Source organism: Leiobunum rupestre, chromosome 9, assembly GCF_980474605.1.
Source record: "Leiobunum rupestre chromosome 9, qqLeiRupe1.1.hap1, whole genome shotgun sequence".
NCBI lineage: Eukaryota > Metazoa > Arthropoda > Arachnida > Opiliones > Sclerosomatidae > Leiobunum > Leiobunum rupestre.
In genome coordinates this window covers 38,950,180-39,092,823 of record NC_143392.1, presented here as the reverse complement: position 1 = coordinate 39,092,823, position 142,644 = coordinate 38,950,180, and the positions used below count along the sequence as shown (strand labels likewise).

Below are 142,644 nucleotides of genomic sequence, written 5' to 3'. Positions count from 1 at the left end.
ACATGTAGCCACGTAGTGGCCAACAGGAGAAGATTATAAACATAAAGCAGGTGCTTTCTAATTTATCGTCGGTTACTCGGTTTAGCGTTGCTCTATGTAAACTGAAAAGTCTTTTGTTAGAGTTTTTTCCATAATATTATTACTATTTTTTGGTAGTATTCAGTATTTACTATTATTTCTTGTACATACTAATATTTTGATATAAAGTCTGGCACTGTTTGTTTACTATTAAATTTTATAAACCGCGTGTCTGTCATTTTGCGTCTCTTTCTTCCCGCTTTTTCCTTGCCCGATCGTTTTTGGATTCCTTCCTACTCATGAATCGCTACCGCCATCTATCTAGTCACTTTTTGTGACGTCAAACGATTTTATGCCTTTTCCACCAATGAACAAAGCGCGTCGTTTTCTCTAAAACTCGTTTCGTTACGTTGTCAAAATTAGTATTCTTTGTTATTGCCGAGATCTTCTGTGAGTTTTTATCGAAAACTTAAGAATATTTTAGCAATTTACTTTGTAAAATTATTTCATTGATATGTTTATAAGCGCTGTTTATGTTAAAACGACATAGCATTGGGGAAAATACCCTATTTTGACCCTAAAAGTGAGTGCTTTTAACCCTTGGTTACGATTGTGTCTTTAAAATGACATGCATTGATGGTAAGCCCATCACGGTCGAGGTTGACAGTCAACGACTTAGGATTATTGGCCTCGCTTAGTGGCACAAACTAGATTTGGGAATGAGGACGTTTTTTACAAAAAAAATCGATTGAACCTTAATCGCTTTATGTTCTATTTTCAGATTGCCTGGTGTACGAATTTTGGGTTTTGAGTGTAGCATGTTTGGCAGTCAGAGTTGTTAAAATAATAGGAAATATAAATAATATAATGCATTCAGTATATTACCCATTATAATAAACAATATGGTGAGCTGAAGGAATTTTAGTAAAGAGGATATGATGGCAACAGAAGTTAGTGATATAGCCAAACAAGGATATATAAGAATAAGAAGCAAAACACTAGGTGTAAGTTTTTTAATTACAAGTTTCATTTAAGTCTGTGATGTACAAATATTTTGAAATATTTTTTAGCTCTGGCAAAGGAGATGGATAATATTTAGAAGAGCCTCTAGCAAAGGACCTTGTTGTTTAGAGAAATATATTGACGAAAAAAGTGCCCGTGCCGGAGTTGGTCATAAAATAGCTTTACTCACAACATTATCTAGCGTAACTAGGCTAACTACGAGTGTTAGAAAACACGCATTTTCCGTTTATTTCCAAGATGGAAGCTCAAAGCTAATGGCTTGTGATTCTGGTAAGTGGAATGTCAAGTTGTATCAGACAATTGAAATTTTTCTAAATTAAACTTCTAAATTACGTTTCAGATATGGAAGCTGATACTTGGGTTAAAGTTTTGATTCAAGAATGTCTCGTACCTCAACCGGGCTTAGCTACGGGGGAACCTGATGTGCTCAGTCCTGGTATTCAGAAAGAACTTCAAGGTAATACGTTGTTGAGTTTAAAACTATAGTTCTTAATTTTAATGGCAAAATTACTTTCAGAGCAATTTCACGTGTACTTAATGCCAACACCCAAACTGGATTTATTTGGTGAATGCCTTCTTCAAGTTACCCATGAAAATATATATCTATGGGACGTGACAAATCCAAGGTTGAAGCTAGTTGCTTGGCCCTTGACAGCTTTACGGAGATACGGAAGTGATCCGACTAAGTTCACTTTTGAAGCTGGGAGGTACGTGAAACATTTACATAATATCATCAATGGTTCCAACAACTTACCCCTATTTTTCTTCCCATAGACATTGCGCAACTGGAGAAGGAATGTTCGTATTTCACACATTAGAAGGCGAGAAAATATATCGCAAAGTTCATCAGGCCACTTTAACAATAGCAGAGGCTCATCATCGTATGAGGAAATTACCAGAGAAACAAAATCAACCAAACACTTCTGTAATTATTTTATGTTATGTCTAGATTTCAAATTTTGATGGGTTTTATCGTACATTGTAGTTTTAATTTTAAACCTTGCTTTAATAAGAGCTCTTGCCTTAGTTTCGGAAACTAAGCTAGGTTTCTAAACACTTGAAAACTCAAAAAAGTGGTGCTTGGGTTGTTCGCTGGCATTTTTGATATTTCAAGCTTCTTTGGGAACCAAGCTTAAGGTTTGAAATTTGATGGGATCCAATTTTATTAAAATCAAATTTTTAGCAATATAAAAAATGGGCCTCAAAATTCTCAGGAAATTTTAAAATGGGCCTCAAAATTCTCAGGAAATTTAAAAATGGGCCTTAAAAGTCAGGAATTTAAAAATGGGCCTAAAAAGTCTGGGAATTTGTGCAGTCAGGGAATTCAGTTAAATCTTGAGACTTTTTTAAGGTTATTTTATCTATGGTAAATGAAAGGTTTTTATTGTTGAAATAACTTTCATACTGAAATATTAGTTGATTAAATTTATTACCTTCTGATAAATGTACAAGTTAAAAACTGTCTAATTTTGGCCCTAAAAAGTCAGGGAAAATAACTTAAAATGGTCAACCCTGCCCTAAATTCCTTGAAGTGAAACAAATTCTGATATTAAATTAGGGGAAAAAGGGACTATTCGCGATAAAAATAAGGACTAAATTACTCAAAATAGGGATCAATGTAAACCAAAAAGTTCTTTATTTGAACTAAGTTCCAAAACTTCGCCGTATGAATCAAAATTTGTGGCACCACCTTGAGTACTATGTTCGAATTATTTAATTAATTACTTGGAAAGCCTCAGGGGCTTATGCCCAAGCATCGGAATACAGGGAGTAGAAACAAAACCAACAATAATATAATTACACTACAAAAGAGAGATACCAAAATTACTAGAATACAAAGAAAAAATAAAAATACTACGAAATACACTAATACAGATAGGGAGACACTAGGTTTTCTCAGCTAGGTAGGTCCTTAACAAATTTTTAAAAACGGATAGATTTTTGCGTGACCATAGCATCCGGCAGGCTATTCCAGTCATTAATGACGCTGTGGGATAAATGGTTTTGCCGGGTTGCTACACTGGCCCTAGGTTTGGACAGCTTTAGGGTATGACCCCGAGTAGTGTATTTAGAATTGAGGGTGAAAAAGTCAGAGAAATGTAGATCGAGACCGTTATAGAAAAACTTATGGAGTAGGCACAACTGTCCTTTAGCAGATTAGGTACCGAATCTCAATTTTAGGGTAGATTAGGGACTTAGAAGAAAATTAGGTACTTAGTTGTTTAGGGACCTGGTGAGAGTCCCGCTATAGGTATAAACCCACGTTTTAGAAGATTTGTAGTCATATAATTTCCTTAGCATAAATTTGTAAGAAATCTAAATGTATTTTTCTAATACTTTCAGCAAGAGCTACCAGAACTAAACTGGCCAGCCAATAAAGGTGTTAACTTATCCAGAGGTCTTCATTGTTCATCGTCCCTGAGCATGCAAGAACTTCAAATCCAAGATGACTTAACGCAGTCAACAGCCAATGAAGAAAACGTTCAGCATTTAGCTTTAGATGTGACGCCGCGGCGCAACAACAGTGTAGAACTTAGCAGGAGGGGGGTGCCGAGTGCTACGCCAAAGTGCAGCTTAAGATCACATTTGTTACAATGCAGTGTCAACCAATAATAACTCTCCGTAACTATTTAAAGAGTATAATTGGACGTTTTGAGTTTTGTCATTGGCTTTTCCATAGATTATCTTCCCAAAGATAATTTTAGCCTTTTTTGTTGGTCCTCCCCGTTTTATTGGGGAAACGAAAATATTTTCCAAGAAAACAAAACATTCCCTTTTTACTAACGTACGAAGGAGTTATTTAGAAGAATATCAAATTTTGCGTGTGCTTACAACCTTTGTAAAACTTCAAAAATATGATCAAATGATCTCTAGATCCGTCCAGGAATTTCAATTTGCAGCTAAAACAGTAAACTTTTGAGTTACGGTGTTATCAGTGACCAGTTGTTTAGTTTTATGAAGGAATTTTAGAGTTACTCGTACTAAAATGTTAATTTTATAGAAAAATAGGTAAAGATCTCGCGCTTAAGTTTCCTTAACTGAATCATTAAATTTTGACTCGGTGCGTGGAACAAATCTTTCATTGGCTCTTGAAATGTTTAATGTTTAAAAAAAATATCGAGGAAATATTTTAATTAGTATTTACAATATAAGGTGAATGTTTATAAAATGTAGGATGAAATATGAAGTTATTTGAGTTTATAGTTAAGCCCAGAAATTAAATATTTGATTTTAAAATTTTATAAGTTGTGAAATTTAAGACTCAGTTACTGGTTATTCTCATATCAAAAAAAAATAGTTTTGGGAACAAATGTTAATAAGCCCAATAATAGACCTACATGCCAACATCAATTCTCCAAAATATAAATGACAATATTTTGGTTTCAGCCAAGGGTTGTTAAGAAAGAACCGTTTCATCAAATACAGCCTTAAACATACATACATTGGAACCTATTGAAAAGTTCCAAGTTATTAATTTAAGCCTTATTTATGTAATACAAAACAAAGGATAATCAATCTCAATGGCAGCTTTTCGAAGGCTTTAGTTAATTCCCCCCCCCCCCCTAAATCGGTGTATGTATGAAGAGTGGCTCACACCTCTGAAGGTTTTCTTAAGGTCCTGCAGTCTGTAAAACTGACTTTTATTCATTTCTACGATCTCTTTTATTTGAACTTCTTAAAAGTAAAGCATACTGCGAGAGTGTGCGCGAATGTAAATATTTTGTATATCTTTTATATTAGTTTCTTCCTTTCTGAAATATAGTAGGAGGATTCCCCAAAAAACTGAAATCTTTCATTCTCCGAGAGTATTTGACATATAGTAGAAGTTCTCCCAAAATTTTATATCTTTTGTGTATTATTCAGATAATGTAAATAGTTTTAACCCATTTATAGATCCTTGGAAATGAGTCTCGTTTATATAAGATTTGTCTCTTTATGGACATGATAATGGTTCTTTAATATTTATAAAATATAAAATTTAAGTTTTGTTTCATATCAAATATAAACAAAATCCCAGAATTTCTGGAATTTTTTTAAAGCCTGAGTAATTTTTTTACTTTATATATTTCAATTACACACTAGTTAGAGTTTTGATTTAAAGTATATTTTGAGGAAATTTTCTAAATAAAAAAACGTTTTCCAGAAAATTGTTTAAATCGTGCCAATATCTGCAAGCTACAATTTGTGAAATTTGTTTTTAGAAAAACTTTTGCTGTTATATTTTCTTCTAAATTCATTAGTTCTCTTAACATTTTCCCATCCCTTGTAAAAGATAAGACTATTGTTACGTCCCCAAGTAGGAAAAATTAAAATCAATGTTTTAGATATTAAAGGATTTCTTATAAAAACTGGCATCTTTCATTTGAGAATCACAATTTTTTTTTTAAGATAAACAATTAAAACCACTAAAAAAATGTAAGAATTTTATGAATAGATAGTAAGGCCATACAAAAACAAGTAGGGAGAACTTGTATTAGATATAGACAGTACCTAATTTCTCATTGCATGATGCAAATTTCAACGTTCTCTCTATTATTTTTGTATATTAATTAAATCTATAATGATTAAACAGTCTAGTAATATTCTACATATTTATTCACATTAATGGACAACAGTAATTTGCACACGGGACAGTTTACGCTGTCTTTGTTTTCTCAGTGCAAACAAAATTATAATTTATTTCATTATTAAACTAAACCCGGAGTAATGGTAGCGTTTCCTTATGCCAAAGCAACAAAAATATTTCTTTTTGCCATACATAAAATGTTTTTTTATCAACTGGCCAGAACACATTGTTGATCATAAACATCCGAGGGAGATATCACTCTTAAATGTCTCTTTCAACTTTATAAAATTTTTAATACGGGACTCTTTTTAACTCATGCAGGTAGCTTTAATATAAATCCTTGGCACCTAAAAACGACCTACACTATAAATCTCAATAAAAAAATCAAATCACAATCAACAATGGCGAGGGTAAGTAAAATTTTACCACTCGCTATAAGCACCTCATGTTGCTAAAAAAAAATAATAATTGAATAAAGGAGAGGGAAAAATTAAGTTAAAACTGAGCAAAATGAAGGAAAAATTATTTTTTATAAATTTGTTACAGTTGTTATTATTATTAAAGATTTAATTGTATGACTAACAATTATATAAATGCCATTTGTAACCTAAATTTTAAATAATAGTTTGTAGAAATGCGAAGTTGACTGTAGAGTAACTGGATAAATTTGGCTTTTCAAAATTTTAAACAATATTACGGTTCAATCAAACTAAATTTTTAACAATGTACTTTAAACGTATCTTAAACGTCATTGTTTTATAGAATTCTTAGGCAGGTATATATACACCCATATATTTTATTTTCTTTACATATACTCATCCTAGGTTTATTATTTCAATACAAATTATGGCGTATTCTTTGTAAGTCAAAATCGATTTAATCTTCGCTATTTTTTATTTCTTTTTAATATATTTGATTTAATATATTTGGAAGGTGAGGAATCGTTATCAAAAAATGGGTGTACAAAAAGCGACTTTTTTATTTTCTCAGCACAATGGTGCATAAAAAACTAGAGTGATAATATCATTCTTTGTTTTTAAATCCTCTTTTTATTTGTCAAGGGTTTTCAGGTATCACAAGGTGCTTTCATATTTGAAGCAAAGTCAGCTGGTCTTCTGATGACTGCATAAAGGCACGACTGAAAAACGGTCAAGAGAGCCTCGTAGTTTCTCGTATCAAATTTTGTTTTGTAATTTATTATTTTCCTCGTAGTTGGTTATGTAGTTAATGTCTGAATAGATAGAGCCGCGACTGCGGTGAAATGGCGGCGGAAGTTAATTTAAATTGTGATGTACGAAAAAAATACAGGTACACAAAAGCGTTCTGATCACATTGTCGTTTAAAATTTTGCACTTTAGATTTTAAAAATCACCTTGCTATAAAACTACCAAGAGCACTGAGTTTCAATTTTTCATAAGAGGGTAATAAATTTTCAATATTTTAATTTTTTAACTGACTAACGGGTTAATTTCTCATGAAAGAGTGTTTTAAACGCAAGGTTTTAACCATCAAAATTAGAATCCGCACAAATATATCACAAACCGAAAACAAATGGCAAAAAAATGAAGGCTTCTTATTTCGGGGGTAATGGGAGTTTAGTGGCGGGCATGCGTTGATCAGCGAATAAAATAGATTTTCCCCTTCAGTTTATAAAACAAAGATGGCGAAAGCTCTCTATTGGTCAGTCCAACGGATGCTCTGGACAGGAACGGTTCACTTCAAACCAAGCGTCAATGCAACTTTTTAGGGAGAAATTCATAGGAATTTATTAATTTATGTACATGAAATACTATGCAAATGTAAAAGAGGGTTACTTTACACATCTAAACTTTCTAAAGGAAGCTCCCGTACAACATATCTAAAGGGGAAACGGGTTACCTTATGATGTATCTAAAAGGGAAATGGGTCCCATTACAAGGAAAAAAAATTTCAAAATGGTTAAATCCAGCTTGAGTGATTAGACTTAAGAAAAAAAAGCTTAAGGTGTTTTTCTTAAAAAGTAACCTGACCATGAACTTGACGTAATCATATTTATATATAAAACGCCACTATCATTTTTTAGTATACCCACATTAAAATATAGTACAGGAATAGGAAAGAAGCAGATTTGCCCACTCAAGGTCAATAAAAATAAGTATGCAGGAATAAGTTATAGATAATAATTTAAGGAAATTTTAAGAGGAAATCAATTTAACATTTCAAGACACGTACCAGACTGGTGTCTTAATTTGCGCCTCATCAAGGCATTTTTCTAAGAAACCATATTTATAACTTTTAAATTTTGGAAAGTTTCAATTTAAAAAAAAATTGTTCTTTCAGTATAAAGTGCTAGACCAAAATTGACAAAATTAAATTTAGAGTTTTGTCAACAAAAACTATTTGGTCAATTGAAAAACACCTATTTTTCTCCTTTTATGTGACTTAGAAATCGCTTTTTACAAGTGTCTTTAACATTTGGACAATTTTCTGAATTTTAAGAACTAATATAATAAAATAATTAACACTCGGGAAAATTTTTTGGAGTATTTTAGTGAAAAATAGAGTTGACCATTCACTTCAGTTTTTGGCCATACAAATTTTTATTTGACATTTAACGTTTTAAAAATAAAATTTCTCCAAAACATTTGCAAAAAAAATTTATATTTTATGGTTTCCATTTTACCTTGTATATTATTAATTCTACAGAATTTTCAATTGGTAAATGGGTAAGCAAATATTTTAAAAATTCAACAATTTAATATTCCTAAAGGAACCCCACCCTTATATTATTTCATTGTCTTTTTTAAACGGCTATTTTTGGAAAGTGAACCCAGCAATATGTGAATCAATTAGGGAGGAACAAAATGGTAGATACTTACGTCTTGTGATATATACATAAACATGGTAATCGAGCTATGGTATTTCCCTGCATTAATTCTTCTAAACAAATGACACATTCTCCTTTTTCCTCTGTTAAAATATCCTCTGCAGAAACAAATCAAAAAATACTTTTGTAAATACAGGGATGGAATGAAAAACTACACATCACAGCAGACAAAAAAAATAGATATAAATATAAAACAAAAATAAGCTTTAAATTATTTTGTTACATTACAATATCACAAAAAATCCTTTCCAGCTGCACTAGTTAGTACAGGATGATATTTGAAAAATTTTAATTAGTAGGACAATTATATTAATGTAGGAAGACTGATGCCAATTAAATGGACAATGCTTAACACACGGTTAAACAAAAGATTAATATTAAAATATTGTACCATTATAACTGATCCTGGGCTTTGTTAAACACATAACCAGATGGCACTCGACGTCGTCTGATACGACAAATTTTGAACAAACAGGGCATTTTATTCCTGAAAATGAAATAAAAAATAAATAAAAGACAGACAACGTAACAAGACCCATCAACCGTCAAATCAAAAAGTCCGATGCGAGCGACCGAAGCCTACCAGCAGGGAGAGATTTAGGTGGGGGAACAGTTTATTTCGATTATTAAAACGTTTCGATTACGCAACCTAGTAATGATTCAGAACAATACTTAAGTCATTAATATTCTCAATATATGATATTTATTGATCGTTCTGAGAGACACACAGGCACCAAACAACCCCTTTCCACAAACATTAGATCATTTTATTTTTAAGTAAAATAAATACGGGAAAAGGGTTTGCGTTTAGAGTCCTAATTTTTAATGTTGCAATCTTTCAGTTGTTTTGCTTATTAAATAAATATTTACAATAAACTATTGTGATATTATATTTGAAATAAAGCAAGGATTTGTACAAGCTTAATAAATATTACAAGGGGCAGGGCCGCGGGGGTAGGGGTAGGTAAAATGTTACGTCATATTTCATATTTCTATCCGGGAACCTAAATGTTTAATTATTTTTAGGTACACTAGTAATAGGGTTGGCACTTTTTTTTGTTATTTTTAATAAAAATCAAATCAATATTTTTTTTTATTTTATTGAAATGATTTTTATACAATTAATGGATTTTTTTCCTGTATAATTAACGGTTATTTTACTTTTATCAATTAGCTTATCTTGAAGTAAATGAAATCTTAATTAAATTAAATTATGATTTAATATTTTAGTTTGCTCAGGTTTTCTATGTATTTTTATTTTTTCAAGAACCATTTTTTTGCCATTTTTATTCCTCCATTGCAAAAAATCACTTGATTTCTAATTTATACTATAAGAATATGATTAGATTTCTAGAGGTACAACAACAAATAAATTCGATTAATATTGAAAGAAATTAAATAATTATAAGGTTCATGTTATTATAATTCAGAGGGGTTGAGTGTTTGTTAAAGGGACTTGAAAGTTGTGGATATTTTTAAATTTGAAAACGGTATAGGGGGTGGTAGTCTTACCAAATGTTACTCTTCGATTTTTTTGCGTTAGGTAATTTGAGGAAACAAACATCGAAATTCCTAGAGGTTTAATAACTATAATCAGAAGTTAATAATATATATTTTACGAGAAAGTATCCGTCAAGGTAATTAATATTAAACTTTCGTGGGCCCGACTAAACCTTTCGTGGGACCTGGGCACAGTGCCCGTTGGATAAAACGGACCTGGTTTCAAGAGAATAACATTATAACAAAAGGGACATAATTACAAAAAGTGTGACAATCCCTGTACTTTCGTATGCTAAAGGTTTAATGAATGCTCGGCTCGAGATCGACCGCATAAAAGACTATTTATTGTCGCCTTTTTGGATCATTTTTTAGTCCATGGTATTATATCGTAGGTAGATGGCGATAGCATCTGCACAGAACGATGAAAAATAAAAAAATTCACTAGCTTTGACCAGCGCTACTTAGTTCCTCCGTTCCTCCCTACGAGGCGTTATTTGTTGGTTTTAACTTCCTTCCCTCCCCAAGGCATACTTTCCCTTCTCAACTTGTATTTCGCTCGTAACATTCATTACGAAATAGGTCCGATTGACACACTTTTGGTAATTATGTCACTTTTGATTATAACTATAAGGAATAGAACACTTCTCTCGTAAGAGATATCTTATACACTTCTGCTACAATGGATTACGTGAGGATTCCTGTACGAATATCCCCCCCCCCTCCAGTCATTAGATTTCTTCATTAGCAAAAATTCGGAAATTAGCGTATGACTAAATGAGATTATTTTTTTGAAGGGACGTGATAATGTAGGGGCAGTAGTGCAATAAATGAAGACAAATTTCCGAGTAGGGTATAATACCGTTTGCTCCTAAAATAGAAATAAGAAAAACTGCAGATGGACTCTTTTTTTTTTCTCTTTGCTAGATGGAAGATGAAGGAAGCCATAGGAAACGAAACCGAAAACAGGGCAGAGACGTCGGAGTTTGAAAAAAAGAGAAAAATTCCCTTAACATCAACAAATTAAACCTCTAAGAAATAACGCATCCCTAATCCCCTAAAAATAAAGTACTTTTTCTACCAAAACAAGTAACGGTGCGGAAAAAGCAACGTCCATAACGTTTCTGAAGAGAGAATTATACTATTAAACAAACAACTTTAATTTGATTGTTACATAGAGAAAAATAGTGTCACTATAATCTAGGCCGATCTGGGTGAAGAGTGGGGAATATTAAGGGATCTGAATCGAAAAATCTATACGACTTTGGGAAACCAGTTAAAAAGTACTGGTAGACGAGATTAAAAGTCTGGTTTTTTTCCACTAAAACATCACGAGGTTTTCAAACACTTTAGAATTCCTGTAAAGTTCTTTAAAAGGTCATCACATACCGAAATAATTTTCTTCGGAATGAGTTGGAAAAGATTGCGAAGAACAAAATAAGGCTATGCTTGACAGACAACAGTCATGTTATTATAAGTCAGAACTGTAGGGAGAGAGGGGGGCATTTAATAGGCCTTATAAAACCAGAGGTAGGCCAGAAAAATCTAATCGACGCGCTAAGTTCGATAGCGCTGGTAAACCACAGATTTTTAAAACGTCCTTCAATTTTCCTTCCTAACCTAATGATAAAAACAATTGTGGGATAGTTCATTTGGAATTCTCGTCAACCATGACAGAATGACACGAAAAATAAAAACGATTGCGCACTTTATTATAACTTTTCAGTGGACCGAATAACGAGAAATATTAGTGAAGATATCGTACATAAACAAAGATAATCTTTAAGAATAGTTTCCCGTCTTTCACAACAATTTCTAGCATCGTCATAAACCAAAATTAGGTATCCTTTCTAGGAATTTCAGTGCCTCCACCCTCGTCCGCACGGGGGGGGGGCACTCCGGAAAAGGGGAGCGTGAGCCGACACTCGGTTGGTACTCTGGTGTTGCCTAATATTTAACATTGAGGCCTATCTAGGAATCTAATTGAAATTTAAAAGTGCTGAAGTTAGCCTACTCATAGACCGAGTGTAAAATTTCGGTGATAAGCGATGACAAACCTCTCAAGGTTACAAATGTCAAATTCTACATATGCCTGTGATTTCAGTCTCACGTGACCTGACGTCATCCATGCTTTTTCGCATAGTGAAAAAAAAGAGGGGTCGGACATTTACCAAAATCCCGTACACTTTGTCCAAAATCGCAAATCTTTTAACTCTCTATATGGTAAATTCACATTGAAATCCCAAAAGTATTGATAAAATCGCCAAAATCTCTATGAAATCCCATACAAAATAATGGCAAGAGTCAGACCCCTCGGAAAAAAACCCTGCACCAAATGGCGGCCATAGCCAAAGCTACGAAGTGAAATTACTCTATTGTTTATGGGTTGCTTTATTGCCCTCTACAGTAGAATTTTAATTAGTAACTGTGGTAGTTATGTATAACAAGGTCCTCTCATATTGACTCGTTACTTCACAACCAATATTACTGTACGCAGGAATCCATAACGCTACTTATGGATTCCGGCTGTACGTTAATAAGCAAAACTTCAGGATGCTGTAAATAATTTGAGATTAAAAGTCACAGGCAAATATGTTGAAATTACCAATATTCAACAAGATTGATAAACGACTTTAAGGATAGAGATTTTCTCCTCGCTTTGGGAGTGTTTTCATAAGGGATTTATCCATATTTCCACATACCATAAAAATAAGGCTGCATATCCCTAAGGAATGACCTATGACATAAAATTCCATACATAACAGCCTAGTTCATATCACAACACATATCATTTGGAGTTAAATACACCTAAGAACTAATGACAAGAAGTTGTGTTTTTGTTTTCGCGGTTAGCGCACTTTCTGTATAATAATGCACGAGTCTTTTACTTATTTCAAAGCTTTAACATAAAATTATTGTTTCTAAATACCCGAAAGTGTCAAATACTGGCAATACAATAAAATACGCTTACCCATTAAAAGAAACATTCGCTCATATTCAAGATGCAAGGCATCAATGAAAAAGGGTAACGCAATAGACTTCTTAAGAGCAACAGAAAAGCTTACCATTAAAAGAAACTAGCTGTACAGGCAATGAATGAGCTGCAAATATTCTTCCAAGAGGCAGCTCATCCGGGGTGCTATCTTCGCTGTCAGGCGATCCTGAAACACCAAAGACACTATGACCCGGCGGTATTGAGATAGGTTGACCAGAATGTCCATTTAATACACTAGAAAGGCTGCGAGCCCGTTGTCGGGCATCATTTCCACTACTAGGACCAGTTCTTTGAAACACACCTAAACCACCAGAAGCGGAGGCGGTAGTTGTCCCTGCAGTCGTGCTGCCCGAGGTTTGAACTCGAGGACTATTAGCGTTAGTACTTTGCTTTCCACCCATTGTTTCAGAGTATGAATTTAATAGTTCCGATTGCGATTCGCGTATTCCAAGTATTTAACATGTTCAAAAGACTACTTTCGTCTTTTGACGAGGTTTCAGTCAAAGATCAAGAAATGTATATTAATTTGCGAAGAATTTCTTTCATACTTCTACGCTGAAACGCAATAACATTTGGCCTAGGCCTACGGCGACGCGTTATAAAACTGATAGTCCGTCCACTGCCTTCTAAATACTAGGCCTAGAGATACAAAAATAAAGGGGGTGGAAACATAGATTTACAAAAGACCCTAGATGTCGCTCCCTGCGGCAAACGAAATTTAACGAACGCGGGAAAATAGACAAATAACTCGATGGCTGGAATTTCGAATTTCTGTATAAAGTGGGTAGTGTACAGTAAAATAGAATTAGACATCTACACCATCTATTGCCATGGCTTAATTAAAAAAATTGTGTCTAGACTACAATTCTTAAGAAAACTTCAACTATTAAATTAAAACTTCAATAGATTGCTATTAATGAGTAATCCTGCTGATACAAGTATTTAACTTTTACATTATTCCCCAAATTTATACTACATTTTGGGAAATATAATTCCTAAATACCTGAGAATTTCTAAGGATAAATAACCTATTCCAGATCCACCATATTCGCGAATCGTGACCCATTGAAACCTAGATAAGTAGCGGCTAAAGCAGACGCTATTAGTTTTGTGTATAATATTGTAACATTTATATTATAGACTTTCCGCGTCGCTATTCGCAAATTGAACTTTAAATAATTGAAAATACTTATATTTTGCTAAGTTTATTTAAGAAAAAACGTTCTTATGACTTTTTAATTTGTCTGTAGCAGACACTAGATCAGCAGTTCCCGAAAGGTGTTCCGTGGAACCAAAGATAATTTAAACTCGTACGAGTTTAAATTATCTTTGGTGGAACCCTAGTGTTCTGTGGAAGGTTCACAGGGGTTCCGAGCATAGAGATAGAAAAGAAATAGGGGGAAGATTAACGCGTTAAGGCACCACTGTTTTTGACCGGGAAAATTCACCCCCCCCCTCCGCGCATGCATGAAAGCGGAGATGGGCAGAATTTGCAACGCCATCTATCCTTCTTTTGTTCACATCAAATGACAGTTGATTTTCAAAAAGACATAATGTATTTCATTTTACCGCGCGTCGATGGCGCCACGTTATCTGCTCATCTCATGGCTTCCTACATTGGCGAAAAGGGGGTCGGCACTCGCGGTCAACTTCGCCAGGTACAATAGTACCTCTATTTCTTTTCTTTCTCTATGGTTCCGAGAATTCGCAGAGCGGCCATCTTTGTTTGTGTCAAGAGACTTTTAAGTTAAAAAATTAGTTGGGGTTCGCCTGAACAAAGATAATATAACTACGTACCCTAGATTCGAAATCTCGGCGTTTCTCGATAGCCCGTTTTCTCGTGAGGCTTTTACTGAGTTCGCGCCCAAAGGGGGCGCATTCAGAACTTACGCTGGGGAAAATTCGCGTAAAGCTTTTCTCCCGCGCCAGTGACGTCATTGGGTTCCAGTAACACGAGCAGACGGGCAAGAAAGATGGCTTATATTTATTTTAGAGCTGTCTGTCTTTAGATAATTTATAGACCCATAATATAAATGGGTTATTTCAAGTTGACATATTTTTAAACTTTAATTAATAAAATATGATATATATTTTTTAAACAAAATAATATAGATAACTTTTATCTATTAATTAATTTTCTTAGGTGATGTAGTTTATGTAAAATATAAACATGAATCTTGGCACGATTTATGAACCTTGGTTCGCGCCGGAAGTCGGAAAAATCGGGCTCCATAGCAGGGTGAGAAATAAGGAATTTCAATAGATAACCCAAAATTATATTACTTACCTTTAGTTTTCTTTCGTTTAGAAGCATTTTTAGAGCTACAGGCATGATCCATTATTGTTTTAAAACCATATAACGCAAAAATATCTGATATCTTGAAAACCGCAAGTCAAAAACCACGGCGCAATTTCGTTTTAACTAGACTGATGTAGGTAGGCCTGCCAGCTCCATGGGGGCAGTTTTTTCCGACTTCCACCGGTTAACTCAGTAACAGCCTGCGTTACGTGCAAGGAGCTTGATTTCCAATCTAGGGTACGTAGTTTTATATTATCTTTGGCCACCTGAATTAATGGCTTCAAAAGTCGCATGATGACTTAGGCCTAAGGTGGTGCCTTGGGTATTAGCCTAGCGGATTATTATTATTATTATTTATTATTATTATTATAATTTAGGGTTTCATAGTAAAAAAAAATGGGAACCGCTGCACTAGAGCATAGGCGCTACCTCGGAGAAGCTAGCGCCGTTACGCCACCTAGACTCGTTTCGGTTGCGAATTGGTATACCATATCACGGCCAACTTTGATCACGCGCTGTTGGCGCTACAGATGCCAACACATTCGTCGAAATTCCGCGACCAAGGATTTTCCCCCTATAAACTGTACTATAACGTGTAGGAGTTCAGCGCCACGCTCGGGTTTTATATTGGCTTCAATGTAAAAACTATTCTAACAATAATAATCCGCTAGGGGCGCTCACGTCATACACATTCTTTTGCTCATAGGTTAACACAGAAACGTCAACGAAGGAGATGGCCGCTGTAGCGCGAGAGATAAAAGTTGGCCGTGACCATATATTTATTAAGTTCTTTGTTTTTACTTCTGGCAACGCTGTTTCCAAGCCTTGTCATGCGTGTTTTTTGGGCGCCAATTCTGAGGTATTATAATTGTAAGCCTATCGCGAATGTTAAACGGTTAATTTAGTTTAGTAGTCTAGCTATGTTGTACATGTAATTTAAACAAAAATCACCTAAAATGAGTCAGAAAAGGCATAGTGGAGGTGAAGCAAATCCAAGATAGAAACCATGGATACAATTTTGTTGCTTAGAAAAATTAGTTGCTTCTTGTTTTTGAACATTTTCCTAACTTGTCCTGGAAAAAGTAGCGTTTTCTTTTAGGTATACTTTTTTTAAGGAATTTGAAATTGTATCTGTTTTTCTTTATGTTGACCATTGTGCAACTTGTTTTCTTTGACATGACAAACAATATAACATAGTTGTAAGGGTCTGCAAAATATTTGGTTAGACCAAATAATTCGATCGAATACCAAACCGAATATTCGATTCGTCGAATCGAATAGCACTTGGGAAAGTTCGCGAATATTCGTTTTTCTTGATCAAATAGTCGAATATTCGAAAAGATAGGAAAAAAGTATTTGGTATTTTCAAATAGTTTGCAAACTGGTCGAATAACCGCGGGTCTTTTTCTAATTTGTTGAGTTTCAAGGCTATCAGGGAGAGCGCTATGAAATTTCCAAACTAGTGCTTATTTCTGGCACCTCTCTTTAGGCCACAGCGGCAAGGACAATATAAAGAGTAAATGGCACGTCCATTATTCATACCGTGTGTATTAAAACTTCTTAGCGAAAGGCAGAAGCTGTTTATTCTAGCAGGCTAGATTATTCGCGTGTTCTTTGTTATGGAATTTTCTAGAATAGCAAAGAAACTAAAACGTAAACCAAGTTCAAAACAAAACTAATAACTGGGAGAAAGGTTGAAGTAAGTAACTTTTGGGATTTTTCGGTTTTGAATTTTTGAGTTCACTAAATTATTGGTTTAAAATTATTATAAATTCAATTAAATATTATTTTTTATTTGTAATAAAAGATCTGCTCCTTCGTGTTTTACATATATTTAAAAACTCGAGATTTTAATGAAGTGTTTGCAAAGCATGAAAAATATAGCAGATCCTATGATTTTAATTGTAGTTAGTAGTTACTAAAAATAAAAGTCGCTAGCTGACTTGGACCTGGGGTAGTTAAACTTTAAAAATGTGTATTTTAAATTTTGTTTGTAAAAGTTTTCTTTGAAAAAGTTTAGTGGTATAGTTTAAATTTATGAAATAAAATATAAATTATACATTTGGTTTAGTATTTTACTATTGCAAGTAAAATGAACAGTGATTTCAATTACTTTTTTATTATTTTGACAAATATGCAAACTATTTGGTTATTTCAAAACCAAATTAGTCGAATTATTTGGTATTCGTAATACTATTTGGTATTTGATCAGTTGATTTTGGCTTAAAATTTTGCTCTAAAAAAATTCGACCAAATTATTTGACGTATTAAATATTCGATTTGGTATTTGACGTGCCTTGAAAAAAAATATTTTACTCGATTCGATCCCCAAAAAATGGTATTTACAATTTCCGAATTTTCCCCTTCCGACGGCAGCAGGCGCTAAAGCGTCTAGCCAATGAAAAATGTACCCAAGAAAATCCACGACTTTTGACGGGTTGCGTTCTCCTTGTGTGGGGTGTTGCGTTTGTAGCTCCTAGCTGGCAGCCGTCGGAAGGGGAAAATCCGAAAATTGTCTTCCCCCCCGTCCGTAAAACGTTCAGCGTAAGGGTTCGTCCAATGAAATTTGTACACAACACTGCTAGCTGCATTATCCTTGTGTTTGTTGCTCCTAGCTGGCAGGTCTTCGTGACAAAGAACTCCATCTGGTTGTTGGAAACTGGTTGATTTATTCCGATATCCATCAACTATGCAAACGAATAATCATTTAAAAGCCTGCAATGCAAAAGAATTTAACAATTTTTCATATTGAGCCGTTATCCTTATTATAATTAATTACATATTCATGATAGTCCATCCCTAGAGTTTATTTGCTGTAAGTATCCACACATTTTTTCATCGGATCCATTCTTTCAACTTTTTGGTCTCCTAAAATAATTTAAGTTGTTTTTAAGTGGTAGGAAAAATATACAGAATATTTAAATTCACCTAAAACTACTGCATTGCCTTCTACTGTTACTCCAATTAACATTTTCCCAAGCAGATGGTACGAGAAGAACAGTGGGAATTAAAGAAAATTAATACACATTAAAAAAGGTTACTGTCTGACCTCAATGCTGTGGTTGCATGGGCCACTTTAAAGGGACTCACTTTCAATGCTGATAAATGTTCGGTTTTACATTTAGGCAATAATAAACCAAACTTTGATTATACTCTATCTGGTTCTATTATCCGAACCACTCTCTCTGAGCAGTATTTGGGTGTCATGGTTGATACGGGGGTAAAAGTTTTCCTGTCATGCTCATAAAGTCAATAAGAAAATTTCCTCCACTACTGGTATTATCCGTCGTAAGATCGTCGATTGTTCTCCTAATTTAATTCAAACCCTCATCTTCAAACTGGCCCTTCAGAAGGCTCAGAATTATTTTCCCAAACTTCCATATAAACTATTAAACTCCCAGCCCCTACTCGTCTACAAAAGCTTCATATTGAACTAATTCTCATTCGTCATCGCCTTAATAACCTTTGTCCAGTTCATGACTTCTACAATAATTTACCTCTTAATTTGGCTGATTTTTATTCTGTTAACTCTTATCAAACCCTTGGCAATTACCTTAAATAAACAGCGGCCTCATTGAATTTTATATTCATTTCGCTTGCGCCTGATAGACCATGTCACGTAGATGCTGAGGGTATTTTTTATTTTGGCCGCAAATGATTATTTAATTTTTTAATTTAATTTAAAAAATTTAAAATTTTTGGGCATTTTCACGTGTTTCGTTGTACTTATTTCCGTCGTGTGTTCACTGACACCACAGTTTCGGTGTCCTAATAATTTCCACGTGATATTCCGGTAGTTTAGAAAATCAATTAAAGCTTAAAGTTTTTGTTCATTTTCGAGGTGTTTTGTATTCTTGGGCCACAAACGCTTATTTCAAGTTTTAATTTAATTTAAAAGCTACACTTGTTTCGGCCTTTTCACGTTGTTGGTTGTTGTTGATAATTTAAAATTATATACTTGCTTTGTAAAGTTTGGTACTGTCATCTAGGTCGCGTTATAGATGGCCCATCGCTTTTTTTAGTATGGGGTTGGGGAGGCGCCGCCAGCGCTTGAGCGAAGTGAGTGCGCGGCGCCGTCAGGCGCCAATACGGGGAATTTTAAAGTTTTGAAAATTCATCGAATTTAGTAACGTCTTTTACGTGTTTTGGATGTAATTATCTTCGTCGGGTTGTCGCCTACACCGCGGTTTGTTACTAAGCGTTTGTTTCGGTTTTCACTCTTTTGTTTCAGTTAATCGCACGTGTTAGTGTTACTCGACTTAGTTTTGAGGCCGTGTTACTTTCCTGTATATTAAATGCTTCAAACCTGTTCTAATTTTTGTTACTATTTAAGTTGATACGATTTCACTAATTACGATGCCACTAGGTACGATTACAGAAGGCCCACCGTCAATGCTCAGAATGGGGATGGTGCGCGCCTAAAAAGTGGTGTCGGCGTATACACGATGGAACTATTTTTTAAGAAAATCGTTACTTATCCCCTAAAATTACTACTTTTTTAAAACTAAGTTAATTAAAAAAATTATCATTTGCGGACCAAAAAACACTTAGTAATATACGCGTCAAGTGCTACATTATCCGCCAAAAAAAATACATGAGGCCGTGGTAGTTCAATTTTGCCAAACCGCGTATTCACACTTCCCACTGTCTTATCGAAATGCCTTTCAGGACAAAACTTCCAGTTATTTATATGGCAAACACTTCAGGTCGTTTATCTCTAATTTCTGTTCTGTACCTCATTTCAATTTAACATTTTTTCTCTTGGTTTTAAGTATTAAAATGTAATTACTCGACATTTTGTTCTCTCATTGCTTTGATTATATTTTGTACCAGTTCTGTTCATTTCATTCAAAATATGGCCTCTGGATCAAATTAACGTTTTGGAAGAACTATTCCTCCTTCAGACTTGTCTCATTAATAATTTTACAATCATATAACCATATGTAACATAACTACTCATAAGTATGCCACTGTACGCTGGACTACGTTAGATTTTAACCTTTTTATTCATCCTAGTAATTTTGGAAGTCACACTATTGGCTACTAACATATTTATTTCAGCCAATGGAAAACCTCTAAATTGAGAAGGAATTTTTTGCGTCGGAATTTTAGTCAGCCCAATGGAGCTTTACTGAAATTTATAAACTCGGTTTGTGCGGATGAAGTTAAATAATGAGTAGTTTAGAAAAATGAAAGATTGTGGAAAATGACCAATACGGTTCAGTGATCGCTTTCCAAAAATGGAACAAGTCGTCGAAGTGGGATATTCCACCAGCGTTTTTAAAACCCATACTAGGGCGGCGTTCAGTGAGAGTAATCGGACCTGCAGCGTTTCTGAACCGTTGCATATCGTTTGCAGCGTTACGTCAAGAGCTACTGAACGCTTTTCTGTACTCACGCAATCGGTTAAACGCCATTACTTTCCTTAACGTTGTGACGTCACGCTGCAACTGAACCGGCTCCCCCAGACGATTGAAATGGTTTCAATCGGTTGAGCAGCGTAACGTCATACTGGAAGTTTAAAAAATCGTACAGTAAAAAACCGGTTTCTAAATCTTGAACCGTTGAATTTGTTGCAAGTTACTGAACGTACCCCGAGCCTAGAAGAGTTAGGCCTATGCTCAAAAGAATCTGCAAAGACTCCAACCTTGTAGATGCGCCAAAAAAGCTCAACCTGAATTTCAACTATTTTTTCCAATAAACCTGCTTCTTAGCCTTCTTTTATCTGACAATGCAAATTTATTTTAGAACGTGAGTCTCCGAAAATTTCATTAATTTGCAAATTCATTGCATTAACAGCACTGGACACTATATTGTATCTCATTTTAACTACTAAGCCTTGGTTGTTCAAACAGGTTTGTTTACTAAAATAATGGCCGTCGATTTATCAGACGTAGAGCTAATAGGCGATATAATAAAGTAACGTGGCCTTCTTGTTTTGATGGGAAAGGCCACCTTCCACTATGCTTCCATTAGCTTTCCCACCAAAGAGCCTATGAATTCATCCGTAGGCTTTAACTGTACTATTTAGTTATCCCATTTTAACAAGTTGAGCAAGCATATCTGACTTTATAATATCGCCTATTGTGCGATGGTATAATCGGCATTTGAGATTCGATGACGTCAAATATTACATCAAATATGACGTCAAATATTACGTAGAGTACGGATGACGCAATATCAGTGAAACAAACCGTTAGTGAAGAAATAGAGCTAGTGGCATACTTATGAGTAATTATGTAACATATGATATAACCAAATAATAAAGCTTTATACTAAAATTTAAATCATACAAATTTTTTAATGCTCAAAAAGATTTTGGATTCCGTTTTAAGTTATTTGAAATTTGGCGCAATGGCTCATTGGTTTTTTTAATTACTAACCAAAGAAAGAGATGGCGCTTTTTAGCTCTATTTTTCCTGTCCTATTCATAGATATAATTATGTATTTTGTCTATGGGTTTTACAAAATGTACTTATGTACGGGACTAAATAAAACCTTGAACACCTTAAGTTGCCCAACTAGTTAAGAAATCCACAACGCGTATACTTCGTCCGTGGTACTATGGTATTCTGAGCCATCTCCGACGTCGTCCGCGCTGACTCGGCGGGCGTTCGAAGAACATTTTAACGTAAACAACTAATTTTAATTAGTAAAGTCTTATTTTTTGTATTTACTTTAAAATAGTGTCGGATTATAGTAAGTCTGAATAAATTTTAGTATCATATCGGTTGATATTTAACGTTACTTCTTCTGTTCATTGTATTCAAGAAAGGTAACCGAGGCTTAAAATTGCTACTTGCTAAAACAGTATAAGTTTCTTAGAAACTTATACTGTTTAGTAAAATACTAAATATTGCCACATACTAGTGATAAACGTTAAATATTTTATTTCAGAAAGTGATAAAATAGCCCAAATATAATGTCAGGATTCACAAATGCAGCATTGGAAAAAAAATTAGCAGAACTCAATAGCTCACAACAAAGTATTCAAACTTTGAGTCTATGGTTGATTCATCATCGTAAACATCATAAACTAATTGTACAAGTCTGGTTCAAGGAACTAAAAAAAGGTATACTATTATTCACTGACATTTTAATGATTAACATTCCTAATATTGACATTGTATTTCAGCCAAACCAGCTAAGAAATTGACTTTTATGTACTTGGCCAATGATGTCATACAAAACAGTAAGAAAAAGGGACCAGAATTCACTAAGGAATTTGCTACTGTACTTAAGAAAGCATTTGAATGCATCTCATAGTATGTGGTTGCTAAATATTATATTATTTAAGAGATATAGCATTTATGTTTAAAACTATTTTCAGTAAAATTGATGAAAAAACGTTTAAAGGATTAATGAGGGTTTTGAATGTGTGGGAAGAAAGGGTGGTGTATGATGCCCCTACAATTGGAGAGTTCAGACAAGCTTTACTTCACAATAAGGGAAAGACATCTAAAGCCCCAAAAGGTAAGTTTTTATCAATTTATTTAAAATAAAATAGTGCATAGGGTGGCCGCAACCAAGATAATTTGGAACCGGAACTGAAATAAAAAATGGGGACAACACTGTAAAGCGAACTAACACTCCGTAGCCTTTGGCTTTGGCCGCCATGTTGGGTAGAATTTTTTTTCAATAGGAAAAAGCATGGGTGACGTCGTGAGACGTAGAACTGTTAGCTCCCTATACTCTTACTTATTTAAAAAAAATTGGTCTTAATTTCAATTCAAACAAGTATTTGAGCTTTATTAGATATAATAAGCTGTCACAACTCAATTAAAATTTTCCAACTCAAAAATTGAAATAATCAGTATTTTTTATTAAAACACTACAAATATATTACGACATGTCATGTAAGCTTGACATAAATATGGCATTGTCTTAAAGTTGTTAAATATTAGACTCTAAAGTACGAACTGGGAAGTAAAATGTTCACGTGACTTCCGACTTGATAATTTATGGGAACTAATTTTCTGATCAGAGCAAAATGTCTAAACCTAAAAGTAAAACTAGCTTGCGCAACTATTTTTGCTTATTTTTCCATTTGGAAGAAACATAGAACATGCAACGAAATAAAAAGTTTAGTCAAAATGAAATTTAAGTAATTTCTACATTAAATGGTGTTTCTCTCCAATTAAGCCACTTGACATAATAGTCTATAGTTTAGTGTCAGTAAACTCTCTCCCGATGCTGTTTGAGCCGAGTATGCAATGTAGATTTCCCCATGCCCTTTTATTCAGCGCCATGGATTAGGACTACGTTCAGTAACTAACTAGTCATCATAGCCAACGCTGAGCCAATAAAAGTTGTTGAACGACTTTTCAAACTTCTGGTTGGGACGTTGCGATTATCAGAGTTTACAAATCTAAGACATGGCCTCAAATGCTGCATTAATTCCTTAAAGAGCGCTGTATTTCTTAATGTAGGGCTTCTGCAATAAATTCTGCCACGATTTTGGTGGATGATGTCTTCGGAGCAAAATTATCTGACAGCGATGGGAAGACTTACTCAGTTTGTTTATTATTGACTGATTAAGACATGTTTAATTTATAAATTTGTTTTCCTAATAAATAGTAAGTTACGATTGTAAGTGCTGAAATTTTTAAAACCATCTGCAGTTTAGTGCTTGTTCTAAAAATAAGTTACTGAATGTACCCTAATTATAGTATGGAACACAATAACGCATGTGATTCGATTCCACATGGATCTGAACCCAAGTGACTGGTTCTAATTTCTTGGAAACCAAACTGGGAATTTCGTTTCTAAATACCAATAGTTGACAAAATCTAATTTTTCGCAGAAGAATCACACGCAAAGGAATCTGAAGTAAAGGATGTCAAAGTAAAGAAAGCCTCAAAGAGAAAGTCTCAAGATGACAGCAAAAACACCAACGAAGACTTATTTGACAAAGTGGCAGGAAAGAAGAAAAAACAAGAAGAGAAATTAGAAAATGCCCTGGAAGAAGACTCTGACAGCAATACCCCACCAAGAGATCCTCCTGAAGTAAATGTGTAAAATTTAAATAAGACTTTGTATTTAAATATTTATGGAATTACCATAACTATAAATAAGGAGATGATTGTTTTTTTTTAAGAAAAAAAATTGCCAAAAAACATTTTCTTGTGTAAGAAATTAGTTTATTTACGCCTCAATTTATTGAGGCTGAACGAGTTAATTTTTGAAAGCTCCAGGTATACATTCTGGAAGGAAATGCTGCAAGTAATTTTCTAAAATTAAAAAAATCCGGTGTATTTAACAAAAAATGTTTTCATGGTGCAAAAATTTGAATATTTCAAAAACCTCTGTATAGTTGTAGAAAATGTTTACAATTGTAAAAAAAGTCAAGTACAATTGCTAATAAAACCAAAACAGCTGTAGCAAACCAAAATTTGCAGCATTTCCTTTTTTTTATTAAATTTAGATTCATTCTTTCAAAATAAACAAACACTGAATATTAAAACTATGATTTGGCTGCGCTTTATTTTATAGGCTGAGGAATTAATTAAAGCATTGCAAGAACTTGAAACATCAGCTTCTACAGACGCGACTGTTAGAGAAAAAATTGCGAGCTTACCTCCGGAAGTTTCGGATTCCACTTTGTTAGAGAAAGTTCAAGATCGAGATGCCGCTGAAAGATTGTCTAGACAAGTAGACGAAGCCTGTTCACTGCTGTCCGATTACAATAGTCGACTGGCTGAAGAACTTGAAGAAAGGAAACTGGTGGCTCGAATGTTATCTGATTTCATCAAGCATCAACGTGATCAAATGTCCTTATCTGAACAAAAATTACAAGTACTTTCAAAATATTTTACAAGAATTTAAAATAAGTGATTAACAATACTTTTTTTCCTCAAGGAATATAAAGATAAACAAATGAAGGTTACCCAAGTTAGAAACGAGCTAAAATCCCATCTGCAGAACCTCCCTGATTTGACACTACTTCCAAATGTAACGGGTGGTTTAGCTCCCCTGCCATCAGCCGGTGATCTCTTTAATCTAAGGTAATTTGTGTGCGTTACGTTGTGTGAATAAAAATTAGAATGCAGACTTTTTCATATTGTACATTTATCACGCGTTTACTTATTGGTTTATATAGAATATAAACTTGAAATGTAACTTTTTGTTTAACCAATATTAAAATATTGAAATAAAGTAATTAAACTATAATACTGATTTTAATAAATTATTAAAAAAAATGTATACATAAATTAAAAAAATAAAATATTGCACTTTTTTTCGTGAACGATATGTGAAATGGCATCTTTTTTTAAGCCAGGCAGTGATTAATTATATTAGTATTAGTTTCTTAGTAGTTGATTTACGTGCATAATTCAATAACTGCATCTTTGTTAGGGTTAATATCGTCAAATATGGATTGGGTGATGACTTGTCCAAAGATAAAAGCTCCGATAGCCATAAACATCGAGCCGAACACAATACTGTATTTACTGGCTCTTGTTAAAAAATAAGGATCCATTTTCAGTGTTTCCTTCATCAAGCATAACCCTATTTGTAAATAAGTTCATTAGTTTCACAATTAAACTATAACAGGGTTGCCACAATATTAACAGAATTCCCTGACCATTTTAAGTTATTTTTACTGACTTGAAATTAGACAGTTTTAAATTTTTAAAGTTATCAGCAGTTAATAAATTTTAATAAACTAATATTTCAGTACGAAAGTTATTTCAACGTTAAAAAATCTTTCGAGGATCTAAATAATAATAGCAGAATTTGCATAGATATAGGGTAAAATTACCTTAAAAAAGTGTCTAGATTAAAGTGAATTCTCCAACTCTTTAAAATTCCCCGACTTTTTAGGCCCATTTTTAAAGGGAATATAACCTCAGGTATTTAGTGTATAACACCAACGTTTGCAGCGCTGACCGCTCTTGCCTTTGGTTTTAGAAATGTTTGGCGCCACTGTACTGGGTAATTGGAAAAATTGAAGGGGTCTTCCATAAAGATTGCTTTGCAGGTTATATTCCCTTTAAATTCCCTGACCTTTTCCCTGAATTTTTAGGTCCATTTTTAAATTTCCTGATTTTTCCCTGATATGTGGCAACCCTGTATAGTAAAAAGTTGAAAAAGCTTTTTCCACGCTGTTTAGTGAATTATGAACCTAACAGTTTAAATAAAACTAAGAGTTTAATCTTTGACAAAACCTATCTTAAATGAACCAGCGGGAAAATGCTTAAAACACAAATTTAAACATTCAGTTTACCAGGAAAAATGAAGATAAAGATTGCAGCCAAACTGCCTAGATAGTCAATCACATCTCCAATATTAGGGATTAACAGAGAGAACGCCAAACTGCTAAAAAACCAAAGTATGGCAATGATAATTCTTCGTTGTCGTTCGTAAAGCTTTGCTTGAGGAATTGACATTCTCTTATATTGGATGTATAAATCATCTATAGCGGCTCTTCCACAAAATTGAAGAATGGGATAAGTAGTTATGGTTTTCAGCGCCATAGCCAGAATTGCAACAAGAACAACATTGTCTTTAGCGTCGTACATGTATAAAATATCACTTTGAATGTGTGACCCAAATGTCAAATATCCGTAAGTAGCTGCCACTGTATAGGTAAAAGCGCATATTGTTATGGCTACCGTTACGGTTTTTAGAAAATTAGCCACCCTTTTGTCTTGTAAACATGCGTAAACTGGTACGCAACTCACGTGGCACTGAAATTATTATAAAGTATTGAAAATATAGCCTCAAATTGTGTAAAGAAAAAAGTTACCTGGTAGCCAAAACATATCACAGGAACAACTAAGAACACATCCGTCCAATGGTCTGGTTTAGTTTTAATTGTGCCAGCTGCTTCATGTGAATTTTCGTAGTATTTATAAATTATGACAAACTCAACATACATAACTGAAAACACTCCAAAACCACTGGCGTATTTTAAGAAGTCAATCTTTTTGGGGAAACAGAGGGGTAGTATAAAAAAAATAGAGGTGACAGTGGTTGTTAATTTGCGGTTCATAAACCAGACGTGACAAAAATCACTGCCATACAGTGAAGCAAAAACTGCAAAAAAAAATTATTAAATAGATATAATTTACGTTATTTATAAGATAGTAACAAACTTCGATCAAATTGGTCCCCTATGATAATAATGAATGTAATGCAAGTTCCATAGCAGTAAAGAACTATTATGACACTACAGATCCTTTGAGCTCTTTTGCCACAAACACTAGCAACTACGTCTTGATATGTTCTACTAAGGTGACATTTTGAGCAATAGGCCAAAATAACTAATGCCAAAATGGCAAAAATTATGAGCACCTAAGAATGAATATTAACAATATAAACAGAAGATAGTAACCTATACTTAATAGATTCTAACTCACAATTTGGACAAGAATAGCCACTAAAACACCCCCTGCCTGGCTGAAAGCAAGGGGGAAATCTAACAATCCCGCTCCTAACGCAGCATTTACCACCAAGAATACAGCAGCATACCATGAAGTACCTGAAAATTTTGGAAATTTCCATAAATTATAATTCAAAAAGAAACTTTAATACAATGAAATATTAATATACCATGAGTAGAAAAAGATTCGGTAGAAGTGTATGACAACAATTCATCACCATCATTACCGTAGTTCGCTAAATTTCCATCAATTTCTTGTAAATGAGAAGCAACTGGAGAAACAATATTGACTATTTCACCCCTGAGTGACACGCTATCCTCGCCATTTACAGACATTTTATTAATTTGTACAAAGCACAGTAATGTTCTTCAGACTAAAATTTTCGAAATGTACTCATTATCTAACCATAATGTGGATAGTGCAATAAACTTGTTACTCGTAATAGATAATTGATTCGAAACCCTCGACAAAGGTCAAATTGTCAAGCTAATAACAAAAACTGGAGTTATCACCATAGCATAGAGATAGAAATGAAATAGAGGGAAGATTACCGGCTACCGCAACCGCGTTAAGACTTGGAGGAGAGGCACCAGTGCTTCCACTTTGAGGGTATTTTACCCTTTTTCGCGTAAAATTGACCCCGAGAGGGATTTTTTTTCGAGGTTGAGGGCATAGAAATCTCATAGGTAACTAGAATGCTGCCGCCTACGACCAAAGATAATTTAAACTTCGTACCCTAGATTCGAATACTGAGAGCTTTCCCATTCACGGTTTTGTTACGAAGCGTTTACCCTCTTCCGGCACGTGACCTCAGAAAAATCGGCTCCATCGGTTGCGGTAAGGCGCCATGGCTACGTTCAGCAGCAGTCAACGGAAAAAAACCCGATGGATTTGATATTTTCCACCGATGAGCTTTTTCGTCATAATGACGTCGTAAGTTGCTGAACGCTTTTATTCAGTCATCGGTGTTTTTTAAAATGCCGTAGCTTTTATAGTAGTTTTACGTCAGAAATGACGTCAGTCATCGGAAAAACCGACTCCTCCAGCCGATGACTTCGGTGAGTAACCGATGACTATCGTGACGTCAAAACCGGAAACGCGACAAAGCGTACAGTAGGAAACCGATGTCATCGATTACTAATCGGTGAGTCCGATGAGCTCTGCTGAACGTACCCCATATTTAGGCCTAGATTTTTTTTATTTAAAACAAGAGTATTTATAGAAACACGCTTAATTGTAAGTCATATATTTCCAATAAAAACTTACTTTAACAAATGGTAATTCTGGTGCTTGAATATCTTCTTTCGGTAATGATGCCAATCTTGAAGAATTTCTAAAATTTCAGGCAAATATTCCTTAAGAATGTCGATGTTAAACACGAACCCTATTAAAATGGTAAATGAAATTGAATGAACTATTAAGTTTAGTCAAATTATGCTTGAATCGCTTGTAAGATTATATTACTCACCTTTAGTAAGTCTAGGTTTTTTCTTTCGATTTGAAACTTTTTTAGTGCTATAATTGTGGTCCACCATGTTTTAAAACTTCGAGTTGAACGCAAAACGCGTCAAATTACGCACCGCAACTTCCAAAAAAAAATTAGTTTCTATCCCTAGATGGCAGTAGTGCGCCACCATTGGAGCGAATTTTTTCTGAGTTCCGGCGGGAAGTGGGTAAACGCTATCGGCAACGCGCGAGAGAGTGATTTCGAATCTAGGGTACGAAGTTTAAATTATCTTTGCTACGACCGAGCTTGACGCCAGTTCGCCTTGAACCTTCAGCCAATGAGAGGCCGTAGAGTGGTTCCGCCAAGGAGGATAATAATCCTCATTGGATCCGCTACAATAGCGGGAGATAAATGACGTCATTCTCTCTGGTGACATTAAATTCTTGGCAGAACCACTCTTTGAGCTCTGATTGGCTGAGATCTGGCTATCGTCTGCCACGGCGTTTGGCCCATTTGCCAGTTACACGGCAGCATTCTAGTTACCTATGAGATTTCTATGGTTGAGGGTAATGGGTAAAATTAGGGTATTTTGAACATTTCATTTTGACAAAGTGTAACTAAGTTGGCCGTAAGTGGAAAACTGGTTTTGCTTATGTCGAGACCCTTTTAGGTTCTTTCTCTGTTGTCAGCTTTTGCCGATTGAAGCAGACAAATATATTGTTTTCGTCCCTTAGTAAGCGAATTGCATACCTACCATTAATATTTGTGTCTTTTTCTTTGTAAAAATTAAAGAAAAAACTGTGATAATTAAACTACATTTTTATGGTGTTTTTTTATGGGAATTTTCAGGGTATTTTTAAATTTAAAATGGGTAAAAGTGGGTATTTTATTGTTTGATTCTTGTGGGAATTTTAAGGGTATTATTGAAATTTGGAAAGGGTAAAAGTGGGCATTTTTCAGCTTATGTCTGAAAATGATCTTTTGGAAGTGGAAGCACTGAGAGGCACCTTTGTTTTTGACCGGGAAATTTAACCCCCCCCCCGCGAAGAAAGCGGAGATGGACCGAATTTACAACGCCATCTATCCTTCCTTTGTTTCGATGGCGCCACGTAATCTGCCCATCTCATTGGCGAAAAGGGGTCAGCACTCGCGGTCAACTTCGCCAGATACCATAGTGCCTCTATTTCTTTTCTATCTCTATGGTTATCACCATTGCGTTGGGAATATAGTACTTTTAGAGCCACCATTTATGGGACAGTTTCGTTACGCCGACTGTCCATTTGGCCGACTGCACATTTGTCCGACTGTCCATTTGGCCGACTGCACATTTGTCCGATTGTCCATTTGTCCGACTGGGAAGTCGGCCAATTGGGCAGTCGGCCAAATGGACAGTGCATTAGACCGACTGCTCATTTTTCCGACAGAAGTTTGGCTAAAAGAGTAGTCGGCCAAATGAGCTGTCGGCCAAATGGGCATTCGGTCAAATGGGCTGCTCATTTGGCCGACCAGAATTTCGGCTAAAAGAGTAATCGGCCAAATGAGTAGTCGGCCTAATGAGTAGTTGGCCATATGGTCTGCTCATTTGGCCGACCGAAAAGTCGACCAAATGAGTTGTCGGCCAAATGGGCATTCGGACATATGAGCAGTCGGTCAAATGAGGAGTCGGCCAAATGCACCCCACCCACTCACGACACGTACCAGTCACCCACCCATACACACAATTGACACAAAGCCAAGCACACAGCATATAAGCAAAGACCAAACAATTTTAGGGATTAATATAGTTTTTTTTTATGAACTAAAATCTTTAAGGGAAAAACTTTGAATTAATTAAGTGGTCACCAGGGCCACTAACACTCCCAAGCATTTAATTTTTAAACTGGCCCAGCTAATTTTTAAACTGGTGATTGGCCTTATTACTCACACTGCTTGTTGATGTTGAACACTTTTTACGCTTGTTGTAAAATATCGTCTGTTGCGGCGTCTGCAGCTAGCCTTACTCCGCGCCTGGACGTCACATGACCATTGAGCAACGGAAAAACCTGCTATCATAGCCGATGACTTCGTTGCTCAACGGACAGGCAACGTGACGTCAAAACCTGAAGTCAAAAAACCCGTTCAGTAAAAAACCGCTGACCGTTGAGCTCAGTGCTGAGCTTTTTTAGAGTTACTGAACGCAGCCCTTCTTTCAAGCAATTGTTCTTCAGGTTACTTGGTCTATGCTTCAAGACCCCAGCCACAGCAAATATAAATTGTGGCTCTAGAAGTACTATATTCCCAACTCAACGGTTGAATATGGTTATCACTAGGGTTGGACATAAGGATATTTTTTTTAGAAGTCACTGACTAGTGGTAGTAAAAATGGACAAGAAGGACAGCCAACATTTTGCTCTACCCGTCAGAAATAAAATAGGAATTTATTATCACTTGAGTTACATGACTTTGGCGATTTTTTTTAAATGAAATGGAATTGATAAATTTATGATACGCCATATTCGCCATTATTTATGAATATTTAGGTAATTTTTACACTAGTCAAATTGACTAGTGAGCCCCAGATTTCGATTAATTTTAGTAGTCAGAGCATTTATTTTAGTAGTTAAATGCCGTGACTACTGCCTTATGTCCAGCCCTGGTTATCACTTCGTAAATTTTAACGCACACAATATTGGAGCTACTGTAAGACAATCATGGAAAAATCTTAGCAACTTAGAGTCACCTCCGTTATTTTTTTTATAACCAAAAGTCGAAGGCCTCATAGGTCTTAGGAAAGAAATTGATATTTAAGGGTGCCCCCTTAGGAATTTGACGGGCCCCCTCAGTTGAAAAGTCCTGGCTACGTTGAGGTTTATCTTCTTTTGGGGTGTTCTTAACATAAGTGCGATCTTTAACAATCAATAGGGGAGAGACTCAATATGAGTCTCGTTTATTTTGATCCGGGTGAGGGAGGCTTTTGGAAAGGTTCTCAACATTACGGTTTAATTTCTGGCGTTTCTGGGATTCTTTCTGGATACTACGATGCTAGAAGTGACCTTAGACGACTTTAACTCCGCAAAGAAGGGATGGAACCCGGACTAGGGCACTTTTGGCGAGTTGAGCTTGATGAAAGTTCTTCACAACACAGACCCGTTCTTTATCTGAAGATTTTGGGTATCACACAGCAACTCGATGGGCAAAATGCATCTCTTAGCGATATTTATTTGCGCACTTTTCGTATAACTCTGGGAGAAAATCACTAACTAGGTTTTCTTCTGACTATTTGTCTTGGTGGTTTCTTTGAAGGAGACTCTTTCCGCTTTTCCGGGATATAATAATAATATTAATAATAACCAGCTAGGCTAATACCCAAGGCACCACCTTAGGCCTAAGTCATCATGCGACTTTTGAAGCCCTTAATTCAGGTGGCCGGGTTACAATGCGTAGAAGGGTGGTGGCAAGCCCTGCATGCCACGAGATCGAGCCAACAGCTCCCTACACTAACTATTACCGTTAACGTAGACAAGTTTTTGTGGAAGGGGAAACCGAAGAACTCGGGGGAAAACCCCTTAAACCAGTGGGGAGAGAACTTGCAAACTCAACGCAGAAGGAGTTGTTCCGAGTTTGCACCCAGTGTCACAAGCTGGGATCGAACCCGGCTCCTCTTGTCGCGAGGCGAAAGTGCTAACCACTCCGCCACCCCACCATCTCTCGGTTTGGTCTCTCGCTTCTCTTCGGTTACAGGGTGGAAATGTTAGGTACCAGACACGTGTAGTTACTTGTGGTTTCGGTCTGGGGTGATGTGATTAAAAGTCTAACCAAGTTTCTGATTCGCTTGGGATGATCTCAGTCCGTTTGGATAGACAAGGATTATCTCTTTCCTCTCTTGTCTTTGGACGGTAAGCGGAAGGCTATCCCGGGCCTCCTGAATCTGGGCTCCAAAAAAGGGAAGGCTGCGGAAACGGTAAAGTTTGGGGCTTCTTCCTTTCGTGACCATGTTTCTAATGATACGTCTCACGTCTGAAACGTGTCTCGAGTGCCCGAGAGAGATAAATTTTGGGGGTTGGCTCTTCGAATTTCTCCCCCCAAAAACCTGTACCATATTTGTTCAAGGTCAGTTTCAGATCAAAGTGTAGAGTTTTGTTCAATAAACGCCCCTTTAGTTGCCGTCTTGACCACTCGGTGGCGCCTCCGCCGAAATATTTTCAAAAAATTTATCTCTGGAGTTTGCTCTCTTTACAAGCTCTGACGTCACGAAACCCAGACTAAGATACCCGACCGGGACCCGGAATTTGTATACTTAGAGAGAATGATCCACTTATGATTTAACTGATTTATTACATTGATGAATATATACATAATATGAAATGATGCATGACGCTTGTGTCGTAGTATCGGGCTAACTAACTAACTTCTTGTTTCCTATCTATCTCCTTGACTGCCTCTACTATATGCGCCACCTAACGGTGTCTATCTAAAGAGTCTATGATGTCATACACTACAACCACTCTCTTTTTTTTATAAGAATTAAATTCTCTATATCAATAGCTTGAGAGTTCAATTTTTTTCACTTCACAAATTCAATTTAACAATTGGTTTCGATTTTCGCGTACTTCTTCTCTTACATGGTTTGTACACGGTTTTTGAAATATCTTTGGGAAAGTCTCTTCGAATTTGGATTGTCGAGTTTGCGTCACGATTTGATCGTAATGATGCTGTTGATGTACTGGCCACATTCTGGGTATGATTGTCCTCATCTCTTTGGTCTTCAGGATCTTTTCTGGGTCTAGTCTCGCTGATGTCGTCTAATTGATTAAGTTCTATCTCATGATTACTCTGGTCATGTTGTCGTGATGATTGATTGTTCACTGGAATGTCAGGCTTACTGGTTCCGGGAATCTGTTCTACTGGGATTGGATATTCTTCCCTGGATTGATCGTTGTCTCGAGAATGAATACTCTGCTTCTCCATGTCTGGATCTGGTCGGTTGGCAATCTCATGATCGGATTCAAGATCACTGCCTGGGATTGTCTGATAGCTGGAATTCGGTGATGACTGGTTACTGGAACTTGGTGATGACTGGTTACTGATATTGGGTTGCGCTCTAGTTACAGATCGGTATCCGGCATCAGGATTATGACAGGATACACCATCTCTCGGATAGAGTGCCCATTCTTGGTTTTCTCTTCTATGAGGTATCTCAAGATGGGTTTTCTGCATAACTCTTCTCGGTCTCATCTGATTCTGGTGTCTTCGGACTATACCTCTACCGGTCGCAACTTCGTACATCATGTTTCCTAGTCTTCTCTTTGTGACTCCTTTTAACCATTTGTCTCCTCTACCGTAATTCTTGACCAATACCATTTCTTCGATCTGATACTTCCCGTAATTGTACTGATAGTTGTTTTGTCTACCTTGATGATTCTCAGAACTACTTTTCTCCCACCTTTCTTCGTTTGAGTGATTTAGTTGTATTATGTCCAATTTAGTTCGGATAGTTCTACCAAACATGATTTCTGCAGGTGATTTTCCGGATTTCTGGGGAGTTCTCCTGTAGTTAATAAGAAATCTTGCTATCCTCAGGTCTAAGGTTCCTTCATGAAATTGTTGATCAATGGTTTGAATTGTCTCATTAGAAGTTCCGTCTAATTTCTTCAGTGTAGTTTTTACTGTTCAAACAGCCCTCTCCGCTTGTCCATTGGAGGCAGGATGATATGGTGCAATTGTTCGATGTAAAATACCATTTTTCTTCATATAGTCCTGAAATTCACCACTAGTGAAACCGGTTGCGTTATCGCTGACCAATGTATGCATTATTCCGTAACGAGCTAAGTTTTGTCGCAGAAATGTAATAACGGAATGCGAACTTGTGTTATTCGTTACTCCAATCTCCAACCATTTTGATGTTGAATCAACCATTATTAATAGGTATTTCCCATTTATTGGTCCAGCAAAGTCTATATGAACTCGCGTCCATGGTTGTAATTCTTCTTTCCATTTAGAATATTCAGCTCTTGGTAATGCTGCGTTCTTTTGGCAAATGGAACACGTCTTAATTTTATCTTCTTTGTCCCGATTTAATTCAGGCCACCAAACTTTACTTCTGGCTAACTGCTTGGTTTGTACGATGCCTTGGTGAGTACTATGTAATTCATTGAGTATAGCTTCTTGGCATATCTTTGGAATTACTACTTTGTCGGAGGCTAGTATAACACCTTGATGGATTGTGAAATCGTATCGTCGTTTCCAATATGGTTTGAAAGGTTCTCTGACATTGTCAGGCCATCGATTCTCAACGTGTTGGTATACTTGTTTCAAAATCGGATCGTTGAGAGTTTCTTCAGCAATTTTGCTTGCAGACACAGGTCCTTCTTCCAACTGTGATAGTGCGAATACATATTCACACGGGATAGGTGTCTTTGCTGGCTCCAATAACAGTGGTAGTCTACTTAATCCGTCTGCATTCGAATGATTGCTTCCCTTTTTATACCGTATCTCATAACTGTATTCTCCCAACATGAGTGCCCAACGTTGAAGTCGGCTTGCTGCTGTCTGAGGTATTAGTTTTGACTGTGAGAATATAGTGATCAATGGCTAGTGATCAGTCAATAATATAAACCTTCTTCCAAGTAGATAGTCACGGAATCTTATCACTCCAAAAATAATGGCAAGGGCTTCCTTGTCCACTTGAGCGTAGTTAAGTTCTGCTGGCATCAAGGATCGACTTGCGTATGCCACAGGTTTTTTTGACCATCAATTATTTGTCAGAGGACTGCACCGACGCCTTTTGGAGACGCGTCGCATGCAAGGTATAAATTCCGATTTTGGATTGTTATGAATGAGAAGATTTGATGACACTAGGGCTTTCTTGGCTAATTCAAATGCTTCTTTTTGCTCCTTTCTCCAATACCACTTGGAGTCTTTGCGTACAAGTTCGTATAATGGTGACAGTAGTTGAGCACAATGGATAATAAACTTTCTATAGTAATTTACGAGCACTAAAAATGCTCTGAGTTCTTCTACGTTATTTGGTTGTGGTGCGTCTCTGACTGCCTTCGTTTTAGCTTCATGTGGGTGCAACCCATGCTCATCCAGCCGATAACCCAGGAAATCTAATGAATTTCGCCGAAAAGCGCATTTTTCTTTACGTAGTTTGAGTCCACCCTTTCTAAATCGTTCAAGCACAGCTTCCAATTGATTTAGGTTATCTTGTTCATCAACACCTCCCAACAAGATGTCGTCTTGAAAAGGGGATACCCTGTTCAATCCTTGAAGCAACGTTTCCATGGCACGTTGGAAAGCGGCGGATGCGGAGGCTACTCCATACGGTAGGCGATTGTTTCGAAACAACCCTTTTGAGGTATTAATTACTACCAATTCTTTGGATACATCATCCAATTCTAGCTGGCTATAAGTTTCTTTCATATCCAATCTACTGAAGACTTTGCATCCGGCTAAATTTGAAAATATGGCTTCAGGTTTGGGCATAGGGTATTGTTCAATGTCGATATTTGGATTCGCTGTTATCGAAAAGTCTCCATACAGTCTAACAGTCCCATCAGTCTTCATAACTGTCACTATTGGTGCGGCAAATTCTGAGTGAGGAATACTAGTGATAAGTCCTTCCTCCTCTAATCGCTTTAACTCAGCTTCAACTTTAGTCTTCATTGCGAATGGCATACTTCGAGCTCTACAAAATACTGGTTGACTATCTTTCTTCCTGTACAAATGTACTCTGTAACCCAATAATTTTCCAGAACCACTAGAGAACACTGCTTCATTCTTCTCTAGTATTGCCGTCAAGGTTGTGTTTGCGCTATCTAAGTGTGCAACTGTCTTGAGGTGGGGTCTATCCTTCAACACCCACTTAGGATATATCTTCAATGTTTGAATCCATTTCCGTCCACACAAGGACCATTGCCTTGATATATGACCAACGGTAACTCAGCTGATCTACCTTCATATTGTGCCTTGACAGTGGTTCGCCCTTTAACTTGTAAGGTCTTCCCATGAAAATCTCCTAGAGTGATGTGAAAGTCTTCTAGTTCTTTTAGGTTTGGTATTGTCGTAGCAAACTGTTCTGAGATCAACGTGAAAGCCGATCCGGAATCCATCTCGAATTCAATGTCTCTTCCATTAACTTTACAAAAGACCATCCAAGGTTCTGGTATATCTGAATCACTTGTATTGTCTCGTACGACTACATTCACTCTTTCATGGTGTTCGTCAGTAAATGCTTGAGTTTGACGTCTATTGGCATTATTGTTATCCTCATTTTCCTCCACCATAGGAGTTGTCTTGTCTGTAATAATATGGTACAATTGGTAATCAGACACAATGTCTTCACTCGGTGCCATGTAATGAGTGCTAGCGTGACTATTTCCTCCTCGCTGCGGTGCTCTTCTTTGGTAACCACGATGTCTGGTACTTCGAGATCTTGCTCGTCCAGCATTAGAGTTTCCTTTCTGAAAGCAAGCACGTTCTAAATGTCCTTTCTTTTGACAATGTCTGCATATGGATTGCAAGTATGGACATGCAGATGAACCGTGATCAGTATTATTACATCTGTTACACTGATTGTTCTCTGCTGAATTCCGCTGTTGAAATCTATTTGTACGTGGCTGTGGAATCTCATTCCTATCGTGATGCGATCTCGTTTGCCTATTTCGATAGGTATGCGATCGGCCATAAATCTTATTGATGTTATCTTTGTTATTTCCTCCACCATTAGCTGCATTCATTGCTCTAGAATCCCTTGTGGCAGCTTCCATTGCCTGAGCTATGGTTAATGCTTTGTCAAGAGTTAATGCTTCTTCCTCCAGTAATCGGATCTGAGTACGTTCATCCTGGATACCGGCAACGACCAAGTCTCTTATCATGTTGTCTAATTCTGTTCCGTAATTACAATATTCAGATAACTTCCGTAGTTCTGCAACATAGATGGTTAATGTTTCATTGGCTTGACGTTGTCTTTTTCTAAACTTGAGTCTCTGAGCTGCTTCTGATGGTACAAGGTTAAAACGTTTCTTCAGTATCTCTACTAATTTATCAAAAGTCTTATCAATAGGTTTTTCTGGCAAGAGAGTATTCCTTAAAATTCCATATGTCTCTGCTCCCACACAAGATAGTAGGATCGCTTTTCTTCTACATGGTTCATCTATTTCATTTGCAATAAAATACTGTTCCATCCGTTCCGTGTATGATATCCATGATTCTTCGTGTGAGTTATATTTCTCTAAATGTCCGTAAGTTGGAATGATGTCAGGTTGGTTAGGCTTAAATTCTGAGCTTGAAAAAGCAATATGGCGTCGCGGCGGGGCTTACGAGTGGCGAATCTGCGCAGTGAATTTCTTCTAGAATATTCGAAAATGGCGTCCTTCTCTTCTCGACGTTTCGTTACGTTGCCTGTCACCTAAACCAAAGCCTATTTCTCGCTTGATTATCCAATGCCTTGTTACCTTCCTTGATGTTTTATTATTGCACCTACACCTCTTCCGTGGAAAAGCTTGTTTCCTTTATCCCCGTCGCCATTTTTGTGTGTTGGTTCTTGTATATTTATGGAATGAGCTTTAACGTATATGGATATAACCAAGAACGTATATATGTATAAGAACGTTGAACGATCAAATTGGCACCTGGTGCCATGATGCAATCGGTTACAGAATAGCTCAGCCCAAAAAACCGCGTGCGGCGCTCGCTAAAGGTTAAAACCGTTTCTAGTTCGAGCGCGCGCTGCACGCGGATTTTAGGGCGGAGTTATTCCGAAACCGATTGCATCATGGCCCAAGCGATGCCTTTTGTTCAACGTTCTTATACATATATACGTTCTTGATATAACTGATTTATTACCTAATAATAATATGAAATGATGCATGACGCTTGTGTCGTAGTACCGGGCTAACTAACTAACTTCTAGTTTCCTATCTATCTCCTTGACTGCCTCTACTATATGCGCCACCTAACGGTGTCTATCTAAAGAGTCTATGATGTCATACACTACACTTCGCTTACTTGACAGGCGTCTCCATACAAAAAAACCTGTTAACACTTTCGAAACACGGGAGAAGTTTCTGACCGACTGTTAGAGGCACGGGGAAAAATTTGACCAGCGGCGGCTATCGTATGCAAGTTGAGCCATATTAAACACGCCAGTATATGTAGCGAAGCGTATGTCTTTGCTCTTGACGTGACGTTACGAACCAGAGACAACGGCTCCATTTGCGTTTCTCCGATTGCTCTTACTACACAGTTAGAAAAAAGGGTTTCCATGGGTTTTATTAGGGTTTGCTTTGGGTTTAAAAAGGTTTAGGAAAAAATTATAAACCCTTAAGGTTTGTTTTGGCAACTTGCATGGTTTGAAAAGGGTTAAAATGTTTAAAGGAAACCCCTATAGATCAATGGAAAACCCTTAGGATTCCAATTTAAGAACCTATAGAAAAAAAAATAATAATTTATCACTTTTTAAAACCCTTTTCAAACCCTGCACGTTTTAAACTATCTCACGCCATCTACGACAAAATTTGATATCAAGCCGTATAATAATTTCATAAAACGTAAAGGAAGACGGACTTTCCCCAAAATGGTATCTCTAAACATCGTTGCAATCATACATCTTTCGGTGGTTCTGTGGTAAAACGCCTGCCTGTCGTGCTAGAGAGCTTGGGTTCAAAACGCGCCCCTTGCAATCGCCAAAATTGGTTATAAAGTCGTAAATTAAATTAATTAATTTTAATTTAATTTATAAATACAAACCCTAGGAAGTGTTTAAAGGGTTTGAAAAGAGTAAATATAAACCGTGTTGTGTCGATTGTCTGTATTTACGGGGTTTTATTGCAAACCCTAGGAAGTTTTTAAAGGGTTTCTAATGGTTCAATTTATAATCATAAAAGTGCTAATTTTTAAGCCTTGTGGGGTTGAAAATTTCCGTTAAAGGGTTTTGGAGGGTTTGAATTTGTGGAATTTTTTTTAAGAACCTTGGGGGTTTATAATCAAACCCTTTTTTCTAACTGTGTACTTAATTGAAAATTGGCGTGTCAACCCGACTTCGTGTTTTTTCCCGCCAACCTTTGACATGGTTCGTCTTTCGTCTCTTTCGAACGCGGGTGTTTTTTTGGTCGTCGGGAGCATCTGATGTTTCTTTCCCCCTTGCGTTACTTTTCCCCGTCTCGTTTGCCCTTTAATCGCCCATCCTTAATTATGGCACTCCGTTTCGTTGTGAATTATTTGCCTCTTTGCTAAACTCTTTTTAATTATCATTATATTGTAAAAAAGTAGTCTTTAGTTTTAAGTTGCATTTTGTTTCCTTAATTAAGCCTTATTCCCCAAAAAAGTTGTTCACCACATTTTTATATGTATTTTTATCCCTTAAGTCCTACCAGACACCGCCCCTAATCCTTCTGGTTATTCTTGTATGTCACAAATTAGCGACATCTAACGGCGAAGATTCCAAATGCCCTCGCACACGTGGGGACCAAAACTGTACACCTCAACAAGGGAGGTCTCTAGGTCATCCACTTCTGGTTTTTAATGGGTCGCAGTGTGCAATCACTGGTGGCTTTACCGGGGAGGGGGTCTGGCTCTTGTAACCCATAAGGGCGATGGCGCACTGGGAGATGTGATCAAATGGTCCTCTCTCCACCTCCGAATTCGGTAAGGTAGGGGCTGGAAACTGGGCTTCGGGTCAGGTTAACGGATAGGGTCCAGGTATACTGGCCATATCGGCGGGATTGGTAACCTGGTGTGGGGTGGCGGGTCTCCATATCTTGGAGGAGGGAAGTATTCTGGAGAGGAAAATCCCATAGCGGTAATAAGAACGTCCTTTCCCGCCTATTGCTGTTAGAATTACTAAGACTACCCCGGTTAAACCGGTTTTTGGTCGGACGTCAGCTTTATCTGCCATCATTCTGGCTTGATGACGTCCGACCAATACTTATCTCCTCCAAACTGTGACCCTGTTTCTCGGTCTTTTGGAGTCACACCGGGATCTCCGGTGCCAATTGTGCCGGGTTACGCTGGGTCGCAGTGTGCTCGTCGTTTCCCTTTAGGGGACCTTTTCTTATGGGCTAGGCACTCTACCTATATAGATCAGCCCTGATCGGGTGGAGTCAGGGCCGTGCTTAGGGGGTGGCGAGCCGGGCGGTCGCCCAGGGCAGCTAAAATTTTACCATAGGGATGTATATACCGGAGGGCCGCTACACTCAGTTTCGCCCATGCATTTCGCCCGGGGCCGCGAGACCTCTACGCACGGCCCTGGCTGGAGAAGGCAATCTACCTATATAGATACATGTACATGTAGGGTGTCGGCTGGAGATGCTAGAGCATCCGCTCTTATTCCCACAGTTGTGCGCGAAGTGGCGTTGTGGTCGACCCATTGCTGGGTTTCGCGGCTTGCGTCGAAGGTCCTGCGACCGCAGTAATAGGGTTATCTCGCTGCCATGGCTGTTTTGTCATTTGGCCGGACTGTGGACGCTGGCGTAGGGAATAATGATGAAGACCTCCAGTGATAAGGATATAATTCCAGGTGCACCGGGCTATAACTCTGATAACATGTCATCCACTTCCAGGCTTTAGAGTAGCTCTCGTTAGCATTATTGTTTTAGATAATTTGGCTTTATTTTTATCACAGCCTAACACCATAGGTAACAGATATTGGTATGACACTGAAAGATAAATTTTGGAGGAGTTAACTCTCGACGTGTTTTTTATTTTCTAAATTTCAATAGGCCATGTTGCCTACGTAAAAAGCACTGGTTATTCCGGCAGTTCCAAAGACTTAACCACGTTATGACATTTACAAACATTGTCGAAAAACAAACTATCATTAAAAAAATTATCTTTTTGAGAATACACTGTTAAAAAAATTCGTTCAGAAGACGTTCAACTTAGAACAGTCTGTTCAAAAATGAACGATAGCGTTCTACAGGTATGTAACAGAGAACTGTGTGTTCAAGATATTTTATTTCGTTCAAATAAGAACGAATGCTCTTTCGCCCTCTGGAGGAAGGCTTGTAAACTACACAATAGAATAGATTCGTTCCAATAGCTAGGAGATCGTTCCCCTTAGAACAGGTTTTACACACAATCCTATATGGATTTCTTTGTATTGGTTTCATGTACAACGTATGACCAAAAGTAACAAATAAGTGTGACACTATTTTGCGGAAAACGTCGTAAGGCCAAAAGTAACAAATAAGTGTGACACTATTTTGTGGAAAACTTCATATGGCCAAAAGTAACAAACAAGTATAACATCCATAAAGTAATAAATGAGTGGTTTAGAGTACGCTTTGTTATAGGTAGTTTTTTCGTACATTATTATGTTGTGTTAAGTTAGTGTACTGGTTGATTAAACTATTACTCGTAGTAATTTATTTACAGGGTGAGTTAGAACATGTTGTAATAAAGTTGTTTTGGTAGTTGTATGTACAGTGTATTTGGAAATTTACCGAAAATTCAATTTCATTGTTGGAGCGTAGCTCCTTCACTAGCTACTCAAATGGCGTTAGGTCTGTAACGCTGTTTCTCAGAAACTACCCCTCCTATTGAAAAGAAACTTCACACAAATAACGATATAAATAACCTCCGTGTCCTAACGAAGTGGAAAATGAAAAAGGGTTGTGAAAGGTCCGAATTTATAGGACACGCACCGTTTTTTTAAGTATATTTTTATTTGATTGGCAAGGTAGACGAAATTCGTTCGGAAATGTAATTGCCCAAGTTCCAGAATTAAAATTTATAGAAAATATTTCGTAATATACTGCAATTTGGTTTGACGTCCTGGTTTTCAGCATAGAAATAAATTCTAAAATCGTGTGTTACCAGTTCTCGGCCTTTCGGCTGAGAACAGAATGTAATATCTTTTGCGCTATGGAAAGATTTTATTTATTTAACGCATATCACTTTCGTGGTAGATATTTTAAGCTTAATAAGATGGTTGTAGTTGAGGTTGGAACTAAATTCAAATAATCTAGTTTTAGGCCTGGTTTTCCTGTTCGGTGGGCAATGGGTTAGGTTAGGTTACTTTTATTAATTTAGCATGATGAACCACCGGCAGGAGACATGAGCTATAATTTTGAGAGCAATAACTTTATGTACTCTTTGTATTGGGTAACGATAAAGCATTCCAAGTCGAACGAGGAAATGATCCACGGCGAACGACAAAGCGTTCCACCGCGAACGACAAAACGTTCTAATTTGAACAAAGAATGTTTGTTCAATATAGAACATCTAAGTTCAATATTGAACCATCAACAATCGTTCTTTATCGAACGAATATTTTTTGTTCATATTAGAACCAAATGGCGTTCTGTTACAGGGAAAACCTTCTGAACGGCGATTTGTTCAAATTAGAACAATTTTTTTAACAGTGTAGGCATATATTTGTTACTTATGTTCCTCGTGGCAACAGTGATGACAGAGAAGGATGTTGGCAAAATGAAGCTTGATCATAAAACCACTCGCAATCAGAATCATAAATATAAATCTCGGGAAATATAATTTTCAGTTCCGCATTTTTATTTTTATCGACTCGAATGACGTTCCCTCTGTTAATGCTGTGACTATCCGACCATAATGAGAGATACGCGACTCGTGTCTTAACGAATTTTAGGTTTCACTTGGCCACAATAAATACTTCAAACAAGATGTCACGGACATTTAAATACACACCCCCGATGTATTAAATATATTTTAAATATTAATTTTAAATTTGAACCAATCATCTTGTACTTAATAAACCAAAGAGGAATTTTATTTCGAAATAAGGTAGCGAAACACGAACACGTTATTTAAAATTATTTTTTAGGCAAACCGAATTTTTCGAGATACCTGGTTTCAAATTTTGCAAGGTGGGTTGACATTTTTACCCACCTTTTAATATACAGGGTCTTTTTTTTTGCTCGGAAAAGTGTTTTTTTTCAAAAACTATTTATAGTACCGATTTCAAATTTGGCAGGTCAATTCTCTATACCGGGGGACATCAGTTTGAGAAATTTGAGCGTTTTCGGTAATGTTTTTCACCAATTTTGAAAAATTATTTTTCGACCACTAGGTGCGAGATAAAAAATTTCTATTATAAAAATGTAGGCCGTCATCGAAAACCCTTAAAAATTGTTCACTCGACGAAAAACAATTTATTTATCAGTGAAAATTCGAGCTTGAAAAATTTACAAGTTGGTGAAGCCAAATTACGATTGTTTGAAACGATAATTGAAACCGAATTACCTAATCCAGTTGAAACTTTGGTTAAAAAAACGACCGGATTTAAAACACACGAGGCTATAGGTCAATCCTAAACATGCATTGGGTATTTAAAGGAAAACTTTGGGAGATTATTATCAGTGTTTGATAATATTTCGAACAATGCCTCGTTATTCAGTAGCTGAGCGTACCGAGATAGTTGCCATTTACTATGGAGAAGCAGCGCAAAACCTTAGAAGAGTGACTGAAATCTTCGCAGAAAGACATCCAAATGGAGCACCATCTGTAAATACAGTAAGACGAGCAATTCACGATTTCAATCAATTTGGTCACTTGCAACCTAGGTTTCGCGGATTGGGTCAACCGGATTTAGACTTCGAGAACAATGTACTTGCGTACTTTGTGGCATATCCTCGTCACAGTTGCGCTAACGCCGCTGCTGATTTGGGTTGTTCTGCAAATCGTGTGCGGAAAATTCTTCGTAAGAATCGCTATCACCCATACAGAGCTACGCTCCACCAAGGACTAATTGACGGAGACCATCAAAGACGTTATGAATTTAGCAACTGGTTACTAAATGCTGTCCAAGAAGATAGACAATTTTTGCGCCATGTTTTGTTCTCCGACGAAGCGTCATTTTCTAGAGATGGGCCCTTTAATCATCAAAACAGCCATCTTAGGTCTGACATCAACCCACATTGGGGTTTTGAATATCATCACCAGGTTCAATTTGAACGGGTCAATGTTTGGGTTGGACTTGTTGGAAACCGTTTGATTGGTCCCTTTTTCCTGCCGACGAACCTCAACGGCCAAAGGTATTTACATTTTCTACAGAACGAACTGAGTGACGCAATCGACGACCTTCCATTGGCTGAAAGACGTCAGTTGTGGTTTCAGCAAGATGGCGCCCCTCCGCATTTTTCCCGGCAAGTAACTGAGCACCTCAACAACGAGTTTCCTGAAAGGTGGATAGGGAGAAATGGTCCAGTGCATTGGCCAGCAAGGTCACCTGACCTAACACCGCTGGATTATTTTCTCTGGGGATTCGTTAAAGCAAAGGTATACGCCACGCCCATTGAAACTAGGGAGGAACTCATTAGACGAATAATCAGTGCTTGCCGAGACGTCACACCAGAAATGGTAGAGAAAGTGTTTGAGAACTTAATTGTCCGCGCACAAACCTGTGTTGCAGCCAATGGTGATATTATTGAAAATGTTTTGTAAAAATTTATGTGAATAAAATATCTGCATTTAAAAACCAAACGTGTACATTTTTTCAAGTGTGAAAACTCTACTACGTTTGTATTAGACTTGTTCCCTTTTCAATTATCGTTTCAAACAATCGTAATTTGGCTTCACCAACTTGTAAATTTTTCAAGCTCGAATTTTCACTGATAAATAAGTTGTTTTTCGTCGAGTGAACAATTTTTAAGGGTTTTCGATGACGGCCTACAACTTTATAATAGAAATTTTTTATCTCGCACCTAGTGGTCGAATAATAATTTTTCAAAATTGGTGAAAAACATTACCGAAAACGCTCAAATTTCTCAAACTGATGTCCCCCGGTATAGAGAATTGACCTTCCAAATTTGAAATCGGTACTATAAATAGTTTTTGAAAAAAAAACACTTTTCCGAGCAAAAAAAAAGACCCTGTATAACGGACCCCTCGTTGAGAGGACTTTTCTTCAGTTCAAAATAATGAATGAAGATTATTTAGTAATCTCATCTTCAAACATGACCCATGAATTACGTCCCTTTTGAATAAATATTTATTTATTTAACATTTCAAAAAATTCCAAAACTAACGTTGTTTTTCTCTAAACATTGGATTTAAGGACACAACGGTTAGTGAACCACTTACTAATACTTAGCGAGGCGACTAACCAAATCCCATCACGCACTAGCTTAAAACCCAGTTTAGGTCGGTTTGAAGGCCAGTTTTGACTGCCAACGATAAATCTTGGTTCGCACAACCGAAATCGCTTCACCCCGGTTCGCTTATAGCCAAGGCCATAAGTTAATGATACCTCTAAGTACACAAATTGCTATGCAGCCTATGGCGGATATGCTAGTCCAAATCGACCTATGTCTCTCCGTACTGCGTATCAAAGTAGCCTTAACATACACTTGGAACTGCCGAAGCTGACGTTTCTTTAATCCCGTATGGTGCGAAGCTAGCTTGAACTTCCCCATAGAGATAAATTTCGGTATTCCCTTAGAAAATTCGTTCCCCCGCAAAAGAACGTTTTTTTTGCTATTGGTTTATTCGTCTCCACCCAATATAGTTTCATTCTCGACCGCACAGCGGCGCTGGGTCGAGATATTTTTCAAATCTTTCATTTTCGCGGTAATCGGAGAGACAAGATTTGACGCTTTAGTCCCATTCGACCGAAATCCCATTCGACCGAAGGCGGTTTTTGAGGTGTCCCATTCGACCGAATTCCGCCGAAACATGCGGTTTTTATGTGTCCCATTCGACCGAACGCTGCTATATAAATTGGCTTTTGCTATGTTTTCAATTTAGTTACTGAAGTCGTTTGCAATGGAGCGGATAACTAATAAAGGAGGGTATTTATACATCAATAATAATTATTTATTCCGTCTTAATAAAAAGAAAGATACAAATTGCTATTTTTCTTGCCGAAACGCGATGTGTAAAGTAAAAACTGAAATAGTAAACTTAACCAACTCTAACCTAACCTAACCTAACCTAACCTAACCTAACCTAACCTAAACATGGATCTTCGATAGTACATACCTTATAAATAAAATACCAAATCACCCCGCCAATTGGGCTACATTTTAAAATTCTTTCGGTCGAATGGGATTCGGTCGAATGGGATTTCGGTCGAATGGGAATAAACGGATTTGACATCACATTTTCTGAACAAAGATTCCAACTTGAAAGGACCTATTTGTCTACTTAGAGGTATCATTAACTTATGCCAAGGCTTAAGTCATTTCAAATTATGACCAGAATTTTTATAATACTAAGATGTAGGTCCAAAATAATTAGTTAATCATGTTTACTATGCATACAGTAATATTATTTGACATTATCTAGAATTTTATTCCCATTATTTTTGAAAATACGAGCAATTTGACTTCCCCGCCTTGTCGTTTTGAAAGCGATTCTAAGCGAACCGACTTGGACGAGTTGCTTCCCGAACCAACACGAAGCGATTTCTCACGCTGGTTTTGAAAACTAGTTATCTAAAACGAAGCGATTTTAAGGGTAAGTCAAGTATCTCCTTCGTTCCCTAAAACTGACGTCTTCCGGGGGAAAATTTGAGCATGACGTCTACCAGGCTGAGAAATAAGGATTTTTTTTAAAACTGGACCTGTGGCCAGTAGAGCCTAGGTAGTTTAATTAAAAAACTGGCCAATGGCCACTTACCATTTTTAACCCTAAAAATCAGGCTTTCATAATTTATGGTCAAATAGAGTATAGAGTAGACAGACTCACGACACCCAGTCACCCACCCATACACACAATGTCAAGCACACAGCATACAAGCAAAGGCCAAACAATTTTAGGGATTAATATAGTATTTTTTTAATGAACTAAAATCTTGACGGGTAAAAACTTTGAATTAATTAAGTGGTCACCAGGGCCACTAAAACCACAAGCATTTATTTTTTAAACTGGCCCAGCTAATTTTTAAACTGGAGATTGGCCTGTGATAGTGCCTTATTTCTCACACTGACGTCTACGGATCATCTCAACAGTCATTCTCCCTTAGTAGAAATAAATCCATTCTGGATGCGGTTTAGCGTTGGGATCTTTGGCACTGTGACGTTTTTTTTTATCTCTAAGCCAACAAATTCGGCTCTATCTTCTTAACAAAATTTACAAGCTCTAAAACACTCATTAATAAAGTAAACTACCCGCATATGCCGCCTTTTAACCGCTTTATCTCTAGATACAAAAAAAGGGCACTCAATCGGCTCGAAATGTGTTAACAGTCGCGCACACCTCGGTAAAGCGCGGTTCATAGAGTGATTGCTTTCCTATGATAAATGCTATGACTTAGAACTACAGAGTTCCCGATGTACGCAAACCCGTTTTACGTAGAAAGTAGAGAATTTTCGAATTTCACGGATGACGTGGCGAAATGGAACTTCAGCGACTTCACGGATATTTGGGACCACGCGTCAATTTGGGAAACGGCTGTCAAAGTGGCACTTTTCGTGCCTTTGTTTTTTTTCGGCATTGTCGGCAATACGTCCATCATTGTAGTGGTGGCCTGTCGTAGAGACATGCGCAGTTGCACCAATTTATTCATTTCCAATATGGCAATCGCCGATCTGTTGACCAGCGTACTGTCCACGTGGATATTTCTCGTTCAAGAACTGAATCAAAACTATATTCTCGGAGCTCTCTTCTGCAAAGCCGGGGGATTCATTCAAGGTATGCAATAATCACGGTTCTCTGGTTTAAATTAAATCAAGTGATTTTTTTAAAATAATTTAAATAATCAATGTATTTATGTAAATTTACGAAAGTAGCTTATCTATCAATGTTAATTCAGAGCAAACTAAATTAAATTTAGTTTTTATTAGTAATTAAATTTAAAAAAGATTAATCATAATTTTAGTTTAAATTACCAGCGCTCTCAAATTATTAATCGATTTATTAAGAAAAGGAGAAATAAAACGTAAAAAAATAAAATAAAAATTAATAAAAAACCGTAAAAATAAATAATTTTTCTTTTTATTTAAAAAAATAACCAACTCTGCTAATAACTAATAAGCCGATTCCACCAAGATTCAGCGCCCATAAATTACTTTTTTAATCTTTATTATTTCAAAAACTGACGGGAGTCATGGTAACAGACTTGTAAATAGCGGCAGTCCAAAACTCCTTGAAAAAATCGCGGGCTACTGATAAAAATTATGCAAAAGGGGGTAGAGAGTCCGCTGGACCATGGCTGGACTACCCTAAAATTATACATTTATAAAGTGGATATTAGTTGGACTTAAAATTATTGGAGTTTGTAACTAAGGGAAAACAATATTTGGAATTGAAGAAAAAGGGGGTAATTTAAAATCCCGGAGATTAGAGAGAAAATCTACCGATAGAAGGGTCTGAGTCCAGCGGACTCTTGTGGATATACTCCCTATTTACAAGTCTGCACGGTAATGTAATTACAAAATTTTATCTGCTATCAAAAGAATTTACGTAGTTGGAAACTCTTCGACTACTTTGTGGCTACGCTACTGGTGGAATCCGTACTATATCTTATGGTGGGATCAGCTCAGTGGACCACCCAGAATTGACAAAAAATAATTCCAGAACGCGTGACGTGAATAACTAATCTTATTTTTCAATTTATTTTGACTTTTCCAATGGTCAGTGATCTGCTTACTCTCGAGCTCGTTCTCGCTAATGGTCATTTCGATGGACCGCCTTCTGAACATCGTTTCGCCCTTGAAGAAGCGACTGACCAAACGTTGCGCCCTTACGGTCATTTCGGCCATCTGGGTCGCGTCGGCGGGAACAGGTTTGCCCTTGACCGTTTGGAGGTACTACCGAGAAAGGCAATGGAACGATTACCTCGAGGTACGTGCTGACCATAGACTAAATAAAGCTACGCTTACTAGACTGGTGGCCGCGGGATGGGGTGAAATGTTCACACCTTGACTTGAGACCCTCTAGCGGGTGGTCTTAAAACCTCAAGTCACGTATTCGTGTCTTCTGTTTAAGTTGTTGTTTCCTCAGTTCCATGCTGGTACCGCGTGTCTTAGTTTTGAAGGAAATCGCCAAAAAGTAATATTTCCGAAAGCCAGGACCTACAAGTTACTGTTTATTTGGAATATTATAAAAAATACCCCGGTATTGTAGCGTTTTTTCTAAGCCTTAATATGTCAAAAAAAGCTACCTGGTTAAAAGGAAACACTTTTTGCATATTAAAAGTTTTCATTATTTCAACAAGCACCAAATAAACAGTATCTTGCAGGTCGTGGCTCTCAGAAATATTACTTCTAAATAGTGTTGTAAGTCGGAAACTTTTCCGGAAAATTACCGAGGCCTTTTTTCCGGAAAATTTTCCGTATTTTTCCGAAAAATATTAAAAACGTTTTCATTCCATGATTTGTCTAATATATTGTTTGCAAATTTAAATAAAGCGGCATTTTCACCCCATTTTTTCTAATCTAAAAGTAAAACTAAACCTATAGACTAGTTTAAACTGGTTGAAATGTAACACTATTAATGTTTTGTAGTATGTTTACTGATATTAGTCATTTTAAATCGATAAAAAGTTTAAAACATTAAAAACCCTTGAAAAGTAGTTTTATGTTTTAATTTTTTATTTTTCCGATTTGCGGCCAATTTTCCGCAATTCGGAAAATTTTCCGCATTTAATTTTTCCGGAAAATTAACAACCCTACTTCAAAACAATTTATTGAAGGGCTAATTAAAATGTTACATAGGAAACTAAAAAGACATAACTACTTAAATTCATTTTATTTCTAATTTAATGTTGTTAAGAAAACGAAAATCCTAATGACTCCACAGTTATTTTAACTGTTTCATTAAACAGTAAAGCCTAGGCATGGGCGATTTTATTTCTTGGGTTTCCATCTTGGCCACTCGAGGGAGGGCGGTTGTAAAGTGTAAAATTGAAACATGAAGCCTTAGATCTAGAAGGAGTGTGAAATCAAGTGGTGTACAGAAAGTCTCAGTTAATAATAAGAATAATAATCAGCTAGGCCAATACCCAAGGGGAGGGGCAGGTCACTTCCATTTTGGGTGCGTCTTAATCATAGTAAAATGATTAAATCGGGGTAATCGTGATTAAATCAGGGTAATCAAGATTAAAAATCTAATCACGATTTAAACGAGATTTAATCATTCTAATCATGATCTAATCTTTTTAATCAGGATTTAATGATTTAAACGAGATTTAATCATTCTAATCATGATTTAATCATTTTAATTGGATTTAATCATTTTAATTGGATTTAATCATTCTAATCATGATTTAATCATTTTAATTGGATTTAATCATTTTAATTAGATTTAATAATTTTAATTAGATTTAATCATTTTAATCAGATTTAATCATTTTAATTGGATTTAATCATTTTAATTGGATTTAATCATTTTAATTAGATTTAATCATTTTAATCAGATTTAATCATTTTAATTGGATTTAATCATTTTAATTAGATTTAATCATTTTAATTAGATTTAATCATTTTAATTAGATTTAATCATTTTAATTAGATTTAATCATTTTAATTAGATTTAATCATTTTAATTAGATTTAATCATTTTAATTAGATTTAATCATTTTAATTAGATTTAATCATTTTAATTAGATTTAATCATTTTAATTAGATTTAATCATTTTAATTAGATTTAATCATTTTAATTAGATTTAATCATTTTAATTAGATTTAATCATTTTAATTAGATTTAATCATTTTAATTAGATTTAATCATTTTAATTAGATTTAATCATTTTAATTAGATTTAATCATTTTAATTAGATTTAATCATTTTAATTAGATTTAATCATTTTAATTAGATTTAATCATTTTAATTAGATTTAATCATTTTAATTAGATTTAATCATTTTAATTAGATTTAATCATTTTAATTAGATTTAATCATTTTAATTAGATTTAATCATTTTAATTAGATTTAATCATTTTAATTAGATTTAATCATTTTAATTAGATTTAATCATTTTAATTAGATTTAATCATTTTAATTAGATTTAATCATTTTAATTAGATTTAATCATTTTAATTAGATTTAATCATTTTAATTAGATTTAATCATTTTAATTAGATTTAATCATTTTAATTAGATTTAATCATTTTAATTAGATTTAATCATTTTAATTAGATTTAATCATTTTAATTAGATTTAATCATTTTAATTAAATTGAATAATTTTAACCACGATTTAATCAATATAATCGGTCGAATCGAGAATTTATCATTAAAATCAAAATTAAAGTACGATTTAATCATACTAATCACGATATAATTTTTATAATCAGGATTTAATTATTTTAAACACATTTTAATCAGATTTAATCATTAATCATGATTAAATCATATTTAAACATTCTAATCATGATTAAACGTGATTTAATTAACTTAATCGTGATTAAATTGAATTTTATCAAAATAATCTTTTGAGGGGTGCGTCGTTAATCAAGGAAGTGACCTGGCCCTCGACCCAAGGCACCACTTATTGCCTTTAACTACTTCCGTATACATTATACATATACTTCTGTTGAAACTTATCACGATTAGAAATCGGATAGGTAGCGAACCGGAATTGCAGCGAAAAAAAATAAATAATAAGAACCCTTTTTTGGCCAATAACCGCATTTAGGCTACATTCGGCTCTATGTGACTTCAAGAGCGCCGCTTTTTGGTTTGAACCGCGAAGAATAAACAGTCGCCAGCTGTCTCGTTTTATCGCCTATAAAAGCGTTTCCTTCATATTTAAACAAGATCTTATTTGGGGTTATCAAGAATTTATTTATTTATACTTACTACGCGTGAGTACGTTGAGACGATCAGCGGGAATCATGGTCGAATATTCTCCCGGAACTAGAGGGGGGGGGGAGGAAAAACGTCACCGGAGTGTACTTCAATCGCGTGGGAAGACGTCAATTTTAGGGAACCAATGAGAAACCGGGCTAATTTCGCGAGGGGTTAGTCACTCGTAAAATCTTTGTACACCTGATTACTGATTTTCGAAAAACATTCTGTGATTTCCTGTGATTTCCACTGATTTTTACAATTTATCTGTGATTTCCAGTGATTCACACTGATTTTTCACAATTTCTCTGTAATTTCCACTGAGTTTTCACAATTTATCTGTGATTTCCACTGATTTTTTACAATTTATCTGTGATTTGCAGTGATTTCCACTGATTTTTCACAATTTGTCTGTGATTTCCATTGATTTTTCACAATTTCTGTGATTTCCATTGATTTTTCACAATTTATCTGTGATTTCCTGTGATTTCCACTGATTTTTACAATTTATCTGTGATTTCCAGTGATTCCCACTGATTTTTCACAATTTCTCTGTAATTTCCACTGAGTTTTCACAATTTCTCAGTAATTTCAAGTGATTTCCACTGATTTTTCACAATTTGTCTGTGATTCCCAGTGATTTCCATTGATTTTTCACAATTTCTGTGATTTACAGTGTAATCCACTGATTTTTCACAATTTATCTGTGATTTCCACTGAGTTTTTACAATTTATCTGTGATTTGCAGTGATTTCCACTGATTTTTCACAATCTGTCTGTGATTTCCATTGATTTTTCACAATTTCTGTGATTTCCACTGATTTTTCACAATTTATCTGTGATTTCCTGTGATTTCCACTGATTTTTCACAATTTATCTGTGATTTGCAGTGATTTCCACTGATTTTTCACAATTTGTCTGTGATTTCCATTGATTTTTCACAATTTCTGTGATTTCCACTGATTTTTCACAATTTATCTGTGATTACCTGTGATTTCCACTGATTTTTTACAATTTATCTGTGATTTGTAGTGATTTCCACTGATTTTTCACAATGTCTGTGATTTCCACTGATTTTTCACAATTTGTCTGTGATTTCCATTGATTTTTCACAATTTATCTGTGATTTCCACTGATTTTTCACAATTTATCTGTGATTTCCTGCGATTTCCACTGATTTTTACAATTTATCTGTGATTTCCACTGATATTTAACAATTTATCTGTGATTTCCACTGATTTTTCACAATTTCTGTGATTTCCACTGATATTTCACAATTTATCTGTGATTTCCAGTGATTACCGACGATTTGTACACCTGATTACCTAAGTGACTACAAGTGGGATTATAATCGTCTCAACATTATCTCTAAATATAATTAATACATTCTTTAGATTAGCTAGAATATTAATTTCTACCATGAATAGCGAACTGTATGTGCCTCCTACCATTCTTAGGGATTGGAAACGAACGTTTTTGGCTCAAAACTCTCTTTTAGTTGTTACGCGTGTGACAAAAAACCCAGTTTTTAAAATTGAGTTGGGAATATTAATCTAGAGATCCAATCAAATCTGCTCCCCGCGAAACAAGTTTTTGAAAATTACGAATGTGCCGTCTCCTCTAAAATGACGAGAAAACGTTATCATATGACCCATTATTTTTGAAAAAAAAAAGTATTTTTGCCGGAAAACGCGTCTTATTAGAACGAACCATTGAGAGATAGACGGCGCCACGGGTAGAATGATAAAGTTTTCTCGTCATTTTTGAGCAGACGGCAGTATTCTTATTTTTTAAAAACTTTGTTTCACGAAATACTGAAATCCGACGTTTTGATTGGACCTCTCGATTAATATTCCAAACTCAATGGTTTTTACGCCCGTTTTGTCTGTCTCCATTCCCTCATTGACATTACGGTGAAGCGTTAAAATTGATTAGCATCACAACTCCTTGGCACCGTTTCGAAAATTGGATATTTTTGTGTTGAAGACTTTATTTTCCAAATAGAAAGTTGTGGAAATATTAAAAGTAAATCCTATTTATGATTACCAACATATTTTATAATTGTGTAGTTATTTCTTCCCACGAAATTTATTCCATCCTAACTCCACATGATAAAAACAGAAAAGATACAATTCGATAGTCATGATAGAAATTAATACATTTATGGGACGGTAAAATAAATGGGGGTGGAATTTTAAACCGTCATTGCCACTTAAAAACTGGACACTAGCCAGGGAGGGAACACCGGATTGGTTGGTATTGGAGCATGCGCAGAGGGCAATTTTTAACTTTCGCTGAGTAACAAATATCTAAATCGTTATTCTTCGTAGAGCACGTGGCGCCATCTAAGTAAACTGACCGTTATATTTCGGGAATAAAAGCTAGACAAAATGGTTGTTTAACTGTAAATTTACCTATAACTTGAATTCTTTAAATTAAAATACAAATTATTAACTGAGATCAATCGTAATGACGTGAAAAACGGTTGAAATAATTTCAGTGACAATTAAAGTCGCGAAGCGGAGAGGCTGGCAGCCATGCTGTCACGAAACGTTTCCCCTTTTTTCGTACCCCCAAATTCAAAAACCCTTCAGAGGCTGGGAAGCCGTTGGAATTTATTTTACCGTCTATTACCGTTACAAGAATTAATAACTGCAGTTCAAAACCATCTTTCGGGGAAAATTGCTATTGCGCTTTCTAGTAAATTAAGAATTAAGTCAAATTATTAGGAAGCTAAAAAAGTTCATTCTTAAAATCAATGCTAGACGGAGTGCTAATATTGGGAAAACAAATTATTATTATTTGGTTTGAATCATGCTGGCGGGCGTGTCAGGTGGACTCATAAGCTCTCAGCAATTCTATATATATTCAGGATTTTAATTAACAAAAAGATAAAAATGCGAAATACTTGGTGACGTCACGAGGCTAGAAAAAGATTGACAGCTGGCGGCCATTTTGGATAAATAGATAGTGGATTGTAGATATGGGCGAAGTGGTTTGCAGATAAAGTTGAAGAATAAGTTAAAAGCCGTTCGCCAAAAGTTGAGAAAACCTAAATTACTCAGAAAATAGTAATTTATTCAAAAAGTAATGATAAAGACAAGATTATTCAACTATACGGTTGGATATCAAGAGCTGTTGGCCACAGTCGAAAATTCCGATACGCCTCCCCCTCCCTTCCACCACTTTTATCGTTCTTGCACGCGAGCGCCATCTAGGCGATTCTAATTATTAAATAATGAAATTTATTTAAAGGAGAACGGCCAAAGCTTTTCCAAATATCGCCTTATTTCCGTATCAAAAGATCAACAAGACGTTCAATATACTTACACGTACCTTATTTTGTCTTGAAAAAATAGTTATTGGCCTAAAAAGTTGAAACGCAAAATAACGCCAAGTATTTGGGTTTGAATTTTCTCCGCCATCTGAAGGTGTATCGCCAGCGCCAGCAGCACCTTAGTGAGCGATTTGCGAACTATCCTAACTTTAAAATTCGCGCAATTGAGGCTTAAGTCCCTTATAACTGGAACGCGCCGCGCGTGCAAAACAAATCTTTCGCGTCTTCAGCCGAGCGCGCTTTTACGTTGTTTTTCTGTCTCACCGATTTCTCACCAGGTGTTGCGGCGGACGCGCGCTTTTCAATTTCCCGAAATTTCTTTATTTTATTAAAAATTAACCACTTAATATTTTTTATGCGGTTTTCGCCATACATTTTAGCTTTTAACGGGCTATAGGGCTATCTAACCGGTTAAAGCTTGACCGTTCCTCTTTAATATAAATATTTATTTAGAATATTTGATTTTTATTTTGTGTCATAAAAATAAATTAGTTTCAGGGTATTAGCCCACCAGGAGCCACTAAAGGTGGAGGACTATAAATAATTATCACGATAAAGATATGAATTTATCGTACGCGATCCAATAACCCCAAATAGCGTTTAGGTAGAGCGGAAATGAAATGTCTAAGCTATCGTCAACTACCAGGTTTATTCAACTTTAGCAGGGTTATTCATCTTTAGCAGGTTGATCAGAGCCTCTATATCAGTAACGCGTGTCCCACAATAGGGACTTGGCAGCTGGGGAAAGAAAGGGGGTCGCATAGGTATGACGTCAAGGTATACGTACAGTTTTTCAAAGTGACATCTAACGGGACTTCTACGAATTAACAGTTTTAACCATTTTAACACTGCATTGAGTATGTTTTCCAATGAAATAAAGCCCTCGTCGAGTAAATCGAGTAAACTCTACTTTGAAAGTTTAACGCCTGATAGTAAGAAAAGGTATCTTGAGAAAATTTCTTTTATAAATGGTCTAGACCCTTACCAATTAAAAAAAAGTGAGTGTATTTGTATCGTCGAAAATCAAGATCAAGGCACCAATACCAATTTCGAACATCTTCCGCCAATATTGTATCCTGATCTATACAATTATTTAATATCTGGAATATCTCCTTTTACATATGCGCAACTTAAAAATTATAAAGCTTTGGATGCATACAACCAGTTTGTTTGTGGTTTTGTTCAGCAAGTCGCACTTAAGGTGTTTGAAAACTCTAAGAATGTCCTTGTTAAGTGTAGAGTAAGTATCAATTTTTGACTTATTTTGGTTGTTTGGGTATAAAAATATCTATTTGTTTTCAAATATCCCAAAGGTTTTACATTCTCAAAGATTAAGAGAAACGCCTCTTAAAACCTGGATCATTGCTAATGAGTATGGGGTTATTCAGTCCGGACATTGCACATGCATGGCTGGATTGGACGAGTGTTGTACGCACATTGGTGCACTGTTATTTTACATTGAGTATGCTGTAAGGTATCGAGAAATAATAACTGTAACAGGAAAAAAGGCGTATTGGAAAGTTCCTACAATGAAAGATGTTACATATGGCCCAGTTGTTAATTTAAATTTAATTTCTGCAAGAGCGAAACTAAAGCTTCTTAATGAAACTTTAGAGTCTGCCAAGAGTGGTTCAAATTTGAATTCCGTGAGTGCAAAAACCAACATTAAAAAACAGAAAAACATTCCAAAGATGAGTTTACCAGAATTCAACGAAAGAAATCTGAAACTATATGAAAAATTCCCCAATGCTGCAATATTTCGTACCCTGCCAGAATTTTTTGAAAATTTCAAGCTAAAGTGTGTTGATGAGACCTATATTCTGAAAAACATACAGCCCTTTCTTTCAATGAACTTCTGGTTGAATGTGAAAAAATAAATATTGATCTGACAGATAAGCAAATTAGTAGAGCCGAAAGAGAAACGAAGTTACAATCCAAAAGCAAGCTATGGCAACGACTCCGAGCAGGAAGGATTACTGCATCCAATTTTAAAAGAGCTTGTCATACTGACCCATCCATGCCTTCTTTATCATTACTAAAAATTATATGCTATCCAGCCAATCATAGTTTTTCCACTAAAGCAACCAGGTGGGGTTTGGAGAATGAAGAGACGGCTAGAAAGGTTTATTTTCAACAAACGAAAGATAACCATGTTAATTTTGTTGTGCAAGATTCAGGCCTGGTTTTGACCAAAGAATATCCATACTTAGGGGCATCTCCAGATGGTATGATTTCATGCGATTGTTGTGGCAAAGGTGCCCTTGAAATTAAAGCTCCTTTTAGTTTAAAAAATAGCTCTCTAGACGAAAAGTCTGCTAATTCATGTCTGTTATTAACTGAAAAAGGGTATAGATTAAATAAAAATCACCCTTACTACTATCAAGTTCAAACACAAATATTTGTTACGGGAGCTGTTTATGGTGATTTTTGCGTTTGGACTCTCGTTGATTGCCATATAGAACGTATACTTCCTGACATGGAATTTTGGGAAACCAACATTGCAAAGGCCGAAAAACTTTTTAAATGTGCCATACTACCTGAGTTGCTTGCCAAATTTTTCTCAAGAGAGCCTTGTCAAATTAGTAGTCAAGAGGACCTTCAGAGTTTACCAAAGTCACGCCTTCCAAATCTTTCCGAGAACTTAGAAATAACTAGTCAAAGTTGCATTCCGAGTCAATCATTGTCACTGGGACCAATTAGTCAAAGTAACCCAAACCTTCAGAAACCATGTCCAACTACTAGTCAAAAGAACCTACCAAATACTTTGAAAAAACAACAGCTAAGTATTCAAAGGAAATCAAGCCCTTCGAACCCATGTCCAACTACTAGTAAAAAGAACCTACCAAATATTTTGAAAAAACAACCACGAAGTAGTCAAAGGAAATCAAGTCAAGAAAACTTTAGCAGCCCAACCAATAGACGTAAAGTAGTTAGTCAAGGCAATCTTCCAAGTCCATCTAAGTTACATCCATTAAATAATCAAGGCAACTGGAGTCCATGTAAATTTCATCTAATAACTAGTAATGGGAACTTTCGAAGTCCATCAAAGTTGCACCCAATAAATAGTAAAATCTCAAATAGTCCTGTACCAAGTTCCCCAAAAACTATTTCGAATCATCCGAGCCATCACGCTATTCAGTTGGGAATGTTCAGTCCAACGAAGAATGTTCATAAGCCCCCCGGCATCACAGATGTCCCAAGACACTTTCAAAGTCCAAATAAAAATGAAAACCAATCCCTCTCTAATATACTCAGTCCACGTAAACTTTTTGATCAAAACCACGATAGTGATAATTCTGAAAAATGGTGTTATTGCAAAGGAAAAGATGATGGCTCTAAAATGGTAGCATGCGACGAGGAAAATTGCCAAATTAAATGGTTTCACACTCAGTGCTTAAAAATAGTTGTTCTAGCAAAGAAAAAAAATGGTATTGTCCAGACTGTATTAAAATCCGCCAATCAAAAAAGAAACCTAAACTTAACTATGGTACTTGATTTTAATTAAACATTTAAATGTACCTGATTTTAACCTTAAAACATGAGTTTAAGCATAGATAAAATGTTTCATTAATTTTATATTAATTGCTTTTCTATTCATTTTCTAATTTATTTAAATTTCACAGCAAAAACATTTTAGTAAATAAAATTTGGTTTTGTCAATTAGTTCACTTTCCAAGGTTATTCCAATGGCACAACTGATGGACAAAGATTTACTAGGGCACATGCTACTAAAGCTATTTTATCAATACTAGCTTCATTCTCCTCGGGTGCACCATGTAAAAGTTCAACGGGTATTTTGTTATGTAATATAGTAAATTTTTGACGGAGATGTCCTATGACTCTTTCAACATGTATGCGAACGTTAGCAATTTTTCTGGTCTCCTCGATAGCCTTTGGATCTAATTGCTTTTTATTTTTGGTAAAGGTGGGTAATTTGACAGTGGCATAGTATAGGCCAACAGAATCTTGAATATTGAAGCCTCTATCCGCTAATACTACATCCCCAGGCATTAATTTATCCAAAAATTTACAATTTTCTGTCAAGTATTTATCGCTAACTCTACCCCCCCCATCCTTTAGATAAGAAACTGACAGTTCCTTGAGGTGTAATACCAATAAGGAACTTCACGGTATTATGGTGTTTATAATTTGACCATGTTTCTGCTTGTCCAAGTATGCTTGAATGCTTGATGGTTTTTCTGTAAATATCTCAAAGCAATCAATAATCACGGCGACTTTAGTATCAAAATGTTCGCGAAAGGACATGGGCATTGTTGCTTGCAAAATATGTCTTTCTGGCCAGTAAACGTATCTGGCAAGTCGCATGACCAAGGCATCTAATGTGTTATAAAACATCCTCCCCACTGTTCTCTCGGATATATTGAAGCGATAAGCAAGATCTCTATTTGTAAGAGCTAGCCTTAATTTCAGTAGTGTTAGAATGCATTGTTGAAAAGCTGATAGTTTAGAATTTTGAAATAGATAAGGTGTTACTTCGTCAACTATTTCCATCAAAACTTCATACGTTTCAAGACCCGTGTAAAATTTTACTTTTTCATTGTCTGCAATGAAAGAAATCTCCGAATAGCTTTTCATTTGCAACTGATTGCGTATGAACTCTAACTCTGAAAATTTTCCTTGCATTTCACTTTGATAACTCAACAGAAGCCTTTCTTTTTCTCCTAATTTGGCTGTTAAATCATTGATTAATGTTTTGGCTTCATTTAAATTCGTGATGGCATTTTCTAAGTCAATCAAATCACAAACATTAACACAAGTTTGCGTACTAAAGTCTTTGCTTAGATTATCAGTTTGTGTAGCCATATCTGTGGAAAAAATATATTCAGTCTGAGCATACACACTCTTATTTTTTTTCCTTATTTGTCTATCAGTTGGTTCATTGAAGTCCATCACCAAATCTTCAATGACAGTACTATTTAAAATGAGGGATACATCAGTAGAGACATTTGCTGATGAATCGTTGTTAATGATAGATGGTAATTCCACATAATTATCAGTAGTAAAAGACTCTCCATCAATTAAATTCAAAGGTTCCTCATTAGCTGTTGTAATTGCTGAGAATGAGTCTTGGTAGAATGAAACGCTAGGCTGCTCAGACAATATAGTTGCCGATTCTCCTGGTAGTTTGCGATCTAACATAAAAAAGCAAAATTAGTAAATATTATTGAATGTTTATTATAAGATTAATTAATTTTACTTGTTTTAGATTTTGAGCGGTTAATTTTTCTTTTATATCGCTTAAATCTGGATAAAAGTTGAGAGTTGTCTTCTGAATTTTTGCCATCACTATCATTCAAATCCATACAGGGGACCCAATCTGGATTGGTTTCATCAAAAAGAGAAGCTGGGGCTCCTAACAGAAACTCATTAATCTTTCCAATTCGACATATTTTAAAAGAGAGTAAAGAAAATACCTGAGTGAAAATGATTTGAGCATACCCTAAGATGATCACTTTCTCTACTAAGCCTTAGCTTTTTAAGCCACAGTTCATTACGACTTATTGATAAAGTTTTAGTTTTATCGCACTGATTGACTATCTTTTTCGGTATTCTATGAAATCTAATTAGTTCCCCACTTTCATTTAAATACCCAGTTTTGCTCTTACACCCCGTCACACAACACTTTTGAACCATTTTTATTAAAAACTCCGAAAAAATTAGGCAAATCGCTACCGTAATGGCGGATTTCAATATTACAGTTCAAGCAACTGCCACAGATGGCGCTAAATTATTAATCTATAAAATTGTGACGTAGCGCTGCCAAGTCCCTATAAGTAAGACTTTCTTTGTTAATAGCTCCTTCTATGGCAAATAAACAGAAGCTCGTTAAAAAATTGTGGGATCAATTAATTAGGAAAACAATTAATAAAATCTATTTACTTTTATAATTTTGAAAAAAAATATTTTCAGTAAATTTTTATTTAAAATCAAGACTATCTTTACCTAACTTAAATAGTCTAGATGGCGCCCCCGTACAATAACGATAAAAGAGAGGGGAAACTACGTTAAGTGAGTCTGACTTATGGGCGTCATTAGAATGCTTCCGTACTCCAACCCGATAAAGTTTAATAACCCTGCTACTACCTTTCACGCTAAAAACGCGAAATCCTTTGATCCACCACGCGTAAATGTTGTTTTCTACGTCAGTAGCTATACACTCTTTTATATCCTTGTTTGTGAGAGCTGCCATTTTATTACAGGTCTGATTTCAAATAGCGCATGCAAGGCCGTTCACGCGGTCAAGTGCACGCGACGTCTCGAGCTGATGAGCACGTGCAGGCGCCCTTGCCTGTACTATTTTAAATTAGGCCTGTAATGAAATGGCCGACTTCGTAAAAGTGTGTATAGTTATTGAAGATAGAGGTCACGCGCTCGAGTCGATAAAGATTTTGGAATTTAAAGTGCTCGTGACGCGAAAAAAAAACATTTTAATATACTTAAAATTTTTTATTGATTTATTTTATGAAAGTCTTATTGTATTCTTTTTTTTTTCGTGTAGAAATACTGCACCGAAGACAACGAGAGTTTGAAGTATTACTGGTTAGTGGTTATAATCTTGCTGTTTTACTTGCCGCTGTGTACCATGACGTTGGCCTACACCTTCATTATTCTATTTCTTGATCGTTATCGAAGCAAATTCGCCAATGTTCACAGCCCGGCCAAACTCAAACGCCGTAAAAAAGTACACCATTAACTACACTAGACAGGGTTTTTTTTGCTCGAAAAAGTTATTTTTTTCAAAATCTATGTTTTCTAGAAAGTTGAAATTTGTATTGTACATTATACGTGCCGGGGGACACTTTCTACCAAAATTACATCTAAATCGAAAAATATTTTCACGTTTATTGCATTAAACACCAGATTAACAAATTTCTGACTTTCATAAAGTTACACTACTCTCCCAATGGAATTCAAAAAAAGTTATTTTAGCTTGCCCAACTTGTCACTTTTTCAAGTCCTATTTTTTTCGCGCCAACGCTATTTGTACGTTTTCGGTGACGCTCTACAATTTTCTCATTGTCAAATTTTCTTATAGCACCTAGCGGTTAAAATTTAAATTTTCAAAAAACGTAAAAATATTTTTCGATTTAGATGCAATTTCGAGCAAAAAAACATCCTGTATATACATTATCCCCGCGCTAACGAAAGTTTTATTTCTTTGCTTAGGTTCTTCACATGTTATTCTTGTACCTTATCTGTTTATTTTTATGCTGGTGCCTCTTTCAAATAGGCATTATCTATCGATATTACCATACCGATGACAATTCAGAAGTATATGTACAACCAAAAGTGTATAAATACCTCTTTCGCGAGAAGTATCCATTAAGTATTAAAAATGACGTTCATTTAGACAAGTGTTTTGCCTGGATTTTGTTAATTACATTACAATAAGTAAATGTCGACTTGTTATCAGATTAACAAATGACGATTTTTATGTACAGAGTGCATCCATTCTCCAAGTACCAAAAAGTTAAAATTTTCGTTTCTAATCTATGCTGAAATTTGTACATCCAATACGTTTTGGATTTTAAAATGATCACTATAGAAATGTCAATATCCTCCAATTTTCTCGAGGGGTAAGACACTCGGTGTACACTGCCGTACCTTTGACAGTGCTAAATGGAACTCGGGAACTCTTGAAAATATGTACCTTTAACAGTGCTAAATGCACGAACTCGGTGTAGAGATTATCTGACACTGTCTTACCCCTCGAATTTTGCTTGGATTATCCACCATCCTTGAAAATTGTCACTAGTTTTTAAAAGCCTGTAATTCTCACTCTACGTGTCATCTAACTAAACCTTAACTATTCTTAACCTTACCTAACGTTACTTTAATGTAAATTAACTATTAGCCTTAGTAATCAATTCGCGAATTTCAGAGACACATGAAAAGAAACCAGATAACGTAATTCGCAACCAATGAGATTGTAAATTTCTGATTGACATGGTGCTATTTTTAAACGTTTGCTAATAACTTTCCTAACCGAACAGTGTTTTGAATAATCAGCAGGAGCCTGAAAAGAATGGATACCTCTCTCTAAGCGTTATTATATACTTCTGGTGCAAGCTTATTCTTTACGAATGTAAATCAATAACGTGTGTTTTTCCCGCACCTAGCTGCCAGAATGGTTCGGCAATTTCAATTTCGCGGCTCATCTGTTGGCCTACTACAACGGAGCTATCAATCCCATCCTGTACGGAATGTGCAATCGCAACTTCCGGAAGGCTTTCATCGGATTAGGCTCGAGCAGTAGCCGTTTTAGTCTCTCGCCCACCCTGGAAAACAGACGATCTTTGCCTGCCCACTCTCTCTCGAGAAACCAGCAGTTTCAATCATTCCATATGTAACAGAAGTTTTCATAAAATCCTCGTCAAAGTCAATTATAAAGTTTGCGCTACGCACCTGGACTTACAACTGGTATTCTCTTTATACTGCCGAAGCTTTCGTCAAAGTTCTGGCAGCATTGTTCACCAGGGGGCAAGAGAGTCGTAGAGGATTTTATGGAAAGAAGTATTTAAGTACCAGTGGCGTAACTAAGGTCCTTGGGACCCTCCCGCAAAACACAAGCAGCTATAAAGACCTTCGAAAGATATAAGAGGATTTTTTACATTTTTAATAACGATTTCGAAAAAGTGCCTAGAGTCTAAGAATACACATATCGCGCCCTGTTGAGGCATTTTCTGATCATGGGAACCACTTTTTTCGGAATCGTTTATGGGCCCCTTCATATTCGGGGATCCGGCTGCGCTGTGGGTCCTGCGGAGCCGTTATTTACGCCACTGAATTCAACACCAAAAATGTCGGATATTAAAGTGTCGGCCATTTAAGAATGGCCTTGTAGAAGTTTTTGAAACTACAACGGCTACTGATGCTGATGGGCTATTTGTAACTTTACTAAACATAGTTACAGTAGCCGTTGTAGTTTCAGCAACGTAAATTATTATTAACTTACTAGTTAAGTTATTAACTCGCTTTAAAAAGTTATACATTCAAAGATCTAAGTTAATTTTATTTTTAAAATTTTGATATTTATAACTTACTTTTTACTATAGTGAATACGAACATATAAATAAAAGCTTAAATTTTAATTTAGATTGTTTTAGTGTTATAATTTTATAGTGTAAGTAACATAATAGCAATAAGTAACTCAATTTTGTTATTAAACGAAGCGCGTACGTTTAAAATACCCAAATATAAAGTTTCGTTGCAATCCGTTTTGTAGTTAATTAGAAGTAATTAGTAGAACGGCCAAACAATTTTAATTTTAGCGTGCTGATTGACGTCATTGACTACACGTTGTTTATCATTGGCCGCTATCCCCAACATAGAGTTTAGGCTTGGACACCAAATGTAAATGCTACTGATTCAGTGGCCGAATCCGAAAAATCTCCTATAGAACCATGAGATTCTACTTACTGAATTTTGTACGTGAGTGCTTACATGGTTTTAAAAACACGCCATATCTACCAAGGATATTACAAGAATGATCTTGGTAGGATAGTGGGAACTATGTAATCTACTAAATGCAGTGGGAAAAATTCTAGTGTTGTAAGTCGGAAAATTTTCCGCGGAAAATTACCGAGGTGTTTCTTCCCGAAAATTTTCCGTATTTTTCCGAAAAATATTAAAAACGTTTTCATTCCATGATTTGTCTAATATATTGTTTGCAAATTTAAATAAAGCGGCATTTTCACCCCATTTTTTCTAATCTAAAAGTAAAACTAAACCTATAGACTAGTTTAAACTGGTTGAAATGTAACACTATTAATGTTTTGTAGTATGTTTACTGATATTAGTCATTTTAAATCGATAAAAAGTTTAAAACATTAAAAACCCTTGAAAAGTAGTTTATGTTTTAATTTTTTATTTTTCCGATTTGCGGACAATTTTCCGCAATTCGGAAAATTTTCCGGAAAATTTTCTGGAAATTTTTCCGCATTTTATTTTTCCGGAAAATTAACAACCCTAAAAAATTCTATAAAACCGTAGTCAATGGCTGCACAAACTAGGCGTGGTAAAATTATCGTTCAATATAAAAGCCCTACACGTAAATTTCATTTTAATATTAAATAAACTTAATGACGGTATTTCATCAAGTGAGTGACATTTTCGGAAAGCCCATGATCAAATGAACAAAAAAAACTTAAAGTAGTTAAGTTTCTATTTCGAAAATCTATATGCAACTTACTCTTTAATATAATTCAAAAGTTATTCTAGTTTTGTAACGTGTTCAAAGTTTTCGGAGCCTTAATATCTTCTTTATGTAATATATTAGGAACATCTACTAAAAGACCGCTGTGAAACCAAATTACAATTTCCATATTTATTAATATTAATATTCTTAAATGTTAATTTTTAAATTCATTTATGGCAATTTCAACGAAATAAAAACCAGACAATGAGCAATATAAACATGTTTATTGAATTAAAATAATTTGTACCGTGATAAAAATTGGAGGTAAAAATTAAAGGGAGCAAATACTCTAAATAAAAATACTTGATTTTAACGTAACTAGCGCTACGTAGCTCAAGTTTATATTAAACCTGGAGAGATGCGAGATTATTTTATACTCCCTTTAAATTAATGAAAATTCGATTGTTTGGCAGATTTCCAACCCATCACTACCATCCATACCATCCGTACCACTCTCCGTCGTAGAAATAGGGTTGGTGAAGCGTGTGATCAACGTGACTCGCGTGACCTTGATGACTACCGCTATGACCTTGGTGACCACCGCTATGACCTTGGTGACCACCGCTATGACCTTGGTGACTGCCGCTATGACCTTGGTGACTGCCGCTATGACCTTGGTGACTGCCGCTATGACCTTGGTGACCACCGCTGTGACCTTGGTGACTGCCGCTATGACCTTGGTGGCCGCCGGCTCCTTTAGCCTTGGCCTCCTTTCCCTTGAGATTCCAGCCGCGCTTTTCTCCGTATTTTTTACTTCCACCGTGGCTCCAGCTCTGTTTCTGACCCCCCGACGATCCCCCGTCATGATGTCGTTCACGCTGAGCTTTGCCACGTCCACCATGACCTCCCTCACCCCCAGAGTCCTTATGCCGACTGTTATGATGACTTCCGTGACCTACATCCCCCTCGTCGTCGTCGTCGTCGTCATGACCTTTTTCATCCTCGTCGTGGTTTTCGTGTCCACCGCGACTACTCTGATGACTTCCTTGTCCGTCACTATCTTCATCGTCCGAGCCACTCTCGTAATATTGACTTCCTTCAGCCTCGTCCAAACCCGAATCGTCAAAGCCGGCCCACGTTAGACTGACCAAAACCACCAATGTCGCCAAAATTACCTGAAATCCAGATTTAATTTGTAACAACTTCTACGGCTACTTTGAAATTTAGCGACAGTCCGAGCCTTTGACGCGAGCGGGCCCCCAAAGGGAAAAAATGGTCCTTGTGATAAGAAGGGGCCCCGAAACGAGGTTTGTGTTTGGGTCCAAGATAAATTAGTGGCGCCCCTGGCGAAACCTAGTATTAACAGAAGCGTATCATAGACCTCTTGCGAGATAAGTATCATTTCTATGGCTTTAAAATGAAAATGTATCTTCGCAAGCTCGGAAAACAATGGACGCGAATTTCTCGAAAAAACGTCACTGTAATGTAACAGTGCGGGTGATATATCACTATTTTTTTCTTCGATGGTACATTTTTCCAGCAAATAACATTGGTATCTTCCCATTGCGCCGAATCCCATTCGACCGAATTCCCATTAGATCGAATTCCGCCAATGTTTTTGATGAAATTAGCCCAAAGGCGGGTTTTGTATCTATCTAATCGACCGACGCAATATTCAGAATTGAGCGACCGCAAATTTTTTTTTTCCTTCCTTAGGTTAGGTTAAGTAACACTGCGTGCTGTTCTGACAGATGCTGAAACGGATAAAACCGAATCCTAAATCCGCCAAAGTGCGGCTTTTTCGGCCGAATGGGATTGGGTTCGGTCGAATGGGATTCGGCGCAATGGAACAGATTCATAACATTCGTAGTATAGGGATATAGATAATTTGGCTGTCTCGAGAATCACATAAGGAAAATGAATTCAATATGAATAACTTCGATTCATTTACTTTGGCTAAGTCACCCAGCAAAATTTAGTGATTTAAGTGATTAACAATTTTAAAAATAGTGACTGAAAAGCTACTAAAATAGAAGAAAAACCAAGGTTTTAAAAGTTAAGAAAATACTTTGCTGCTCGAGAACTCGCAAGCAGCCGAATTCAAATGCTCAGGCTCCTTCCAAGCACAGCTGCAGCGCCAAAATGAACCAGTTACGGAATTAGTAACTAGCGGGATTTTTTTAAAATATAATATTTTTGTCGCTAAATCACACAGAGCTTATTTCAGTTTGGTTTTTAATTAATTTAAAAGAGATTTTTTAAAGACAAATAATATTAAAAACGCAAAAATCCTAAAAAAGTTATAGTGACTAATTTCTTAAAAAGTGATTTTTAGTGACATAAATTACAGAAAGTGATTTTAAGTGAGAAAAGTGACTCAGTAACAGGTCTATAACTTAATTTCGAAGTGCATTTGTCTTACGTTTAAAAACCAGTCGTATGGCATTTAAGTAGACAATATTTCGATTTAGTTTACTCCCTTTAAGAATTCAAGTTAAAGATAATATTTTAACTTGAAAATGCGTTCTAGCTTTAATCTAAAAAAACGGGGATAGAAAACATAGACTGTCTATGTACAGTCCCGGACAAAAGTTCCGGGCCGTTTAGTTTTTGTTGCCATTTTTGTGTAGTTTGAGCTAGAAATTTCAGTGATAGCTTTTAGGAAAAACAACATCGTGAGTATACAAATCCTTAAATATATTTGCGGTAACGAATATTGCGCCAAAATGAAACCGGGAGTGGTCACACCCCTCGAAGTCAACTTCTCATAACTCCCCAGGAACGTTTCATTATACGCGTCTTGTTGCACTGAATACAAATATCTTTACAGATTTAAAATCGCTGAAGTATTTCAAAAGATATTAAACAAACAATTCAGCTTTTAAACTACAATTTTAACCCTAATGTTATTTATGGAGTGAACATTGTAGCAAAAGTTAATACGGGTAAAACAATAATAAATAACATTAGGGTTAAAATTGTAGTTTAAAAGCTGAATTGTTTGTTTAATATCTTTTGAAATACTTCAGCGATTTTAAATCTGTAAAGATATTTGTATTCAGTGCAACAAGACGCGTATAATGCAACCCTTGTAGAAACGTTCCTGGGGAGTTATGAGAAGTTGACTTCGAGGGGTGTGACCACTCCCGGTTTCATTTTGGCGCAATATTCGTTACCGCAAATATATTTAAGGATTTGTATACTCACGATGTTGTTTTTCCTAAAAGCTATCACTGAAATTTCTAGCTCAAACTACACAAAAATGGCAACAAAAACTAAACGGCCCGGAACTTTTGTCCCGGACTGTACATACAAGAATGGAAGAAAGCGAAAATAGTCCTAAAATATTCCCACAGAAAACGATGTCGTAACAAGCATCTACTCACTGTTGTTTTCATCATCGGTCTCGAGAACACCGCTGGTGGAAATGACTTTCTTCGTGCCTGGAACTGTTGTTTTATATACATCATCAACTCGTCATCAACCGCGGAGTAACGGTTTAGAGAGAAAGGGTTTTTCAAAAAAATTGGAAATAAAATGGTATCGGTCGCACTAGGTGATTCCTACTTTTACCCACAACCCCGAATGGGGTTTGGTATGTACTATTTTCACATGGTACGTGGTCGCCGCAGCCGCCGTACTTGATACAGGGAACACTTAACAGAGGAAAAGGCAATGACCCGGCGGAGAGCGTCCGAAAATACCTTCTAATAAGTTACGTACTTATATTGATAGCGACGGTCACCTCGTAATTCGGACTTCGCGTTTCTCAAGGGCATTGTCACTGCTGACAATTTTGACAGCGCTAACAATGCCGGACTTAATCCTTCCACATGGAGAGGTCGTGAGAGCAGGGAACACTTAAGGGGAAGCATTTTGAACTATTAGTAGCAAAATAAATCAGCAGATGGCGCTGACCGTTGCACTTTTCGCAGGTACTTCCAATCTTACAGCGCCATCTACAAAATAATTATATTGAAGCTAGAAAAATGTAGAAAAAATTACAGAATTCATGAATTCTTCGTGAGATTCGTATTTATAAAATATATTAACTTAATAATAAAATAATTATTTCGTTTTATTATTGCAATATTTTTAAACGTTTAGTAGCATTTTATATAGCGAAATAGAATGGTTGTGGGAACCGTTTTCCCCCTAAATAAATTCTATGGGGTGAGGTCTTGTTGCAGCTCACCTGGTAAGGCATGAAAAGGTGTAAGGAAGAAGATTGTACGACGTATCGAACGTTACCTAGAATATCGCTTCAAGGTGACCCGTTGCCAGACTGAATCGGACGAACTTTATTGTTTGGCCCGTGGCGGAGGATACCGTGGTAGGGGGGGGGGAGGGTATTGGCTCCATGGGAGATCTCCACTCCGGTCAATTTTCACCGTCAATAGACGAGTAATTCTTCGAAAAAGGGTTGGCACCGCTTTCTTTACATTTTGTGGGTAGTAAGAGGTTTTATACAGGTATATGACGTTTTTGGTTCAGCTATATTTTTCTCTATTTTGGGACCGGTATAAGCAACAAATAACTTCAAAATTTGGATATGAATTAAATTGTCACCGCTATATTAAATTATTTGGTCCGGAATTTTTGGTGACTGTTAATATATACAAACAAGAATATAACTATATTTTAAGGGAGAGATTTTCCTTCGTTCGTATAGTCTTCATTGGACGAACGTTTTTCGTCAATTCCCCTCCAGATTAATCTCCCCCCCCCCCTTAATTTTGTCATCATATAAAACATTTACCAAGTCTTCGATTAAAATTCGCCTCGAACAAATTTAAAATCGAAACTTCCAGATGAACTTAAAACCTTTCCCAAAGCTCTAGTCTGAACGGTTTTCTAGAATACCAGGCGCGAAGTTGATAGGTATCAGCATTATTGTTCAAGTTTAATGCTCATTATTTAAATATCTATTTAAGATAATTGAATAATTATTTTTACACATGAAAGAATACATGTTTCGTAAAATGTACTATAAATTTGAGAGTAATATCGACTTTCAAAGTATTTAAACAATTCAGCCAAATATATTTAATTTTAGGTACTTTTTCAAGTTAAATTAATAATTAACTAAACGATGGAATCCAATTGCCTTCGAACAATTTATAGTTTGAACTGTGCTGATCACGATACAAAAGATCTCGTGAAGTTATATTTAGCCATTTACGAGATAAACGGTGTTTTGTGAGAGCTTGTAAGCGCATTTCATCCAAATTTAAGTACAATTATTTAAATAACCATTAGCGATATCCAAATTCGGTTCGAAGGTTTTTTAGAACCAGACCTCGTGATTACAAAACCGAAGAGTTCTTAGTAATCCGAGCTATAGAACTCTAGATTAACAAGCGCAAACACGTCACGTTTTTTAAACTTTCACAATGCTTCCCCTTAACACCTGCGCTGTACGGTATAGAGCCTGATATTTGGCGAAGCGGGAGAGGGAAAATTCAGCCGGGTTTTTAACGTTGTGCTGCCTTTCCCTCTGTTAAGTGCTCCCTGCTTGAAATATCTTTTCATCGTTAGGATTAATATGATAAATAATACGTCAATCGATAACCCAATTTTAATTTCGGGGATCGAGGGAAGCTGGTCATATGACCACTCTAATTATTGTCGATTTTGACTAATACCAGCGTTGTTCAACTGCTAGGGTAGCTCCGGTTTCGTGAATTTTCAATCTTATATCTCTCTATTTGGTGAAAATAGCTCTAAAGTAGCTTTTGATGCTTTTAAAATGAATGTTCAGTGATAAAACTGATTTTTACTGGATTAATGACCAGGTGATTTGGGGTCGTTCTTTATGCGCTAGGTTGTTGAGAAATTTCTGCTTTTGGTAAAAATTCCTCTTAAATTAAATTAAGATTCATTAAAATATTGTTCCTAATGGGCAAGGTGATTGAGAGCATTGTATTACATTTTTTTTATGGTAAAGTTATTTTTCAGTTGTTAAGGATTATTTCCCTGATTATGTAAAAGGACAGGATAAATGAGTTATTGTACAGGGTGGTTGAGCTAACGCTCATTTTGGTGAAATTTACACATAGGTTAATATAGTGCATTTTTTTAATTTAATATAAAGAGTGATTGAAATATTGTTAATAATTGATGGACAAGGTGATTGAAATATTGTTAATAATTGATGGACAAGGTGATTGAAATATTGTTAATAATTGATGGACAAGGTGATTGAAATATTGTTGATAATTGATGGACAAGGTGATTGAAATATTGTTGATAATTGATGAACAAGGTGATTGAAATATTGTTGATAATTGATGGACAAGGTGATTGAAATATTGTTGATAATTGATGGACAAGGTGATTGAAATATTGTTGATAATTGATGGACAAGGTTATTGAAGTATTGTTAATAATTGATGGACAAGGTGATTGAAATATTTTTAATAATTAATGGACAAGGTGATTGAAATATTGTTGATAATTGATGGACAAGGTGATTGAAGTATTGTTAATAATTGATGGACAAGGTGATTGAAATATTGTTAATAATTGATGGACAAGGTGATTGAAATATTGTTGATAATTGATGGACAAGGTGATTGAAATATTGTTAATAATTGATGAACAAGGTGATTGAAATATTTTTAATAATTAATGGACAAGGTGATTGAAATATTTTTAATAATTAATGGACAAGGTGATTGAAATATTGTTAATAATTAATGGACAAGGTGATTGAAATATTGTTAATAATTGATGGACAAGGTGATTGAAATATTGTTGATAATTAATGGACAAGGTGATTGAAATATTTTTAATAATTAATGGACAAGGTGATTGAAATATTGTTAATAATTAATGGACAAGGTGATTGAAATATTGTTAATAATTAATGGACAAGGTGATTGAAATATTGTTAATAATTAATGGACAAGGTGATTGAAATATTGTTAATAATTGATGGACAAGGTGATTGAAATATTGTTGATAATTGATGGACAAGGTGATTGAAGTATTGTTAATAATTGATGAACAAGGTGATTGAAATATTTTTAATAATTAATGGACAAGGTGATTGAAATATTTTTAATAATTAATGTACAAGGTGATTGAAATATTGTTAATAATTAATGGACAAGGTGATTGAAATATTGTTAATAATTGATGGACAAGGTGATTGAAATATTGTTGATAATTAATGGACAAGGTGATTGAAATATTTTTAATAATTGATGAACAAGGTGATTGAAATATTTTTAATAATTAATGGACAAGGTGATTGAAATATTTTTAATAATTAATGGACAAGGTGATTGAAATATTCTTCATATTTAATGGACAAGGTGATTGAAATATTCTTCATATTTAATGGACAGAGTGATTAATAAAGCTTAGTCACGGATTTACTTTGTTGTAAAATTACTCTTAGGTTGTTAATGCTTAGTGAGTTAGTTATGTTAAACGACGGGGTGATTGAGAATTGAGATATTTTGTTTAATATACAGGGTGGTTGAAAAACGTTCATTTTGAAAAAATTCATTTTAGGTTATTAGATTAAAGTACAAGGTGTTTAAAATTGGTTCAAATTTAAATTTTAAGATATACTAAATACATCGGGGGGATTACGCGTACTCAAATGTCCTTGACATCTTGTTTCACTTATAGTTTGGATTGTGAAGAATACTTCTATAAAGTCAGCAATTGTTGGACCGTCAGAATATGGTACCAACGGCGTGAGAACTTGTAAAAGAAGAGTAAATCTATTTTTTTCTCACTAGAAAACCACTGAATCGTATCAGAGACAAACTACATTGAGAGGGTCAATTTTTTTAACCATCTCTTGTTGGTAAAATTAGAAGTGTTTTTTATTCTTCGAATTTATTTGGTTTGTGGATGGTTTTTATCGTGTCTGGTTGGGGCGCTATTTTATCACCGAAAATGACTTTTTAATATTAGTTCTGTTTTAACCTAGCTTCTGTAGAATTTTAAGAGTAGCGTATGGAATTGGCAAGAAGCTATAAGCAAATTTCAATGATTATAGTTTTGAGTTTCATGCAACTCTTATCTTTTTTTTTTATATAAATATGACCTTTGTTAATATCTTTGTATTTCATGTTTTTTATTATCGCACTCCGGTAAATTCATTTTTTAAATCAAGAATAAATATGCATGGAGAATCTCGCACAGTGAAGCTAAACGTTTCTACTACTTTTACATACAAGTTACAACAGAGTTAAAACGTATCTTTGGAGAATGGCAAGGCCTATTTTAATGAGCAGTTCTGTCGTATTTGGGTAACTTTAACATTGAGTATTAACCAAACATTTTCAGTCTGGAAGTCATTGTAAAGTAAAATTGACCAAAGTGACATAAATACCAATATTAACCTAGTTTTGGTTAGTTTTGGTTAAATTTCGTTAATTTTGGTTATTTCTAAAACTTGTTTTTGAAATAAGCACTGGGAAGTCAGACTGGAAGGGTTCGAAACCGTTCGCATTGTGCATCTCATAACAAGAACTCTAAATTATCATATTTGTTTCTCACGAGCTCGGTTAATCAAATCGTAAATTATGAGGACTTTTTTGAATTTCTGACATAATTTTAAAAATCAATTATGTTTAAATTATATTAAGTTACCGGCTGAAATGAATTTATTTTATATCACCTTATTCGATACAGTCTAGTTGCAATATTTATCACTGTATAAGACTGCAGCGCCATATACATTCAACTTGTAAGACTTGGGATTTGTTATAAAAACTCAAGTGGGGGGGGGGGGGGGCTCTTACAGACTTCTTGAGCTATGGGTGTAATTACCAATCATCAAGTCACATGCAAAGCTTAAGCGTAGCTTGTACTGTACTAAATTTTCACCCCTCATCGACCTCCTCTGAAATTTACATAGTTTGATCCCCTTAACGTATTTCTGGCTACGCCACTGCTTTTAAGATTCGGTCTGCTTCCAGAGGCGCGTTATACACGTACTAAAGATGGTGAAACTATTACTGGTACCCACAATACTTGTTTTGTATCCTTGTACCGACGCATTACTTTATAAAAATAAAATTCCGTTATTCGTTTTTATATAAAAGATGACAATTAGATTCTGATACCAATTTTACGAAGTCAATAACCTCTGTACTATACGCTTATTAATGTTCATTTAATGGCGTTTTCTTTGGGCTGCTCGTCCATTAAATTGGGAATAGTACCATTAGAATTACTTAGGCGAGTCGTGGTTTCGCGAAACAAATTCTGGAAATTTTGAGTTGGTGCCATGGTGGGAAATAAGGATTTCTTTTTAAAGTGGACAGGTTACCAGTGACCCCCCCTGGCCTAGAATAAATAAACTGGACCCTGACCAGTGCACGTCGTCTGCTACATTATAATAGCGTGTTTTAACTTTTAACGGTTTTTAATAGGGTGAATTCTAGGGCTGTGTGAGTCATAGAGTGAGTGAAATAGAAATGAGAGTAGAACCACTGCGCTATCCGGTAATCTTAAGGGAAACGAGCAAGCTAGAAGGCGTCCATGAGAGTGGAATTGCTACTAATCCACGCAGGGGTGCGCCATCTGTTAAAAAAAATTTAAACTTTAAATTTTTTAAAATAGATGGCGTGCTCCCACAAGGAATACTGGATATTCCACTCTCACGGCAGCCTTCTTACTCGTACATCTCACCACAGTTTAATCTTGCTTCTAGTCTCATTTCTATTTCTATGGTGCGAGTACTCGAACATCATCGATTACTCGGCATTTTTTGAAATCGAGTACTTGACCTTGAATAAGTAATTGGAAAACACTCGTCGATTATCGAGACCAAAAAGTTGAATAGTCGGGTATCTGTCGGTCCGGTGTCTGCTGGTAACTGGGCTTCGGCCCAGGCTAACGGAGAGGGTCCGGGCAACCTGGCCGCCTCGGCGGATTGGGTAGCCTGATGTGGGTCTGCGGGCCTCCGTATGAGGGCACGGCGGTCCTGTTTGCCGGCCGTTTGGACTCCCACCGGGATATCTGGTGCCAGCTGTACCGGGTTACTTGGACTGCTGTGTGCTCGCCGTTCCCCTTTAGGAGCTATTTCCAATGGGTTTGACTCTCTACCTTCCTACGTAGGGTGTCGGCCGGGGTTGCCAGAGCATCCGCTCTTTTTCCCACTGCCGTGTGCGAAGTGGCGTGCTGGTCGGACCATTGCTGCACCTTCTGCTGGGTTGAGTGGCTTGCGTCAAGGGTGCGGCCATCAGTTGTGGGGTTCTGCTACCCATGCTCGTTTTGTCACCTGTCCGGGCTTGTGGACGCTGGCGTAGGGCATTATGATGATAGACCTCCGGTGGTGTGGTTTGAATCTTACCGGTACACCGGGCTATAAATCTGACGCATGTCCAGTCGGGTATCTGATTACTCGAATAAGCTGCTGTAAGTTCAAAGACGGGTTTTTGCAAATTTTTTTGGGGTGGCAATAATAAACGGTAACTACAAGACGTACAAACAACAAATGCTTTGATTGACCTTGGGGATGGATCACGGTTTTTAATACGTAGTGCGCCTGCGCGGTTTTTTTTCAAACAATATTATTAAGTTTTGGCTTTGGGTTGGAGTGTCACTTCACGAATTCGGATGTCGACCGGCGTTAGAACTCAGGAGTCTTAACTTCCTAAGTATTATACGGACAGACGGTACATTAATAATTTTAAAAAAATGTATATTTTATTGTTATTTTACTATTACTTACTATAATTAGGCTAGTAGGCTAAGATACTAGTCTTTTATATACAGCTAGTCACTATAATGTTACTTAACTTGTGGGAACTGTGGTTCATTTAAATGAAAGGAATATTTTTCAGCATTAAATTTAATTTCATAATTACTCGAATAAGACCAGCTCCTAATCAAGTACATGTATACTCGATAACCCTACTCGTTAAAAATATTACTCGAGGTGTTTATTTAATTACTTGACTCGAATGAGAAAATTTCCCCTTAATCAAGTACTCGATGAAAAAAATTTCGTACTCGATACCCGACTCGATTGCCTAAAACCACTACTTCCACAGTCCTAGTTAATTCGAATTGGAGTGTACAAACATGCCACAGCCGCCATTACACAGACCTTCAAATCTAAAGACTAATAATACAACATTTGAACCTAAAAATTGCAAAATATTCAAGCAGAATCACTTAAAAAAATTAAAACAACTCTAATTAACTAAGTGGTCCAGTGGACCACTAACCCCCCTCCGATTTAATTAATAAATTGGTCCGAGCAATTTTTAAACTGGTCATTTGCCTACTGCCACCGCCTTATTTCCCACGCTGGTCGGTGACTCGGTGCACAGCCGTTAACTCTATACAATGGCGCCATCTATCACTTTCAAAGTACATTAGTACAATACAATCGGGAAACAAAATTGTATAGGATATAGTTTTCGCCGCTAAAAGCGGATGGCGTAACTGACAAATGATAGTTCTCAATTTTGAAAAATTTGTTGGTTGTAAGAACTATCACAAATCATCTTTAATCATAAGTTGGGTTAAATTGAAATTGTAGCGAAGTTTATTAATACGTTGGTGCCTTTAATTGTAAATATGGACAAGAAATCGAATGCTTCATTTGTCATCATTTTTATTGGATTTGCCTTAATTAGAGATCGGCGTTTGAATAAGAAATTATCCAATTATTTATTTTTATTCATAACCGCAAATTATCCAAAAAATATACGAAAAAACCGATTATTTTTGCATGTTAAATCGTTGTTTATTCGTATAAAATCTTCATAAAAAACAGTTAACCCAACTTTTTATGGTTAATCGAAATTTTGCCGGTTAATTTATTTGTTCCGCCGACCTCTAGCCTTAATTTTTTCTAAGCAAAGCTGTTTAAAAAGAATAAATAATGCAGATTGAAACTGTAATTCTAGCGGTACTATTCCCTATTCAATGCTGCTCAGCGTTGCCAGTCGTATTAATTATAGTACATTTCGATAATTTTACCTTTCATATTTTTCCGTACTATAATTTCAATCGCGTACTATATAGTACGCTTTTTGCGATAATTGTACTATAATTTTACTATATTTCCGATATTTGTGCGATAATTTAAGAAATTTTAGAAAGTTCCTTTTTGTTAACATAAGAGCGGCGTTTCCGCCGGGAGTAGTGGCTCACTCCTGTAATCCCAGGCGTCCGGGAGGCAGAGTTTGTGGAAGGCCGTGTGAGGACGACTACCAATCCCCCAACGGGTGGTCGGGATACTTCCGCCACGGGTGTCCCCACCCCGGTCCCCACGTATCCCCCCGTTGGCGTGGCCGTTACACATATCTCACCCTGATTAATCAGTTATTGTGTGTGTGCGGGTGTCTAAGGCCTTGGGTCGACACCGATGTTTGTGTATCTCAAAAAAAGAAAAAAAAAGAGCGGCGTTTCCAGTTTCTTTGTTTCTACTGATAGTAGGCTAAGAATTGAAATATTATACTCCTTGGAGTGTTTGGTTTGTACGCGTAAATATGGCCGACTTGACTAATCAAACTTGTTGTACCCTAACGAAATATGTTAGTAACGGCCAACTATGATAAAGTACTACCACGCTCTAGCGAGTAATCAAAGTTGGCCGTACTTGTGTACTATAATTTTCTAAAAAATACGATAATTTTTCGGCTTCAATTCAGTTTTGGGACCTGGCAACGCTGATGCTGCTTGTCATCGTTCCGTTGTAGATCCATTACCTACGTTATTTAATCAAGGCCCGTGCATGGTCGCCAAAAATATTTTTTTTCTGGTTTTTTTACTTCGCCGCGTATTCCCGCGAGAGGCGCTGCTACGTCTAAAGAAATGCACCACGTGATTTTCTGAATTCGTCTGCCAAAAAGTCTTACACGTTAATGTCGTAAGCGAATCGTACGGAGTGCCGGGAGTAGTGGCTCACTCCTGTAATCCCAGGCGTCCGGGAGGCAGAGTTTGTGGAAGGCCGTGTGAGGACGACTACCAATCCCACAACGGGTGGTCGGGATACTTCCGCCACGGGTGTCCCCACCCCTGTCCCCACGTATCCCCCCGTTGGCGTGGCCGTCACACATATCTCACCCTGATTAATCAGTTATTGTGTGTGTGCTGGTGTCTAAGGCCTCGGGTCGACACCGATGTTTGTGTTTCTCAAAAAAAAACAAAAAAAACGTACGGAGTAGCTTAAACCATTTGTGTGGGCGTTTTTCTCATTTTTGTAAGTATTGTTTCACATTTTTCAAATATAAATAAAATATATAAACTATTTATCCATTATGGTGTCTTAAACGATATATTGTTAACTTTATGCAGTAAAATTAATGTTCTTTACCAAATCTTAAATTTCAAGACTTTCCTGTCAATCTTTTTTACCCTTTTTATCACCCTTATTTAAAATACCTAAAAATTGAAATGAAATTTATTTTCTAGGGCCTAGTCATGCCATTTTGTGTAATCCCACAATGTGGTCTATGATATGAGCGCAAAATGTGATATTAAAACCTACGTGATTAAGGTAGAAACAATACTATAACGTAGTATTATTTTTAATGTTTTGTTTAAAATAAAGATATAATATTTTATTTAAGGACGATTGTCTTTTTAAAATCTTGAACGATGATATCTTAATGAAAAAAGCAACCCCCAATTACAAAACCTTTAGTAATGACCCCCAGTTGCATTAGACGTATGTGCGCCTTCTATCGACAACTTTTGAAACTTTAGGGGGGGGGAGGAGAGCGAAAAGTACTCACTGAAAAATGGCCATGCACGGGCCTTGATTAAATAACGTAGGTAGTGGTAGATATAACGATTTCAACCGATTCCATTCAAAAAAACTTTCAAAATTCGTTAATTTTTGGTTCAGATTATGCGACACAAGAAAGTCTCCCTAATTCTAGTTGAAAACCCCGGGCTTGAACTATAGACCGCAAACCTGGCGCCATCTATAGTTCAAGCCGGGTGTTCTATTCAAGGTCAGGAAAGACCACCTTTGTTTTATCAACCCCCCCCCCCCTTTTTTTTTCTCCTTAAATTATATTTTTTAGTCAACGCGGGGGCAGTTTATAAAGCCGTCCCGGTCATATTAATTAAGAGAATCAAGTATTGGAGACGACTCGAGAGGCTGTCGGACTACCTAGAGGGACCGGTGAAAAGAGAGCCCGGGACTAAAGTTCAGTTGAGAGTCAGTGGTGATTATTCGTTCAAAGTGTTCATTATTAACGTTGTTGTGATTACGAGTGTAGTGTTAAGTGCGCGGTCAAGACGACCAGAGGCAGAAGACCCTGAAGAAACGTAAGACTCATTTTTTTTATATAAATTGTAATTCTTGTGTTACCTGATCCTTAAGATCAAGAGTCTTGATCATCTACGTATTTCGTGACGAATGAGTTTCATAAAACCAGTTAAGGCGTATTAATATTTGGCGGCGTAGTATCGACTAGGACTATTTATAAATTTTATTTTCTCCATGTTAATGCTTTAGCAACATGACCCGTGGCCTACGTTATTATAAAGACCAGTACGTTGCCCAACGCCCCCGCAACAGCGTTCCCAAAAGAGCCCAATTTTGGCGGGAAACGACGCATCTGGCAGTACTGCCGGCGGCATCCCAATCCCTCTCAATATTTTTTCCCAGGGGGCATGAAATAAAAACAGTTTTTAAAAAGCAAATCTTAAACATAGTTAGAAACTGAGGTAATAATTACCTGTTCTTCCTCGTCAAGTGGAATGTTTTGTACTCTCTCCTGAGATGGTTGAAGTGGCTCGCTTTCTTGTAAGCTTCAAACGTTCATCTATTAGGTACCCTCATAAGACTATCAAGGCCCCCTGAGTTTGAATTGGGCACTAAACAGGCGCGGGATAAATCAATATTAGGATCTACGCTACCTGGCGGAGAAAAAGATAAAACCATGTTACCATGATCGGATTAGGGTGAGATGTACCAACATTAGAGTGGAATCGTGCATATTCGCGCCATCTAATAAGAAAATGAAACTAAATATGATCACAAGGCATAACGACATATGCAACGCTGTTTGGTTTGTTTGTGTTTTTTGATCGATTTATTTATTATTTCAACGACATTATACAGGGTGTTTCAAAAGGTTATGCAAACATTTGCGGGTGAGTTGAGAAGTATGCCTGTTTTTTCCCATTTTCCTACGATGAGTTAAAGGAGTGCCAGAGAGCTTCAGAGTGTCGCCTACTAGCCACTGGAAGTACGCTGCAACAAGCACAAACAGTCGTTACATCCTCCAGTAGAGCGTCCTCTTTTGTCTCATCGATGTCCGATAAGTCAATGACTTTTAGGTCCTCCGTGAGAGTGTCCTCTCCAGAGTCCTCGCAACCTAAAGCCTCACCTTCCATTTCTGAGACCTCCTAGGCATTAGTTCCTGAAACATTTCCCGATACGGGACCAACCCCGCCTTACTGAGCCTTTGGAATCGTCAAGCTAGGATCATACATTACCTTAAAGATACCCCTGTCGAAGCCCGTTTCCGCTCGAAGCCCAGCTTCCTTGAAGGCCTTGACCGACTCTCCATCCATCTGGAAAATCCAGTGGATGGCTTTTGGTTCCTCAACCTTAGTGACAATTTTCTAACAAGGATTTTAGCGTCCTTCGTGTAAACGTCCTTGGTGCTGAAGGCGACCTTGAACGGCTTTGGTAGGTCACCGGCCTTCATTACTGACAGCGGCAAGCCCCCAAGAACCTGTTCCTTCTGGTCGAACGCACTCCTCAACCGATCCGCTGTAATTTCATCCTTACAAAGGTAAATAATAGCCCCTCCACTCAGCTCGAAGTTCCAGAAGCGAGGTAGAGGGTCAGCCGAAGTTATCCCGTCAATACGCGCCCAAACTCCACGCTGGATGGTGCCCATCTCTTCTACCGATATCACATTCACTGGAAAGCCATCTTTGACAATAGCCATCTTTACTGAGTTTAAGACCTCGCTAAAGGTCTGTTCCTGGGCCTTAGACCTGAGGCCTGGGACTGAGAATCTGAGGAGTCATGCTCCCTCGATCTTTTGTTTGAAGAGGAGGAGGAATTGCCTCCATTCGGGTCCTCCTCCAACTGCTTCTTTTCTCTGTGGCGCTGATTCCGCTTTTGACTGCGGTTCTTCCCTTGTTTTGAGTCGGCTTCTGTCGAACACTTACCCGAGGTTTTTTCGTGGTTTTGTTGTTTTTGTGCTTCCCTGATGGTCCCACGAAAAAAGAAGAAAGTAAAAGGACGTCACCCTTAGTCCGTGTGAAAGGCTAGTTAGAACGGGGTTTCACCTGGTTCCCCGAGGGGATCGTTAGTGATACCGTATTTTCGCTTCCCCGGTACCATTCAGCCCTCAGCACGATACCTTACACCCTGGCTTAAGGAAGAAACAGAGCCTTAGTTGGCCAGCATGAAAGGTTCACCCCCTCCCCCACCTGTTACTCCCTTCCACCACGAAGAGGTTCAAGGTTGCAGTTTCATTTATGGAAGCAATCGGATACTATATTTAAGTTGTTGAAGGCATCCATTAAAAACAAACCCAAACCGTTAGTTAACATTATTATGTTTTTATTGCACAATTATCACAGTAAGTATATCATAAATACAATAAGTTGGACTTTTATGGGAAAAAAGAGCCGGACATTTGAAATCAAACACTCAAAATGAATCATCATGATACATCTTCCCCGACTAACCAATACGTTCTTATAATGCCTTTACCCTAAAATAAATTTAATATATTTTAAAATACAAAATAGATAGTAAAATATTGTTGAAATATTTTACCTTTACTTCAACTTCACCCCTTGGAACGATAATGAAAGCTTGGAACTCCTCCAAAAGTAACTTGGTTTGTGGACTGATATGTATTTTCAATCCTTCACCCGTCGATTCCATCCTAGAAGCTGTGTTGACGGTGTCACCAAACAAGCAATATCTGGGCATTTTCAATCCAACAACGCCTGCAACGCAAGGACCTAAAACGACCCAAGTTTTGACCTTGAACAAAAGCGGCAATTCGAATTAACCTTACCAGAATGGATCCCTATGCGCAGTTTCAGTTTTCGATCCGGGAAATGTTTGATTTTAAACGTCGACAAAGCTTCGATCAGTGCCAACGATAGCCGACTGATTTCTCTAACGTGAGTTTTACCATTTCTAATTGGTAATCCGGATGCCACCAAATAAGCGTCTCCAATAGTCTCTACCTTTTTTGCTTGTGGTTAATAAAATGAATTGTGACGTTTACAATTAATCCACTTACCTTATAAACGTCGTAGTTTTCTATGGTAGAATCGAACAGCGTGTAGAGATCATTCAATAAATCAACAACCTATTAGAATATTGGTGGAGTTTTATATAACCCCAAAACAAAAGTGCGGCGGGGGGGAATTAAGAGGTAGAACCTGCTCAAACTGCACCACGACACTGGCGAAAGGTGGAAATAAGGCATGATCTAGTTCAAAGAAAGTTCGACCGTGGTGCTACCGTACAACACCAAAGGTAGTAACACTAGCTTCAGTGTCCGGTCCGAAGGCTCCAACTTTCGTAAAAAAATCCCGTACATTCTAGAGAAAAAGATCTGGAAATCAACTTGAAAATCTCGAAATCTGGTCTAAAATCAGTTTTAATATCTCTAAATCCTGAAATACACACGAAATTTCTGATCTGAAATCTCAAAATCAGTTTGTGATTTCTGAATTAACTTTCAGATTCAAAAACCCATACACTGTGCAGTGTGAGCAGGTTTTACCACATAGTTTTCCCCATACCACTTTTGTTTCCATTTAACTATTTATTTAAAGGGAACATAAGTATTTATCTCGCTCCCATTGGGTTCCAATATTGACCACTTCCTCCTATTGCTTTTGATATTTTTGGCTCTGCATAGTGGCTTATTGCGGAGGTAATCCGTAAAGAACTCGTTGGAGGTTATATACCCTTTAAAGTACTTATCACTACCTAACAACGATAATCATAATTTTATGGGTATAATCAAAAATGCATTGATGTACATAAGAATATGGAACTTTAAAGATTCTAAAACACAACCACGAACGTATATTCGTAGAGAAAGTTCGATATTTTTGGTACGTTAATGCATTCTGGCTATAATTTGGGTGTTAACTAAAAACCGATACAGGGCCAATAACTCAAAATGTGATATAGATAGGAAATTAACACAGAGCGTGCAGGGTGTCACCTGTAAACGGAAATTTCCATGACCTTGAGCCATGTTTTCAAGGGCATTCAAATTTATCTCTAAATCTCCATTAGAAACGTGTTCCCCACCACATTTTACGACTAAATAGCTTTGGGCCGACCTATTTTGACCAATAACAAGTCGAGGGAGTTTAGACAAAACCGTTAGGTTGTGATGAAAATAATGTACCAGAGACCAGGTTGAAGGGCTAATAACTGGAAAAGTACTCATGCTAGAGTATCAAAATTTGCTAGACATACTCATCTGGTAGGGGGTGTTTCGAATTTTTAAACTCTGATGACCTTTAACTCATATGGTTTATCCCGAAAACCAATGGATTTAGAGAAATGGTTCCCATTTGAAAGGTTTTCATCATGGTGTTTTACATCGGCTTAAAGTCCTTTAGACTTAAAATTTCAATTCACACACTTTTATACTAATACCCATACATCTAGGACAATAAAATGAAGCATGTACCTACGCAGACACTTCAATGGGAACGAATTTCCCTCCAAACCTCGGATGTGTACCCCGCATCACGGGTGAATATTTACCGCGTGTAAGTTTTTAGGGATATAAAACATTTTCCCTGCTTAATTGTTGTAAGAAAGCTTCTATCTGACCATAACTAACTTAATAAATTTACAATTAGAAGTTTCATTTAAACCAAGGTGGCCATACCAGAGTGACTGAGAAAAATCATATCACCTCGGGCAGGAATCGAACCTACGACCTTTGAATTACCGTCCCAACGCCACTACCATTGGACTATACCGAGGCCACGAAAAATCAGTATGACAATTAGCAAAACTGATTTCTAAATATGCCCAAGGAGAAAAATAGTACTACCAAGGACGATAATATACCACACAGTTTGGTTGCAGGTTCAATAAACGCTTCAATAAAACATCTTCAAGGAAATTGCCAAGAAGTAATATTTCCGAGAGCCAAGACCTGCAAGTTACCGTTTGTATAATACTTGTAAAAAGTTTCCATTATTTCAACTTGTACAGTATGCAACAAGTGTTTCCCTTTAACCAGGTTGCTTTTTTTGACATATTATGATATTAAGGCATAGCAAAAACACGACGTTTTATTTACAGGTGAAAAGTTACCATTATTTCAACCAGCACTATACAGGTTATGCGCTTGTTGCAGCCTACTTCCAGGGGCTAGTAGGCCACACTTTGAAGCTCCCTGGCCAGTGACGTAGCCAGGATTTTGTTTCGGGGGGGGGGGGGGGCACGCCATTGAAACAAAAAGTAAAAAAATAAAAATATTTGTACGTACGACCATACGTTTCGGGGGGGCATGTGCCCCCTGTGCCCCCCCTGGCTACGCCACTGTCTCTGGCGCTCTTTTAACTCATCGTAGGAAAATGGGAAAAAAACAGGCATACTTCTCAACTCACCCCCTACAACTCCTTAAAATTTTGCATAACCTTTTGAAACACACTGTATAAACAGAGACCTGCGTGTCCTGTCCCTCGAAATATTACTTTTTGCCAATTTCCTTGAAGATGCTTATATAATCAGAGCTTCACGAGACTGTCGAAAAAATGGTTGGGTAAGAAAATTTGCATTAAAAAATAAGAGTCATACTTATGCGAAGGTAGACGTTTCAAGCAGAGAACATTAGCCTTATAGGCAGAAGGATATTTTTATCTTAAGTCTATGAATCTCCCCCACGCTTGTAGGTGTTTACGTAGACGTCATTTTCTTGAACGGCTGAAATTGTCTATTATATACTTCAGTCATAGCCTACCTGCATAGGTGAACTCTCTGCCGATAAAGCTGTAAAACCCACTATATCAGAGAAAAATATCGTAACTGAATCGTACGATTCTGGTTTCACATGTCTTCCAAGCTTCAGCTCATCAGCAACGAATCTAAATTTCACAAAGGAAATTAGCCAGTCTAGGTTTCTGTTGAAAAATATTTGATTATCATGAATCTATTTAAAGGGGAGCGGTCAAGCTTTATCCAGTTAGATAGCCCTATAGTCCATTAAAAACTAAAATTTAGGGCGAAAACCGCATCAAAAAATATTGAGTGGTTAATTTTTAATAAAATAAAGAAATTTCGGGAAATCGAAAAGTGCGCGTCCGCCGTGACACCTGGTGAGAAGTCGGTGAGACAGAAAAACAACGTAAAAGCGCGCGCTGCTGAAGACGCGAAAAATATGTTTTGCACGCGCAGTTATAAGTCCTAAATTGCGCGATTTCAAAAGTTAGGATAGTTCGCAAATCGCTCATACGGGGTTAGGGGCGCTGGCGGCAGCCCCTAAGATGGCGGCGAAAATTCAAACCCAAACACCTGGCGTTATTTTTCGTTTCAACTTTTTGGCCCAAAAGCTATTTTTTCAAGACAAAAAAGGTACGTGTTAGTATATTGATCGTCTTGTTAATCTTTTGATACGGAAATAAGGCCATATTTTGAAAAGCTTGGCCGTTCCCCTTTAAGCCATGAATATTCAACTGGAATACCCTAGGTCACCTCCTGTGACGCGTGGGGCGGAGCCAATTTATAGTGACGTAGTCGAAGTAGAACACTGCTCTTATTTATAAGCAGACGAAGCGTTAGTTGAACCTAAAATGGCGCGTTATGGTTGTTTCCTTTTTGCACTATTTATCATTAATCTATTTAATTAAATAGATTCATGTATTTCTTTAATATTATTATTAGGATATTTATTATTATAATTAAATTATAACCGAGCATTTATTATTTAATAATAATATGGCCAACACTGACGCAAGTTTTCGTCCAAAGCATCCCCGCGGCTTAGCTTTACAGATAAGTTTGTATTTTTAAATTGTTAAAAACCTCACAAGCACTCAGTAGATCGGAGTTACATTCCTTCATTTTGCATTTTTATTCTAGAAATATTTATAACTTTAAGCCTTATTTTTAACAAAATAACGTGAACCGTCCGTGAAAAGTCATTTAGCGGTTATTCTGCTCAGACTTGGAATTAGCGGGAGTCTTGGGGCCAATGGCTCTTAATAAAAATCAGTGGGCTCTTAAAATAAATCATTCGAACGGGGGTTGCGGGCCACCGGGGCTCTCAATTTAATTAAAAAATATTTTTTAAACATTTTACGGAAATTTCTGGAACATATTGATTTGTACGCCGTTTTTGAAACTCTGTTTTCCTACCCTATACGGGAGCGGGATCTAGCATTACAAATGATTATGTGTGATATTATAATATACTTGCTTGTTTTAAAGTTAATAAATGTTATGTAAGTAACGTAACCAATTTTTATTTTCCTATTTTCCCTACCTAATTTTAAATTTTTTCCCCTAATCCCCTCCCCCCGCTTGGGCCAGTGGCTCTCAATAAAAATAAACTTAAGTTGGTCGGGAGCCCGTAGGGCCCCCGTAAAAAATATCACTATTTCCAAGTCTGATTCTGCTCTCATAAACTATCTTGCGCTAAAATGGCATTATTTCCGAATTCGTTCTCATTGGATTAAGAAAGTAAATCACTCTTGTGACGCGAAAATAGGCTACGCCCCAAGTTCTCTCGGTGTATACCATGCTAGATTTGAATATTCATGGGTTAAATAGATCCATGGATACAGAAAAGTTGTTTTACCGCGGTAAAAGTTGATACAGAATAGCGTCTGTTTTCTTCTTTTCTTCTTGCAGAGATTCGGTTTTCTCCTCGACCAGAGATTCCAGGTTGTTAGCGTACTGTTCCATTCTGTTCAGAAGGTTGTCTAGGAAGTTCTTACTCGAGACACCCCTTAAGAAGTCAAGTATTTGTAACGTATGTTGATTTGAGTTAATAAAAGTGTTTACTTGGTAATTCTTTTAACTTTGGACCTGACTTCTTGTATAGTCGGACGAAGTTCGGGAAACTCGGACCAACAATTCTTCATGACGTCCAGTAACTCCTCCGGACACTCATCGCAGCCTACTTCCGGTCTAAAAGGAGGAACCGTTCCCATTTTCAGACGATCCAGAATTTCTATTAAAGGTCGAAAATTTACTTTACTATAATGTATAATATCAAACTAATTAAAATAGAGAGCTTTTTTTCCCACGCTAGCCGTGGCAATACCGCGGAAATGGGCGAGGAGCAATTTGATATGATATTGTTGGTTAGGAAATGGGCGCAAAAGTAATTTTAAGTAGGTTGCAATACTTTGAATCGGGAACGGGCGGGAATGGTCGGTATGATTGATATGGCCGGGAATGGTCAAAATGGTCTGTATGGTCGGCAATTTTCGGGAATGGTTGGTGTGGTCGGAATGGTTGGTGTGGTCGGAATGGTGGGTATGGTCGGAATGGTGGGTATGGTCGGAATGGTCGGAATGGTCGGAATGGTTGGTATGGTCGGAATGGTTGGTATGGTCGGAATGGTTGGTATGGTCGGAATGGTTGGTATGGTCGGAATGGTTGGTATGGTCGGAATGGTTGGTATGGTCGGAATGGTTGGTATGGTCGGAATGGTCAGCAATGGTCAAAATGGTCGACAATGGTCGGGAGACAAATATTTTAAAAGGATGTAAATGGATATATTTCTAACGCGGTTGGGAAGGAAATGGATTTTGTTTCAACGGGGTTGAAAAGGAAATGTAACGTTTCTGCTTGAAATGCAGCTCTCAAAATGAAAAAGCCATGTACCGTCGGGTTCCAAAACAGCTTTGTGCCTGCCAACTCGCGCTATGCATTCGAAGGGCCCGCACCGGGTTATAATTTCTTGCAAAATGATCCCGAATGCGTAGATGTCTCCCTTTTTCGAGCCGTTCATCGTTGGATTAGAGCATCTCAGATACTCCGGGGCCGTCCAGAACAGATTCCCTGTGGTCGGAGAAAAGAAAAAACAAATTAAAGGGAGAACAACGTGTTTTGAAAAGGGGAGTAGTAATTGTGAGGACCGTAATTAATTTTAAATATCTATTTGACACACAGTCAAAACTTCTTTGAATGAATCAACTTGGCTACTAAGGTAGGAGTAACACGCCCCGGGAAAGGCGCAAGCCTAACTTGACTGTGGTCAATGTCTAACATCGGGCTCGATCCCAGCTTGTGGAACTTCTGGGTGAAAACACGGAATAACTCCTTCGGCGTTCAGTTTGCAAGGTCTCCACACTGGTCAGTCGGGTTTCCTACCAATTTCTTCGGTTTCCCTTACCCATAATGGTAATCGTGAGTGTAGGGAGCTGTTGGCTTGCGTGGCATGGAGGGCTTGCCACAGCCCCCTACGAAATATAACCACCAGGAATAATGGCATTATAAGTCGCTAGATGACTTGGGCCTATGTTGGTGCCTTCAGTATTCAGCTATTTATTATTTTCCCTTAGCTGCAGAACAACCCCTAATTCCATTACTTGGGTTCATGATTTCGTCCGGAATTAACTGCGTTTCCAGCGACCAGAGCCCAAAGTCTGCTAGCTTGACGGTGAAACGACCATCAACGACGCAGCTCAAAGATTTAAGCCTTCCGTGGTATTCGACAATACTGCTGTGCAAGTAGCTGATTCCCTCTATGATATCGGTGATCATCGAGTATCGGAACATCCAATCTATCTTCATGTTGTCGTTCTCTAACATATCCTTGGATTCAAATACACAACGTTAAGATTGGGATTGTTTTTATAGAGAGGTCAGCGTATTATTTCTTCCATATAAAGAGGTGCCAGCAGTTCATGTGGGGGGTTGCTCGTGGTGGGGGAGTTCAACGGGTGAATATACGTAACAACGGTTCCTAATTTACATTGCTCGAAAATCCTGTCCCAACGCAAATAATTTTTTAAAGCAGTCCCGAATACGATTTAATCAGTAACTTATGAAATTGTGAACCTTTGCTACATTTAGTCGCTTATATAGCGAATGTATAGATTGTAAAACATCACTGTTTCGTTGCACCATCTAACGACTGCATAGTGTAACTAATATGATTTTAAGAGTGAAAATTATAGTAGACGAAATCAGTTGCGTAGCCAGAAACCTTTCAAGGGAGGGGTTCAAACTACATAAAATACCTGAGAGGGGTCGAGAAGGGGGTGAAATTTTAGTGCAGCCAAAGTTACATCCAAGGGGGGGGGGGGTTGGACACGGAAACCCTCCATTACGCCACTGGACCAATTGAAAGTTTTACAATTATGACGCGTCACGTCTTAAATCTTAATATTTCATATATTATATAATATTTGGTTAATATTAGGATATTATTTGAATAATTATATTTTTCCAAAAAATAAAGTTTTATTTAAATTCTTAAATGTATTTGGGGTACCAATTTAGATGGCGCCAAACAACACAGTGAAGATTTTTCTTATGGACCAAGAATCTAAGGGGACTCACTTTAAAAAGCACGCGTTAATACTAAGAATTGTAAAATCACGGTTAATTTTAGTTTATTGTGTACAAACTTGGCATCGTTGAAGTCGATTTCCAACATAGTTTCTTAGTTAAATGATTAGGCTTAGTAAGTTCTAGACCTTTTATTTTTGAAATTGCTTTGAAAAGTTTAAATAATGGTAATTAACCATTGTATTAACTAAAAATAACCAGTAAGCCTCGTATGGCTGAGGTTTTTTTTTAATAAAGTTCACTAGAATCCATTTCATTTCGAAACTAAAAAAATTATAACCTAACCTAACTTTCTCACACGTACTGTCGCCTAAGCCCTAACTAAGCCTCTCGTAGTGATAGAATTCTTGAGGTGCTTCAAAGCGGCTGGTGTACCTCAGTAAGCCTTCCTAATTAGGCCACGCCTATCGTGTCAAAATATCGGGAACAATGAGTCCCCTTAGATACTTGGTCCATGTTGAAACTGAGGAATGTGTAGCTCAAATGAGTGCGTTGACCTCTCCATAAAAAAGATCTAAGTTGTATCTTAATACTGCTATGTAAAAAAATCCATTACAGAGTTGAGTTATTACCCTGAGACTTCCTCTGGTACAGAATTCGGACAGAATGGCAACGTTGGGGACATCGGGGCACATTCCAACAAAGCGTACGATGTTTTCATGGGCCACTTCTCTCATCTGCTACAAAATTAAACTGCATGATTTGTTTAATTAAAAGGGTTTTTTTTTACGCTACGTACTTGTTTTAATTCGACACTTAGTGACCGTGTCAAATTAAATTTCTTCATATTTAAAGGTCTTATAGCCACTCTATTTCCCTAAGATAGATTTAAAACGAATAAAAGTTACCTCTAATATAATATATCTTACGAGAAAATAGGCCTTTCCATAAAATAAGCTACGCTTGCCGAACTTGTTTTTATATAGCTCATTCATCACGAAATACGTAAGAGTTCAGTTCAGTTTATGCTTAAAAACCGGGTACCTCGTCGAATTTACTTTTATGTCCAGGGCTTTTCGTAGAAAAACGTCATCGGTACGTCACCAAACCGGAAAAGAACAACATAAAAATCAAGCTAAGCCTAATTAAGGCTGGTTTTTAGTATGGCCATGTTGCAAAACCGTTATGACGACGAACGTCGATTTAAAAATATTGTATAAGATCTAAAGGGGAGTTTTGGCCGGGCCTCAGCTAGAACTAAAATCCCGTGAAGACTGATTCGGCCGGGCCCCAGCTAGAACAAAAAATGCCGCGAAGACTGATTCGGCCGGGCCCCAGCTAGAACAAAAAATGCCGCGAAGACTGATTCGGCCGGGCCCCAGCTAGAACAAAAAATGCTGCGAAGACTGTTTCGGCCGGGCCTCAGCTAGAACTAAAATCCCGTGAAGACTGATTCGGCCGGGCCCCAGCTAGAACAAAAAATGCCGCGAAGACTGATTCGGCCGGGCACCAGCTAGAACAAAAAATGCCGCGAAGACTGTTTCGGCCGGGCCTCAGCTAGAACTAAAATCCCGTGAAGACTGATTCGGCCGGGCCCCAGCTAGAACAAAAAATGCCGCGAAGACTGTTTCGGCCGGGCCTCAGCTAGAACTAAAATCCCGTGAAGACTGTTTCGGCCGGGCCCCAGCTAGAACTAAAATCTCGTGAAGACTGATTCGGCCGGGCCCCAGCTAGAACAAAAAATGCTGCGAAGACTGTTTCGGCCGGGCCCCAGCTAGAACAAAAAATGCCGCGAAGACTGTTTCGGCCGGGCCCCAGCTAGAACTAAAATCTCGTGAAGACTGATTCGGCCGGGCCCCAGCTAGAACAAAAAATGCCGCGAAGACTGATTCGGCCGGGCACCAGCTAGAACAAAAAATGCCGCGAAGACTGTTTCGCCCGGGCCCAGCGCTGTCAGATTTTCTAACGGAAATTATGGTATCGACGATAAAAAATTATTGAATTCTGGGCAAAATTATTGCACCTTCCATTTATTTAGCTAGTTCAACTTAAAAGTAATGCTGTAGTCGTTTTAAGTGTTTTCCTCAAAGATTTACATGTTCTTGAAATACTAGTTCCTGTTATTCGACCATAGTAAATATCTTCTTGAACCTAGGAGCACCAAACTCAGCACCCCACACAAGGAGAACGCAACCAGTCAAAAGTCGTGGATTTTCTTGCGTACAATTTTCATTAGTTAGACGCTTTAGCGCCCGCTGCCGTCAGAAGGTGAAAATTCGGAAATTGTCTTCCCTAAGCCCGTAAAACGTTCAGCGTAAAGGCTCGTCCAATAAAATTTTTACACAACACTGCCTTAGAGTGTTTAAAGGCTAGCTGCGTTCTCCTTCTGTTTGTTGCTCCTAGCTTGAACCACTTTGTTATTTAAATCGAAAGTTTTTGAGAATATGAGACTATTTAAAAAAATATTGAAATTATAATACAACCTATCAAAATTATTGTAAATAAACGTACCATATGGTACATCGCTAAGATTATGGTACCACCCAAAATTCTACCAAAAATTATTGATTTGTACCATAATTATGGTACGTCTAACAGCGCTGGCCGGGCCCCAGCTAGAACTAAAATCTCGTGAAGACTGAGTCATAAACCAAATCCTCCCCCCCCCCCCTCCCAGCGCAGCCACTAAATTGACTGAGGCAGAAAAATATTGGTTGTATAGGTGTATGTAGGTTGCAGGATTCACGGCACCGTTCCAGGGGAAAAAATACGTGATTTAATTAATTAACTTAATTGGAAATCGATGAAAATTGCGCGACTCGCTGCGTTTCCGCCATAGGAATAGCTGTGAGGAAATTGGAGGTCCTAGGTTGAACGGCTCGGACGTCTGTAGAGAAACAGACGCAAGACAGACAGAAGACACTTTGGAATATAGTATAGATTAACTATGGCAATAACGCCACGGCGCAAAAATTCGTCGTTAGGCCTTAAGCTTGTTTTCCACTAGCGCGCGTCATAATGTTATTTTCTTTACGCGCGTAAAAACGTTTGAACGTTTCAAAGCTGAGAAATGCGTCGTTGCGCGCGCCAGTGGAAAACAAGCTTTATAAAGCCTTGGTTTCCACCAGCGCGCGTAACGGTGCGAATTTCAACTCTTGAAGATATAATCGCTTTTACGCTTCGACTGAACCGCTTCATCGACCAGTTTGGCAGCGATCCGTAACATTATCACGTCTGTTTTTGGGATCCAGGAGCTTTTTTAAGAAAACGACAATTGAGAATGTTTTTGTGACCGATACAATTTTTATGGATTTTTTAGAAGGAATAGTCTGTCAATGTTTTGTCTATTTGTGTAAGAATAGACAACAAATGTCTTCTGGGTGCGTACCTTTTTAAAGGGCAACGCAAGTAAACTGGCATTTGTGTGAATATGTATGCAAAGTGCGAAATTTACGGTAAACTCTGCGTGGTCTCGCCAGTACTAAGGGGGGGGGGGTGTAGGGGGTTAAAAAGCACGTTACTTTTTCTTTATTTTGCCACAGAGCTTGCGTTGCCCTTTAAATATACTGTAATGTATTGAATCGTATCTTAAACGCATGGGCAGTTGAAATTGGACGTGTGAACGGAGAGTTTTCTAAACGCTAGAAACCGCTGCGAGAACGAAACGAGGCAAAACGTTTCAGAGGGTATTTGTGGAGGAGGGATGTTGACTATTGACGACACTTAACTACACTTCGGGTAAAACCATAATTCCAATTAAATATATTTCGATGTAGGAATTATTTAAAAATTAATTTTAGAAAGTTAATATAAGACTTTTTCATCCGCAAAACTAACTTGAAAAACCAATGTACTCAGTTGCAGGTTAAGAAAGGCAAAATATCTAGTACGTTTGGCGCAAAGATACTAGCATGACTTTTCGGTAAATCATTGGCGGGAATTTCGAGTTTCGCCTATTTTATGTTGAATTCCTAAAGGTAGGAATGCGCGTGTTATATTAACCCATTTTAGGGATTTCTATTGCGTAGTTTTCAAAGTGATCAATAAATATTATCACGAAACTATAGAGGTATACACTTGGAATGTCTAAGGTTCCATTGAGAAAATGCGGGGCTTAACTACGCCAAGTGTAAGACGTAACACGACATTGGCTCGAGGTTAGACGCGAAAATAATGCGTCGTCATGGTAACAAATAGGCGATCTTCCCGCGCAAAAAAGGCTTATAAAACAATGGATTTAAAAACCTCAATTTGTTATCGTACTTAATATTTTAAAGTAATTATAATGTTCTTCGCGAAAGAAGTGTAGTGATACCTAATTTCAGGTATTTGTATGGTTATAAAAGATATAATCGGGTAAGCTTAATGACGAGTTTTCGTCGAATGAGGGTAGCAAGGCGCGAGAGGTTTTCTCGTGAGTTTTCCCGCTTTAAGACACGCCCGTTTCTACGAGCTTCATCAAGGCCGTAAAAATCTTCCTTAGACATTTCAAGTGTATACCTATATAGTTTCCTGATATTATTTATTGTAGATTATTATTTTTAAGCTTCATTATAGCATATTTTTAGTATTATGCTCATAAATAATCATCAAACCGCACGTTTATGGAAATCGAAAATCGCGCGTCTGCCGCTACACCTGGTGAGAAGTCGGTGAGACGGAAAAACAACATAAAAGCGCGCGCGGCTGAAGACGCAAAAAATTTATTTTTCACGCGCGGCGCGTTTCAGTTATAAGAGACTTAAGCCTAAATTGCGCGATTTTAAAAGTTAGGATAGTTCTCAAATCGCTCATACGGGGTTAGGGGCGCTGGCGGCAGCCCCTAAGATGGCGGCGAAAATTCAAACCCAAACACCTGGCGTTATTTTTCGTTTCAACTTTTTGGGCCAAAAGCTATTTTTTCAAAACAAAAAAAGGTACGTGTTAGTATATCGAACGTCTTGTTAATCTTTTGATACGGAAATAAGGCCATAATTCCTAAATTGAACCATATCCGAGTAATTGGCCGTCAAAAATTGGCCTCCAAAATTTCGAAAAACCCGGAAATGTGCAGTTTCTATTATCCAAGACGAGTCGAATTTCGTCATAGGCTTCAGGTACAGACAGACTAACGACTTCAATTGGTTAAATACGCGCCTAGTTTCTGACGAAGGACTAAGCTCATTTTTCCCGTGACGGAATCTTCACTTTACATAATCTTCATGGGTGGCTGCAAAAAAATCTACCGTTAGGTCACATCAAGTGCAGTTTAGTCCTAAGGGTATTAGCCTAGCTGATTATTTTTAGTCTCAACGTCTGGTGCGGAATTGTTCGCGACCATTTAATTGGACCTTATTTTCTACCACCAAGACCAACTGGTGAGTCGTACTTAACCTTTCTACAAGACACTTTACCAGAGCTACTTTAAGACGTACCGCTAGCAGTAAGACAACGAATATGGTTTATGCACGATGGAGCACCCCCTCATTTTGGCCTTCGGGTTAGAGCTCATCTTGATGCCGAGTTTCCTCAGTAGTGGATAGGTCGAGGCGGAACTGTTGCATGGCCAGCCAGATCTCCTAATTTGAACCCATGCGATTTCTATCTTTGGGGCCATACCAAGGACTTGGTATAAAAGACCTACATCAACGCGTAATTGACGCCTGTGGCACAATCCGAAACACGACAGAAATCTTTCCGGAGACGCGTCCAAGGTTTCCTACACGCCAATGGGGACATTTCGAACAACTTTTGGAAATACAATGATCAATGTAATGTTGTTAGTTAACAGTACATGTAACCTCTGAGAAACCATAAAACAAAGAAATTAATTTTTTACTGTGTCCCTTGGTAATTTAAATCACCTTGTCATTATTTTAAATCGTACCGATAGCATACTTCTAGATGCGAACGCTTAATATGCTTTTGCTAGAAGAAACTTTTATTTACTTATCTCATAAGACGTTAAGTTCTGGGGACATCTTGAAACACTGGTACACAAGACTGAAGTCCGCAACATTCACGACCTACGACAACGCATTATAATGATCGCTGTGAAACTATTCGCGACCGAAATGGGTCTAGATGACGCAACGGTGCCGAACCGTATAAGTGGTCTAGTTACGTCAAGCGTCTGCTTAAGTTTCTAACTTGCTAGCTTCCACAGTGCATTAAATTTGACCTCTGACGAGTAGTTCCGCCCGCCGCCGTTAGGGAGCTCAACCATAGTTTAGGGTCGTAAATTCGTAACACGCCTCGAATCTTAGAACGGGTTCCAGAATGATTTGCGTGTGCCCCAGGTGATCATTTTGTACATTTTTTGTAATTCAGTGAAATTTGTACTTAATTCATTTGTAACTTTTTTTCAATGGACGTGGTCACTATGAAATACCTTGTTAATTTCTACACGTAGAATACTTCTTTCAATAATGAACTTTTGATACTAGTGATCGTTTTCTTCTCTTTTTCGATAAAAAACCAAATACTTAGTAAAAGGAAACAATTGGGTCCAAGGAATAATAGAAACTGCGCATTTTAGCGTTTTGGAGGCCGATTTTTGACGGCCAATTTCTGGGATACGGTTCAATAGGGACTTGGCAGTGCTACGTCACAGTTTTTTTTTTCAATAGTTTTATCGTGGGGAGAAAAATATTACCACAATGGCGGCCATGGCCAAAGCTACGGAGTGCCAAGTCTCTATTTAGGAAAACGTTTCTTATTAACTTTTTCACTCCTTGTTACCCAACGAACACGCCTGTAAATTTGTGTCAGACTTCTCTGAAACACCCTGTGTAACGCGCGCGGGTATACTTAGAAATTTAATCGTAAACAAGCCAAATTCGAAATTCCCGCCGCCGATTTACTCGGAAATTCATGCTAGTATTTTTGCGCCAAATGTACTAAATATTTTGCCTTTCTTAACATGCAACTGAGTATATAATACCTTGTATATTCCCAAGATGATTCCATCCATGCTCACTCCCTGCACAGTGCTCACGAAACTAATTCGAGACGTTCCAGCGGTACCACCCGATGGTTTCTATAAATTATGATAAAATTAATTAAATTAAATATTCGAACCCACTTTACGTCCGTTCTATATAATTAAATTACATTTAATTTAATTACATTAAATTTTAATTAATATCTGTCTTACCGATCTATGAGACAAAACATCGTCGTTGGTTGTTAAACTAAGAGCGCTCTTGTTACCAGTTCTTTCTGGAAACATAATGTCATCCCAGCAAACTTTCCACCATAAATCCGCTAACTGCGCTTCGTATTTCATTTTCCTAAGAATTTAAAATAATCAATGCTGAGGAAAATGTATAAAAGGCGATAACTATGCGCCTGCTCTAAGCTGTGTAAGCTCGCAATAGGCGCTTAAATAAAACAACTTCAAGGAAATCGCCAAGAAGTAATATTCGGCAGAGCAAGGACCTGCAACCTACTGTTTATATAGTGCTTGTTGAAATAATGGAAGTTTTTCATCTGTAAATAGAACGTCATGTTTTGTTAAGACTTAATATGTAAACAAGTCTGCCAAGGCCGTAATAATAGTTCCACATAGAGCTGAAACGTGCACACAGTGTAGAGGTATAACAGTAACATAGATTAAAAATTAAATGGAATTTAAAAGTCAATTGGATCCAAAATTATAAGACTGCGTATTTAAAAAAAAGTGTTTAAGGGGTCGGATGAAAGGGGCTGACATATCGCCGCTAACTACTTTTAACCCGCGAAACTTGGTTGTGCAGGTTGCTCGGTGCAGGTAGAGAAAAACCTATTCAATATGCCTGAGAAAACGTCGTTGATATGTCACTCCATTAAAAAGATATGGAATGTGTTGCAAATGTGGACGACAACAACAACAACAACACAGGGTGTCCAGTAAAATATGGACCAGGTTGAATATCTCCAAAACAGTTTTAGGTCCGATTTTGAAATTTTTAGGTCGCATAGAGTGTGTAGGGGGAAACCTTCTTTGAAAATTTCGATGACCTTGAACCATGTCTTCAAGGTCATCCAAAAACTATCTCGAGAACCGTAAGTCTTAGAAAGTTGGTTCCAATTAGAAAGGTGTTCCCCGTCACGGTTTAGGTCTACATAGCGTATACCCAATCGGATTCGACTAATATTAAGTCGAGAACAATTTACCAAAATCACAAAGGTCGTAAAAGGGAAAATTGCAAGACAGCGCTAATAACTCCAAAAAAAGTCGTGTTACATTGTCGAAATTTGCTAGACAATCTTATCATGGTGGAAGATTTTAATATTCGGAAAATTGTATGACCTTGAACCATGTCTTCAAGGTCATACTAAAACTATCTCGAGAACCATTAGTCTAAGAGCAAAAATTCCAATTAGAAAGTTAATGGTAATGTGACGAAGAACAACTTTTTTATTGGAATATTTGATCTAAGCCTAATGGTTAAAAGGAAACACTAGTTGCAAACCGTATTAGTGAAAAGTTTCCATTATTTCAACAAGCACTATATAAACAGTAACTTGCAGGTCCTGGCTCTCAGAAACATTACTTCTTGGCGATTTCCTAGAAGAAGTTTTATTTAACCGTCTATTGTCTGTAAACTGCGCGATGACAGGGTGACAGCAGGAAACTATAGAGGTATACACTTGGAATGTCTAAGGTTCCATTGGGACGGTGATACGAAAGCGCGTCGAGAAAAGGCGGGGCTTAACTACGTCAAGTGTAAGACGTAACACGATATTTCTAATTCTTTGGCTCGAGGTTGACGCGAAAAGAATGCGTCGTCATGGTAACAAATAGGCGATCTTCCCGCGCAAAAAAGGCTTATAAAACCATGGATTTAAAAACCTCAATTTGTTATCGTACTAAATATTTTGAAGTAATTATAATGTTCTTCGCGAAAGAAGTGTAGTGATACCTAATTTCAGGTATTTGTATGGTTATAAAAGAGATAATCAGGTAAGCTAATAATATAATAACCATGACTAGGCTGAATGACGAGTTTTCGTCGAATGAGGGTAGCGAGGCGCGAGAGGTTTTCTCGTGAGTTTTTCCGCTTTAAGAAACGCCCATTTATACGAGCTTCATCACGGTCGTAAAAAACTTCCTTATACATTCCAAGTGTATACCTATATTGTTTCCTGGTAACAGTAATCGCCTAATGTAATTGCCCGATCGAGTATATATTTCCAAGAATAATTGGAGTGAACAGAGAATATGTAGACACCTAGCTTGATTGCCTTGTGATCTCCGGAAGAAAAACCACGCCCCTCCTCCGCCATTGCACCGTAATATTACCCCCTTTCTCCGTCTAAAGTGAGAAACACTTTAGACGTATATCTTTCGGGAACCAGGAAAACCGAGGCTATAGTCGCGGCTACATATTCTCTGTTAGCATGAATACGTTCTTGAAATTACCTGTGTACGCAAACTCCAATTAGGGAAGCGATAGAAACCAAGATCACAGTGACAATGCTAATAGAAACAGCGACAGAAAGTGGTTCTGAAATCAATAAGGATTAGGTTTTTTCCCTCCGCAAATAGCTTGGAAATTGAGCGTTACCTTTAACAGCGCATTTGGGATCGTTCCCTGAGAATCCGCACTCTGGGATGTCCGACGGAGGCTCCTCCCTTCCGTTCGGCCATTGAATTCGGTGGTCCTTGGATTTCTCGTAGATTCTGTACTCTCCAAAGTAGGTCGCAACAGACTATAAAGGTATTAGAAAGGATTAGTGTTGTTAATTTTCGGGAAAAATAAAATGCGGAAAAATATTAAGAAAATTTTCCGGAACATTTTCCGAACTGCGGAAAATTTTCCGCAAATCGGAAAAATAAAATGCGGAAAAATTTTAAGAAAATTTTCCGGAACATTTTCCGAACTGCGGAAAATTTTCCGCAAATCGGAAAAATAAAATGCGGAAAAATTTTAAGAAAATTTTCCGGAACATTTTCCGAACTGCGGAAAATTTTCCGCAAATCGGAAAAATAAAAAAATTGAAACATAAATTACTTTTTAAAGGTTTTTAATTTTTTAACTCGTTATCGATATAAAATATCTAATATCAGTAAACATACTACAAAACATTAATAGTGTTACATTGTTAATCAGTTTAAACTAGTCTAGAGGTTTAGTTTTACTTTCAGATTCGAAAAAGTTAGGTGAAAATGCCGCTTTATTTAAATTTGCAAACAATATTAGACTAATAATGGAATGAAAACTTTTTTATTTTTTTCGGAAAAATACGGAAATGTTTCCAGAAAAAAGGCTTCGGTCATTTTCCGGAAAATTTTCCGACTTACAACACTAGAAAGGATTATTGCGAACATAGAATATGCATATCTATCAGTAAAATTCAGCTCAAACACGATATATATATATATATATATAACAACGTTTTTTAAACTCCAAATCGAGAGTATTATAGTACTGAAAGTAAAAATCAGAGGCGTAGTAGGAATCGGGGTCGGGGCGGAGGGCAATAATTATCCCTAATTATCCTAATCATTTTTTAAAATAAAAAATAGAGGTTAAAGGCCGACTACATAAATCTCCGGTTTACTCTGTCTTTCACTGGAAGTAGGGTGACTGCATGGCACACGTGTATTGCAGTAAGCCTACTTCCAGTGAAAGACAGAATAAACCGAAGATTTATGTAGTCGGCCTTTAAAAAAGAAGTGAACATCTCGTGTATTTTTCCGTTAATAATTTCCCTTAAATCAATCTAAAATTTCCCGAAGGCAAAAATATAAAATATTTACGTTCTCGGGGCGCTGGGCTACATTAACCCCAGGGGTTGGGTTGCCTTGCCATTCATTTTTCTTTAATTCAGTAGTCGCAGGAATCCATACCTCTACTTGGAATGCTTATCGTGGCAGATTTTCATCTCGATGTGGCTGACGGTTTTTTGACGTCACTATGTTAACTTAACAAACCACAACCAAGGCACAACGTGAGATGGGAGCGCGCGCAGAGGGGATTTTTTATCTCGTAGGCGGGGCCAAAGCGGTCAGAGGGATCTTACCAGTAGCGGCGCTAAGGTTTTTTCACAGGTGGGCTAATTATTTTGTGGCCCCTAAGAATTTTGTGGCCCTTAGTGGGAACCTTGGATTGACCATATTTCGCAAAAGTGGTGAAATCGAAAAAACCCAAAATTTTCTAGGAAGCGAGAAGAGCAAGGTCGTTTTATTGTTGCGGCTCTCGTCGCGTTTTTTGGACCCCCTACTGACCTTGTATCTGACCTGGAGGGGACACGTGCATGCCTGGGATATTTCCGTAAATTCCCATAAGCCCCTTTCTTTTCAACTTTCTCTCAATTTCCGCTACCTTCCTCCCGAATCTATATGTTTATGGTCTACTACCTTTTTGAGTAAACAAATTGATTTTGAAAGATTTTTTCCAGAAAAACGTTTCTTCGCAATAAAACAAATTTCTAGAGATAATGAAAATTCATAAATTAAAATATGAGGCTTCTTAATTATGAATATGTGGCCCTTTTAATATAAATATGTGGCCCCTCTCAGAAATGCACGGGGGCTAAAGCCCACTTCAGCCCACCCTTAGCGCCGCTACTGGATCTTACCATACGCGATACGGCAGGATAAGCATTCCAAGTAGAAGTATGGATTCCTGGTAGTCGTTTGTCAGATATTTGAGATGAAACGGCCTAGTCATGAAGCGACTTAAAGCCTTGGTAAAAAGAAAATACTAACCCTCATTTTTCCCGATTCCACATCAAAATCGTTCAGGGTAAAATCAGCTTCTCTATCTCCGTTAACGTCTAAAAAGATGTCACCTGTCATGCCTTCTAGGAGATATGTAGCATTAAGATATAAAAAACCATAATTAGTACGTGTTAATTTGTCGGCCAGACTTTTTACCTTTTAAAAAAACATTTTATTATTATTGTTACTATAGTTTAAGTTACAACCGATGGGCAGATCACTTTAGCTTTAGAGTGCCCTAATAATCATGATTAAATAATTAAAAATTTAATCACGATTAAATCATTTTAAAAATGATTTAATCACGGTTTAATCATTTTAATCGCGATTTCATCATTTCAATCATGATTTCATCATTTCAATCATGATTTCATCATTTCAATCGCGATGTAATCATTTCAATCGCGATGTAATCATTTCAATCGCGATGTAATCATTTCAATCGCGATGTAATAATTTTAATCGCGATGTAATTATTTTAATCGCGATGTAATAATTTTAATCGCGAAGTAATAATTTTAATCGCGAAGTAATAATTTTAATCACGATGTATAATTTTAATCACGATTTAATCATTTCAATCACGATATAATAATTTCAATCACGATGTAATCATTTCAATCACGATGTAATCATTTCAATCAGGATGTCATCATTTCAATCACGTTGTAATCGTTTCAATCACGATGTAATCGTTTCAATTACGATGTAATCATTTCATTTACGATGTAATAATTTTAATCGCGAATTAATAATTTTAATCACGATTTAGTCATTTTAATCGCTAAGTAATAATTTTAATCGCGATGTAATAATTTTAATCATGATTTAGTAATTTTTAATCATTTAAATCATGATTTAATCTGCTTTTATCATTTCAAGCATGATTTAATCCGAATTAATCATTTAAATCATGATTTAATCCGCTTTAATCATTTCAACCATGATTTAATCCGCTTTAATCATTTAAATCATGATTTAATCCGCTTTAATCATTTCAACCATGATTTAATCCGATTTAATCATTTCAATCATGATTTAATCCGCTTTAATCATTTAAATCATGATTTAATTCGCTTTAATCATTTCAACCATGATTTAATCCGATTTAATCATTTCAATCATGATTTAATCCGCTTTAATCATTTCAAGCATGATTTAATCCGCTTTAATCATTTCAATCATGATTTAATCCGCTTTAATCATTTCAAGCATGATTTAATCCGCTTTAATCATTTCAATCATGATTTAATCCGCTTTAATCATTTCAATCATGATTTAATCCGCTTTAATCATTTCAAGCATGATTTAATCCGCTTTAATCATTTCAAGCATGATTTAATCCGCTTTAATAATTTCAAGCATGATTTAATCCGCTTTAATAATTTCAATCATGATTTAATCCGCTTTAATCATTTCAATCATGATTTAATCAGCTTTAATCATTTCAATCATGATTTAATCCGATTTAATCATTTCAATCATGATAAAATCAGATTTATTCAATTGAGAGTGACCTCATAATCATGACCCTCGGTTACAACGGTTTACGTTTTTCTATTTACACTCTTAAAACTAATTTTCATTTGGCAACCCACTTGGATGTGTTTTGGTATTACTCCAAATATACGCCCCCTATCGTAGCCGCTAAATATTTTAATTTTATCACTCGATGAGAAGAGCCGGCGATTTCTATTTTCAAGAAAATTATTGATGATATAATAATAATAATCAGCTAAGCTAATACCCAAGGCACCACCCTAGGCCCAAGTCATCTAGAGACTTTAATGCCATTAATTCAGGTGGCCGGGTTAAACTGCGTAGGAGGGTGATGACAAGCTGTTCATGCCACGCAAACCAACAGCTCTCTACACTTACTAGCAGTGCCGTCTTTCCCATTGGGCAAAAAGGGCACTGCCCTAGGGCCCCGAGATTCTGGAGGGCCCCATTTTTCAAATTTTGAACTGCAAATGAAATTTTAATCACAAAAAAATGTTTTTAACATTACTCGAAAGTATTTAGTCGCGTGTATAGACAGGGTAAATCTAAAACGAATAAAGACTTTTGGTTGTTGGTATTTTTAAATTCAGAATAAGCTTCTTCTTCAGTAACCTTTAGTAGGACAAGTGAAACTATTTGAACCGATAGTTGTAGATTAGAGCGACGGAGGACTTCGCACTGGAGGTTAGAAACTTGGGTGGAGTTACAGGGATCGCCCATAGCTTTGCCCTGGGGCCTCCAATTAGGTAAAGACGGCCCTGCTTATTAGTCCCGTTAATTTCTGAATAAACTACGTAATGTAGGTGTGTACCTTTCCGTATTTTAAGCTAAGCGATCGGCCTATAGATGGCGAACGAGTAATATCTACCAATTGTCTTTAATATACTAGGTTGGAGGAGCTGCCGAAAACAGTGATGGGCACTCTCCTCTCAAGAAATTTAAAAATTGGCCTAAAAAGTCAGGGAAAGTTCAGATAATTTTAAGAATTTGCAAAAATTCAGAGAGAAGTCAGATAATTCAATTTTCTCTTGATACTTTTGGAAGGTAATTTTACTCTAGATCTAAGACAAATTCTATAATTATCATTTATTTCCTTGTAAGTTTGTTTAATTTTTTCAATATTGCCATAACCTTTCTACTGAAATATAAGTCCATTTAAATTTATTAACTGCTGATGAAAGTAAAATCTAAAATAAAATTTTTGGCCTTAAAAAGTCAGGGAAAATTTCTTAAAGTGGTCAGGGAATTTGAATCTGAAAATTTTGTGGTAACCCTAATTTAAGTTATTGTCAAATTTACAAACGAGCCAATCAACGCGAGGGGTACTTTTATGTCCCGCCTTTTGGGTCAAATTGTAGCTTAAAATATCTTGTTTTGATTTCGACACTAGCGACATCTGTTGAAAAAAAGAGCTACTTCACGTCGAGTCGACACTTGTTTTAAGGAAAGCATGAGATACCGAGGGGATTCGATTTTCTTAGGGGAGAAAGAGCTTACGTTTCCAGCCAGGAGTATGTCCTAGGTTTCCAGCATGAGGGGAGTGGGAGAAACGCTAAAGTCGCCTCAAGATAGTCGATCTCCCGAAATATTAATAAATTAATTATTCATCAAAGAGATAAGATTTGAAATTGATAGCCATTCTAATAATACCCTTGAATATAATATTTTTTAGTAATAAAATATCTCCTAAAGAAAATAATTTCGAATGAAATCACGAACTCAATACCTGCCATAATAGTTTTGTTCCATAGAGATCGGGCTAGTATCGCTCCATCCATGGGATCATTTCCGTTTGCTAAACTATTGTTCAGAGCATAAGCGTATAACTGAATACTGTCGTAGAACGCTCCTATGATTGGATTTACCTGCAAAATGATACGTCAGCGAAAGTACACTATTGGTTCCCTTTCTTAATCTAAGCTTGGACAAATACACTAATGGGCCCGAAGCATATGCAAAAAAATAATTCTTGCAATTAGTATTTATTCAATGGGCAACGATTTTGCCATGGCAACGAAAAATGTATTAGACAACATAAAATGGATATTGTCCCATTAAAAATAACATGGGATTTTGACCGATTCCCTGTGAAAAATTTTAAAAAATTGAAAAAATTTTAAAATACCAAAATTATAAAAAAATTGTTAAAAATTGACGAAAAAAATCAAAATTGATCACATTTTGATCAATTTGAACCAAATGGGTGAAAATGAACCGATATGGCTTAAAGGGAATATAACCTCTGGTATTTCGTCGCCCTCCGAGGGTTCCAATATTGTCCGCTGCCTCCCATGGCTTTTCACACTAGCGGCGCTGATAATCGCTGATTGTGAAAGGAATAAAGGAAATTGATGGGGTCTTCCATAAAGAACGCGTTGGAGGTTCTATTCCCTTTAAATAGGAAAAATTTCCATTTTATGTTGTCAAAAACATTTTTCGTTGCCATGGCAAAACCGTTGCCCATTGAATAAATTCCCTTTAGGATTTTTCAAGTTACACGAAGGTCTACCAATCCCTCGAGTTTGAACGAAATCGGTGTGTAACACCTCGGGTCGTCTCCTTGTTAGAGTAATACCACTTATGCTACTACCGAGAGAATCGCGTGACAAATATTAGTAAATGCTAATTTTTAAAATTTCTATGTAAGAGTAAATTCAAGTATAAATGGTAATCTTAAATCTACCGTAAAAATTAAAATCCTACAAAAAATAAAACGTCGACCAGATATACTAGCATAGGCTTATGATACTAGTGAATACCACCTAGGAGCAACAAACACAAGGAGAACGCAGCTAGCCTTTAAACACGCTAACGAAGGGTTGTGTACGAATTTCATTGGACGAGCGTCACGAGCCTTTACGATGAACGTTTTACGGGCGGGGGGAAAGACAATTTCCGAATTTTCCCCTTCCGACGGCAGCAGGCGCTAAAGCGTCTAGCCAATTAAAAATGTACACAAGAAAATCCACGACTTTGGACGGGTTGCGTTCTGCTTGTGTGGGGTGTTGTGTTTGTTGCTCCTAGATACCACTAACATTACCATAAGAAGTAATGTAAATATAAATAAAAAATCTAATTTAAAAATGGCTTTTTTCTAGGTTTTGTCATTCAATCTTTTGAATTGTATTTTTTAAAAGACTTCACACGTATCAAATAAATTTGACAGGTATATCTACGTTATGTTCTGTTATTTACGTATAAATTATATTACCAGAAGAAACAATATTCTCACGAACTAACAATATTAGGCTTATAATTGCTCGTATTTAAGATATGGGTGGCAGTAGGCGGTGGGGCGGTCGGCCCTGGGTGCCACCCGTTTGGGCGTGACACCCCACCGTGAAAAAAATAAAAACTTACACAAACTAGAGACTAGTAAGTAGCGCACTATGATATCCGCCCCGGGTGTCACCCATGCTAGCTACGCCACTGATGGGTGGTAAATTTTGCAAAATTGTACACTGTGGCGCTCATTGAGTTGGGCATATTAATCTAGAGGTCCAATCAAAACGTCGGATTTCCGTATTTCGCGAAACAAGTTTTTAAAAAATAAGAATACTGCCGTCTGCTCCCAAATGACGAGAAAACTTTATCATTCTACCCGTGGCGCCGTCTATCTCTCAATGGTTCGTTCAAATAAGACGCGTTTTCCGGCAAAAATATATATTTTTTAAATTATGGATGGCGCCACGGGTCATATGATAACGTTTTCTCGTCATCTTGGAGGAGACGGCACATTCGTTATTTTCAAAAACTTGTTTCGCGGGGAGCAGATTTGATTGGATCTCTAGATTAATATTGCCAACTCAATGGTGGCGCTACCGTAAGTCCGTAAAAGAACCGAGTGCCATCAAGATTCGGGTCCAATAGCTTATTCGTCCACGATCTAATTTACTTCGCTTTCGTCTAAGAGAGCCTGGTACTTGTTATGTCCGATTAAAATAACTTCCCTGACGAATTCTTTGTATCTTCGGGTGGTTGGAACCCTCACGGACACAACCATCAGAGATTCGTACATTTCTTTCGCTTGCTAAATGTAAAATCGATCAATAAGACTATCCAAGTGGTGATTTTTTGGTGATAATTACCCGGTTTTTCTGATCTCCTTCGACAAACCATGAGAAATCAAAGCCCGATTTCTTGTCTTGAATCAATTCTAAAGATAGAAAAACAAACTCCCCGTTGCTCATTCCTTGCTCGTAGGCTTCCAACAGCAGAGATCGAACCACATCTCCTCTCGCGATTAGAATAAAAACTGGGGACGCGCATTTTTTCGGTGAGATTTCGATACATCTCAGAGACGTTTCAAAAACAACATCTATATACCAGAAGGATGTAATATATCTTGAGATAAATAGCCATCTATTTCGGCAATTGTTACGCGTTTTAAGCAGCGTTCAGACTATGTGAAAATATTACGTTTGCGTCGATCATGGCGGTTCTTTCGATTTCTTACACCGTTCAGACTTCTCAACAGAAACTTTAAATTTTCGCGCGTGTCGTTTACATTTTTGCATTTCGTTGCGCTCAAAAAGTTCATAGCAGACAATTAGCCTTATGCCTCATCAGCGCTGACTCTAGGTAGTGGCGACCTTTAGAACCATCGAAATACTATAACCAATCAGAGGTGGATAAAACATTATTTAAATTTTTATGCCGTTATTACTGAGCTCTGATTGGATGAACAATCACTTTTTATGTTAATCTATGTGCAAGGTTGGTTCCTTTCTGAACAGTGAAATGAACGAACCGACGCGACCAACATAACCGAAACGACACGACCGATGCTAACGTAATATTTTCACATAGTCTGAACGCTGCTTTAAACACGTCCCTTTTAGAAAAACCATAAGTAATAATTTACATAATAATATGGAGTAATTCACTCTGTTTGGCGGAAAAATCGCACCATTGGAAACCACCCAACAAGGTACACGTTTTTATATTCAATTGTCTAGATGGATCGTTTACGAATTTGATTTGACCCCGGTGTGTATTCATTTACGGAACGGGGGTATATAAATCTTCAGTGCGTGACCCTATACGTCAAAATTTTTGTCCAACTGGAATCAAGACACAATCGGTTTAAATCCCATTCTGTTTGCATCAAATAATTTTGATTCAATCAATATATAGTTGAATTGCATATAAATATTAATTGGATGCGTGGTGTCGCCAGGGGGCAGGTCAGGTATGCTATGGCATTCATTTCCATTTTACAGAGGGGTCATTCCAGGACAGATTTTCCCACTTGTTCACCCGACCATCGCCAAATTTCGTGAAAACTTGTATTTAGGGTTATTTCGGCCGTAGAAGTCGATTCTGAAATTTTCATTACGATTGGTTGAGCGGTTGCTGAGATACAGTGTAGTTACATTTTTGAAAATGACATTGAACCCTACCATTAACCTTTTTTTTTATCTCAGCTTCTACTTAACCCAAAAATTCGAAAGAGGGCTCATTTTAAAGGAATTGAAGAGCGCAATGTAAATAAGCACTTAGGATCATGCTTTATATAAGACAAAATACAATAAATCAAGTTTTAAATAGTTGACCTTTGACCCTGAAAATAGCTCATTTTTAATTTTCAAAATTTAGTTTTTTCCGCATTCCCTATACGCGCTTTAGTTGCAGTCAAAAAACTGCGGGGGTAATATTTTTTGTTTTTGAGAAAAAAAAATATTTTGAATACCCCTCCTTAAAAATATATAGAAATTTAACATTAGAATACCACACACGACCTTATGGTTTTTGGTCGAACATTTCTCGGCTTCCCATTGGTCAAATTAGATCGGGTCAAAATTGCTTAGACTTAAAATTAAACGTAGAACACATTTCTAATTGGAACCATTTTTATAATCCTAATGGTTCTCGAGATAAAATTTGAGTGACCTTGAAGACCTGGTTCAAGGTCATTGACATTTGTCCCCCTGCACCCACTATGTAACCTGCAAATTTAAAATTCTTACTTAAAATACATGTTGAGTAATTGGCTCTGTATCGTTTTTTAGTTAACACCCTGTATATATTTTTTTAAATTTCTATATATTTTTTTAGGGAGGGGTATACAAAATATTTTTTTTTCTCGAAAACAAAAAATATTACCCTCGCAGTTTTTTGATTGCAACTAAAGCGCGTATAGGGAATGCGGAAAAAACTAAATTTTGAAAATTAAAAAGGAGCTATTTTCAGGGTCAAAGGTCAACTATTTAAAACTTGATTTATTGTATTTTATCTTATATATAGCATGATCCTAAGTGCGTATTTACATTGCGTTCTTCAATTCCTTTAAAATGAGCCTTCTTTCGAATTTTTGGGTTAAGTAGAAGCGGAGATAAAAAATGGTTAATGGTATGGTTCAATGTCATTTTCAAAAATGTGACTACACTGTATCTCAGCAACCGCTCAACCAATCTTAATGAAAATTTCAGAATCGACTTCTACGGCCGAAATAACCCTAAAAACAAGTTTTCACGAAATTTGACGATGGTCGGGTGAACAAGTGGGAAAATCTGTCCTGGAATGACCCAGAGGCCCCCAGATTCCACGAAAAGTGGCCTGAAAAACTAAAATTTGACGAAAACCTTTTGGGATAATTTTTAAATTTCTTAAAATTTTACTGAATTTAATTTAATACGGGGAGCGTAGATATTGAAATTTTGAGGATGAAATAAAACTAAGGAATAGAAATAGAAATAAATTTTCAGACACTTTCATTATATGCATGAATATATTTTATTTTAGAATTTATTCATGCATACAGGGTGTTAGGGATAAGAGTACCGAAACTTTCTATATGCATTCTATGGGTCTATATGAGTAAAAAATGTCTAATAAACATGGGTCCTAAAGTGCTTCGTTTCAGAGATATGGGCTCCCAAAAAACTATCCCAAAAACACCGGACACAGTCTTAAATCTGGCAAGCAATATTCTTCCTTGAACCAAATTGTTTTCATTAAACTATCAATTGTTTTTCATCCGTGAGGTGAGAAACTTTAATAACAAGTGGCAAAAGTTCATTAATGTCCTTTCAGAAGTAAAATGAGTTTGAAGACAAAGCAATTTTAATTTTATTGACACGGTTCCAAATAAAATAAAAACATTTTGTCGTTACGAACGATTTTAATTATCAAAATTTAAGTTTGTCTAATTTCTCTTAGCCGTCTATCTACAGACTCAAACGCCAGTCGATCTGACACCAGTCTTTTAGGAATCTACTGCTGGTTGAATCTTTGAGCTTCTAACCCAATTTTCTTGAGCCCGTCCGTGCAATAAGCGTTCCTAGTTCAATGTGCCATATTAGCTACAGAACGAATTAGACAATTTTAATCCAGTCCTTTAAAATTTTTATGACATTTGTATCTTTAAATTTAATAATTAAAATCGTATCACTAAATTAAAATGGCTTTGTCTTCAAACTCATTGTACTTCAAAAAGGACATTAATGAACTTTTGCCACTTGTTATTAAAGTTTCTCGCCTAACGGATAAAAAACAATTGATAGTTTAATGAAAACAATTTGGTTCAAGGAAGAATATTGTTTGCCAGATTTAAGGCTGTGTCTGGTTTTTGGGGGTAGTTTTTTGGGAGCCCATATCTCTGAAACGAAGCACTTTAGGACCCATGTTTAATAGACATTTTTTACCCATAGAACGCATATAGAAAGTTTCGGTACTCTTATCCGTTAAGCCCCATTTTCATGCTGGCTGGTAGCGGATAAAAATCGTCAAAATTCGCATCCGCCACTCGCAAGCGTGAAAATTAATCTAAAATATCTGTTTGAAACAAATCGACGCGGAAAGTGAAAAAGTGTGTAGCGGAAGCGGATTTTGTCGATTTTTACCCGTTACCAGCGAGCATGAAAATGGGGCTTAACACCCGGTATAATGAAAGTGTCTGAAAATTTATTTCTATTATCATCAGCATGAAGATCCACCTTCGTTTATTACTTAAAACTATGGAACCTTGGGAAATTGGTCTACCTTAACAAGATTCCTGGCTCCGCCACTGAATTGGATCCAATTTAAAACATTTTGCAAAAACAACAATAATAGGTGAATTGGGATCTGAAAGAATTATGGATAGAATTTTGCAATAAAATGGATCCACCATTTTTGTACGGGATACTTATCTCGTAAAGATATATTACACTAGACACTTCTGATCATACTTACTTCTAGCGAGACCTCGACATTCTTCAAAGATTTTGGCATATTTCCTGTCGTGAAATCCGTTGCGTACGAAACTTCGATAGTTTATGTTAAGCTCGTAATCGGTTTTTAATTTTAACGTATCGGCCAAACTTTGACTGACCAGTCGCTGCTGCAGGTCCGTCTCGTCGGATATGACCGCCACGTGATGCCAATCGAATTCCATCAGAACCAACAGGAGGAAGTCGGTGACCCGCGAGATCGAGAAGGACAGCCGCGTAAGAGTCCGGAATATTTTCTTATTGGAAAAAGAAATGTCGATTCCGCCCGCCGTGAAAACAGGTAGGTTCCAATAAGACGCCATACGGCTCACTTGGTCAAGGGCGAAACTGCAAGCGGGTCCCACGAAAGCCGTCACTTGGTTTTGCTGCAAATAATACTCTTCGGCCGCGAAAACGCCCGCCGTGTTAGAGATACAAGAGCTGGAGTCGTTCCTGAAGGTCAGCCTGAATTTGATGTGCGGGTACAGAGCCGAGACGTCCCTCTGCGCTATCTCCAAAGCCGGTCGGATGGCTTCCAAATTAAGAGGTACTTCCGAATGGGACACGAATATCGCGACGATGTGAGCTTCGAAGCTGTAATTCTGGGCCCGAATCGCGGATATTTCCCAGACGCATATTAGCAACGGAAATAGAACGGCTGCCTTCATCGCGACTGAGGTGGAAACGTTCGCGCGACTGAGATCAAAATCCTGATGCCACTTTCTTCGGAAGTTATTTAACACTGAAAGAGTTCCGTTCTTCTCGAAGAGGAGGGAAGTACCAGCTTCCGGATGTCATTAGAAATCGGAAATGGCCCAATCATTTCAACTCTAGCCCACTATTATGCCCTTCTAGCTATTAGCTATTAGGCTCTATCGGCTACTGAATCAATCGAAGTATACCACCCTTAAGAGCCATTTTTTATTATTGGCAACAGCCATTTATCGCTACATGTCTCAGCTAACATTAAATTCGATCTACTACGACCTTCGATGTTGACTTAGAGATAATCAAGCGCGCTTGAGGACCAAAATGGCCTTTACGGAGGTAAAATATTGGGGTAAAGAGTCCCTATGGGTCTCCGATATAAGCGCTATCTTGGTTTTGAGATCGACTAAGGTAAAAGGCATAGCTCAATATTTGAACTTTTTTTCTGGTCGTTATTCCATTGGTAAATGTTAAACAAAATTAAAAGACATTAGGCTATACCGAATTTGTTTGAGAAGATATTACAATGAAGTTAAACGCATTTGCTAGAAAATAGTCGACCTGGGAACATTTTGATGAGTTACTATATTTCGTAATCATGGAAGTCATGCGAAGACAATCAAAAAATTGAACTAGAAATTAAATGACACCAAAGCGTCGTTATTTCTAAAACCTTAAATGAAATTATTTATATTACGTAACTCACGAATTGATTTCAGACTTATCTCTCTACGAAAAGTAAAAAAACATCTTTTCATTGCATACCGTAATAGAAACATTCTCCAAATTGTGAACGAAAAGATCCACGTGATGCCAAACAAAGTCTTTAATAAATGTTCTACGCGTGAAGAGGTCAGACGGCAATGTTAAAATATTGTTTGAATAGTCGATCGCTAATTGGTCAAGGACGGAGGTAAATAGCCGCTATCGTAACTCGGTAACCCTCTCTCATCCCGCCATAACTGCGGAGGAGCAAGAGGCAAATCCGGACGAACGGTTTTAGGATGTCGGAACTGAGCGAAAGTAAAAATTCCATCTTCAGGACTCCTCCTCCACCGCTTTCGAAGCTGCGGAATCGATAATAATGGGCCAGGATCCTGCGGCATTGGTTTGTTCGAATGGGGCTTCGAATTGAAGGTGGGCCCCTCTTAATTCTTTTAGGGTAGGACCACTCGATACTCCGTCCCGTTATAATCCTATAATAGTTTGGTTCTTTGTTGCGGCTTGTATGAACTATACATGTGAATTGGCCTTTTCGCCGGAGTAGAGTAGAGTGAAAGATAAACGAACAGTGAATGGTATTTAGGAGAACAAAGGCAATGTACAGAATAGGCTACGTGTTTTATATAGCCTTATATTAGTTTTGTATGAAAGTAAACTCTGGCGATTCTCGGATCACTAATCAATCCACCTGAGAGATAGAAATAGAATTGTAAACGTATATGTTGGATAATACCTACAAAACAATATTATAAATCTATAAGATCAGGAAACTATATAGGTATACACTTGGAATGTCTAAGGAAGATTTTTACGGCCTTGATGAAGCTCGTAGAAACGGGCGTGTCTTAAAGCGGGAAAACTCACGAGAAAAACTATCGCGCCTCGCTACCCTAATTCGACGAAAACTCGTCATTAAGCCTAGTCATGGTTATTATATTATTAGCTTACCTGATTATCTCTTTTATAACCATACAAATACCTGAAATTAGGTTTCGCGAAGAACATTATAATTACTTCAAAATATTTAGTACGATAACAAATTGAGTTTTTTAAATCCATTGTTTTATAAGCCTTTTTTGCGCGGGAAGATCGCCTATTTGTTACCATGACGACGCATTCTTTTCGCGTCAAACCTCTAGCCAATGAATTTGTAACGTCGTGTTCCGTCTTATACTTGACGTAGTTAAGCCCCGCCTATTTCTCGACGCGCTTTCGTATCACCGTCCCAATGGAACCTTAGTCATTCGAAGTTTCTATAGTTTCCTGATAAGATTTATAAACAAAACCTATAAACCCTATTTATTGAAAGGAAGCTTTAAGATAACGTTTCTTCCTTACACGGAATTATTTAATTCTACTTCGAAAATATGACTTTGTTGAGACGACTTTTGGTGTAGCTCCTAATCCCTCCAAGAATAAGCTCCTTTCCAATGAAAAAAATCAAATCCGCTCGGTTCCTCATTGGTTCCCTATAACTGCAGTCATCCAACGCTATTGAAGCACACGTGGGTGACGTTTTTCCTTCCCCCCTCTCTTGCCATAGGGTGAAAATTCGATCTTGTGGCCCGTCTTATGTAGTCATTTTCCCTAAGTAGAAATAAATATGTTCTTGCCTTAGAAGATATTCAGAAATTCCACGTCATATTATCTTTAAGTAGCCATTTTTTATTTAAACACTATTTATTCCAAACAGAAAATGAATAACAACTTAAAGTAAGTGAACACTTAAAGGAAATATTCTCAAAATCGAAACATCGTCTACAAACACACGCAGTTATTGGTTTTTAACGTGAGTATCGCCCCCCCGGAGCTTCCCCTTTTTCCGACGCCACTGCTAGGCGTGCATGGAGTGCTACGCTCGCCACTGGATACCGGCACCCCCGGATGTCTGGGAAACCCCCCCCCCGAAGAAAATTTTCTGAAAGAAACACTGTACGAGGGGTCGCAAAATCTTTTAACTCTCTCTATGGTAAATTAACATTGAAATACCAAAATCACTTCAAAAAGTAATGATAATATCGCCAAACTCACTACCAAATCCCGAAATCCCGTACAAAATAAAGGCAAGTGTCCGACCCCTCGGGCGGATATGTGAATTTAGGAAATCAACCATAAATAATGATATGTTTACTCTATTTACCATAAATTTTTTTTTAATAAAGCGAAAGAAGGCGCTGTATACCGACGTATCTTCTTCAGCAATCGATATTGACAGACATTGCGTATAGCAAAAAGTAGGAGCCCCGGGGGGGGTGGACCTGAGGGAAATACCCTTCGCAAATATTTTCCTGGAGGAATGGTAACTAATTTCATTAGTTTTGGACAGATCGAAACTCCAAATTGACAAGTTAATGGTATTAAAAGCTTAATGAAACAAAAATTGACACCCAACTGGAAAAGTTAGCTCTTTTGGTAATTTCACGATCCGCGCTACGTCTTTGGTTTATAATAAATATTCGATTTTTTTTTAAATTATACTTTAAATTTATTAACTCCAACCTATTTTTGTATTGATTATTAACTTAAAACAATCTAAAAATATCTAAAGGCAAAAAATATTTTAATATTGTCGTTTTTATTTCGTTGCCTTCCCCCAGGGGGGGGGGACGAAATATTGTAACTGGAATCTATGTCGTCGTCGTTGTCGTCTGGACCAGCGAGTAGAAAAGCACACAGCTGGTAAACGTGCTGATTTCTGAGGGAGAGAGAGATACTTATGTGGGGGAACACGTGGCTACAGTCTTCGAGCGGGGGCACTTTGGCAGGGCCGGCCCTACCATAGGGCGAACGGAGCGGCCGCTCCAGGCGCCAAGTCTCAAGGGGCGGTGGGGCACCTCAGTGGTAAAGGAAAAAAATATTTTGATATTAGGGGCAAGCAAGGGGGGCTCCATAATCGGATCTCGCTCCATCCTAAAAATTGATTCGGGACGGCACTGCGTGACTTGGGAAGGGGTACACGACTGGCGGGTGAAAAGGGAGGGGGCCTCCAGCGATGTCTCCGAGGGAGAGCTAAACACGATTTGAGAGCGTAGCCGTCTATGTCTAAATATACACATTCAGCTAAATATTAAATAAATGTTACTTAGGTTTGTACTAATGAAACTAGTAATATCATTTAAAATTAAAACATATCAACAAGAATGTATTTATTTATAATAATAATAATCAGCTAGGCTAATACCCAAGGCACCACCTTAGGCCTAAGTCATCAAGTGACTTTTGAAGCCATTAATTCAGGTGGCCGGGTTACAATGCGTAGGAGGGTGGTAGCAAGCCCTGCATGCCACGCGAACGAGCCAACAGCTCCCTACACTAACTATTACCGTTAACCTCGACAAGTTTTTATGGAAGGGGAAACCGAAGACCTCGGGGGAAAACCCCTTAAACCAGTGGGGAGAGAACTTGCAAACTCTACGCAGAAGGAGTTGTTCCGAGTTTTCACCCAGTGCCACAAGCTGGGAGAATGAATATGTCGAGATTATTTTTAGCATTTCTCCAATTCCAGCCGTTGGGGCCCCCGGTATGCTCCTCCGCTTTAATAAAATCAAATAATACTGCAATCTCATTGGTTCTTAAAACTTACGTTTTTCGACGAGATTAACGCTGCTGCAAGGACGCAAAAAGTAAGACCGCCTCCTTCCCCCCCCCTCCCCCTCTGCGTGACGGGGTTAGGGTCTCAACGTGTCCGTCGATAGTCTCGACATATTCATTCTCCCTGAGTATAAATAAATACATTCTTGATATCAAATTAACTAGTAACTTGAGTTCTTTACATGTTTACAATAACTTCATACCAAGGCTTAACGTAAATTATCAAAATTAAATATATTCCAACTATTTTCCTGCAATGCGCTTTATTTTGCTATTTGCAAGTAAATCGTCCAGTGATTTCAATTATTTTTTACATATTTTTGAACATATTTGCAAACACTGCCGTGATTTCAATTGTTTTGACAAATATGCAATTTGTTTATTTGAAAACCAAATATGTTAGATTATTTGATATTCGAAATACTATTTGGTATTTGATCAGTTTGCCCTAAAATATTCGACCAAATTATTTGACGTTTTAAATATTCGTTTTGATATTTGACGTGCCTCGGAAATAAATATTTGATATTCGATTCGATCCTCAAAAAATGGTATTTGCACACCTCTATCCGTGGTAGCAGTATATACTCTTTTACGCGCATTTTCCCTATAACCACCATCCCACACAACTTCATCTATGTGGTGGCCGCCATGGTGTTGCTACCTCTAATGGTTCTACGCTTCACAATTCTATCCCCAAGCATTAAGTCGCCATAGGAAACCAGGGTTAGTTGTATTTCATAACATATCATTATTTCAATATCATATTGCGAATAAAAGTTGACATTAATGTGATATTTTGAAAAGACGTCTACAATCAAAGAAATAACGAGGAGTACGCTACTAGCGGTTACTTAGTAGGAGAGTACCCGAGGTGTTTATTGCCGATTTTGTTCAAAGTCGGGCGTAATGTAGACCTATATGAGATATGAAATTTCCCAAAAGGAGACGTTGCACTACCCATTCTATTTGTCATGGCAACCAAAAATATTTTTGACCACTTTAAACAAAAAATCCTACGAATTTAATTTAATTTGAAAATCTCGAAATGGGTAATTTGGACCGCATTTGGGTAAATTTCTTCAAGTTTGGGTAAATTGGAACCTTTTTGGTGTAAAATTATAACATTTTTGGTGTAAAATTATAACATTTTTGGTGTAAAATTATAACATTTTTTAGGTAAAATAAGGAAAAAATATTATTTTTGTTTTAAGTGGTCAAAACAATTTCGGTTGCCATGACAAATCTAATGGGTAGTGCAACGTCTCCTTTTGGGAAATTTCATATCTCATATAGGTCTACATTACACCCGACTTTGAACAAAATCGGCAATAAACACCTCGCGTACTCTACTTGTTAGTAGGCGCATGCTGGAAATATGTCTTTGATTGATATCTGGGGGACTCCTTTACTCACTAAAGGATTATTTTTATCAAAAGCACCAAATTACACTCTCGTTTTCTGTCGGTCCAAATAGTTTCAACAGTTTTTATAGAATTTTAGTTATTACTTTATAGGTTGATTTCACTAGCCTAACATTTCATTTAACGTAAGATTATTGAATTTGACGTAAGCTTATTGAATTTAACGTAAGCTTATTGAATTTAACGTAAGCTTATTGAATTTGACGTAAGCTTATTGAATTTAACGTAAGCTTATTGAATTTAACGTAAGCTTATTGAATTTAACGTAAGCTTATTGAATTTAACGTAAGCTTATTGAATTTAACGTAAGCTTATTGAATTTAACGTAAGCTTATTGAATTTAACGTAAGCTTATTGAATTTAACATAAGCTTATTGAATTTGACGTAAGCTTATTGAATTTGACGTAAGCTTATTGAATTTAACGTAAGCTTATTGAATTTGACGTAAGCTTATTGAATTTGACGTAAGCTTATTGAATTTGACGTAAGCTTATTGAATTTGACGTAAGCTTATTGAATTTGACGTAAGCTTATTGAATTTAACGTAAGCTTATTGAATTTGACGTAAGCTTATTGAATTTGACGTAAGCTTATTGAATTTGACGTAAGCTTATTGAATTTGACGTAAGCTTATTGAATTTAACGTAAGCTTATTGAATTTAACGTAAGCTTATTGAATTTAACGTAAGCTTGTTTAAATTTAATAGGATTTCTAATGTTTCGCCGTGATAAAGGTTGGCATTTTTTACGCTACGAGGGCAAAATAATATCGGAAAAGTCGACTTTTTGGCGTTACCATAAGTATCGTAATAAATAAAAATATGACACTTCCTATTCATTGAATGATATTTTTATACACTAATACGCATATAAGAAGGGAGAAGACCCTTTTACAGGGGTACCGCCATTGTGTGTACATTTTTAATAATCTACTTGTTACTAGATGGCGCCATCAGTTTGCAATCCGAAATAACAAAAATGATAATATCCACGAAAGTCTAATTTAAATTGTGGTTATTTAAAAGCTGAAATTTTGTATAACTATATTTTCTAAAATATTTTATATAAACTTTCAGCTTGAAATAGCACTTAAATCATAGAATAAATATAAAAATTTAATTTTTTTTTTCAAATTTTGCGCCAAAATATCCCCGCTGGTGTCAACTAGTGTAGAAATACGAAATAAAATTTTATACTCGATGGCGGTTTCTAAAGGTTTGTTTCCCTGTATGTAATATGTGAATTGGTGTATTGAGTCTATTTCGCCAATGGCTAGTTAGCTACATAAATCATTGTGTGGCTAAGGACATACAACTCTTATCCGCGAATTGCTCCTCCAACTTCTCAAAACCAAATAATATCAGTTTGAAGGTAAACTTATTCACCGTAAGAAAAATCCAAGAAAGTTCCCAAATTTTAAAAAAATTGTTAATGAGTTAACCCCAATTAAACTAGACCTTATTTCAACGTTGCGAAGTACAGGTACAACACCCCCATCCGCGACGTAGGAACTGGAAAAAGTCATTCCAAAGTTATATAGCTCATCAACGCAGCGAGAAATATTCCGAGTTGACTGGGAAATCCCCCTCCGGCGGATCGTTGAACCTAATCGAGAAAAAACGAACAGGATTTTGCCATTTGAGTTTTCATAATTTGCGTGATTATTTTCAACCTTTTAATGGTTGCGTTCGCATAAACAGAAGAGCCAACAAGGCGTATCTATCAACGCAGCCAAGGGGAAAGATACGCGAACTAATCCTCAAAGCGAACAAGATTAACGAGATTCACCATCATATAAAAATACTTTTGTTTTGAATTTACAGAAACTGGCTTTAAATGTAGATAAAACCCGTTATATTTCGATGACTCGTGTATAGAATGTTCGTCTTTCTACACAGATCGACTACAATGTTTGTACAAGAATGTATTTATTTTATATTTTAGGATAATGACTATGTTGAGACGAAACGCGGACATCATGGTCTAAGTTATCAGTTAAAGTCACCAGCGTGTCTTTAAATCGCGTCGGAAAACGTCAATGTTTGGGAACCAATGAGATACCAAGCTGATTTTGTTTTTTTAAGGGGTAGGAGCTTAGAATTGTTTCAACATTGTCATTCTCCCGAAGTAGAAATAAACTCTTCTTTGGATTAACATGAAGGTTCATCTAGAAATAACAAATTAATTAATAATACTAATAATTATCAGCTAGGCTAATACCCAAAACACCACCTCGGGGCTTAAGTCATCAAGCGACTTTTAAAGCCATAAATACAGACGGCCGGATTACAATGCGTAGGAGAGTGACGGAAATCCTGTCATGCCAGCGAGCCAACACCTCCCTGCACTAACTATTACCGTTTACCATAATATTATCTATACTGTTAATGTTATTCAATTGAAATACGTACCTTCGCGCGATCCCGTTAGTTTTTTAAAATTCGTTTTGAATGAAAAATAGTGCATATAGCGAAATATACCATAATGTGGATTTCTAAAACTATTACTTACAGAAAATATGGTTTATAAATAAGTACCTATCCCTAAAAGGTTGAATTTTTACCTCGTTACGCCGGGTACACATCCTTGTTTTCTCGGGAAATTTTGCGTTGAGCCCGCGAAGGGTCTTGATTCTTTGTAATGTTCTAAATAGAAACTTCTCTCGTAAGATATATTTCATATACTTCTGATTACACTGATTATTTATAGTTTATAGAAAGTCATACCCTTTGAAATTCTGGAAACACCTTCACGGATTTTGGTACGTTTCCAAGTTTATTTTGTTTGATCCTTTGTTCAATAAATCACGCGAGAAAAAAATCACTTTGGTTTCTGGCTGCGCTTGTAGATTAATATACGCGGTTTCCTTATGCACCGCCCCAGTTACTTCCTTTAATCCGCGCAAAATCATGTTCGAAAAATTCTATAATAAAGAGGACCGTTATCCTCGAGAAGATTTATAAGGAAGACAATAAGAAAAACACTTCTCAGACCTTTTAACTTTATTCCATCTTCCGTGATTTGTTTTTATAAAGGGCAGCCGACAATTATCGGGTCGCGGCAAATTACGGGGGCCTTAATTTCGTCATAGCCAGGACTTGGTAGATACTATTGAGCTATAAAAATTAGTATGGCAATTCTAATGGTTTTTAAATTAAAGCTTTGTGGGTCATCGAAATAATTTTAACCTTTGTCGGATGGTTAATTCGTTCTGTGAAAAGCGAAAGGCGAAATGATTTTTTTTATCTCTTCATCGCGTCTCACGCGTTACCTCAAATTCGCCCAGAGCTGAAAAATGGGTCACTTATAGCTCGCGAACCTGCCTGGCAAGACGCTTCTACAGAGTTCGCTCTGACTACTTTTTATAAGATGAACGCGAAACGTCTGTTAATAGCGGTTCTTTTGGGTACGTTATTTATAACGTCGGAATTAGTCACGGAAATAACTGAGATTATAACAAAGTTTCGAATACGATTATAGGTTGTCTATGCGGCCTGGTTGTATCCTTCCCTCAAGGAGCACCCACGGAGGCCTGCGAGACTTTGAGTCCCAGCAGAGGACATGGAAAGTCAACTCGCCTACCTGAGGAATCCCCCTTTCTGGTCATACAGTCCACGACTAAGTACAGACAAGGCAGTAAAGTTAATGGTAAGATTGGAATACATACTTCTAAAATGACGTATTTCCGTTAATTCGCGTTATCAGATGTATAATATATCGTTTACTGCCAATGTTATTTACTAGCTAGCTGAAATATAGTTAGATATTGTTATTTTTCAACTAATTACATCTGGAAAAATACGTTTTTTATATGGTAAATATTCCTACGCAGTGTGATTTTTACATTTTGCACCGTTAAGCGGAGTTATACGCGGTAAATTTTCAGACACGATGCGATTTGGGCAAAGACGTTTCAATAAATCATCATCATGGAAATCGCCAAGGAAGTTACTGTTTATAAAGTGCTCGTTGAAATAATGGAAACCTTTCGCTTGTACAGATTGAAACAAGAGTTTAATTTTAACCTGCTAGCTTTTTTCACGTATTAAGGCTTAGCAAAAACACGACGTTCGGTTTCCAGGTGAGACGTTTCCATTATTTCAAATAAACAGTAACTTGAAGGTCCTGGCTCTTGGAAATATTACTTAATGGCGATTTCCTTGAAGATCATAATCATAATAATCAGCTAGGCTAATACCCAAGGCACCACCTTAGGCCTAAGTCATCAAGCGACTGTTGAAGCCTTTAATTCAGGTGGCCGGGTTACTATGCGTATGAGGGTGGTGGCAAGCCCTGCATGCCACACGATCGAGCCAACAGCTCCCTACACTAACTATTACCTATTGAAAGTGCCCGTGAAGGTTCATGTTTCTTGCTGTCGTAAGAAAATATACTGGTGTTACTATTTTCTAGTGAACATCTTCTCGACGAGTCCCAATGAGTTTTTCAAAGGATTTGTGGTGCAAGCCCAAGATCCGCGTACTGGTCGGTTCGTAGGTACTTTCAGTGAAGGAGAGGGATTGGTGGCAATGCCCGAGTGCTCTTCGGTCACCCACAAGGACCCTCACCCCAAGCAAGCGTCGATTTTGGAATGGACACCTGATCCAGGCACTTCGGGCGAGGTCGCTTTTAGGTAAGGTCAATTCAAATTTACGACTTTATTTGATAAGTTTAAACTAAAACGCGTTTCTCGTATTGCTTAGATCCACAATTGTCCAAAACAAAACAATTTATTACGAAAACGTTCCTTCGTTGGTTTACGTTCATCAATAAAAACTTTTTTTCTTCGCCTGTAAACAATGAACCACGTTACATAAATTATATTAATTTGGTTTTAAAAAAGCTTTTTAAATTATATGATGAATTTTGATACCAGTGGCGAAATCAGTCTTCTATCACAAATTTTGCGAAAATATCAACTTTTTATAAAAACACGCGCCTTCATTACGCTGTACTCTTTCAAATGTTTAAATCGATATTGTTCCCGCCAAAATGTTACGTGATTTTTGCTTTCAGACCACGTTTTGTCTTTTACCGATTCGAAGTTTTGTTCAACCGAAACGCGTAGGTTGATAAGTCAGAAGTGAAATAGGTAGTAAGAGAACGGTTAAATAGGACGAAAAGCTTTTGAAAAGTTGATTTTGTACGAACCGTTTGACACGGTAGTTGGCGTAAAGCAAAAGAATTGTAATTACCTACTTGGCTTTCGTCTAATTTCTTCGCGAAGGTGAACGTATGAAATGTCGGTATTCACCCGAAGCGTTGACGCTTGATCAAACCTCAGTTTATTAAATTGTTAGCGTAATTTGAAAATTGTAAAAACTCGTTTTCCCCCGTATGTATGTTTTATCGCGATTGTATTTTTTTATTAAAAAAATTTTATCACAAAAAAGCCACCTTCATTATTTCAAAAAAAAAATATAATTAATAAGATCGTTATCTCGTCAAACACGATTTATCGACTGCTAAGTCGCCAGCGGAAACTCTTGAACTCTCTGGGTCACTGATAAAAAAATGGACCCCCAGGGGTGCTAGCTAGGAGTCAAACAAAAAAGATTTTTGAAGTTCCAAAAAGTGTTCATCCGCGGGGTACGAATTTTTAACCGAAATTAAGCGCCTAATAAAAGGCAGAATGGAAAGAGAATAAAAAAAGTGGCACAGATAACTAGGTACCCCTTAACATTGTGAGACGAAAAAACTATTAGTTACCCGCCCTGGCTAAAAGATCTTTTTAAATTTGTACCGAAAACCCCTTTTAAACGGTTATCATTTTAAATTTTTTGACACCGTCAAATGAAAAAAAAAACTTGAAAAAAAAAAATGGGGGAATAGGTACAATATTTCGTATCCTCAACCCAACACCTCCACCCAAAGTCCGAAATGTTTAGTTCCACTTTCACTTAAAACGAACTCCAACAAAACTCGTTAATGAAGGTGTCTACAAAAATACGAACTGAGGTAAATCCGCCCCATAGCCACGAGGGAATATCGGGAAAATTTCAAGCCGTGACTAGATTGTTCGGATACACCTGTCGTAAGCTAAAGAACCTTTGATCGAGCCGACTGTACGCCTTAGAAGGGACTGCCAGCTGACTCGAGTAGAATTAGGGTAGAAATGACGCGGTTAAGCTCCCGCATTCTTGTTTCGTAAAGGCGGGAATGTATCGAGGGCTGGCTTAATTTGTAAGGGAACTCACTCATTAATGTCCCAAATGGGACCCACAAATTGATCGTTTATTATTAAAAGAAGGAATAATTGAATCAATTATTCAGAGTACCTGAAAATGAAACTAATTAATTAAAGATAAAAGGAAAGTCCCACGAATACTAAATGAACTAAATGAGTAGGAACTTTCTTGGAAAATAAATTTCTTTTGGGTGTTTTGACTCGAGAAACGTTCTTTATTGTTAGGGTTTCGATACAAAATATTATTTCCCGTTACGTATGGCGTCTTTAAAATAAGGTTTTCTTTTTAATCATTTTATTACGTACGATGTTTAATTCGACTCAGTTCTTATTTTTAAGTTTTTGATTATTGAAAAACCTATCGCTCGTCGTCGTTGGCGGTCGCGATGATCTTGAGTAGCTTGTTCATCATCCTAGCGTTGTAGTAGGGCGAAGAAGAAGTCTTGGGCCTCAAAAGGGACAAGTACCAGTTGGTGAATGGTTTATTGTCCAGTTCCAATAACCTCTGGGCCGTCGTTTGGTCGGACAAGGCGAAGTCTGGCGACGAAGTATCCGTTTCGGGTTCCTCCACGACTAGGCCGTTACCAGTTCTCTTTCCATGACCTGTAACGGGAATATTCGCGCGAGAAATTTGTTTAAAAGCACTTTAATGCGCGGTAATTATAAAAAATTACGTATAAACATAACCTAAATTTATCAATTGGAGCTCACCTCCTAAACAGGAATGTCCGTATTGTTGGCAAGCCCCTGCATTCGATGAGGGGAAAAAGTAATCATTAAAATGACAGCAAATCGAATTTAAACCGTAACTAATGACTAACAAGGAGACATCCCGAAGTGTAACCCACCGATTTTGTTCAAATTCGGGGGATTGGTAGACCTTCATGTATCATGAAAAATCCTAAAGGGAATTTATTCAATGGGCAACCGTTTTGCCGTGGCAACGAAAAATGTTTTTGACAACAACAAATGGAAATTTTCCCATTGAAAATAACATGGGATTCTGACCGATTCCTAGGGCCGCCCCCCCCCCCCCCCCTGTGAAAATTTGAACAATTTCAAAATTTCGAAAATGCCAAAAAAAGAAAAAAGAAATAAAAATTGACAATAAAAACATCAAAATTGATCAACTTTTGATCAATTTGAAGTCAAAATCCCATGTTATTTTCAATGGGAAAATTTTATATTTTGTATTATCAAAAACATTTTTCATTGCCATGGCAAAACGGTTGCCCATTGAATAAATTCCCTTTAGGATTTTTCATCATACATGAACGTCTACCAATCCCCCGAGTTTGAACAAATTCGGTGGGTTACACTTCGGGATGTCTCCTTGTAAGAACAAAAAATCCAAATGACAGTCTATATTCTATACATAATCTGAAATACATAGACATGGAATTGAAAGTTGTTGAAGGACAAGAATAAATGATTTTACCTTGGAAGACGTAATTAAATGCAGATTTTGTCTAGTTAGACACTCAAAATTACATGTTTTTCTCGTGTTATTTCCGTGACAAAGATATCGACGTTTTAATTGAATTTAAGGAGTCTAACTGGACAAACTACAGGGCACGTTTAAATTTAAGCGCTTAAAGGCTCAGTTACAGTTTGACAGGTATGGCCAAGTATAAACACATGTTTGATTCCCAAACACTTCAAATAATAGAGAAATAATAGAATAAAATGTACGCCTTTTGAGCAATCACAACACTGTAAACACCAAACATTTTACTTTATTCTTTATAATTTGCTTCAACTCGGGGAAACTTTGAAGAATTTTTTGGACTCAAAGATTTTCTTTGTAAAAGAAAATCAACTAGACACGTACATAGGGATTTCGCTTTTACGCGGTAAAAAGAAACCTATTGCGCTTTGATCTCGGGCCGGATTACGTGCCTAGCGTTACGACCAATGAACAATCGGTACTGTTCAATTGAAAATGGAATTGGAGGTAATCAACGGCCCAATTACCGTGCCGCTTTTTCTCTCTCACCTTCAGAAAAACAATAGGCTGATTCTAGTGGGTAGTCATGAGCTACAGGCTGCGATGTAAGGGAAATATACAGACTATATAAATATATACCAGATAGTCTATAGTTTTCATAAAGAGTTTGCCATATCTCCCACGAGTAAATTCTAGCGCGTACAAGTATAATTTAAACTGAGATAGAACGAAAATAGTTTACACAACGGACAATTTCCTATAGAAAGCGAAAGAAACACATTTTTGGGGTCTAGAAGCCAACATTCGCAATTTCAGCTAAGACAAACACATAAAACATATTGTAGTTCAGTTACGAACAACGCCTAAAAGCAGCATTAGACCAACCACGGAATTGCCAGGGAAGTGGCGGAAATGGTTCCCCGAACGGACATATGACGTAAAACACATAAATATTACGTAATGAGCCTATTTATAGTATAACTCTCCTCTTTGGATTCCTATTAAGAGATAGGAACACAAGCCCTTTTCATAGAAAACAATGCGTGAAAAATAAAATAGATTTTTTCACGCCAAACCGATACACAAATGGTGAAGGAGAAGATTGATTTTTAAATACGCAGTCTCAATGGATGGAGCCAGAAGTCAAAATTGTGAACATTTTAAATTATCTAAAAATCAATGAAAAAAGGTTTGTTTTTCTTTTCACGTTAATATTTCCTGAATTGAGCTATTTGTTTATACACAAAACTTGGTTTTATTTAATTGTAAGAAAACTTAGAAAGAATAAAATCAAATATAAATAAGGACATTAAAATATAAATTCTAAGGGGCTTTCCTCTAAAATTTTTGTTTCCCTATTAGCAATTTGTGAATTGGTCTAGAGGTTCTGATTGTTATGAGTGCGCGGATTTTATGGATTTTATAGAAATGCAAAGCAATTGGGTATGGAAACCCCTTCGCAAGATCACAAATAGGACACGATATAGAAAGGACAGACAAATTTCTCGTCTTTACTTTTCAATTACCGTTATAAAACGGTGTTGGACACTTCATGGCCATACTCATGTTTTAACATGAATAATACATGTACTAATCATACCTTCTTGAACTGGAATATAGTTTGGCTTTTGCGCCCTGCCTGTGAAACAAACAACTGTCGTTAATTTCGACATGAAAGATTTGCGAGTCGTCAAGCAAAGCCATGAAAAGTTTTGCGTTTGAAAACGGTTAAAAAACCTCAAAATAATACCATTAATACATTCATTTCTACCATGAACATTAAACTATATCATCATTCTTTCTTGTGCTAGGATTAGTGAATCCTTTTTTCGTTTTACGTAATCACTTAAGCCAATCAGGAGACACTCGGCTTTTCGTTAAATCGATCCACAAAACGCGTTTGGTATTGCTCATTTTAAATGACAAAGAAAATTACTTTAATCTTTTTAGAAAATAAATCTACATAAGGCCTACTACAAATTTAGTATATTATGGTAAATAAAGGTACTTGATGTTAACATTTTTACCTATTTTCGTGTTAAAATGTCACGAAATAAATTTCGTACTAAGCCTTGGTAACAACCAATTTTCTTAACGATGCCCTGCAAAATCATTTTGGCCAACGGGACGTTACCAATGTCATATTAGCAAAGCCCCTCCCATCCCCGTAACTGAGGGTAGGTTATCTAATTCTGTTCAATATTTATGGTACAAATAAATAAATTTATGATAATACGTAATATACCTTCAGTAAAACTACTTTAAAAAATATAACTTACTACAATACCTATATGTTTCAAACGGAATAGTTGTTTTTTGATCTCTGACGACTGTAAAGCGCGCTCGTATACTTGTAAAAGTAAAAAGACTGTGACGTAAGAGCAACATTTAACGTTACTTTATAAAACTAACTATTCCAGACAATATTTGCCGGAGTGACGAAGATATAGAGGGAAATTATATAGGTATCTTGTTAAAATATACGTCTTCTGTTATACGTAGTTGTTTCGAAACATAAAACTCCGATGGTTCATTAAACTGAAATTAGAGAGGTTTTCCCTCGAGCCCAAAACTGGTCTTTCCAAAATTTTAAGAGGCTATGTATACATTTTAATTAATATCGCCATAAATATCATTTTACACGATCCTATTCTCTGAAATAATGCGGCGACTCTAGTTTTTGTTCACTAAGGAAGCCGTCTTCGATTTCCCCACTGATTTTGCAAAGTTAATTAGTTCCACATTTTGAACTAAAAAATTTTTGCAATAACAATACTTTATAGTTATTTGGCAACTCATTAGAAACCAAAAGCTTACCTAAACTAGAAAAATTGGCACCATTAGCGAAGTTGAAGAATTGGAAAAAATATGATCTGCTAACGTGATATCATATTAAGAATTTACAAATATGATAATAAAAATATCTAATTCTTAATTACGCGTCAATTAAAAATATTTAATTTTTCTTTAGAATTATCCAATTCAAATAGCACAACTTAACTAAGAAGTATAGAAGATGCGATACCATTATAATATTGTCAAAACCTAGAAACTATTTCAAAGCAGGGTCATATCTCTTTAGAATTTTCCGATTCCAATAGCACAACTTAACTTAGAGGTAAATAAAGATGCGATACCATTATATTTTCAAAAATAAATTACCTTCAATAGTTCCTAGGTTTTGACATTTATGAGTTGAACGCAATTGAAACTGCTATAGAAAAAGGTAAGAGAATGGGGTCTTTCGCGCGTCTCAGCAGGCCCGATGCGACTATGATTTGTCAAAACCTAGGAACTATTGAAGGTAATTTTTTTCAAAGCGGTTACCTCAAAGTAATTGCTAAATTCGGGTTTGAAGCTTAAAATGCGTGCAAGTATGAGAGAGAGAGAGAGAGAGAGAGAGAGAGAAGAAAATTATCCCACCAGAAACTTTCTTACCGCTGGCAGTTCCAAAAGGAAGATTCGTCGTTGTAATCATCAGAACCACTAGCAGCGTTTGGACGTAAGCGGGCATTTTGTTTTGGCAAAACGTTTGAACTGGTTAAAGCGAAACTTTAACTGACCCCGAAGGAACTTAGGAAGCGTTCCGAAGACGAGGTAGGACGATGAAGGTGTGAGACCGATCGGCCACGAAACGGTACCTTTATGGACTTTAGTGAAGCTAACAATAGCTCGGAAGGAAAAAAAGAAAGAGTAATTTCATTCCACCCCCGCCACTATTTTTGCTTGACCACTTTATATTGTCTTTTATAGCGCCTTATCATTGAAATGAAGGGAGGAGTACCTTATAGTGTAGGACAATGTTGTTAGGTAACGCGCGCATGTCCTTGCCGTCAGGGCGGGAACTTCGGGGCCCTCGGAGCGAGTCAGGTGTCTCGTGCGTAGGACGCCTGTATCTCTTATCCAACCTACCATAAACTTTTCCCAAACTTACCAAACACGACGTAACAAATATTTACCCCGAAAAAGAGGACCGAGGGAAACGGCCCTCTCAATGATGTGTATGGTAACAGGATTAAAGTTAATGAAGTCATTTTAAGTGATATCAGACACTATTAACTTCTCGTCGTTCTCGACTGTGTTAATTAAAATTAATAAGCACATTACAATAAATACTTAGGCGAGTTCCAAGCCATTGATTTTTTGTTTACGACGTACCAAGTATTTGTCCGGAGTCAAGAAGGCCAGTTTACCTTTTTTCGATCAGTTTATACAAGTTCTTGGTTGATTTGAGTGCTTGATAAGTGAACCCGTAGTTTAGGTCACGGCTCATTGATTCTGTTATGTCCGCCTACGCGTCCCTACTGGTGATTCACGATTTGATATACAACTAACTAATATGGGGTCTAATATTTTGAACAAGAAATGTTTACTCTGTTTGACTGGAACTTGGAAGGGATCGCAATGTTTTTCGATTTATTTCTGAAACTACGTCGATACCTAGGCCTTTACAAAAATAATCTATATGATATTTGTTTACACTTTATGAAACACAGTCGAATGGTGTCTTCGTGATGTTTTAATAATTCGTAATTAGTAAAATACTTAATCAGCTACCAAGAACATTACGTAACCGGATTATTGATTTTTGAAAACGTTTCTGTGATTTCCCAAAATATTTGAATTCTAATGATTTTCTTTGTGATTTCCATACGATTTCTCTGATTGAAGTATACACTGAATAGTCTGTTAACACGTGTTACGACTTGGTTTTAATATAACTAGCACTGTTGGTCACTGATTGAAGTAGAATTAACCCTAGGATTAACCCAAGAATGAACTAAATCTAAAAATCGTCTGCTAACACGTATTACGACTTAGTTTTAACCAAACTAGCAATCAATCTAGTAGAAATGTGAAGTATGTTGATCAACCTTTAAATAGAGAAAATCATACATCCTTTAAAGGGAGTAGAGTCAGTAGACCTTAGACCAATATATAAATCCCTGAGATTTATTGGTCTTTGAGTAGACATCGAGGTAGACAGTAAAATCTAAAAATCGTCTGCCTTAATGTAACTAGTGCAACTAACCACGCTTTGGCAAAACCTCATAGCAGAAATGCGAAATTTAATTGGTCTAGCATAAATATTGAATTTTATTCGCGGCCGAAAACTATAGAGTAGTTTCAGTTCGTAGCTTTGGCTATGGCCGCCATTTTGTGCGGGATTTTTTCTCTTTGGGAAAAAGCATAGGTGACGTCGTGTCACGTGATACTGAAATCACTGTATTGGTTTTTCCTCATCTTTATTCGTAAATTTGACATTATAAATAATGATATTTGCATTTTAATATAATTTCCACATCGTTGATTATATTTGGATGATTTTATTTAAGAAAAAACGTTCTTATAACTGTACAATTTGTCTGTAGCAGACGCTAGATCATAGGCGCAATCTTGAAGAAGCTAGCGCCGTTACGCCACCTAGACTCGTTTCGGTTGCTAATAATCCCAAATTTTATGATTTTGAAAATCTCCCAGGTCATTTTGTAGGAATAGGTTTAGGAAAGGACAATGTAATTACTGGTTTTGGTATTTTTATTTCTACTAAAAATGAAACGGGTGCGGGTGATATAACAAAAAGAATTTTATTTTGCAATTCTATTGATATTGCAATATGCGCCACTTGAAACACTTTTTTTTTTAAATATGTACAGTTTTTTTCACTTTACATTAATAAACTGCAAAGAGACATATAAAAAACACAGCTTTTTTTTTCGGAGCCAGCAGTACTTTCTTATAGAAGCTCTCTTTACAGGGGTCGTTCAGAAAGAATATCAAAAGCACCACAATAAAACCTTTGTGAATAATTTTAAATTTAAATCCTAGATAAATCTAATTGTAATTAGTCCCTCATACATTAAATAGTAAACAAAAACATTGTGTTAATGTTAAAGAATCCTGCCAGAAATTCCACAAGAAAAAAGTTATATCTACTTTTTACTTAGTTTTCATATTGAACGATTTATTTCTACATTAAAGCATTTCCGTAAATTTAACCAGTAATCTTTCTTACAAAAATATCCAAAAAACCAAGTACTACAAGGGTTGAAATTTACAAGTTTCTTCATTATTTAGCAATGTTTTTTTTAACATTACTTGTAGAATACGTAATTTTTTAATAATTAAAAATAATCTTGTCAAGAACTGGTGAAAATAAAACTAAGTCTAGTCAATATGTATGTAGCAAAGGGGAATTTTTTTAATGAAATTTAAGCCATTGGTTTCAAAAAACCTTTTTAAAGGGAAAATTGGTATAAGAAAACAAGCAGTAGGTCTCTTCATTTTAAATTTTTCTAAAGTTTTTTTTTATTATTTTAGTTTTTTATGTAATCAAAAATTTAACTGGAGATAGTAGGCTAATCAGAGGTGCTTCCAGGTTCTTCATCTCCAGCATCAAGATGAGAAAATACATTGGGTGACACATAGCTCTAATAAAACAAATTTTGATCAATAAGATAATTACAGATTAATTGTGATTAAGAATAATTTACTTTAGGTTCACTATCAATGTATTTAGGAGGAGCAGGGGCGCGTTCTTTTACGTCACCATTGGCTCTGTAACTCTTTTTTCTGCCACCCTCGTAATCCGGATTATTATCCGCTAATAGAGAGGGAAAAATTACTAAAATAAAAACAATTTCAATCAATAAAAAAATACATACCAGATGATCGTCCACTTGGTGGAAGTTGTTCTCTTTCTTTGTCACTTCCTCCCGAGCTATTATGGCGCTGTAGCCCCTGAAAGGGGCATAGTTTAATGGAAGCTCAAGTATTATTTTTAAAAAACAATAAAAGTAACGTACAATTTTTCCAGAAGTAGGTTTGTTGGGTGGCTGATCATCTTCTGAACAGCTACTTCTGTAGTGTCTGCCTGATTCGGAAGACTGTCGAGATCTTCCGGACTCTGAGCCTGGGCCTCTTTTCGGTGCATCTTCCTTCCTATCTCTCTCAAGTGCATACGCTTTTTCTTCCCTTTCCTTGGCCAAACGAAGCTCAATTTCCATTTCCTTAGCAGCTGTATCTACAGGCTTAGCACCACCGAAAATTGCCGATCCAGATGAGGTTTTTGCAGGGCTCGGTGTTGAATCTTGAATGGGCTTCGATCTAGGTTGCAATTGAAGCCGAGGACGTTCTTTAGCCTCGCTCTGTTGATTGTATGCTGAAACAATAGAGACTCTAGGTAATACCAACCCAATTGTATAGCTATTAATGTACATAAGTGATCAGCTTCTCACTTTTTTCAGTAAAGCTTCCACCACCACCACCACGAGGATCGTCGCGATTTTCACGAAAATCATCATCACCCCTTCTATTATAACCACCATCTCTCCTAAAATTGTTAAATTCGTCACCACCGTATCTATCCCGACCGTAGTTGTTCCTTCCCCGACGGCTGTAATCATCTGACCGATCAAAACCACTACCACCACCACCTTCTCCGCGCCTATCTCGACCATAATTATCACCGCGCTGAAAGTCATTTCGATCAGCTCCATCGTGAAAACTACTTCCAAAGTCTCTTCTATTACCACCACCACCTCCACCACCACGCTGGTCAAAGCCTAAAGCAAGGGATGTGGGAAAAGAATAAGCATATGCTCTTTAAATGTATTCTTGCGTTGATAATTAAACTCTAGGAAACAAACCTCCTCTGTCACCACCTCTATCTGCTCCTCTGTTGTTTCTGTCAAAGGTATCAAATCCTCCGCTTCTTTCTCCACCAAAACGTGAGGTATTCCTCTCAAAAGCTCCTCCGCCACCACTACTGCCTCGGTCAAAGTCACGATCACTGCTGAACTCTCTGTCATTTCTTTCAAACCGAGATGAGGAATCACGGTCGTAGCTAGGGCGACTTCTGTATGGTTCGGAATCAAATCCTCTGCCTGGAGGTTTGGCTTCTGAAACATTAAGAACCAATCTGTTATACTTTCACAATATTAAAGAACTCTGTTAGAGAAAATATTTACCATAGCGGTCATTTCTATATGGAGGTGGTTGAGAAAACTCTTCCTTGGGGGCTGACCTCCAATCACCAGCTGTTCGGTCAATCCTATCATCTCCTCCTCTACCACTACCACCGCCTCTCTCATTTTCAACTAAACCAAAAAATTACACTTAAATTGACTGGCATTACGTAATAAAGAGTAATAATCAACAATAAAATGCCAAATTACCATGTTCAGTGGCCAAGCTGACTTTGATAGACCGATTTTTCAATTGCTAGTGAGAAATTTTAATTAATATACTTACCAAATATTAATATTAAAATATGATTACTGTACTTCATTGTTCAGTGAAAGGGCATCGATTAATGATTTTCTATCTGGGAATTCTGCATAGCCAAAACCTCGCATACGCCCACGTTCTCCAACTTCACGGGGAATACGCACAGAAGAAACTTCCAGCTACAACGATATAACATTACAATGGATATTATTATTATCATGAATACTCAATAAAAGTTTAACTTGTTTACATACATTCATCTTTTTAAAGAATTTTTCGATATCTTCCTCATTAGCTTCATAGGGTAAGTTTCCAACATATGCCGTATAAGGAGGGCTTGTTGGAATTTGATCCATGTCAACATCTGGACCCCTGGCAGCCTTTGGAGCAGTAGGGAGCAAAACTTTATCAAGTTTCTTAACATCCGAGGATAAAGTAAACCGATCTGTAGCAAGAGTTATATGAATTTGATTTATAATTTTTTTATGGCAACCCAAACTGTGTGATACTTGCCATCAATAGATTCATTTTCCATAGTTTCAGCCCAGTCAACGTGTCTGGATGCAAATCCTGGAGCAGCATCTTGATTCTCATTTAAGAAAGTGGATAAAGGAAGTGTCGTCCCCTTCCTGCCTTTTTTTCCTTTAGCTACAAAGTTTAGACATATGCTTGTCAATCACAATAAAAGCTTGGGAACATGTTCATAATATTTAAATAGGCTTATTTTACAATATTTTTTTGTAATATTTCTAATAATTTTAAATATTCAAAAAAAGGAAGAATGTTTAATCCAGAATTTCTAGTGCGTTAATTAAGCCAAGGTCAGTGGTAAAGTGGGAAGCGGTTGTAAATAAATTAGATGATATATCTCATTCAGGATGATGTTCATACACTATGAAAAGTCGTACACGTTACAACTTAAAATTCTTCCGAGGAAATTCGAGCCGAGGCTTAGCGTAAGCAAACGCGACAAACACGATAGCTTAAGGGGTAATTACATAAATAAAAATATGGATTAGTCTACGAAACTAACATTTGCTCATTTGTAACAAATAAGAGAGAAACCTGATCAAAGTCGCGCAACTGATAAATGAAAATTAAACAAAATACTTACCAGCCGACATTTCTTGTTAGTTATTAAAAGACGGAGTTACCGAATTTTCTACAGTTATTTGGCGGCACCTAGGAATGACCGTAGTTAGTGCGAAAGACGCGAAATTCAAGTGCGTTGACTTATCACGTTTCTAATCAAAATATTAAATAAATACCTAAAATTACTAGTCAAATAATGTAAAAGTGGTTAAAATAAAAATTATGTTAATCAAATGTAAGTTATATCTTCATAATTTGCTTTTACTTTTATCATTTTCGCTATTTGCTTGCTTAATGGATGCGTTCAGTAATAGCGTTTTTCATTTGATTGGTCGAGATTCGCTCCGAATCTGTCTCTGACGTCATAGATCTCGCCCATAGTGAAAATAAGTAGCCAGGGGAAAAAAGAGCTTCTTTCTGTTATGGAAATTTCATCCCTCCCCGTGGCATGCGTTATAGCACTACCTACTTTATTTAAACAAGGCTCGTGCATAATCGCCAAAAATATTTTTTATGGTCTTTTTACTTCGTCGCGTATTCCCTAGAGCATAGAAATCTCATAGGTAACTAGAATGCTGCCGTGTAACTGGCAAATGGACCAAACGCCGTGGCAGACGATAGCCAGATCTCAGCCAATCAGAGCTCAAAGAGTGGTTCTGCGGTTACTTCTGCCAAGAATTTAATGTCACCAGAGAGAATGACGTCACCTAGCTCCCGCTATAGTAGCGGAACCAAGGAGGATCATTAGCCTCCTTGGCGGAACCACTCTACGGCCTCTCATTGGCTGAAGGTACAAAACGAACTGGTGACAAGCTCGGCCGTAGGCGGCAGCATTCTAGTTTCCTATGAGATTTCTATGCACTCGAGAGGCGCAGCTACGTCTAAATAAATCACGTGATTTTCTGAATTCTACTGCCAAAAAGTCCTACACGTTAAAGCATGGAGAAAAGGGAGAAGGGAATATAACCTCAGGTATTTAGTTTGGAACACCAACGTTTGCAGCTCTGACCGCGCATGCCTTTGGCTTTAGAAATGTTTGGCGCCACTGTACAGGGTAATTGTAAAAATTGAAGGGGTCTTCCGTAAAGATTGCTTTGCAGGTTATATAATTTATATTCCCTTTAATGGCGTAAGCGAATCCTACGGCTTTTTTACCCTTTTTATCACTTTATTTAAAATACCTAAAAATTGAAATGAAATTTATTTTCTAGGGCCTAGTCATGCCTTTTTGTGTAACCCCACAATGTGGTCTAAATGATAAAAAGACTTAAAGGGAATATAACCTCAGGTATTTGGTGTGGAACACCAACGTTTGCAGCTCTGGCCGCTCTTGCCTTTGGCTTTAAAACTGTTTGGCGCCACTGTACAGGGAAAATTAGAAAATTGAAGGGGTGTTCCGTAAAGATTGCTTTGCGGGTTATATTCCCTTTAAGCTGGTGGAGTGAGTTTTCACTGCTTCCCAAAAAGAGAAGATCTTAAAGGGAATATAACCCCAGGTATTTGGTGTGGAACACCAACGTTTGCAGTTCTGGCCGCTCTTGCCTTTGCCTTTAAAAATATTTGGCGCCACTGTACAGGGAAGTTTGAAAAATTGAAGGGGTCTTCCACAAAGATTGCTTTTTAGGTTATATTCCCTTTAAAAGATAAAAAGTAAATAGGTGTCTGCCGTAGCCGTACCAAAGATAATTTAAACTCGTACCCTAGATTCGAAATCACTCTCTCGCGCGTTGCCTTTAGCGTTTATCTCTATGTCTCGCCCCAATCGACTAGAACATCCAAGCGGGAACATCCCATAAGCCATGGACCAAGAATCTAAAGGGACTCACTGTTTAAGCTTTAAAAAGCACGCGTTAATACTGGGAATAGGAAAATCACGGTTAATTTTAGTTCAATGTGGACAAACTTGGCGTCGCTGAAGTCGATTTCCGGCGTAGTTTCGTAGAGAAGCTTGAGCGTTCACGTTTAATTTTGACAAAATGACGTCGTTATTGTCGGTTAAATGATAAGGCTTAGTAGGTTTTTGACGTTGTATCAAAAGACGTGCATTTTCTTGTGTACAATTTTCATTGGTTAAAGCAGTCGCTATTAGGTTTTCCTCATTGTTATTCATAAATTTGACTATATTAATAATGATACTTTTTTTGCATCGTTTGCTTATATTTTGATAAATTTATGGGGGCGACCGAATTCCGTATTTTTGCTAAAGTTTGGCTCAACCGGAGGTGGCTAAATTCCAAGATTGCTAGAGATGCTGCTAATATTGGCTAAATTCTACATCGTGTCCGAATTCGTTTTATCCGAGGTTTTTTTGTCGACTCACGAGGCCGACTTACAAGCATCGATGCAGTCTATGTCTTAGCTATTTATCGTGGCGTCTCCATCCTCGCCTATTAGGCGTAACTATAAAGTAAATTTGTTCTTAACAACTTGTTAAAATGGGAAAACAAAATCACGTGACTATCATATCACAGCCAACCTCGATTCGGTAACTCGTATTCATAGTTGGCCGTGTGACGGTAAAATAAAAATTATTCCTTCCAGATACAGCAGGCAAATAATTAACTTACACCTTTCTATTTAAAAATGATTTAATTAATAATAATAATTAGATAATTTAGATGAATTGATCAAAATTTAAAAAATTAAATTAATAATAGTTCGTATTTCTTAGGATAGATGGTGCTGCAGTTCTCCGAAAAGTCAAGTGACTACCATCTTTTAATCCACCTTTGACTTTATAGTTTCGCATATTATAACGTAGGCACCCACCTAACTGCCCGAATATTTAGACAGCCTGAGAATAAAGCCGTCTTCCTAGTCTACTAGGAAAATAATTCAGACGCACCCATTGACTTTTTTATTAGTCTGTAGCAGACGCTAGATCATTGGCGCCAGTGTGAGAAATAAGGTACTATCACAGGCCAATCACCAGTTTAAAAAATTTGCTGGGCCAGTTTAAAAATTAAATGCTTGGGCCCTGGTGACCACTTAATTAATTCAAAGTTTTTTCCCTTCAAGATTTATAGTTCTTTATTTAACACTCCAAAATTTTGAAATACCCATAATAACTAACCTACTAAGCCTATGCCCTAGCACATATTGTCAAGAGTAGATAATTTGACCATAAATTATGAAAGCTTGATTTTGAAGGTTAAAAATGGTATGTGGTAAGTGGCCAGTTTTTTAATTAAACTACCTAGGCCCTACTGGCCACAGGTCCAGTTTTAAAAAATTCCTTATTTCTCAGCCTGATTGGCGCTACCTCGGAGAAGTTATAGCAGGGAGTACAGAACGGGAGTCGTTTTGATAGATCTTTCAGGGTTCTCAACCAAGAAGCCAGAGAATCGAGGTGGGTGGGTTGAAAGGGGGTGGAAGGTTGGCAAAATACGGGACAAGATACGGCTTTTTGCGCCATCTACCTAATTTGTGTGGCTTTGTTGTTTATGGATTAAGTGGATGCTGCCGTCTTTCATTAGATAATGTAGATCCTAATAGTAAATATTTAAATTATCTTACGACCGGCAATATTCCAAGTTTCTTGAGTAAAGCGTATCATTTTTAGGATATAATACAACTGAAATCATAGTACTAAATCAACGTAAATAAAATTTTGTATCATATTTCAAACCTTAAGCCTTTGCAATGATTTGCTAATATATTTCCCATTTTTGCCTTTAACATGGCCTTTTTAAACACATTCCCTAAAATAGAAAAATAAATTGTATAAAATGATATGAAATAATTATAAGATCTGTTAAAATAATTACATTTTTTTTTCTTTTGACTTTTGAAATGGTCCATGCTTATTTTCACCACGTGTGTAAAATTTGAATTTCTCAACAAAAACCGCATGGCCGCTGATAATAGATGGCGTTAAATAGTCTAGGTGTCCCGTATTTTGCAGAGTCGCCGGCTGAAGTGTAGCTCATTGCAGCAGAACCAAAAAAAACCCTCTTTTCATCTCCCGTTCTGTACTCCCTGGTTATAGCACCGTTAAGAGTAAGAAATGATAATTTGTGTAACACTCCGGTTTCATATTAAAACCAAATTTAATTTTTTTTTACTATAAAACATTTTTTATCGTAGAAAACCAGATCACAATGAGTCCTTTCAGTTTACATAGAGTCACTTAGTGGCCAGCACGAGAAGCTCCAAAGCGGTTGAATTTTCATTTGGTAATCAGACGATTTGTGTGTTAGCGGACGTATAGAACCTAGATAGGGTAAAAGTTAAAGGTTTATTTATTTCTTGATCGTACAAACGTACACTTCTTTGAATCGGAGCGGTATCACCGACAGTAATGTGGGAGCACAATCAGTAGCATCATATGTAACATAATTACTCATAAGTATGCCTCTGTATAACATTTCCATTGAAAAAAAATTCAATGAGACCTTGTTTCACGCGGAACATACATTAAGCGGACCCAAAAATTAAAAAATGCTTATAATCCTTGCGCTATTGAAAAGGTTACCATGGAAATGAAATCATGTGATCGCGAGGCACGAACTAAACTTGACATGGGCAAAGCCAGAAACGCGCGAGGAATTCTCACTAACTTCCGTTTCCCATCAGTAAAGTTGATGACACGTATTTCGTCACGGAGTTGTAAGTGACGTAATTTACGTCATATCCCGTGAACAAGGTTTCATTAACGAAAATGCTTTTATGGCATACTTATGAGTGATTATGTTACATATGGTAGCATGAGTAAATGATAATAAGTAATACACCTACTTAATAAGTAATAAACAACAATTTAATAATAAAAAAATAAATAAAACAACACACAATAATAACTTTTCTTTAGGACTAATAGTTTGAAAAGGTTAGAGAGAGAGAGAGATATATATATATATATATATATATATGTATAATTAACACATATATATACACATACATATACAATTACATTTATGATTAGGCATAGATCAGGCCATGATGGTGGAGGCGAAACAAGTGGCTAGAAGCATGATATATAGATGACTAGATATTCGGTAATGGCCAACCGCGGATTCATTTCAAAGTAAATGGGTATAATTTAACATTCCTCCATTCTAGAGTAAAATCCAAGCTTACGAAACAAGAATTAGTCAAATAACTAATCTGCGAAACCACATAGAGGAGACTCGTCCATGTGGAGATTAAAAAACTAATAATAAATTACATCTTTCCAAATAGATAGATAGGACTTAAAATTAATTAGATCCTAAACTTTATCTCAAAAAATTTAATGAAATGTAAATTATTTACCTTATTTATAAGAAATAAAATCAAAGCTTTTAAACAAATAATAGTTAATTTTATTTACTTTTATTGTTACAGAGCTGTTTACTTTTGTAAGTACAATTTAGGAATTTGCAAAACAAGTAATATATCTATTCAGTGGCGTAGCTTAGAACTCAGAGCCCCCCCCCCCCCACAAAAATTTCTATTGGCCCCCTTTTTCAATTTTTTTATGGATAGCGGGGCCCCCCAAAGCTCGCCCCCCCCCGCACAGCGGGCCCTGCGGACCATCAGCTACGCCACTGTAGCTATTTCTGAACATGTAGTTTAGTAACAGGAAAAAAGGGTAATTTAGTTATTTCAAAAACAAATATTTTTGTCATTTCCGAACATTTAATTTAGTAACATGCAAAACTTGTAGTTAAACTCTTTCAAAAACAAATAATTTTGTAATTTCCAAACAAACGTACGTGTAATTTAATAATTTACTAACGTGTAATTAATGATTTCCGAACGTGTAATTAATGATTTCCAAACGTGTAATTTAAAAATTTGAAAAACAAGTAATTTATTTATTTCAAAATTTCAAAAACGTGTAATTTATTTATTTCAAAATTTCAAAAACGTGTAATTTATTTATTTCAAAATTTCAAAAATGTGTAATTTATTTATTTCAAAATTTCAAAAACGTGTAATTTATTTATTTCAAAATTTCAAAAACGTGTAATTTATTTATTTAAAAATTTCAAAAACGTGTAATTTATTTATTTCAAAATTTCAAAAACGTGTAATTTATTTATTTCAAAATTTCAAAAACGTGTAATTTAGTAACACCTAAAACGTGTAATTTAATAACACGTAAAACTGAGTAATTTAGTAACACGTAAAACTGTGTAATTTATTTATTTATTTCCGAACTTGTAATTTAGTAATGGGTTCGGAGAAGTCGTTTTCCGGAATGGTTTTCAGAGAAAAGGCGTAAACTGGTTTCGGGGAAGAGTTGTTTGTTGCTTTACCCGTTCCTGAACGATTTATTGTCCCGAGAAATCCTTGACTGAGCGTTTGGAGTTTTGTCTATCCGGCCACCCAACCTGAATCAACGCTCGACTCGCATTCAGGGGCGTAGGAACCGGGAGGGGCAGGGGGGGCAATGCCCCTCCCTAGAATTTTGCTGGGAGGGGCAACTAATGTTATTGCCCCCTCCAACCTTTGGTCAGTTGAAATCTTCAAAAGGCTCAAATTATCATTTTAAAAGCATATACAGTTTATAGAACCTCAAACTGTGTTTAAATTTCAATCTTTTCCCGCCAATTTACATAGTAGTAACAAGTACACATGCATTCGGAGAAGCTACACTCCATTAAAAATTAAAAACCATTCTCCAGACCCCTTTTCGTGTATCTTTGCCCCCTCCAACTTCTAGAACGTTCCTACGCCCCTGCCCGCATTGCCCTTATTGTTGTTGACTCGAGCTGTTGCTGGGAAGCATGCCCGACCAGAGAGGGGTAAAGTCGGTACAAATTACCGGGGCCCGTGCAGCCTCGGGGGCCCGATTTGGAACAAACGAGGCAGTGGCGTAATTAGGAACTCCGCCCCCCCCCCCCGCGAAAAACGACTCGGGGCCCTTTTAAATAGCACCGATTTTAATCATAAACGTTTGCCCCCCCCCCGCGCCGCGGGGTCTGCGGGCGGCGCTATTTACGCCACTGAAACGAGGTGTACTTCTCCGTTCGCCCAATGGTAGGGCCGGCCCTACCTTTCTTAGACTCGCTCCCAGTGGTGTAGTCGGGCAAGGGTGTCGCCCCGGTACTTTTTTCAATATTAATAATAATAATTAGATACTTTAGATGAATCGATCTAAATTTAAACCGCCATTAACAAAATAAAATGAATAATAGTTCAGATGAGACGAGCTTCGAAAAATTCTTCAGTT

At 36.8% G+C, this 142,644-nt stretch overlaps 11 protein-coding genes across 22 annotated transcripts; 4 read left to right on the top strand and 7 right to left on the bottom strand.

Moving 5' to 3' along the window:
• Positions 1-348: 348 nt before the first annotated feature.
• On the top strand, positions 349-5,266 carry LOC149927427 (docking protein 5-like). Of its 2 annotated transcripts, none has more exons than XM_090159017.1 (7): positions 349-468; positions 800-1,022; positions 1,089-1,311; positions 1,382-1,498; positions 1,559-1,748; positions 1,816-1,966; positions 3,385-5,266. In XM_090159017.1, the coding sequence occupies exons 2-7, from the start codon at positions 954-956 to the stop codon at positions 3,652-3,654; spliced, it is 1,020 nt and encodes a 339-aa protein (XP_090015143.1). In that variant the 5' UTR covers positions 349-468; positions 800-953; the 3' UTR covers positions 3,655-5,266. The 2 variants fall into 2 exon arrangements, with proteins under 2 accessions (XP_090015143.1, XP_090015142.1); XM_090159016.1 differs by lacking the exon at positions 349-468 and adding an exon at positions 475-601.
• A 1,368-nt stretch (positions 5,267-6,634) lies between these two features.
• On the bottom strand, positions 6,635-13,597 carry LOC149927426 (E3 ubiquitin-protein ligase ZNRF2). Of its 2 annotated transcripts, XM_090158831.1 has the most exons (5): positions 13,268-13,597; positions 13,037-13,132; positions 8,866-8,961; positions 8,467-8,572; positions 6,635-7,347 (listed from the first exon to the last, which is right to left on the bottom strand). In XM_090158831.1, the coding sequence occupies exons 1-5, from the start codon at positions 13,365-13,367 to the stop codon at positions 7,290-7,292; spliced, it is 456 nt and encodes a 151-aa protein (XP_090014957.1). In that variant the 5' UTR covers positions 13,368-13,597; the 3' UTR covers positions 6,635-7,289. The 2 variants fall into 2 exon arrangements, with proteins under 2 accessions (XP_090014957.1, XP_090014956.1); XM_090158830.1 differs by having other exon boundaries at positions 13,037-13,597.
• Positions 13,598-21,768: 8,171 nt separating this feature from the next.
• LOC149927425 (regulation of nuclear pre-mRNA domain-containing protein 1B) lies at positions 21,769-25,516 on the top strand. Of its 2 annotated transcripts, none has more exons than XM_090158191.1 (7): positions 21,769-21,896; positions 22,163-22,338; positions 22,401-22,530; positions 22,596-22,738; positions 24,069-24,271; positions 24,758-25,060; positions 25,124-25,516. In XM_090158191.1, exons 2-7 carry the CDS (start codon positions 22,188-22,190, stop codon positions 25,271-25,273), a joined length of 1,080 nt encoding a protein of 359 aa, XP_090014317.1. In that variant the 5' UTR covers positions 21,769-21,896; positions 22,163-22,187; the 3' UTR covers positions 25,274-25,516. The 2 variants fall into 2 exon arrangements, with proteins under 2 accessions (XP_090014317.1, XP_090014316.1); XM_090158190.1 differs by having other exon boundaries at positions 21,785-22,040.
• LOC149927424 (sodium-coupled neutral amino acid transporter 7-like) lies at positions 25,393-28,439 on the bottom strand. The gene is made up of 7 exons (XM_090158189.1): positions 28,203-28,439; positions 27,821-28,137; positions 27,628-27,749; positions 27,364-27,562; positions 27,015-27,304; positions 26,493-26,955; positions 25,393-25,774 (listed from the first exon to the last, which is right to left on the bottom strand). The coding sequence occupies exons 2-7, from the start codon at positions 27,984-27,986 to the stop codon at positions 25,587-25,589; spliced, it is 1,428 nt and encodes a 475-aa protein (XP_090014315.1). The 5' UTR covers positions 27,987-28,137; positions 28,203-28,439; the 3' UTR covers positions 25,393-25,586.
• Positions 28,440-36,954: 8,515 nt separating this feature from the next.
• On the bottom strand, positions 36,955-38,262 carry LOC149927423 (uncharacterized). The gene has a single exon (XM_090157852.1). The coding sequence runs from the start codon at positions 38,260-38,262 to the stop codon at positions 36,955-36,957; it is 1,308 nt and encodes a 435-aa protein (XP_090013978.1).
• Positions 38,263-48,315: 10,053 nt separating this feature from the next.
• On the top strand, positions 48,316-65,039 carry LOC149927422 (tachykinin-like peptides receptor 86C). Its single transcript, XM_090159000.1, has 5 exons — positions 48,316-48,685; positions 49,632-49,837; positions 62,640-62,822; positions 63,308-63,412; positions 64,261-65,039. The coding sequence occupies exons 1-5, from the start codon at positions 48,325-48,327 to the stop codon at positions 64,489-64,491; spliced, it is 1,086 nt and encodes a 361-aa protein (XP_090015126.1). The 5' UTR covers positions 48,316-48,324; the 3' UTR covers positions 64,492-65,039.
• A 1,548-nt stretch (positions 65,040-66,587) lies between these two features.
• LOC149927421 (uncharacterized) lies at positions 66,588-69,745 on the bottom strand. The gene is made up of 2 exons (XM_090158758.1): positions 69,665-69,745; positions 66,588-67,453 (listed from the first exon to the last, which is right to left on the bottom strand). Exons 1-2 carry the CDS (start codon positions 69,743-69,745, stop codon positions 66,767-66,769), a joined length of 768 nt encoding a protein of 255 aa, XP_090014884.1. The 3' UTR covers positions 66,588-66,766.
• Positions 69,746-82,805: 13,060 nt separating this feature from the next.
• On the bottom strand, positions 82,806-112,751 carry LOC149927420 (atrial natriuretic peptide receptor 1-like). The gene is made up of 20 exons (XM_090157851.1): positions 112,067-112,751; positions 107,980-108,209; positions 107,787-107,921; positions 105,618-105,756; positions 102,380-102,471; positions 100,233-100,377; positions 100,088-100,172; positions 97,838-97,973; positions 97,625-97,720; positions 91,502-91,579; positions 91,335-91,442; positions 89,778-90,003; positions 89,071-89,247; positions 88,243-88,411; positions 88,037-88,186; positions 86,201-86,324; positions 83,498-83,566; positions 83,267-83,441; positions 83,020-83,210; positions 82,806-82,954 (listed from the first exon to the last, which is right to left on the bottom strand). Exons 1-20 carry the CDS (start codon positions 112,749-112,751, stop codon positions 82,904-82,906), a joined length of 3,261 nt encoding a protein of 1,086 aa, XP_090013977.1. The 3' UTR covers positions 82,806-82,903.
• An 8,993-nt stretch (positions 112,752-121,744) lies between these two features.
• On the top strand, positions 121,745-123,879 carry LOC149927419 (ferric reductase 1-like). Of its 2 annotated transcripts, none has more exons than XM_090158868.1 (4): positions 121,745-121,936; positions 122,011-122,178; positions 122,944-123,163; positions 123,547-123,879. In XM_090158868.1, the coding sequence occupies exons 1-4, from the start codon at positions 121,900-121,902 to the stop codon at positions 123,596-123,598; spliced, it is 477 nt and encodes a 158-aa protein (XP_090014994.1). In that variant the 5' UTR covers positions 121,745-121,899; the 3' UTR covers positions 123,599-123,879. The 2 variants fall into 2 exon arrangements, with proteins under 2 accessions (XP_090014994.1, XP_090014993.1); XM_090158867.1 differs by having other exon boundaries at positions 123,234-123,879.
• A 1,102-nt stretch (positions 123,880-124,981) lies between these two features.
• On the bottom strand, positions 124,982-129,766 carry LOC149927418 (uncharacterized). Of its 3 annotated transcripts, XM_090159226.1 has the most exons (4): positions 129,603-129,766; positions 127,765-127,803; positions 125,429-125,464; positions 124,982-125,320 (listed from the first exon to the last, which is right to left on the bottom strand). In XM_090159226.1, exons 1-4 carry the CDS (start codon positions 129,676-129,678, stop codon positions 125,076-125,078), a joined length of 396 nt encoding a protein of 131 aa, XP_090015352.1. In that variant the 5' UTR covers positions 129,679-129,766; the 3' UTR covers positions 124,982-125,075. The 3 variants fall into 3 exon arrangements, with proteins under 3 accessions (XP_090015352.1, XP_090015353.1, XP_090015354.1); XM_090159227.1 differs by lacking the exon at positions 127,765-127,803 and having other exon boundaries at positions 129,588-129,766; XM_090159228.1 differs by lacking the exon at positions 127,765-127,803.
• Positions 129,767-131,733: 1,967 nt separating this feature from the next.
• Positions 131,734-135,605, bottom strand: LOC149927417 (eukaryotic translation initiation factor 4B-like). 6 transcript variants are annotated; one of them, XM_090158717.1, is made up of 12 exons: positions 135,508-135,605; positions 134,907-135,041; positions 134,648-134,838; positions 134,450-134,572; positions 134,342-134,387; positions 134,135-134,263; positions 133,814-134,065; positions 133,403-133,729; positions 132,971-133,326; positions 132,830-132,905; positions 132,659-132,768; positions 131,734-132,595 (listed from the first exon to the last, which is right to left on the bottom strand). In XM_090158717.1, the coding sequence occupies exons 1-12, from the start codon at positions 135,515-135,517 to the stop codon at positions 132,524-132,526; spliced, it is 1,827 nt and encodes a 608-aa protein (XP_090014843.1). In that variant the 5' UTR covers positions 135,518-135,605; the 3' UTR covers positions 131,734-132,523. The 6 variants fall into 6 exon arrangements, with proteins under 6 accessions (XP_090014843.1, XP_090014845.1, XP_090014844.1 ...); XM_090158719.1 differs by having other exon boundaries at positions 132,830-132,896; XM_090158718.1 differs by lacking the exon at positions 135,508-135,605 and adding an exon at positions 135,427-135,461.
• Positions 135,606-142,644: the final 7,039 nt, after the last annotated feature.

Excerpts from the sequence above, each read along its gene's own strand:
- LOC149927424 (XM_090158189.1), bottom strand. The coding sequence starts at position 27,986 with ATGTCTGTAAATGGCGAGGATAGCGTGTCACTCAGGGGTGAAATAGTC. Across the intron at positions 27,750-27,820 it reads CGAATCTTTTTCTACTCATG|GTACTTCATGGTATGCTGCT; the intron begins GTATATTAATAT and ends CAAAATTTTCAG. Across the intron at positions 26,956-27,014 it reads TGATATGTTTTGGCTACCAG|TGCCACGTGAGTTGCGTACC; the intron begins GTAACTTTTTTC and ends TAATAATTTCAG.
- LOC149927421 (XM_090158758.1), bottom strand. The coding sequence starts at position 69,745 with ATGTATATAAAACAACAGTTCCAGGCACGAAGAAAGTCATTTCCACCA. Across the intron at positions 67,454-69,664 it reads GACCGATGATGAAAACAACA|GTAATTTTGGCGACATTGGT; the intron begins GTGAGTAGATGC and ends TCTGGATTTCAG.
- LOC149927426 (XM_090158830.1), bottom strand. The coding sequence starts at position 13,367 with ATGGGTGGAAAGCAAAGTACTAACGCTAATAGTCCTCGAGTTCAAACC. Across the intron at positions 8,573-8,865 it reads GCCCAGGATCAGTTATAATG|AGGATATTTTAACAGAGGAA; the intron begins GTACAATATTTT and ends TTGTTTCTGCAG. Across the intron at positions 7,348-8,466 it reads TTATGTATATATCACAAGAC|TTGCATTGACGCTTGGTTTG; the intron begins GTAAGTATCTAC and ends CTCCCTAAAAAG.
- LOC149927425 (XM_090158191.1), top strand. The coding sequence starts at position 22,188 with ATGTCAGGATTCACAAATGCAGCATTGGAAAAAAAATTAGCAGAACTC. Across the intron at positions 22,531-22,595 it reads GCATTTGAATGCATCTCATA|TAAAATTGATGAAAAAACGT; the intron begins GTATGTGGTTGC and ends AACTATTTTCAG. Across the intron at positions 22,739-24,068 it reads GACATCTAAAGCCCCAAAAG|AAGAATCACACGCAAAGGAA; the intron begins GTAAGTTTTTAT and ends AATTTTTCGCAG.
- LOC149927419 (XM_090158867.1), top strand. The coding sequence starts at position 121,900 with ATGAACGCGAAACGTCTGTTAATAGCGGTTCTTTTGG. Across the intron at positions 121,937-122,010 it reads GTTAATAGCGGTTCTTTTGG|GTTGTCTATGCGGCCTGGTT; the intron begins GTACGTTATTTA and ends ATACGATTATAG. Across the intron at positions 122,179-122,943 it reads ACAAGGCAGTAAAGTTAATG|TGAACATCTTCTCGACGAGT; the intron begins GTAAGATTGGAA and ends ACTATTTTCTAG.
- LOC149927417 (XM_090158717.1), bottom strand. Across the intron at positions 132,769-132,829 it reads ACCAAGTGGACGATCATCTG|CGGATAATAATCCGGATTAC; the intron begins GTATGTATTTTT and ends CCTCTCTATTAG. Across the intron at positions 132,596-132,658 it reads ACATTGATAGTGAACCTAAA|AGCTATGTGTCACCCAATGT; the intron begins GTAAATTATTCT and ends TTGTTTTATTAG.
- LOC149927423 (XM_090157852.1), bottom strand. The coding sequence starts at position 38,262 with ATGGAACAGTATTTTATTGCAAATGAAATAGATGAACCATGTAGAAGA.
- LOC149927418 (XM_090159226.1), bottom strand. The coding sequence starts at position 129,678 with ATGCCCGCTTACGTCCAAACGCTGCTAGTGGTTCTGATGATTACAACG. Across the intron at positions 125,465-127,764 it reads CTATATTCCAGTTCAAGAAG|GGGCTTGCCAACAATACGGA; the intron begins GTATGATTAGTA and ends CATCGAATGCAG. Across the intron at positions 125,321-125,428 it reads CGGACATTCCTGTTTAGGAG|GTCATGGAAAGAGAACTGGT; the intron begins GTGAGCTCCAAT and ends TTCCCGTTACAG.
- LOC149927427 (XM_090159017.1), top strand. The coding sequence starts at position 954 with ATGATGGCAACAGAAGTTAGTGATATAGCCAAACAAGGATATATAAGA. Across the intron at positions 1,499-1,558 it reads TATTCAGAAAGAACTTCAAG|AGCAATTTCACGTGTACTTA; the intron begins GTAATACGTTGT and ends AATTACTTTCAG. Across the intron at positions 1,749-1,815 it reads TTCACTTTTGAAGCTGGGAG|ACATTGCGCAACTGGAGAAG; the intron begins GTACGTGAAACA and ends TTCTTCCCATAG.
- LOC149927422 (XM_090159000.1), top strand. The coding sequence starts at position 48,325 with ATGTACGCAAACCCGTTTTACGTAGAAAGTAGAGAATTTTCGAATTTC. Across the intron at positions 48,686-49,631 it reads AGCCGGGGGATTCATTCAAG|TGATCTGCTTACTCTCGAGC; the intron begins GTATGCAATAAT and ends TCCAATGGTCAG. Across the intron at positions 62,823-63,307 it reads AACTCAAACGCCGTAAAAAA|GTTCTTCACATGTTATTCTT; the intron begins GTACACCATTAA and ends TTCTTTGCTTAG.
- LOC149927420 (XM_090157851.1), bottom strand. The coding sequence starts at position 112,751 with ATGAAGGCAGCCGTTCTATTTCCGTTGCTAATATGCGTCTGGGAAATA. Across the intron at positions 90,004-91,334 it reads GTACCAGAGGAAGTCTCAGG|GATATGTTAGAGAACGACAA; the intron begins GTAATAACTCAA and ends TTTGAATCCAAG. Across the intron at positions 86,325-88,036 it reads CTGTATCAACTTTTACCGCG|ATTCGTTGCTGATGAGCTGA; the intron begins GTAAAACAACTT and ends TGTGAAATTTAG.